This window comes from Mustela erminea, chromosome 8 (genome assembly GCF_009829155.1).
Source record: "Mustela erminea isolate mMusErm1 chromosome 8, mMusErm1.Pri, whole genome shotgun sequence".
Lineage (NCBI taxonomy): Eukaryota > Metazoa > Chordata > Mammalia > Carnivora > Mustelidae > Mustela > Mustela erminea.
Window position 1 is genome coordinate 44,638,714 of NC_045621.1, and position 139,236 is coordinate 44,777,949.

The 139,236-nt window shown below is 50.0% G+C and overlaps 1 protein-coding gene and 1 pseudogene across 1 annotated transcript; one reads left to right on the forward strand and one right to left on the reverse strand.

Annotated features, from left to right (window-relative positions):
- Positions 1-66,998: 66,998 nt before the first annotated feature.
- LOC116597053 lies at positions 66,999-67,911 on the reverse strand (annotated as a pseudogene).
- A 346-nt stretch (positions 67,912-68,257) lies between these two features.
- TWIST2 (twist family bHLH transcription factor 2) lies at positions 68,258-118,509 on the forward strand. The gene is made up of 2 exons (XM_032355366.1): positions 68,258-68,967; positions 117,804-118,509. The coding sequence occupies exon 1, from the start codon at positions 68,450-68,452 to the stop codon at positions 68,930-68,932; it is 483 nt and encodes a 160-aa protein (XP_032211257.1). The 5' UTR covers positions 68,258-68,449; the 3' UTR covers positions 68,933-68,967; positions 117,804-118,509.
- Positions 118,510-139,236: the final 20,727 nt, after the last annotated feature.

Genomic DNA, 139,236 nt, shown 5'->3' on the forward strand with positions numbered 1-139,236 from the left:
CACAGTCACCCCCATCAATGCCTGAAGGGCCCTGAGGCTACCCAGCAATGTTCCTCCATGCTCTGGTCACTCCCTGCTCCTGAACAATGACTTCACTCATCACTACTTCCCTGGTTCTCAGACACCACTAACTCTTTTCAGCTTCCTTCTCTCCTCCAGCAGAGTCCAGATGGCCTGGAAACTCCATGAATTCTGCCCAAGACTCCCCTTTCCAGCCTCCACACACTACTGGCAGGAACAAGGAGGGGTTCACTGCCTCATGCCTTCCTGCCTTTTACCCCTCCATACACATTGTCGTGGCTTTGACCACTCCATCTACCCGGAAGCACTTGCAAGCTCTGCTCTCTTGTTTCCCCAGCCATGCAAGAAACCCATTTCCCACATAGCTCTACAGGGAGCAAGGCACGACCCCAACACTCCTTGTCCCCCTACCCAGCTTCTCTTGCCTTCCTAGCATTTAGTCACCATCAGCTTGAGGGCAAGGATTTATGTCTATATCATTCATTTGCTTCTTAGGTTCTTAGGTCAGTGCTTGGCAGGAGTAGATAGCCATAACCATACAGTAGGTGAGTCCCTGAATGCTTTTCCTCCCATGATGACTTTCTTTTTACTTCCTGGGCAAATGGAAGCAATCGGCTGAGAACTTCCACATGCCCGACCCTCGACTACCATGTAACTGTACCTGACTTCTCTCCTTCTGTGTTGAACATGATGGCATTTTATCTGCTTTGTTGATGTTTTGCCGTGAGTCCAAGTTGTTATTTTAGGGTGTATAGTATTTATTGTACTGTTCTGTGCTCTTCTACCACTTTTTGCACAGAGGAGAAGGATCTTACGGCAATGGACTTCTGTTTCTCTTCTCCCAGGCTTTGTGCTATCGTTATCCTGTATTTCATGTCTACATTTATTATAAACCCATGATATAGTCTCAGTGTTGTTAAAGACATGAAAATAACTAAAAATAATATTTGATGAACATTTTTTCATGTGTCTGATAGCCATTTGTATGTCTTTATTGGAGAAGTGTCTGTCCATATCTTCTGCCCATTTTTTGATATGATTGTCTGTTTTGTGTGTGTTGAGTTTGAGGAGTTCATTATAGATCCTGGATATCAACCTTTTGTCTGTATTGTCATTTGCAAATATCTTCTCCCATTCCGTGGGTTGCCTCTTTGTTTTCTTGACTGTTTCCTTTGCTCTGCAGAAGCTTTTGATTTTGATGAAGTCCCAAAAGTTCATCTTCGCTTTTGTTTCCTTTGCCTTTGGAGACATATCTTGAAAGAAGTGGCTGTGGCTGATATCGAAGAGATTACTGCCTATGTTCTCCTCTAGGATTCTGATGGATTCCTGTCTCACATTGAGGTCTTTTATCCATTTTGAGTTTATCTTTGTGTACAGTGTAAGAGAATGGTCGAGTTTCATTCTTCTACATATAGCTGCCCAGTTTTCCCAGGACCAGGTGGTGGGTATTATAGAGGGCACAGATTGCATGGAGCACTGGGTGTGGTGAAAAAAATAATGATACTGTTATGCTGAAAATAAATAAATGAAAAAAAATTTGATATTTACGCACATTATTACCATTTTTGACACTCTATTCCTTTTGGCAGATACTTATTTCCATCTGACTGAAAGAAACATCAACTTTTGCATAATTCAGATCTGGTGAATTCTTTCAGCTTTTGTGTATCTACAGAAATTTTTATTTCCTCTTTGTCTTCGAGAGATACTTTTGCTGGGTATAGAAGTCTATGTTGAGAATTTTTCTCCCAGTACTCTACTATGGTTTATATAACCATATGTTGTTCCTCTCTCTCTCTGGCTTGTCTGTTTTTTCCTGACAAGAAGTCTACTGTCATTCTTTTCTTTCTTCCTCCGCATGCCATGTGTCTTCTCTCTCCAGCTGAGTTTGACTTCCTCTTTTCACTGGTTTTAAGCAATTTATATCTTCTTCATATTTCTAGGGGTTGAAGTTCATTGAGTTCCTTGGATCTATGGATTTTTAGTTCTCATTCAATTTGGAAGAATTCTGGCCATTATTTCTTCAGATGCTTTTTCTATCTCCCTTTCTCATTCCTCTCTTCTGGAGGCCTCCAATTAAGTGTTTCTTGGGCTGTTAGAGGTTTTTCTTCCAGCCCAATGATGCTCTGTTCCTATACTCAGTCTTCCTACTTCCTATAGTCTTTCTACTGCTATGTCTTCATGTTCCTCTGATCTCTTCTTTTGCTATGTCTAATCTTTCCTCTGTGCCACACAGTACATTATTTGTCTCTGATATCACTGTTTTTATATCTAGAAGTTCAATTTTGTCTTATTTTTATTTTCCCTGTTTCCACTTCTGTGTCGAGGCTTTCCTGTAGCTTTGTGAATATACAGATCACAGTTACAACAATCTTCCATGTCCTTGCCCACTAATGGTGTAATCTATGTAATTTCTGATTCAGTATTGATTGCTTTTTCTTCTTTATATGGGTTGTGTTCTCCTGCTTCTTCACATGCATGGTAGTCTTTGATTGGATGCCGCACATGGTGCAGTTCACCTTGTTGTGTATTCTTGGAAGAATTACTGGGTTTGTTCTGATGCATGCTTAAATGACACGTAAGCAGTTTGCTCCATTTGAGCTTTGTTTTCAAGCTTTGTTAGGCAGGACCAGATCAACATTGATTCTGGGCTAATTTTGTCCTGCTACCAAGGCAAACCCCTTCTGCAAACTCTTGCTAGTTCTTCATGATGTTTGAGGTTTTTCTGCTGGCTGATGACAATAGGAATCATTCCTGGCTCTGTCAAGCTCTGTGGTTTACTCTAGTCTCACAGATGGGTTTTCCTGTCCCTTGGCATTTCCCTTACATGCAAGCACTGACCAGTATTCAGCTCAAGACTCAGAGGAAGACCCATGGCCAAATTCTGAAGCTCCCCCCACCCCTTCCTTCCTTTCTCCCTTCCTTCTTCCCTTTCTTCTTCCCTCTTCCCTCCCCCTCCTTCTACTTATTCCCTTCCCCCCTCCCTCCATCTTCCTCTTCTTTCCTAGCCTTCCCTCTCCCCTCCTTCTTCCCTTCCCCCTTTCTCCCTACCTCCTTCCCTCTCTTCTTCCCTTTTCCCCTTCCCCTCCTTCTACCTCTTCCTCTCCCCCACCTCTGCATACTCCCTCTTCTCTCCCTCTCCCCCTTTATTCTCCCTCTCCCCTTATCCCTTTTCTCTCTCTCTCTCTCCCTCCCTCCATTCTTCTCCTTCCCTCTTCTTCTCCCTCCCTCTTTCAGAAGCTCTTTCCTCTATAGCATTCTGCCGTGCACACTCTAGCCATCTTGGACTTCCCAGACATCCAGCTTCACCTTCTCACCTCAGACTCCTGGGCTCCCTCTCCTCCCACCATGGTCTATAAATCCTCCCTGGGTCGTAAACTGGGCAACTGTGGGACTTTGCTCATTTATTTACCATCTCTCAGGGGTCATTATCTTTCATTGACTGATATTTAATGTCTTGGAAACCATTGCTTCATGTATTTTATCTGGGATATTAGCTGTTTCAGACAGGAAACAAATCTAGTCCCCGTTAACCTGTCTTGACTGGAAGCAGAAGTCTGACCAACTATTACAATTTCTATGGATTTAACCTTAAATGATTTGTTACCAAAAAAACCCAGGAACCCATAAGAAGATAAGATAATTTTTAAAAAGTTATGGAAGTGATAAATTGTCATAAATTGTCAAGTCATAAATTGAATCAGCTTAAGAGCATTGTAACAACATAGTAATTACAGGGTGTTTATTGTGATCCAAATAAATGGACTTTCTTATAGTAAATAAAGATTAACATGTAAAAAGAGGGCTATAAATTTAATTTGGGGTTAGGAAAATCTGAGAGACTTAAAAATTTAGTTTAAAACTGGCCAGGAAAAATAAATTGTAAGTCAATATGTAATCCACATCTATAAATAACTGTTTTGTGCTGAAATATAATATTTATTAAAAATTTGTTAGTAAGTTAACCAAAGTGGATGCAATAAAAACATCACACTTCTGACAGCATTTGGTCCATATGTACAAAGTACTCTTGAATCTCAACAATAAGAACACAAGCACCTGATTGAAAAATGAGCCCTTTTTAAAAAAAAAAAGATTTTGTTTATTTATTGGACAGACAGAGCTCACAAGTAGTCAGAGAGGCAGGCAGAGAGAGAGGAGGAAGAAGACTCCCCACTGAGCAGAGAGCCCGACGCAGGGCTTGATCCCAGGACCCTGGGATCATGACCCGAGCCGAAGGCAGAGGCTTTAACCCACTGAGTCCCCCACTGCACACCTTCTAGAATGGCAGATCTGGAGCACTGACACCACCAAATGCTGGAGAGAAAGAGGAGCAGCAAGAACTCTCACTCATGGCAGGCAAGAATGCAAAATGGCATAACCACTTGGGAAGATGGCTTAGTGGTTTCTTACAAAAGTTAATACACTCATACACTTGAGCAATCATGCTTCTTGGTATTTACCCAAATGAACTGAAAACTCGTGTCCACACAAAAACCTGCACAGAGACATTTACAGCAGCTCCATTTGTAATCGCCAAAAATTGGAAGCAATCAAGATGTGTGTTAAGTGAATGGATACAAAAACTGGGGTCCATCCAGATGATGGACTATTATTCAACACTAAAAAGAAATGAGCCAGCAAATGAAAAGACATGGAGAAAACATGAATGCATATTGTTAAGTAAAAGAAGCCAATCTGAAAAGGCTACATACAGCATGGTTCCAACTACAGGAGATTCTGGAAAAGAAGAATTAGTGAGACAGAGAAAGGTCAGTGGTTGCAGGAGTTGGGGACGGGGGGATGGACGGATAGGTGCAGCGCAGAGGATTTTTAGGGCAGTGACACCATTATGATAGACACACGTCATTACACATTTATCCAAACCTATAGAATGTACAACACCAAGTGTGAACCCCAGCGTGAATGATGGAATTCTGGGTTAATGACGTGTTAATGCAGGTTCATCAATTCCTCTGATGAGGAGGCAGGAGTACATGGGAGATTTCTGTACCTTTCTCTCAATTTTATTGTGAAGCTAAAATAGTTCTAAAAAGAAAGTCTTAGAACTGAGAAAAAATATTTGTATGAATTGCTTAATATTAATAGCCTAACAGAATGATGGTATAATTGAGGTATAAATTAAAAAATCAAAACCATGATAAAAGGGTATAACCACTATGAGAAACAGTTTGGCATGTTCTCAAAAAATTAAAAAAAGTAGAGTTAGCATATGATCCAGCAATCTTCCTTCTGGGTATACATGCCAAAGGATTTAGAGCAGGGTCTCTTTGAGAGGGATTTGCACACCCATGTTCTCAGTGGCATTATTCACAGTAGCCACAAGCTGAGTGGTTAAATCAAAGGTCTCAGGCACGCATGATAGAGTGTGGTTCAGCCTCCAGAAGCAGAGCTTCCGACTTGGGGTCCAGGCTGGGTGAGCCTCGAGGAAGTAAGCCAAGCACAAAGAAATAGACATGATATGCTTCTGATTACGTGAGGTTGCTGGAACAGTCACCCTCATAGGGACAGAAGGCAGAGAGTGGGTGCTGGGTGCTGGGTAGGGGGGCAGGAAGTTGGTGTTTCATAGGGATAGAGTTTCAGTTTGGGAAGATGAGAAGGTTCTGGATGGGTAGTGATGATGGACACAGCAACGTCGATGTATTTGATGCGGTGGAACTGGTGAAAATGTTTAAGGTGGTAAATTTTATGTGTATCTTAGCACAATCTGGGTGTGGTGCAAAAATAATGAATACTGTTATGCTGAAAATAAATTTAAAAAAAATTTTTAAAAGATAAGATAATTTTTTAAAAAAGGCAATTGATTTTCTGTTCTGATCCTGAGTCCCGCTCTGAGTTCATGGGCAAAGTGCCATCTCTGACCCTTGCCAGCTGTCTTGGGCACAGGCTCCTTCTTGCTCCCAGTTAGCTGGGCACACCGCGGCTTTCCCCTGTAGGGGTGGGCATGGGGGTGCTCTGTTCCATAGAGATCGAGGAGAGTGACCTGGGACCCCCAGCTCAGAGAGCGGTGTGAAGTCAGGGACATTTCCCTCAGCCTTGACCTTTGCTGTCCTTCCCTCGGGCCCTGGGCATTCCCATCACTTGAGGATGCCTGTCCTGTGATAAACACCTGTCCTCTGGGTCCTGCTGGGTTGTTCGTTCTAGTGAGGCCGAGGCCTTTCCACTTTCCCATGAATTGCTGCCCCATGCTTAAAACAAAATAAGACTGCATGGGCGGTGGCCTCGTGGGTACTTGGACTGATGGGCAGTGGTGACCACGTGGCTCAGTGGCAGCAGTGATCTGGGGGAGAGAGACTCCCAGGTTTGGGTCAGTTTCGGCCCCATCTGAATGCACAGTGAGAATGTGTTGCCAAGGAAAAGCTCAAGGCACCAACAGGTGCTTGAGGCCCCCGAAGGGGAAGTGGGTGACCATCACCAGTTTCCTCCGGGTCCCTTTGACCTTGCGCAGTGTGCGTGCTGAGTCCCAGCACTGTCACTGTGAGGGGCTGTAGACCCAGAGGGAAGAGAGCTGGGTGGGAGGGGGAGCCGCCAGTGGGGCTGCTGGGCCTGCCACAGAGGGCCCGGGGCCCAGGGAGGGGGCAGATGCCAAAGCCCCCTGTGGATGTTGGAAGCCGGCCCCCAAACAAAGATGATCTGTTAAATTGTGAAAGAAACAGGGTGAGACTGAGAAACGGATGGCAGGACAGCGGAAAGGGGAAAGAGAGATCTTGTAATAAAGGAGCGCCTTCTCGTTAGCCCTTAGATGGAGCCACTCGGAATACAAGGGCTGTCTGCACAGACCTGGAGCCTTGGCCGGGCCCGCCTCGCCGGGAGCTCCCTGTCTAGAAGCCCTCAGCTACAGAAGGCTCTGGAAGGATGGGGGCTCTGCATAAGGACTGGCAACAGTTGGGAGGGGCAGTGAGTACTGGGGAGGGCCTGAGCCGATGGGGGAGATGGACTGTGGGCAAATGCGGCCAGCTGAGCAGGGAGACAAGGGGTGTCTGCGGAGGGCAGAGCTGTCCCAGGCATTTGGGCCAGGGAGGAGGGCCATGCGGGCCATGCCTTTGGAGGGTGGTTGCGGGTCATGTGTCGTGGGTGGGTCTGACCAAGGCTGAGTCAGGACCAGAAGGCGCACCTGGTCCCCTGGGCCATGCACTTTCCCCGAAAAAGGCCACCCCAGATGGGGCTCTGGGGTGAGTCCATCTGGACACTGCCCATCGGGGCCACTCATCTGAACGTAGGGTGGATGGTGAAGGCAGGTGGAGGCATCATGGTGACCCTGTCAGGCTTGTGTGGGGACCTGGGGGTGACCCGGTGCCCAGGTCCAGCCACAGCTCCGGAAAGCAGGGATGGCAGGTGATGCTGCTGACCTGGTTAGCTCGGGCCATGAGCCAGTCCTGCTCTGGGCATGCCCCCCAACCCCTAGCAGGCTGTGGACCTGCTGCTTCCTGCTGCCCAGTGTGTGTGTGTGTGGTGGGTGCTGGACCCCCGCAGGCAAGGTCTACTGCTTCCCTGTGGCAGCTGTTCTCAATACCCCACCCCACTGAGCAAAAGGGTGCCTGGTGCTGTCCCATGGTCAGCTCTGGACACCCCAGAAGCAGTTCTCCCATTGCAACGCCTGCCTAAGTATCTGGGGGCTGCTGTAAGCTCCACAGATGGGGCGGTTAAAATACACATTTGCCATCTCGATGTCCTGTGGCCACAGATCCAAGATTGAAGTGTGGGCTTCCCTTGGGGCTTGGCCTCCCCCCTGCTTCTGGTGGTCTTGGACTTGTTGACATGACACCCAACCCTTGCCTCCATCTCCCCCTCCGGCCTTACCCCTGTGGCTGTGTCTCTGTCCAAATTTCCCATTCTGTGGGGACACTAGTTGCATGGGATCGGGTCCCACCCCACTTCAGTGTGGCCTTACAGTCACTTACTAACCTAATGGCATCTGAATGACCCTGCTTGCAAAGAAGGGCACACCCCGCGGTACTAAGGGTGATACGAATTTGGAAGACAGAATTCAACCCATTACAGGCTGCGTTTCTGGCTCAGGGGCTATTGCTCGGGCTTTTCCTACTTTCCCATCCCAGCCATCTCCCCCAGCGGAACGGGCTGGGAGAGGCTGCGGGTACTGGGCTAGGGGCAGGTGTCCAGGACAATGGCCTGGGACTGTTCCTTCCACCCACTGGGCAGGCGTCAGCACCAGATCTTCATGAGGAAAACACCTGCTGCAGAATGCCAGGGCCCTGGGATCGCACCCTATCACTTGGTTTCATTAAAGAAAGGATTAAGGGAGCTTTAAGACTTTCCCTTGCTTAATCGGAAACCTCATTTGCTCCGTGGTTTCCACGAGCCACTCCCTTCTGAGTGAACGGAGACACCAGGACCAAGGCGCTCACACCTTTCTCCTGTGTTGGGAGGCGCAGGGCTGGTTGTCACCTGTGTGCACATAACGCTTTTCACTCCACCTCCCTCTACACCAGCCCCACTCGCTCTCCTGCCCGGGCCGTGGCTTTCTCCTGGAACACAGAGCCTCTGATCACTTCATTAGCGTTCATTACCGAGCAAGTGGAATTTGACCTCTGGCCTAGGACTCCTCCCACTCCGGCTATCACGCCAAATTCTAATTTCAGCCGTGGAAGCTGCTAACCACTGCCAAAAGGGAGCCCCTTGCCCCAGCCCCCATACAATTATGAATACTTCAAAAGACTATAAATGTTTTCAGAAGAAATCACAGCCAATCAAGAAGCCATATGGAGAGTGTTTGGGTTAAAAGCGTCACACACCAATGATCCTAACAGCCGAGCTCGCCCTGAGCTCCGGTCCCTGATGTTGCTGCCTGTGGCTCCTTCCCTGCCTCATGGCTCTTCCCTGTGTCCTAACATACTTCAGACTCCCTGCCCAGCCCCCCCTGGACACGTTTCCAAGTGTGGACTGCGTGGGGCAGGATTCTGACCTTTCAGGAAGACAAGTGTCCCCTCTGCTTCGTCAGACCAGCTAGTGGGAAGGGCTCAGAGGCTTGAAGGGCCTCACCCGCCACCACCCCTGACCTCCAGGGCCTGGGACATCCAGCTGTGACATGTGTGTCGCTGTGTGAGTCTCCTCCTGCTCATTCCCAGGATAGGCTGACCCCGGCCGTGTGCCCCTTGGTCCTCGACTCCTGTGCGGTGCCATCGGCCAAGGCCGGAGCCCCAGCCCTAGTGTCTGCCGCCTGTGTTCCTGCCTGAGGCCCACCGGGCACTGTTGGTTCAAGTCTGAGATGGCGCAGAACATTACAGAGGGTCAGCCGCAGTTGTCACACTTGCCCTAGCCCCCCATCCATTTGGACCCTTGTCTGTGTTGTAGTCACATGTCGACAGTTTGCATTCTTTTAGGAAATCTGTGTCTTTTGCCAACAACTTTCTGCAGCCCAGAGTGGGGAGGATGCCAGAGGCTTCCGGGCGGGAAATGTCGGGGCTCCTGGGCATCCCACGCGGGTCTCTGGCTGCACAGCGTGGTTAATGAAAAACACGCCTGGTGTTTCCGGCTAATTTGGTTTCCTGCCAGGACAAATTAGCCCGAGTCACTCCTGCTTCCCTGGGGCCACGGGGCTGGCTCTTTGGTCTTCTGGAAGCTTCCAGCCCGGCCTGGCCATCAGGCTCAGCCTTGAGCAGGGTTGCCCCAACCAGGGGTGTGCTGGGGGTGGGGAAAGGGAAGGGGCTTCTCCCCTGTCCCAACAGACGACCCAGCCATCTCTGGCCTCCCCTCTGAAAGCACTCGGGAAGGGGGTATCTGAGAGAGCAGTTGTGGGTTAGCATAGACCTCCCCCCCCAAGATGGGAGTGCCACTGAAGTTGTGGGTTAGCACAGACCAACCCCCAATATGGGAGTGCCACCGAAGACACAGTGGGACACGGGATAACAATCCCCATCTCCCTGCTTCACCTGAGATGCTCTCCTTTTCATCTGGACTGAGAAAACCCTTCCTGAGCTTTCACTCCCGTGTCTCTGTCTACTATGCCCAGAGCAGGGGCTCTCCTCCGTCTTGCCCCTCTTGGACACCTTTTCATCTGGGGGCTGAAGCGTGCAACCCTCACAGGCTTTTTACAAACCCCTGTGCAGTCCTTCTGGGGAGCTTGGTCGGCACAGTCACGGGTCTCCTAGAGAACCCCCCAAAAAACAAGTTTCTACTTTCCTGTTGAGTCAAGCTCTGGACAGAAGGGCGAGTCCGGTGGGTCTCACAGTCACGGGGGCCAAGGATGGAACCTGATGGCTGGCAGTGGTGACTTCAGGTCCTTCTTTGAAGGGATTCCTGGAGCAACGGGTTTGAGCCCAGGCTTTAGGCTCAGACAGGTGAATGCCCTTGAACTTGGACGGCAGGCCTGCACATGCAGTTGTGTGGACTGACCCAGCCTGGAACCTGAGCCACAGCATCTCAAGATAGTACCTAACTGAAAGCAGGGAGGATAAAACTGACAAGACTTGGCCTGGGCTCCAGCACACCAGCTGGAAGCCCACCGCGCACGGAAGAAAGGAAGAAGCAGTAGAAGGTTGGGAAGCACCACCTTCCCAAGGTTGTGAAGGTTGTGAAGCACCCCACAACAGTAAAGATATAGAAACACACCTGGCGTGTGGGGGAAACAGTGAGACCAGATGCTGGCAGGCCTAGACACAGGTTTTAGTGACCAGAGGTGGAGCCAAAGGGAGACAGCACCATAATCTGGCTGGATAGGCCTGGGAGAACAGCACTGTAATTGGAAAGGACAAAGGCAAGGTCAGAGTTCAAGGTCAGGATGAAGTTGGCCTAGGGCTGAGAACAAGACATTGTGGGGCTCAGGAGGAGCAGCGTGTACTCATGACCTGCCTACTGCTTGTTTACAGGGCTCTGTTGTCCTGGATTATGTTGAGACTGCCGGAGACACGCTCTGACTAACTCATGTCTAGCATTGTCTGCAGCCATTTGTAATTTCCAAAAGCATGCTCTCCACATCTCAAGCAATCCTTTCTAGTGTTCTGTGGGCAAATCTTCCGGAACCTCCACGATTACAAAGGCCCAGTGGTTTTCCGTCAAGTCATCCTCTGGGATCTAGAGTTGGGGGGCTGAGGGATGTGTCGCAGCCCCACCTGCGAAGACCGGTGTCCAAGAGGACTTCACCTCAGAGAGCGTCTGGGTGAGTGGAGACACCGCGTTCTGCCGCCCAAGCCTCTCTCTTTGGGCCAGGCCATCCCAGCCACTAAATGGAAGGCATAAAGTGGTTTGCAATAGTCCTTTCTTCTCTTACCATCTTTAACATTTAGGGTTGTTGTGTCTTCTTGACGGACTGACTCCTTTACTGAAATGAAATTGCCTTCTTTATCCCTGGGGGTATTCCTCGTTTTGAAATCTACTTTGTTGGAAATTAGCATCCCCACTCTGGTTATAAATCGGGGTGCTTCCCAACCTTCTACTGTTTACCCATTTGTGTCTTTCTATTTGAAGTGGGTTGTTTCTTGCCACGCAGCATGGTCTGGGCCTTCCTTTCATCCAACGTGGCAGCACCCGTCCTTCGACAGAGGCATTTAGACAAATAGTACTTAATGCTTGTCATCCTGCCTCTTGCTCTCCATTGGCCCAATCTCTTCTTTATTCTCCCGTTTTGGAATAGTTATGATCAAATTTTATCCTCTTATGAGGCACATTAGGTTATAATTCCTTGTTATGCAAAGCTCGTGGTTGCTTTCGGGGTAAATTAAACATCTCAGAGACTTCAGAGCTCACCTTCCTGGGAGGTTACGCTGGTTAGAACTGGACAGCGGCAGCCACCCGCCTCCCTGCTCCTGGCCTTTGTGCCCACGCGGTCAGACATCTGACCTACACACACTTGTTGCTATTGCTTCCAGTCAATTTTATTTTAGAGAGATTTGCCTCATAAGAGAAAGGTTCATGTTCAGACTCCTGGAGCTACCTGTACTGGGGCCTCCACTCCTCTGTGTTGATCTTTGTGTCCATTAGGGCTTCATTTTCCTTTTCTGGAGGACTTTCTGGAACATTTCTTGTGTTTAGAATCTGCTCTTGATAAATTCTTTCACCTTTTATTTTTCTGGAAAATAAAAAAGGCTTTCTTTCTACCTTCATTTTTGAGGATACTATAGCTGGGTTAGAATTTTAGGTTGACGGCGTTTTTGGCTTTTGTAATTTAAATGTGTGGCCGCCCCATCCTCCCACTCACAAAGTTTCAGTGAGAAATCTGTCATCACATTGTTTTTGTTCCTCTGTCCGGAAAATGCCACTTTTCTCCAGCCTCTGGTAAGATGTTCCTATCACAAGCTTTGTGCTGTTTGACTCCGATGTGACTTGTGTGGTTTCCTTCATGTACTTTTCTCACAGTTAAACTCCATTGACATTCTTGGGTCAAATTTTATTTACCATTATTTTCATTTTTTCTTCAAAAATTTTTATGACTTCCCTCTCTGGACCTAACTTTTTGAATGTCATTGTCATTTTTTTTGGGGGGGGTCTGTTAATCCTAATATCTGAATCTGTTCTGGGTCTATTTCAGTGTATTGGTTTTTCTCCTCATTATAGGTAGTATTTGTCTTTTTTTTTTTTTTTTTTGGCCTGCTTGGTAATCTTTGACTGAATGCCAGATATGATATATTTCTTCTTGTTGGGTGCTGGCTATTTTGTATTCCTGTAAATGTTTTTATGCTTTGTTCTGGGTTTTTATGCTTTGATCAAACAGTTTGATCTTCTTGGGTCCTTCCTGTAAGTGGGACCAGAGGCTTGTTTTATCCAGGGTGCTTACTCTCCATGATGGAGACAGGTGCTGGCTCTCCTTCGTCTGGCTGTGTCTGAGACATGTGTGAGTGCCCAACGCTGGCCCTAAAACCTTCGAGGTGATTCTTCTCTGGTCTTGGGAGTTCTCACACACACCAGAAACCAGCTAATACTTCAGGGCATTTAGACTGGTACTCTGCCCTGCAAAAGGGGTTAACTTGAACTCCCCACACTCTCCACAGTATTTCCCCAATTCAGGGAGTCCTCTGGGCCATGCCTGCCCCCCCCCCAACCCTCTGCTGAAATCCCAAGGCAGTAGACTGGGATGTGGGGCACTCATTCTCTCCACAAGCCCAGAAGGACCACGGTCCTTCAATGCCTCAGCCCAGTGTCTTGACGCTTGCTGTTTCATTATGGGGTTGATGCTTGCTTGCTTTTTCTTCAGGTGGAAGGGACAGCTAGGTCCCTATGACTCTATCTTGGCCAGAGGGAGATGCCAAGATCTTCAAGTATGTTGTGGCCTTGCCTTGCCCAATAGAAAGCATGCCAGCAACAGTGCTGGGCATGCTGTGGTTCCTGAGACATGTCGATGACATCAATACATGAGAACATGAATTTAACATGAATAAACAAGGAACAAGCAAAAGGTGTTTTTCACGAATGTAAGGCAAGCAACTACCATCTCATACACTTATTTGTATTTGGGTCTTGTTTCTTCTAGATGACACTCTTGAGGCCAAGGAGCCTGTAGGGTTTATTGTTCCGAAACCCTTAGGGCTGAATAACTTTGTCTTACATGCTTTCGGCTTTGAACAACTATTTTTCTAATCCATAAATGAACAGGGGGCACTTACAAGCGTGTATAAACAAATGTGGGCTCACACATACCTACAACACAGTTTACTTACCCCCCACAGCACCCGGGGCAGCCCTGGACGTTGCTGACTGGTAACAGAAGGGTGAAGGGCGGCTGCAGCCACCTAGTGCTGCATTAACTCTCATCCATGACGTCTGCGTCTTGTCAAGGCTTTCGGATCATCTTTGGATCCGAAGAGTGAGGGACGAGAAAATTGAGGCAGAAATATTAGCTGCCATGGAAATCACATGTTAGTCAACTTGAAAACAAGTGTCTTCACAAATGCAAAACCTAGGAGAGTACCCCGTGGGGAGTAGCTGGTCATTGTGTCTGGCATCCCACCTCCACAGTTCATCAGCTACTACGGACACAGCCTTTCAGGAGGGACTCTAACCTCTGGGATGTTCTGGGAAGCCGGTGTGGCAGGACATCCAGGCAGGCTGGTGAAGGGCTTCAAAGCAGCTGGCATCCGGGAGCAGGTGTCAGCCTTGAAGGGGAGAGATCAACCTACTGGCAGGACACAGGACATATTCCCCAACCAGAGGAGCAGCTTTCCTGTTCATTGAGGGGCACAGGACACAAACAGCCCTTGGGGGATGGAGCAGAGCCCAGAGCGTGTCATGGGAAAGTAGAGCCTTTCAGCTTCTCTCCCCTCTCAGACCAGCTCTCCTGTTTCCCGTCTGTGACACCACCAACTCCCCTGGAGAGCAGCTCCAGATCCGTCTGTAGGTCACACTTGGATGAAAGCAGAACCCTGGCAGCGAGGTGAGCCGGGAGGGTCCCCAGAGCCCAGCCACCTGGTCTGCCCCTTCTGAGGACTTGAAACACATCAACCCAGAGCCTGTGAGCCTGGGGTGCACTGCATTTGAGTTTTAAAGCCTGGGATCCTCCTCCCCTAGATGACTTTGTAGCACAAGCAGGATCTGATCCTAAAGCGTTCCATCGTCAGTTTCATTGTTCCCGGGATCCTGTGCAGTGGTTGCAAGCTGTTCTGTTCTTGAACAGTGTCAGATCTTCAGTACCCCCACCTCCCCAGCACCATAGGCCTTCTCATTCCCTTGCGACACTGCTGAACCCCCAGAGAGAGACCCCCCCTCAAGGCCTCAGGGAAAGACCCAGGCCAGGGCACTGGGGCTCCCAGGTCTGCGCTGACAAATCTGCTGCGAGCACTGCCCCCTGGTGGTCACGCAGTGACGAGCACCTCCCCGGGCAGGTGACCAGGGGGGCTAGTCGTGCAGTGAAGTGGGCTCTCAGGGAAAGTGGGGCTGATTCGTCTTGTCTTTTCTCCATGTTGCCTCCACACAACTGCGAACATGTGAGGGCTTACATCAGGATTCTTCTCCTGTTGTGGAAAAAATAACATGAACGGTAGATTTTTTCTTTTCTTTTTTTTTTTTTAAATTTCAGAACTGTAGATGATCATTCTGGATATCCAAAATCCCAGAATGTCTAAGCTAGAATGAATCTCTAAGAGGATCGTGCTCGGATCCCCCTTTTGCGAAAGTTAGTGGAGATTGGAGTCCAATCTGGGTGACTTCCCCCAGATCCCACAGCGAAATCTGGACTGTTTGGGGATCAGTCTTTAGTGCATGGCTCTATCCCGAGCTAGGAGCTGGGAGGAGCTCCTGCCACCAGACAGCTGGGTTCCTTTGCATGATACCCCAGGAGGCGGGAGGGCAGAGCGGTCCAGGGACGAGGGGTAGGCAGGGAGCCCTGAGCGCTGGGCTCCGGTGCTACCTCAGCCCTGAGGGTCCCATGAGCAGGTGGATTGCTTCTCCCCTTTCTGGGCCCTCTTCCTGAGCCTCAACATCTCTTCCCCAGCCTGGCTTAGGGCCCAAGGGCCAGGACCAGATGATACGGGCTTGTGCCACCACACCAAGAGGCACTGGCTGGGCCCCAGGAAGAGAAGATCTGGGTGCTCTCTGCTGTCTCTGCTTCTCTGGGCACTTCTTACTCGCCGGATGGAGCCACTGGTAGCTGCCTTGTGGCCTCACATGTGCTTTATGAGTTCTGGGGGGTTGTTTTTGTTTGTTTGTTTGCTTTAATTTTGATGTGTAAGTAAAACTATTATTTCTTTTTTATTGTGATAAAATACACATAACATAAAAGGTACAATCTTACTCATTTTTAAGTGTACAGTTCAAAGACATTAAGTATCTTCACGTAACTGTATAATTAACTGGCCTCTGTCTCCAGAACTTTCTCACCTTCCTCAACACAATCTCTGTCCCCATGGAACACTGACTTCCCATCCTGTCCCCAACCCCACCCTTCTGCTCTCTGTCTCTGAGAATCTGACCACTGTAGGCCCCACATGTAAGCAGAATCCTGTAGCATTTGTCCTTTGGTGGCTGGCTTATTTCACTGAGCACAATGTCCTCCTGGCTCATCCATGTCACAGCCTGTGTGAGACTTTCCTTTCTTTTCAAGGCTGAGTCACACACCACTGTGTGCCTCCACGTTTTACCCATCTGGTCCTCCGTGGATGGACACTCGGGGTGTTTCCACAGTTGGCGCGGTTTTAGGGAAGCCTGGAGGGGAGGGCTGCTGTCACAGACTCTGGGGGACGGGGCACTGTCAATAACGTCTCTCTCTGATGGTGGGTGCGTGTCCCCCAAACGGGGAGGTCAAGCCTGTGGGAGACCCTCACTGCAGGTCATGGTGCCCCAGGCCACCTGGGCTCCTTCTAGACTCCTGCAGGCAGAAGCCCATCATCTGATCTGTTTGAAGTTTCGGAACGGATTCAGAAGGATCCAGAACCTGAAAAAGAAATGTCCCTCCAGCTGGTTGGAAAACACAGAAAGCTTGCTGGTTTGCTAAAAAGGTGACTTTCAAACGAGCAACTCCCAATACATTAGACCCGGCGTCCTTAGAGGGAATGCAGGTGGCAATGATTTTGTTCCCGCAGAGTCGGAGAAAACACGGCATGGTCCGTGGGAGGGACAAGTTTCAGCCCCTGTCTCTGCACACTGTTCTGTTTCTCCTAAAAGCAAAAACAAAAACCGTCCGTGACTGGCCCTGTCCCTTACCTCTGGCCTCCTGTTCTCCCTGAATGCAAGTGCAGAAAGACGCTTTCACACAAATCCCTGTAGAACGATCTGCTTTCTGTTCGCGCCTGCATCCCTGGCTCTCCAGACCCCTCGGGCACCGAGGCTCTCTCCCTTCCTGGACCATACCAGGCCACTGCCCCATCATCCCTACACCGTGAGGCCAAGTCATACTGACACGGGGCCTTGCTGTCACTCTGCCACATTTCTCTGCTCTCAGTGAACTTCCTCTTTCAAATCCTGCCACGGGCTCACTGTGTTAGGAGCAAGCCGGCTTATTGTGCCTTCCAGTGCCTGGAAGCTCTCAGAGCATAGGTACATGTCACCTCCTCTACAGTTTCCCCAAACACCCTTTGTGCAAACGCGGGCAGAAGCCGCAGAAAGCTGAGCACGCACCGGGAGGGCTAGGGTACAAGCCTAGGACAGTGGCCCCCAGGCCGTGGGGACAGGAGCCCCAGGCGCCAGCCCCCAGCCCTCCACCTTGGGCTGCGGGTACCGGGCCCATTCAGGTTCCCGAAAACCAGCAGTCTGAACGTTAGAGGGTTACCCAAAGTTCAGTCAAGCTCCCCAAATTGCAAACAAGTGCGGTGAAAAACAGTAACGCTAAGGAAAGCCTCAGTGATGAGCCACAAAGCCATGATTCTCTCTTTATGAGCTCTAACACACTGCTCCGGAAAATGAAAGTGGCATGGAGGGAGTATTTCCAGTGGGACCCAGGGGCTTCCTATGCGCGGTGGGCACTCACAGGCTTCTGGAGGAGGGAACGGTCGCCGTGACTTAGCAGTTCTGGACGTGTTTTCAGCTCTAGCCTTGGCTGATCACGACAAGGTTTTTAAAACAAACTTCTGAGGTTTCTACTTAAGGAATATCCCACTTGTGTCTTTTAAAAACTATTTTTTAAACCTGTACATGTGTTCTCCTGGCAATTCCTTCACTTCTAATCAACTTAACGTAGACCACTTCGTAGTAATGGAATTGTTTTTTTCAAATTACTTTATAATGCCCACTTGCTTGAGATCTTAGAAGCTTGCAGGTCGCAAAATGGAACCTTCAGTGAATTTTAACTTTTAGCTTTTTAACTGTGAAGAAGGTACCGAGGACTCACCAGACAGCTTCGTATTTAATTTAAAAATTAAAAAAATAAGAAGTCATTTTAAATCGTGCAGGAAAAGATCGCATTCCAATCACACAGCTTTCTCTTTCGCTGTCCCCAGGCCACATCTGAGTCCTCCAAACCCTTGAACACAACCACGAAAGTGAAGCAAAAACTCTGAGTAAAATATTGACTCATCTGATGTCAGCCTAGGCATAATTTTATTTTCATTATCTTGCCCCCTTCCCTTTTTTTTTTTTTTTTTTAAATCTCTGGCTTTGTTGAAGGCTCTCTTTACACTTCATATTTTGCTTAGAAATATTGATGACTCTGAGTATATTTTCTTCACAGGGTTTTCTAAAAGAAAGGGGATATATTTACATTCTATTTTCCCATTGTTACGGTCACATTTCGGACATAGCACAGCGTTATTTTTGTTGAAAATGTCTATTCCAAGCCTCTGGGTTTTCCTGAATCTGTTCAGCTGAAAAAGAAGGACAGAGAGATTGCCTATCTGTAATTTTTTTTTAAAGGTATAAGACATTTAAAAAAATAAAATAAAAAACCTGCATTACACCAACAACAGAAATAGTGTTTTCTGTTTCCAAACATTTCTAGACGCGAGTATTATTTTCTTAATTCTGGAGCACACACAATTCTCACACAACACCTGCGTACTTCCTTACCTATGGGCACACAATCTCTGCAGACTCCAACAATTGTCTAAAACACGTGCCCACAGTGTTTTAACACGAATGTCTTTGGCCCATCCACATTACACAACAAAGACTCTGTAAGAAATCAGGCTTGGGACAGTTGCTTCTTCCCCGAGCCTCGGCCTGGAAAATGTATCTTAGAAGGAGAAAGTAAGGTGCTGGGAGTGTTCGTGATAGAAGCCAGTTTGACACGCTCTGCCAGGTGATGCTCTTTGCTGGGAGGTGAACCCCAAAACAGCCTCATGCACGAGGACTCTGTGTTTAACTAGTCCTGGCTGATGGAGAACTGGTCGTCCCTTTGTCCAGGAGCTCCCCCTGCTCACACGGGCGTGTGGGTCTCTGCCTTTGCAGCTCCCTAGAGCCGGGTTTAAGTCCTTTTTTATTTCGATCACACGAGTGCTCCCAGCAGATTGGAGAGACCCCACTTCCACCCCCTTCCACATCTGAAAACCCTGCCACGGTGCCTCTATCTGTGAGGGAAAACGCGTTTGTGTACTTTTCCAGGATTCCTTACCAGATCGGGCTGCCCGGGTTAGGCCCCAGCACCGCTCCTCCTTGTAAAGCTGCAGGTGTGCGGGCTGACAGCCAGTCCAGCCGCCGATGGCCATCGGAGGGCTCGGCGTAATTAGCAGGGCTTCCCTTCTCGCCTTTAATCAGTTGCTGACACCTCACTGTTTAATATCACTGTGAGCCCAGTCGCAAACAATGCAGGACAGACCCCTGAAATCTAAAAAAAAAAAAAAAAAAAAAAAGTCTCTGCTTAGTAACAAACATAAAATCCGTCATTATTTAAAACGGAGGAATTTTGTTTCATTATAACAAAACACCAGTTCTATTCCTGGTGCTTTATTTTGATTGCAGAAATTCTTCTTTTGACAAAGCAATTTCCCCGTACAAAGAAACATTGTATCTTTTGTTTATTTTCATCCCTCTGAAATAGGGAACACAAAATAGGGAATGGTCTTTTACTGGAGAGCAATTAGCCTTATTCCTGTCCCAGAAAACGTTTGAGCACACAGGCTTAGAGAAGGGAATATTCTTTCAAGAATTACTGACCATTAAGTCATAAAGACAACTTAGAGGTTATTTTCCTCTAGCAAATAACCATAATTTCCTCGAAATCCAGTTCCTTATGTAATTAAAGTTACTTATTTATTTGGGGATTTAAACGTGCTTTAATATTTTAAGATGTGAAATGGCCTTAGCATCAGCGTAAAATTCAATATCTGGAGCCCAGTGCTGGGTTTAATGACACGTATAATTTTGTCACTGCTCGGTAATGCACACCGTGGTCCTAGGAATAACACTGTAAAGTGCTAGCGTGCCACGGGAATCAGGAGGAGCAGGAATCAGGAGACAATCGTGCTATACCGGGGTGGGGGCTCTATTTTCCTGGACTCCTCTGATCTCCCAAAGCTCGAATTTTTACAGCAAGGCAGAGAGAGGGGCTCGGAGTGTGTTTATTGATACAGAATGTTTGAGACTGACAGACAGGCCTTTGCGTATGATCAAGCAACTTTCTGTGCAAATCTTATGGAATGTGGCATTCCAGACTTTAAAGGGAAGGAGAGATCGCCATGGCAACGGCACATGGGGGCTGGAGTTGGGGGATCCCCTTGGGAGCTCAAAGGCCAACAGAATTTTAAGCATTTGCAACTTAAAAAAGAAGAAGGGGGAAACTCCGAAACTCTGCCAAGGATGGTTACAGAAATGGAACGTGGTTAGAGGTCTCTTCAGAAAGATCTGGATTAACCCAGCGCAAGCCTGGACAATAGGAACTGGAAAGGATAGTTGTTTTTTTTGTTTGTTTATTTGTTTTTTGTTTTTTTAAAAAGGCAGGTCTTGCATTTTCTATGGAAGAGGGAGATGTTGTCGCTGCTAACATCCGGAAAGGAGCCAAGTTTGGGAAAGAGGCCAGGGCTGGCCAGCAAGTGTCCTCGGCTGGTGGCCGCCCTGCTTGTCGGCTCCTGACCACCCAGGCTGGGATTCTCCTGGCTGGGATACGCCGTGCGTCTGGAGATGGCCCACAGACCCTGCTGTTTGAGGTCCCTGGCGGCCTAGCCCAGCACATGGCTCAGAGACAGGCAGAGCCTGGCAAACACGGCCAGCCATCACCGCAACGTGTCTGTGTGTGTGCAGGTGTCTCCAAATAGCACAGAAACCTCTAAGGATGACAGGTTATGATTGGGAATGGAGTGTAAAGGTGACTGTGAACACTGATTTGTGGTGGTAATATCTATAAGAGGTAAGAATAAGCAAAGAACGGATTTCTTAATGGGGCCAATCCAATCTCACCAGAAATGGGACATTTTTATATCCTCCCAATTTCCCCAAAAAAGGACCATCCCCAGCAGGCAGAGCGTGAGTCCAGTGGTTGGTGGTCAACTGAGTCCATGGGTACCGACATTGGTGTGCCTACATGGCCAGGACAGGATTCAACATCTGGCCCTGGGGGCTCTGCGGGGCTCAAGGGCTTGGGCTGAGTCAGGTGGACAACAATGGGTAACAAATGCACACAAGGGCTTACGGGAAATCACAAGAGGACGGACTTGGTAGCTGGCTCCCACCTCTCATTCCAACTGTGTGAAGGCTTGGAAATGGGGTGAGGTCCGCAAGTTCTCTGGATGACGAGGCCAGAAGAGGGCTCTGGTCTAGGTATGGCAGGCCAACTAGACCAGCCCTGGGTCCTAGTGTGGTGGTGAGTCTGGCACACAGTCGGTCACACTGACCATACCCTTGCTTTCACAGTGGCTCTGATGGCTTGAAACAGACATATTGCAGGTCAGTAGTGAAGATGCTGGATCGGGGGACCAGGGATTCCAGCGTCTAGGAGGAAAGCAGGGCAGGGGTAGTCTGAGGTCCCCTGAAGGGCTTTCCTGCCTTGCTGGTGATCTTGAGTGATTCATTGCATTTCTCAGAGTCTCTATTTTCTTGACTAAAAAATGGGTCTAATACTACCTTTGCACCTCCAGGGACATGTACTCAAGAGGAACAAAAGCAGGTACTAAAGGAGTGAGGGAGACAGAGGTGGGAAGTGAGGGGATGTCAATAAATGAACTTCGTTATTTTTCTGATTGTAAAAATGACCTATGGTTGTTAAAGTCCTGACGAATGTATAGAAGGTGGGAAGAAGATGAAGATGGTCCTTCCTAACTGAGTGACTGAAAACCTCTCCTTCCCACCCCTCTGTCACTTGCAAATGGGCTTTTGATGTTATATGGCTTTTATTGTGATAAAATACACATAAAAAAATTTACAGTTCAAGTACAGAGTTCAAGGGCATTAAATACATTCACGGCATCATGTATCCATCATGACCTTCATCTCCAGAACTTTGTCATCCTCCCAAACAGAGACTCTGTCCCCATGAAACACTGACTCCCAGCCCTGTCCCCAGCCCCTAGCACTGCCATCCATTATCTGTCTCTATGCGTTTACTTACTCCATGTGCCTCATACAAGTGTGATCATACAGTGTTTTCTCATGCGTGACTGGCTCCTTTCATTATCATGTGTCTTCAAGGTCCAGCCATGTGTCAGAATTCCCTTCCTTGTTGAGGATGAATGACCTTCTAGTCTATGTCCCATTTTATTTATCCAATTATCCACTGATGGACACCAGTGTTCTTCCACCCCTGGGCTGTTGTGAACACTGTGATTGTGAACATGGGTGTACAAATATGTCTTTGAGCCCCAGCTTACAATTCTCTGGGATATACACCTAGAAGTGGGATTGCTGGATCACATGGAAGTTGTATGTTTATGTTTTTGAGGAACCTCCTGACTGTTCTCCATGACAGCTACGCCAGTTCACATTCCCACCCTCAGCGCACAAGCCTCCTCCTTTCCTTGCCAATGATTCTTATTTCTGTTGTTGTTGTTGTTGTTGTTTTTAAATAATAGTTCTCCCAATGCAAGAGTTGTGGCATCTGATCATGGTTTTGATTCTCAATTCCCTAATGATTAGTGAGATTGACTATGTTTTCACGTGCTCACAGGTCATTGCATATTTTCCTTGGAGAAATGTCTGTTCAAGTCTTTTGCCCATTTTGAAATTGGATTACTTGTTTTTTTGCTTTTGTTTTTTGTTTTTGTTTTTAATTATTTATTTTTGTTGTTGCTGGATATACACAGACTTATAAAGGGTTCTTCTCACCATCTTTCCTTGGAGGTAAATGAACGTCTAGGTTCGTGGTTTTCAGCCTGTCTTCTGTATCTCCATGGTGTTCTTGCTCTTGAAACAGGAGTTAGGTAGTGGTTAAAAATGCAGACTCTGACTCAGACCCCAGCTACACACTTTACCAGTTACGAATTTCTGAGCAGGTGGCCTTTTCTTTATATACATGTTCTCTCCTGTGGAATAGATATTTAGTAATGCTCACCATGTAGATTTTGTGGATTAAATGAGTCAGTCTCATAAAATACTCAGAATTGTACCTGGAATGCAGGAAATATGTGGAAGAGTTAGCTCTGTTGTTCAGCACTCCACATGCCCAGGTCTTGATGTTAGCTCAAGGAGAGTCAGAATCCGGGGAGCGGAGGGCTCCTGGAAGGGCTGATGTGTGAGAACCCAGGACATCCCCCTCAACAGCTGATGGAAGCAGTGCCCAGGTGGTGTGTGCCCACAGCTGCCTGTGCTCCCCTGAGCAGCTCATCTAATCCTTACACAGCCTGCCACACCCATCTCTGTCTGCAACCGGGAAAATGGACACCTTAGAAAGATCAAGTCACTTTTCCAAAGTCACCCAGCTGCCAGAGGGAGGGTCAGGATGAGAACAGAGCCATCTGGTCCCAGAACCATGCCCTTCACCAGCCCTGTGGGGAGAGGAGTTCATCCTGAACTTGAACTGTGATGGACCAGAATGTAGATCCTGATTGTGGTCATGGTTACACAGTTGTAGAGGTTTGTCAAAAAGTACAAAGGGCGAGTTTTCCTGAATGCAGACTATGCCTATAAAACTAAAAATGGGAGAAGATAATTTAGACAATTTCCCTGAGTTTGCATGGACATGTTTTGTGCTTGACATTTATTTTGTTGTTCGTTTGGTAGGAAACCTTCTCCTTGCAGACACGGAACCATCAACATCAGCTTTCTTGGAAGATATGAGCCTATCAGGGATTCCACGTGCTGGTGGCAGGGATTCCAGGCTGGGCTTTCCTGGGTCAAACGAGCCACGCGTGCAAGTCTATGGTGGAGCGTGCACCTGCCGGGGGCTAGGAGGCTGCCAGCTTCCACCCACCTTGATTCTAGTGCTGTCATTGAATAGGAGGTCTGTTCCCTTCCAGCTTTAAATACCACCTTTCTCTGAGTTCACAGAATTATCATCTGAGTCTGGCTCGGTTTACACTACCTTAACCTGAGGGGTCGCTGATGTTGTAGTTATGTTCTGGATGCATCTGCAACTTCACTTTTGCTTTCTGAGGAGGATGTTTGCAGAGAATGGTCACTTGTGTGATCACACGTGTGCTTTGGGGAGAGACAAAACCAAGGTGGCAAAGAACTTTCCTAGGGCCCTGCCTTCCTCTCCAGAAGGCTTCACCCAGAAATTCACACCGACCAGCTCTGCCCCTGCAGTGGGCGGACAGCTGGTCATTGCACCCACCAACATCACTGCTTCCCCGGCCTTCCAGCCTCACTCTGCCTTCCCCACCCACATCGTCCACCCTCCCTCTGAGGGCCTGGACCCCTCCTGCTCTGCCCTGGCCCTGCTCTGTGCGGGCTCCTGACCAAGGCCCCCCACCTCCCCCCCCCACCGCCCCATCACTTTGTGTGACATTTCTCCTGGCGCTATTACCTTCCCCATCTCCGAGCTGAACCCCCATCCCGTCCTGCTGTTCTAGAAAGGGACTTTCAGCTCAACCTGGGTGGGCATTTCGAGGATATGGGACTGTGAAAAACACATTGGCAGGAGACAGAATACTTGGGTGGTTCTTGAAGGCGATTTTATTGAATTAGTGTTGCTGGCATTACGCATGCGTGTGCACACACACACACACACACACACACACTTTCTCCCCACATGTGAGCAGGTTCAGTGTAAATGTAAAGAGGGCATACCCATAAGTATGTTTTTCCATATTAAATATTTAAAACTAAATCTTGCTTTCTGATTAACCACTGGTTGTGTCTTCTTGATTCAAAAAAGTAGCTTAGGAATTTTGAAAGATGATGTAATTGTTTTATATCTTGATTGTGCTGCTGGTTATGCAACTGTACGTTGCGTGTCAAGGTCATCCTTCATTGGAGGGGTTTTACAGAGTATAAACTATGCCTTGGTAAAGACTGGAGAAACAGTAGGTCATGGGGGAGGACGTCAACGGGCTCTATTCACCAATAGCGCGTTGGTGAACTTTTTTCATGTAATGAACTGACTCAGGAGTGGTTATTCTGAAAAGAAGAATTCTAAATGTGGACCAGCTGTGGGAGTCTCTCTGTCTGTCTGTTTGCCTTTTCAGTCCTCCTCCCTTTTGTGGGAAACATACTCCCTCCTTCTGGGCAACTCATCTTCCCCAACATGAACCAGGGGTCCTAGAGAGACCAATGTCACAGCAGCCTGGCCTCAAGCCACAGGGTGACACACCCCCAGAAGAACCAGTCTCAATGAGTCTAGGCAGACGGGGCTGGTCTTCCGGGAGGTGCCCCCCAGGTGAGCGGGCATGTTGTTGGTGGCTAAGACCACCTGGGTGAAAGGAGACAAAACACAAGTGAGGAAGATAGAGGTCATGGACTGAGAGAGAGACTCACGGCAGTGTCCTACTCTGGTCCAGGCTGGGTTCCCATGCAGGAGTCAGATCTGGCCCATGGCATCCACCTTCCGTGGCCACATGGCCCCTGGCCTTCTCCGAAGCCAGGTGTCCTAAGTAATGAGCCAGTCTTCTCTGTTTGGAAATAGGACTGACTTTTTAAAATGGCCCTTCCAATTTGACCTAAAAATAAAATAAAATAAAATAAAGCTGTACAATTACACATCTGCTTTAATCCAGCAATTTCTTTCTAAAAGACTCCCGTAAGGAAATAATCAAGAATGTGTGCAAATATGTAGCTGGAAGGTTGTTCACCATGGTTTGGTTTATAGCACTAAAGATTTAGAAATAACCTGATTTGAGATAAAAGGAGATAGAAATACACCATCTCACACCTGGAGAGTTAGGCCGACATCAGAAGGAGGGGATTTGGTGAAAGGAAAAAGTGTTAACAGTGTGGTTTTGCATTCACAAAACGAGCTTTAGAAGCACAGGGACCACCTCTCTGCTGCGGAGAAACAACAGGGAATGGAGAGGAAGTGGAGGAAGTCCTCTGAGAAGCTGACAATGAGTATTTCTGGAAGTGGGATTCTGGAGGAGACATTGAAACAAAAATCTATATTTTATGTATTTTTTTCAACAATCAACACGTATTGTTTTTGCATTAAATGGAAATAACACATTTGCAACTGAAGAGAAATAAATCAAAATAATAGCTGATGTAGGAAAGAACATTAGGGCTCGAAGCCGACAGCCAAGAAAGATTTTTGAGACATTTCTGGTGCAAAAAGGTGATTTTATTAAAGCATGGGGAAAGGACCCCGGGGGCAGAAAGGGCTGCACCAGAGTCATGAGGAATGGCCCATTATATACTTTTAAATTGGGAGGGGGTTAGGGAGAGCGCAAGTCTCTAAGGAACTGGGAAGCCAGGTTTCCAGGACCTTGAGGAGCTAGCTGTTGTGGGGGAAAAAGTCATTTATTATTGTCAAATAAAACCTTAGTCATGAGACTCTTCAGATGTGTATCAGTGGGCTGTATGCTTGTGGGTTGATTGTCAAAATATATCTTGGGGGGGGTGGTTAGAGATAAAGGAAGTTTCCAAAGGAATTTTTATATGTTAAGGTAGACTTACAGGATCCTCAGGGCCAGGCTAGGCTTGCCTTTTGCTGTTAGCAAAGCATCAGCAACGAGGCAGTTATATCCCTAGGGGAACGTCACTCTGCCCCGTTCAAGGACTTAACAATGGACTGTAGGTAGTAAGGAAACTTGATAGTTTCTCTTCTGCCTTTGTTTCCTACATCAGTAGCCATTATCCCCTTTCCTAAAAATCTCAGCGGAAGAGGAAATCAGGGCCCAGCATGACTGAAGAGGTCGCCCAAGAGTTGACCAGAAGTTTTGGAAGCCTTATTGGGCTCCTTCCCAAGGCTGGGGGCCACCCTTCAGAGAGGGGTGAGTGCAGCTGCCCTGAGGCCGGCCACTCCCTGAAGACAGGGTCCTGGCTGGTCTTCAAGATGACACTTGTGCTTCCTGTCCCATTACGTGAAGAAGGACCAGGATCAGGCTGGTGGGAGGGCAGGCGTACAAATCTGGTGACTCTCCATCACCAGTCAGACCGGTCCAGTGTCTAAGTGTGCAGGTCAGTGGCAACATTCTGTAGTTTTCAGGGTGTAAGTCCTTCTCTTCCTTGCTTAAACTCATTCCTAAGTTATTCTATTGGTCTTATTCTGTTTGAAACTATTACACATGGACTATCTTAATTTTTTAATATCTTAATTAGATAAATCTATCTAAAAATATCTTAATATCTTAATTTCTTAATATCACTTTTGGACGCTTCCTTGTTAGTGTATAGGCATGCGCCTGAGTTTTCTGTGTTGACCTTGCACCCCTTCAGTTTTGCTGAATTTATTTGTTAGTTCTAACGCACGTGCGCGCGCGCGTGTGTGTGTGTGTGTGTGTGTGATCTTCAGGACGAGGGAGGTGGGCAGGGCGAGATGGGCGTCTACAGTCCAGGGGAAGGGAAACTCATGGAGGCCCAGCCAGGCAATTTCAAGAACGTAAAGGTGCCTCAGCAAGAATGGAAAGAGATGTTTGACACCATCTTCCGGACACGAGGCATTTGAAAGAGATTCTGGTAAGGTTGTTTCCTTGGGAATACATATTGTCCCTGAGGTCCCTTGGAGATGGCAGGGGGCAGTGTGGGTGTGAGGGACAGGACACCTAGGAGTCCTAAGGAGCTGCTAAAAATTGTAGGGCGGAAGCAAGTGGACTGATAAAACAGAGTGAGGCATGAAGCCTGCCTCCCCTCTGAGAGCCGTGCAGTGAGGTAAGGGGGGAATGTCCTGAAAGCCATTGCTCACCACTTACCCTGGCCCCGGGTCCACACCCCCTGGGAGAGGGGAGCCAGGAATGAGGCAGTGGAGACCACTCGCTTGCAGAAAATGGAGTTCACAGTGAAGAAAACAGGCCTTTCAGTGTCTTCACAAAATACAGGTAGAATAAGAAAATGATGAATGAGGAAATGATAGACAAAGAAGATAGAGGATAAAGATCCAACCCATGGGAAAAAAAGAGAAAATGGAAGGCAAGTCAAGATTTTTTTTTTAAGATTTTTTTTTAATTTATTTATTTGACAGAGATCACAAGCAGGCACAGAGGCAGGCAGAGAGAAAGGAGGAAGCAGGCCCCCCGCTGAGCAGAAAGCCCGATGCGGGGCTCGATCCCAGGACTCTGAGATCATGACCTGAGCCGAAGGCAGCGGCTTAACCCACTGAGCCACCCAGGTGCCCCCATCAAGTCAAGATTTTAACAGAAGAAAATGTTCTGGGCTGTTTGAAAACACCTGAGTATTTTCAAGAGGATCCAGGGGTGCCTGGGTGGCTCAGTGGGTTAAGCCTCTGCCTTCGGCTCGGGTCATGATCTCAGGGTCCTGGGATCGAGCCCCGCATCAGGTCTCTGCTCAGCCGGGAGCCTGTTTCCTCCTCTCTCTCTGCCTGCCTCTCTGCCTCCTTGTGATCTCTGTCTGTCAAATAAATGAATAAAATCTTTAAGAAAGAAAAAAAAAAGAAAAGAGGACCCATCACTTATTAGCCAGGATGCTATTCACATTCTAATGACCGTTGGGGGAGGGGACGAAGAGAGAAGGCATAAAGTAAATGAAGAAAAGGGGAGCATGCACTTAGAAGGGCTTATACCATGTTTCTAGACAGGAAGACCAAGTATCATAGAAATATCAGCTCCTCCTAAATTAATTCAAGGGAAAATTCCTCCAGGATTTGTCTCACTTCACAAAAATTAGTGCATTTGGAAGAAGTGGCTTCAACAGATGAGGAGAAGAAAGGAACGGGAAGGCCGATGGGGAGAAGAGGGGAGAGGACCAGCCGGCGTAGATACAAGACTTCAATCCACGGTAGTTCAGTAAATTTCAGGTCATTCTAAAGAATGCAGCAGTCAGGAGATCTGTCTGTGCCTGCTCCAAACACTTAGAACTGCTGATTTAAGCTTAAAATACTGAACCAAGATAGAAAGCAAGAAGGGGACTTCTGGGGCGCCTGAGTGGCTCAGTGGGTTAAAGCCTCTGCCTTTGGCTCAGGTCATGATCTCAGGGTCCTGCGATCAAGCCCTGCATCGGGCTTTCTGCTCAGCGAGGGGCCTGCTTCCTCCTCCTCTCTCTCTCTCTCTCTCTCTGCCTGCCTCTGTGCCTACTTGTGATCTCTGTCAAATAAGTAAAATAAAATAAAGATCCAACTGTGGCAAGTTAAAAAAGAAAAAGACTTCTCCAGCTCCCAGAGGTAAAGAAGAAAATTGCAACTACAGCAGGGAGTGGGGCTTGGGGCTGTGGGCTCTGAAAGGCTTGTGGGGGTCTCGTGGTGGCAGAGGCCACAGGTGCCCATCAACAGCAAGAACTGGGAATTGCTCCTCTTGTTTGAATCTAGCAGGTGAGAAATCAGGCAGTTCTCTGCCATTCTCGAACAGAGCAGGAAAATCTGTGGGTTCCTGGCCCCGGGTCATGGTCTAGAAGGAAACTTTCATAAAATGAGAAGACCCTCAGCTGTGCTTTGTGCAGGGGTGAGGCCTACGTGCACACTTCCTCTCCGGCAGGGTGGAAACCCCATGCTGAAAACCAAGATCACAGATGGAAAGTCACTCAGGTGGGCCTGGCGTCAACTGAGACTCACCACAGAACTTATCCTCTCAAGTGGGAGAATTCACGCCCAGAGAACCAGACTTAACAGAATAACCTGAATGGTTATTGATTGATTTCAAGGAAATCCATCATGGAATGATTTAAAGTAAAAGTACTTTAAACACTCCAAGACCCAAAGGAAAGCAAAATAAAAATAGGCAGTTGATGAAACAAACATGAAATTTGAAAAATAATCAAATGGAAACCCTGGGTGTTAGAGACTTAAAAGGAAAAAAAAAATCAATTTCAGTAATAGACATGATGTAGCTGGAAGAGGAAGAGTCGACTGGAAACAGGTCTGCTCACCCAGCAGCAAGCAACACAGACAGATAAAGAAATACAAAGAGGAAGTTCAGTGACACAGAAAGCAAAAAGAAGTTTGAACATGCCTCCAATAGGGCTCCAGAAAGAAAACACTGGGGTTTGGGAACAGGCCGTATTTGCAGGGACAACACCTGAATATTTTCTGGGATGGGAGGAAGACCTAAGTGTTATGATTTAGAAATATCCTCAAATCCTAGGCAGCAGAAACGAAAGCAAATTCACAGAAGACAGAGCGATCTGCCAAATATCAAGGACAAGGAGAAAATTTTAGAGGCTCCCAGGGCTGAAAGGGACAGACACACAAAGAAGGAATAACCATGTGCCACTGTGTGAATCTCGTCAGTAGGCCAGATGTCAGAACACAGCGAGGTAGGACCCGTGGTCATTGCACTGGTCCATACAAATCGAGGACAGACAGACACATGCAGGACAGAAAGCCTAGAGGGAGAAAAGAGAAGAGAAGTGGGCTTTTGATGCAGGCAGGACTGGGGAGCTGAGTCAGGAAGTGGTAGTCATACAATCAGTTAGTGATGGGGAAAAACATAACCAACCGTCTACCCCATACAACTACCATCATTTGATTCAAGAGCTAATGCTTTAAGATAGCAACAATACAAAATGTGCTATGTGGTACACATAAAGGAAAAGTGTGTTGGACATTGATGGTGGCTGCAGAAGTGCAGATCCGGACAACACGTTACAAAAGCAGAGATGGTCTTAAATGTTCACGTCTGTTCTGGGGACGAGGAGAGTGGCCAGAGACGGCAGTGGCAGGGACACAAACGTGAGGACACTTCCTGAGAGAGTTCAGAAGTGCATATCAAGCATGATGGAGGGTCCGTCGTCCTCGACCCGGTAACGCCAGGCTGAATCATCTACTTTAAAGAAACAACAGGAAAAGGAAACAATGATCTATGCATGAGGATGCTCATCACCACCTCATTTGCGCTAATGAAATCTGAGAACAAGCGCAATGGCCATCAGCACAGAGAGGTCCTCAAATCAATAAAGGGCAACGAAGCAATGAAAGATGATACAGTCAATGTAAATGGTTTCCCAAGAGTTTTTAATAAAGGAAAATGAACAGACGGTAACGGTAAGTGCAAAAAAGCAGATTACGTTACTGGAGACGGAAGACACTCGCAAGGTTATTTGAAAGGGCTCCCAGCTGGTGATGTTTTCGGGGTCGGCTTTGAGGGGTCCATGGTGGGAAACTTCCAGTCCCCTCTACACTTGCAGTTTCCAGCTCTCCTCCAGCAAAGAGGACTGTTTCGTAAGTGCCATGAAATAATGAATGTTTCAAAAACTTAAAACCCCTCTAGGAAATGACCCTTTGAGGCGAGGTGCCCTGTGGCAAGGGAATCCGTGTCACAAGGGGTCAGAAATCTCTCTCAGGGGAGCAAGGATGCCAGGCGGAGTACTTGTGAATCGGTGATTTGAGGACAGTCTTTGTTCTGGGACTCAATGACACATGGTGAGAAGATTCGAGAATATTAAGTGCCCTGATCACTGAGGTCTCCACCCTCGAGCTGTGCTGCCTGTGTCACCTTCCCTTCTTCCCATGAAGGACTCAGACTTGAGTCAGAGAATCGCAGCCATTACACCAAGGCTGCCAAGAGGGAGACCAATTAGTACAAAGTAAATATTTCTCCAGCAGGAAAATGGATGGAGGCCACTGGAGCCCTCCTCAGCAGACAGAAGGCACAAGGTTTCCTACACCCTGGTCCAGCCCCAACCAGAGTTGAAAGAGAGAGCATCCCGCAAGCTTCTGGGCCAGGGCCGACCAGGCAATTAGCCCTCAACATTTATTTATGGAGCTAATTTTGCACGTATTGCTCCCATTTCCGTCTGCAGATAAAAAGCAGAGATAACCAGCTTGGCGCTGGATGTGGACGTTTCGTGAGCCCCATGCAGGGACCGCCAGCATCTCAGTGGGGGTCAAAGGATTCCACTCACCACTAATCCCCCTGAACCCCTTCTCACCACCGTGTCTTCCTCCAACGCATCTGTGGACAGGATATTTATAGGGTTTCAACCATTTCTGGGAGGCACTTTGAAATGAAAAATAAGGCAGAAGGGATGTAGTTTTCTCCTATGGGCTTGTGGTGGCCATTCGCCATCCGTGTCCCACTGCGCCTCCCCCAGCCCGACACATTTTTGTCACCAATCACTTGCCTGAATTCCGCTGTCCCTGAGATCATTAGTAATTAGGAGCGAGACACCGCTTCCCCAAACTGCTGGCGATCTCTCCAGCAAATACGGGCTTCTAGTTAGTGTTCTTGGGGCTTCCCCAAATATCTGTGCAGAGAACAGACGGGCTGCCTGCTCACATCTGGGGGATGACTGGGAGGTTGAACATTTATAAGGACTTGTTATTATCAAATGTCCTCACCTGTCTTTACACCTGCCGTTACTAGCATTAGGGTAAAAATAGCAAACAACAGCTCATACCTTAACAACGGGTGGGTCAGTAGCTCATGAAACCAGACAGAGAAATAGATTATTACCTAATATGTTTCGAGATTTAAAGTTAACTTTGTTATTTTAAGAATTTAGAAGGATGTTTTTCCTGCTCAAACGATCCTAGGTCAGCTTCCTCTAGCAGTGTTTGGGAGTCCCCCATACCTATTGTATTGCCTTGTTCAATTAAACCACATTTAGAAGAACATGAAATGAATAGTTAAGTCAAACATCCTTTATTAATCAGGGCCACAGCGAGGTCCTTTCACACTGTTGAAAACATGTCTCATGGGACAGACAGTTTCATTCTCTGCTGCCTCTCTCGGGACGTGGGATCAGATCCAATAACTTGAGAAAATAAATATGGCGATTTTCCTATAAACCCTAAAAGCTGGTTTGCATTAGCTTTGTTGCATTAAAAAAATAAAATACAAGGGGCTTCAAACACATAGTGGCCTTGTTCTTTAAAAGAGGCTGGAAAAAGCTCAAGTCCGAGAGGATCGGCAAGGATGGCAAGCCAGGAAATGTCACCGTCGTCAGTCAGTTTAGGTGATTGAAAAATTGGCCCCCGGTCTTATATGGGTGTGTTTTCAGCCCCACGCCAAATAATCCACGTGTGGACGAGAGGCCTTTTATCTTCTATTTTTCCAAAATGTGCATGGAGATCTAGCTCACTTTCTGCATCAGCTGTGTCTCTGAACAGTTGCTAATCATTTTGGGGTGGTTCTTGTTATATGCAAAATTTATTTGGAAAATGATGGAGGAACTCTTTGGAAGAGCTACTTGAAAATTTAGTCATGAATGGGTTTTTTTGGGTAAGATTTTGTTTACCTAACAATCTATTTATGAGAGAAGAGCACAAGCTGGGATGGGGGAGGGGCAGAGAAAGGGGGAGGTGCAGACTCCCTGCTGAGCAGGGAGTGGATACAGGCAGATCCCAGGACTCAGAGATCATGACCTGAGCCTAAGGCATATGGTTCACGAACTGAGCCCCTCAGGCGCCCCAGTCCTGAATGTTCTGTAAAGAAGAGTCATCTCCATGGAAAGGATCCTGCTTGGGATTGTAAGTACTTTTGAGCACTTGCTACCTTTCCTGGGAGGCAGGTGCTCGGGAGGGCTGGCTTATCTCAGCTCTTCTAGTCCTCCCCTTGCAGGATTCCGGGGACCTGCAGAGTGTGACCATCAACGTCCTTGACTGTGGAATTTCCTGGGCTGCCCGGGCAGGGGAGCCACTTGGTGGCACAGGGGGACTGTTCATATCTGGCAGGCAGGACTGTCCAGGGCTACAGATGTGCTGGTGCTCTGAGATCTCTTCTTGGCCCATGACTGGTATCCTAGGAGATGCCACATTGTAGAGATTTCTCTATGGTGGCAGAGATGGCTCCATCCCAGTTCCACACACCAATAAAGTAGCTCTAGAAATCTAAGAGTGACACATTTATACCCGTGGAAGAGCAGGTGGCCACGATGTCAGGTAAGGGGTGACAGCAGCCCCAGGGGTGGGGAGCACTCATGGCCTTTGCTTCCCCCTTTCTCCTGCTTCACCAGTCTCCGCTGCTGTTGGGGCACACATGGGTGGTGAAGCCCACAGGTGCTCTTGGTGCTATCTGCACACGCTCCTGTCTAGAGTTCAGAGTCCTCACCTCGCCTCCTCCAAGGTGACCGCAGAACTCAGTTCCCTGCAGTGGAAGGCCCTAGGCCCTCTGCTCCTAGAGGAGGCAGTTTGCCAAATGGCCATTTGCAGGAGAATCTTTCTGACCTCTCAACCGTTTGCTCCAGGGCTCATCTGGTCAGGTCGGGCCCACCCAGGATAATCTCCCTTCGGACAGGTATGGCCCATTCTCAGGAGAAGGATTCACAGTGTGGACTGCAGGGGTCCTGGAGCGACACCAGGGCTCTCCCCACCTCCTCTCTGCGCCCAGCAAGGCTGTTTCAGAGTAGCTGCATTCTCCCTGGGCGGCTGGGGGCTCCCAAGCAGCGCGGTCTGCCTATTTGCCCCGCCCCTGGTTCTTCCTTCCTGATGTGCCGAGTCTTCCACACTCTAACGTGTAGGAACATCTTTCTAGAGTTGCAGTCCTGGCAATGACTGCCTTAGTCTTCCTTCACCGGACCGCGTCTTTGTTTCCCCTCTGTTCCTAATGGATAATTTTGCGGGAGGTGAAAGTCAGGGTTGACGGTGGTTCATGTATTTCAGGCCTTGCTGGTTTCCATGACTTCTGTTGAGATGCCCTCTGTCATCCAAACTCTTTTTCCCTTGGGTGAGGAATCATTTCCCCTGCCTGGTTTGAAGATTTTTACTTTGTCCTTAGTTTTCTGGAGTCTGGTGGTGATGCATTTTGGTGTGGGGCTCTTGGAATTTTTCCTGTTTGGGGTTTGTTCAGCTTTTAAAATCTGCCGATAAAGGTATTTTGTCAGATTTGGGAAATTTTCAGCCATTATTTCTGTGAAGACTTTTTCAGGCTCCCCCTTTTTGCTCTCTCCTCCCGGGTGTTCTGTGCCACAAATGTTCGATCGCTTGGGGCTCCCTGAGGCTCCATGGCAGGTGCTTTTCAGTCTGTCTTACTCTCTGTGGTGTGGTTCAGATCGGAGGATTCCTCTTGTCCTCTACCAGGTTCCTGGGTTCTTCTGTGTGCTCTCCTGCGCTGTTGAGTCCCGCCACGGGATTCTTTATTCCGTATTTCAATTACTATATGTTTCAAGTATCAGTAGACTTCATTTTATCTTTCTTCAGATAGGTTACATATAACTTTCAAGCTGGTATGTTTCTCATCACGCCCTTCTGTCCCATATTGCAAACCTCGCTTGCCTAAGGCAGAAAATGCCTTTCGGTGACCATTTTTTTAAAATTAATTTATTTATTTGACAGACAGAGATCACAAGTAGGCAGAGAGGCAGGCAGAGAGAGAGGGGGAAACAGGCTCCCTGCTGAGCAGAGAACTGGATGTGGGGCTCCATCCCAAGACCTTGAGATCATGACCTGAGCCGAAGGCAGAGGCTTTAACCCACTGAGCCACCCAGGTGCCCCAACCATCTTGCACTTTTAAACATTTTTCTTTCAGTAAGCTTTGTGCTGAGCTTGGAGCCCAGTGCCGGGCTTGAACTCACGACCCTGAGATCAAGATCCGAGCTGAAACCAAGAGTCTGATGGTCAATCAACTGAGCCACACAGGCATCCATCAAATACTAAAGCCACAGCACCCCAATCCAGAAATAGTACAGATTCAGAACAGGTTGGCTCCACCTCTCTCTCCAGAGAGCCCTGATTCCTCACCCCAGCACGGTGAGCCCTTGGGGCTTCTGCTAAAGGATGCAAGAAGGCTTCCTCCGGTATGGCTTGGTGATGAGATCAGGCATGAGGACTTCCCTGCTACTGTTAGCGTTGGTCTTGATTTAAAGATCCCAAAGGTAGAGCCTGGAGTTCCGGGTAGAACCTCTTTGGGGTTCCGGGTGCCTCCTGGCCAAATGAACAGTCCCGGGTCATGAGACAAACTTTCTTTTGTTTGCCAGACTTAATGATAAAAGTGGCTGATGCGTCTCAACTCCAGTGTTCAAACAGCCACATTTTATTTTATTTTATTTATTTTTTTTAAATATTTTATTTATTTATTTGACAGACAGAGATCACAAGTAGGCAGAGAGGCAGGCAGAGAGAGAGAGGGGGAAGCAGGCTCCCCGCTGAGCAAAGAGCCCGATGCGGGGCTCGATCCCAGGACCCTGAGATCATGACCTGAGCCGAAGGCAGCAGCTTAACCCACTGAGCCACCCAGGCGCCCCACAAACAGCCACATTTTAAATGCTAGCGTGCGAGTGACCTTTAGCTGCATGTCCCGAAACCGAAAGCCTGCTGTATTTTGACATTATCCACCCGCTCGTTGTCGCAGGCCTTCTCGTCTGTCTCCTACGGCCAACGTGATGCACTCCTATGATAGAGAGGTTTTCTTCCTTCTCTTTCTTTCTCCCTTTCTTGCACTCAGTCATCTGGAAATCGGAACAAGAAAGTTCTCCGGTTAACTTTGCCGCATCTGGGTGCTAGTGATTCACGAAGAAGCAGCCTCGTTCTGGTTCTCATTTCCAGCGATGTTTACAAGGAGTTTAAGTGGCTGCCTCTCAGGGATTTCTCTTTAATATATAGCCACTTGCTTCTCACAGAGCCCGGCTTCTCCTTTTAAAAGCAGAATAACATTTTCCACAACCATATCTTAGGAAACACGGGAAGGATTAACAAAGCCCCTATTTGCAAATCAATTTCAGATCGACTGGTCCGCAAGTATAAGATGTTGTTACTTTATTTGCTAATTAAAACCATTTCCCTAAAATTTTGCTTTCCTGCCTAATTTGAATAACAAAGAGAAGCAGAGATAGAACCACATCTGTTGAATCTTCTCAAATATTTCTGAATGCGGGTGGAGGGAAAACATGAGACACCAAGCGCATGACGCACAGACACTGAGGAAACCGTCCATGGGCTGACTGGCAGATGGTCAAAGCCAAACGAACAAATGTGTTTCTATTTCTGCCGCAATTAAGCCTCAACTCCCCAACCTCAAGTGCAGCCTGGGACCTCGTGTTTGCTTCTCTTCCTTTAGGACAGGACTCAATCAGGGCTGTCGTGGTCTGTGCTCACAGTTTAATACCCCTTCTTCCTTGTCTCCATCCTCAACTTCAATTTTCAGCTAAAAAACAAAAAAATGCCGATTACGTTAGAACGTCCAAGGATCAAACAGAGAAGGGAACAGATGGACACACAACAGATTAGTGTTGTTAGCAGGAGGTCAAACCTAAATCCTTAGATGGTCTTGCTGAATATAATTTTTTTCCTGAAGGCAATTTTTTTAAGGTCTTCAATTTAAACAGTGCAGTTCGTGATTCTTTATTGCCAAGCAAGCCCACAAATGTACTTTTAGGCTTTTCATTTCAGCCACTTGGCACTGTAGACACAAGTGTCCTACCAGACTCATCTTTTGTGTCTTGATCCTAGTCATTCCTGTCTGAGTACAGATAGGAAATGCTGCAGACCTGAGAACAATCAGTTTCTCTGGTCTCATAGACACGCCTTGTGTGGTTTCTGTATGAAGAACCACCTTTCTGGAAGCCAGGGTGCTGAGTAAACAGCCCTGGACAGAGGGTTCGTCCTCACCACTTGGTGGTTCTGTTTTGAAGCCCAAATAAGAACCCTCCAGAGGGGCAGCTCTCTGGAGGGGCAGCCACAGACCTCGGACATGGTTGACCAGCTCTCAGGCCCAAGAGTTGGAGCAAATGGGGACAGCTGGATGTGTGGGAGATGGGGTGCATGGGTGTTTGGTGCTCAGCACGCTCTGTCCCGCCTTCAGGTGGGAGCAAGAAGTCCTACCTCCCTCATACTCATCCTACTGGTAGGTGATTTACGTGAGACTGACACCCTAGGTTTCTCCATCGTGCCACCCGTGGTTCCAATAAGCATGCCTCATACGCATCTGTCCTTAACCCCAGCTTTCAGCCTCACAGCCAGTTTGTCCCAGGTCCTGCTGAGACCTCCTGAGTCCTGACCACAGAGGTCATTATTACCATTGTTTTACCGCTGAGGGCAGCTCCCATGTGGGACTCTTCGCTTACAGCTTCTTGTGACGTTCGAAAGACTTCTGCATGGGAGGAGGAGGAAGAGATGGAGCGGGAGGACGAGGGGAAGATTGGAACACTGGTGTATATGGCAGCTGGGTAATTTGTGCTGGAAAGCAGGTGGAGACCAAGGCTGAGACCAAGTCTTCACACTTCTGTCCTTTTCCGCTCACCCTTCTATTTTCTTCCTCTGCCCCTGCATCCTGGTCTCATTTAAGTTCATTCACCCTTGCTCCCTCTGCCCCAGGCTCTCATCGTAGCATAGCACCTTCAGCCAATACCTCTGTGTCCAGAAGTTCCTAGTCTAAACCCTCCATCCCACATTACCAGAAACAATTCCTTCTCAAAATCTTTAAACAATCAATCTCGAAATCCTTGGCCCAGCATCCTATCCCTCCCCAGTCTGACCCCTTCCCACATCCTGACCACTTCCCCTCAGCTTCCGACACGAACCCTCCCTCCCAAGAGATTGTTCTACTCATCATGCTGAGGACAGCTCTCGCCCTCCATCGTGTGCCTCGTCTCACACAAGAAACCACAGGCTGCCCCTGTTCCTGGAGGACTTCCCGGCAGTCCTCACTCTTGTGCACGTCCTGCCCACCCTCGGGAACCGGACCACTCCCACCTTCTGGAGGAGCTGTCCCTGAGCACTCTGGACACAGGGCTTTGGGCATGCACTGCCTGCATCCCCCCGTGACCCTTCAGGTGTGTCTCATGATGCTCTTGCCATTCTTGCCAGTGAGTTTGAGCAGTTGCTGAAGTCAGGAGGGATGTCCCCTTCTCCGTCCTCCTGACAGTAATTTCTTGGTCTTCTCTTTGACTCACTCAGCCTCCTCTCACCATCCTACCACTGGGGTCCTCAGTTGGCCGCTTGGGACTGCTCCCCTTATCAGTGTCCTTCCTGATGTGCTGGCCACGCCAGCTGGGTTCCAGGACTCTCCTCACTCTTCCCATCTGTCCCAGGAAGCCTGTGTTCCCTGGGATCCCCTGAGCCAAAGGGATGGGGCCCAGGCTGATGGGGGTCTGAGCCTCCCCCACATCCCCCTACCCGCTACCACAGCAGGAAGTGACCCCCGCTCCATGGGCTGAGCAGTTGGGAGTCTCCCGTCAGTCTCCCCGCTCTGACGCTCCTCACCTGGCAACTGGAGAGGTTCTCAGCCCTGTCTGGAAGGGAGCTGTGAGGGTGGAAGGGGTCTGCACAGGGAGAACTGGCACTTCATGCATGGACGGGGCTAGAGGATGGCCTTGGCTCTTGCATCCCTCGTACGCTCGGAGTTCACAATCTCTTTGAGGTTACAGCACATCCTTGGCAAGAGTTCTGAGACAGCTGCAGGCCAAGTCAGCATGGTGTCCTCCTCGATGGGTTTCTGATGATGCATCAGTCCCTGTGGACGTCAGGATCATCCCCTCTTGCTGATGGCATTTCGTAGCAGTGAACCTTGGGAAAGCAGACGGGGGGATTACAGAGGGCTTCCTCTGGGCCTGGTGCTATGCAAGCCAGTCACATGCATCCCTGCATAAACCCAGGAGGCGCTGGACATTTTGCTCCCCATCCCCCACAGCGCTAAAGGCAGTGGGCATGGCTACAGCACTTAGATCGGACCAGTGCTCTCTGGACCAGTCTCTCTGGCGTCAGCTCAGCCACTGTCTGGACTGCCATGGTCCAACTAGATGTAGGTTTTTCTTCTAACAAGGTGAGCCAGAGAGACCCCACATGCCCTTGGCCCCAAGGTCAGTGGGGAATCTGATGACATGAAGTCCAGATAAAATTATAAATATAAGTATGGGAGAGTTGGGCAAGAGTATGTATCTAACAGTGGCTCTTCCTTGGGAATAAGGAACAAGATGGGGACATGACATAAAACCAAGAAAGTGAGTCACACGCTGTGAAGAAGGATGATCTGATCAAATTTGGGGTTGTGTGATACATTGTGGTAGTGTGGAGTTATCCACTAGGGAAGGCCTCCAGGGCATAAGGCCTGGGTGAGGACATCAACCAGGCACCACATTTAAGAGGAATGAATCCAGAAGAATCTGGATGAATCCTGGCCTTCCTCTGTTTATTTGTCTGTTTCTTTGTCATATTGTTCTATTTTCTCAGAGACTTTCCTGACTTTTACTATCCAAATACCCTGTTGAAATGTCTATTTCAGGAATCGTATGTTGTTATTGTGTTGCTTTATTTTCTAAGATCTCACTTCCATTGTCTGTTCCTTTTTGAAATTGTCTTATTCTTGATTCAAAGATGAAAAAAAAAAACTTCACTCTGAAGACAGAAATTATTTGTTAAAATATTTTTATTCCCTAAATTATTTCCATTTCTCTTAGTAGTTATGCTTTAGAGTTCATACTTGGGTTGGCATTTTAAGCCCCTTGTCCTTCTCTATTTCCTTCCTTAAACTTCCAGATAAAAGGTCTCTATATTTTTTAAAAGTCCATGTTTAATGTCTGGGTCTTAAATATTTTTATATTCTATATGTAACTGTATCTAGTAAAAAATAAATAAATAAAAATAAAGGACTGGTCGATACCTTACCGAACTGACTTATTTCCAGTCTAGATGTAGCAGGTCTAAGCTAAAGTGGTAAACTGAATTGGGTTATAGTGGCTAATATTAAAATGATGACTGGGGATTAATTATACTGAATATAATTCATGCTGTGTTCAGTTCTGCTCATATTAACTAGATTTTCATGCAAGAGCCATCATCAACATGCAGTCATATCCTAACTCCACACAGTTCACAGCAAAGCCACCCTGCTCCCTCAGGTGCACCCGTTGGGAGACACACTGCTTTCCACAGAGTTTGCACATGCTCTGTGGCCCTGGGACCCTGTCCTTATATGGTGGTATGTCCACTGCATTCAAAACATGAGAATCTACCCTGCCCTTATGCTGGGCCCTCCCTGGAGAGACCATGACCCAGACAGAGAAGCAGAGGACTGGAACTCCTCTGAGGGGACAGAGAAAAAGGCTGACTTGTAACTCCAGCATGCAAACATTATTCTATCTAAAACAAGGAATCGATCCAGATGTATGAAGTTTTTCACCCAAAATTGTGGGAGAAACTTAGTAGTTGGGAGACCCCGGGTCAGACTAATTCCAGCTTTCCCTGGTTATGTGAGTTCAGGAAAGCAACTTACTCTCTTCAGGCCTTTCAAAAAGAAGGATTTAGATCAGCCCATCCTCTCTCTCTCTCTCTCTCTTTTAAGATTTATTTATTTGATAGAGAGAGAGAGAGACAGCAAGAAAGGGAACACAAAGTGGGGGAGTGGAAAGGGAGAAGCAGGCTTCCCACAGAGCAGGGAGCCCAATGCGGGGCTCGATGCAGGGCTCGATCCCAGGACGCTGGGATCATGACCTGAGCCAAAGACAGATGCTCAATGACTGAGCCACCCAGGCACCCCAGCAGCCCATCCTCTCTTAAATGCTATGATGCACGGTGGTGACTTAGGGAAGGGATGGCATGAGAGAGGGACACGGGGCAGAACGTTCACCCTGGCTTCCAGATCTCTTTGATTTCCAGGAATCCAGTCTTTCTATCTACAAGCTCTCATTAGTCACCAAGACTTCCACAGAAAGAGGGGCTTATCAAGAGCTTTAGAAAGGAAGCCAGGAAGTCACAATTTATGTCTGATTCCATCCTCCTCTACGATCGACATCCCTCGTTGGTTCTTCAAAGAAGACTTTGAAGACAATTTTTTTTAACATCTTTATTTGCCCAAAATGGAAAGAATGATCTCATTAGATCCAGACCTGTGATTTCACTTCAGGTTCAGTGGGAAGGATAAACTAGCTCTTTGGAAACAAAGCCCCTTTAACACACACACGTTCACAAATAGTACACCAACATGGGCAGAACCCCTGTCATTTAATTCTGAATAAACGATTCTGGTCCATATTGAAGACTTTCATAAAACAATGCACATTGGACCCTATTTCAAGGAGAGTTTAATTAGCATCTACGTATGGTAAGTGTTTTGGTACCTTCTGCTGAGGGTGTAGTGCACGGGTATCTGGGTGTGTATGAGATTTTGCCTCTAAGAAGCTCATAGCCCTGTCGTGAAGACGAGATCGTTGAGAGTAATCATGACAGTCCCAATAACAGCAGCAGCTAACCCTTACTGACACTTATTGGGCATTCGCTCTGCATTCGGCTCTTCCAAGACATTTCCGGGATTCGTGAGATGGCTGGCACATGCCTTACTGGTTGCCATTCCATCCCTCTTTGCTCTCATTCAGTGTCTTTGGAAGGGGCTGGTCCTCATTTAACCACTGACTGAAAAGACTTCAAATACAATCTGAGTCCCAGAGAGGGAAGGAAGGGGTTCTCACAGTGGGCCCAAGGCTGACTCAGGGCTCTTGTCTCAAAAAAGCTTAATGACCATGGACATTTTAGCTTTTTACAGGGGGAGCAACCTAAGAACTCTCCAGAGCCACCCCGGCATCCTAACATGCACAAAAGTGTGGCTTCAGCCTGCCTCTTACCAGGCTGCCTGATACCTTTGCAGCCTATAGAGCTGGCAGGGAAGCCGCCTCTAAGCAGTGATGAGGCTCACATGACCACACGCACGGCAAGCATCCCCACAGCCTGGGAAATTCATTGTCCAGCCATCGTGGATACATGTCAGATCTCGACAAGACCCATCCCTTTCGCGTTGAGACCCTGCTGACAGGTCTTCATGCCCAGTTGGTCTCCATTATTATTTTAATTGAATCTCCAACCTCTGAAGTTAACAGGGTTTATTCCTTCATATCCCTCAATTTTACACATCAGACAGCAACTCTGAATGTCCAAGCTAGAACAATCCGAAGTGGCTTTTAAACTAATGAGCAAGTCAGATTTATTGGTGGCAAGAAATGTCACCACTTCCCTTACCCCAGGTCCTGAAATGTCCTGGTGATGATTTCCTAAATTATTCAACTAATGTGTCTGGAGGTTAGAGTATTTAGGACACAGCTGTCTAGGAAATATGGAAACAGCATCGGAAAGATGTGGAGTTGAGTTTCTCTGCACCCTCACACCCAGCAAGACCAGTGTCTGTGCAACAGGAGGTTATGCTAGACCAGCCCAACCACATCTTTTTAGGCAGATTTTGATAGTGAAAGACTAATGCTTGATCTTAATGAGGCTTCACTACCCATCTATCAGAATCATTGTCGTATTTGGATCGAGGTTACCAATAGATCCCTAGCCAGGGTGAACCTTAGATTAAGCAAATACAGCTATTAAACAAATCCAATGGCCTGGAGGGACAGGGGCTCCATAGACCAGACCCCAACCAGAAAAGCAAACAGCATGAATGAGGCCACAGACACCAAAACCCTCAGCCCCAGCGCTTTGCACGTATCCTATGCTATTGTCCCAGAAGGGAACTGTATTAGTTTCCTATCACTGCCATAACAAATTACCACAAGCATAGTGGTTTAAAACAACACAAATTTATTATCCTACAGTTCTGGAGGTTAGAAGTCTAAAATGGATCTCATGGGACTAAAATCAAGAGAGTCAGCAGAGTTGGGTTTCTTCTGGAGGCTCTAGGGGAGAATCCATTTCCTGGCCTTTTCCAGCTTCTAGAGGCTGCTGCATTCCTTGGCTCATGGCCACATCACATCATCTGACTTCTGCTTTCATTGTTCTATTTTCATGTCTCTGACTCAGACTGCACTGCATCCCTGTCATAAGGAGCCCTGTGATTATTCTAAACCCACCTCAATAATCTAGGATATTCTGCCCATCACAAGACCTTTAACTTAATCACATCTGCAAAGGTTCCTTTTCCACATAAGGTAACATATTCAGAAGTTCTGGGGATTCAGATGTGAGCATCTTGGGGGGGTCATTATTCTGCTTCCATACGAACAGTGTTCTAATTTAAAGGATGGTGGAGCCTCTTCTAGAGGTGAAGCGCTGTTAGTCCTAGGGCCCACTGTATGATCAGCTGTGGAGAGGGAACAGGGTCATTGAAGGAATGGCCTGGAAATCTCAAGGCAGTACGAGTGAGAATGAACATGAGAACAGTATCTGACACCTATGTTAGTTTCACTCTTTCACACTTATCTTACTCATTATTTTGGTTTCTTGGGGTATATACCATTATCATTCCAATTTACAGAAAAATTGAGATACAAGTTTAAGTTACGTGCTCAAGATTTTATCTGTCATAAGTGGTGGGGTCTGAATATAAATTGAGGCCTGAATATGAATCTGAAGTTCACATGGTGAGTTTAAATACTGCAGGATTATGGAAGCAGAAGTCCTAGATGAAAAAAAAAAAAAAAAAAGGACAAGAAAAGGAAATAAAAGGTATATAGACTGGGAAGGAAGAAATCTGTCTTTATTTGCAGATGACATGCATATCAATATAGAAAATCCAAAGGAATCTGCAAAAACAAACAAACAAACAAACAAAAAAAAACCTCCTGGAACTAATAAGCAATTGTAGCAGGGTTTCAGGATACAACGGTAATATCCAAAAGTCAATCACTTTCTTACACACCAGCACTGAACAAATAGAATTTGAAATTAAAGATGCAATACTATCTATACTAGCATGCCCAAAATATGTACAGGTGTAAATATAATAAAATATGTATAATATCATATGAAGAAAATTATAAAACTCCCATGAAAGAACTCAAAGAACTAAATAAAGATATTCCATGTTCATGGATAGACTCAATATTGTCAAGATGTCCGTTCTTCCCAAATTTATCTATAGATACAATCCTAATTAAACCTCAGCAAGTTATTTTATGGATATAAACAAACAGATCCTGGGGTTTATATATAGGGGCAAAAGACCCAGAGTAGCTGATGCAATACTGAAAAAGAACAAAGTTGGAGGACTGGCACTACCCAACTTTAAGATTTACTATAAACCCACAGTAATCAAGAGTATGGTATTAGTGAAAAGAAAAAAATAGACCAACAAAATAGCGAACTCAGAAATAGAATCACATAAATATAAACAAATCTTTGACAAAAGAGCAAAGCAAAAAAATTCTTCAACAAATGGTGCTGGAAAAAAAAAAAATGACATCCACATACAAAAAAATCAGTCTAGATATAAAGCTTACACCCTTCACAAAAGTTACCTCAAAATGGATCATAGAGTCAAAGCAAAGTGTGAAACTAATTATTAAACTCCTAGAAGATAAGATTTTTTTTTTCATCATCTAGGACTTCTGCTTCCATAATCCTGCAGTATTTAAACTCACCATGTGAACTTCAGATTCACATTCAGGCCTCAATTTATATTTAGACCCCACCACTTATGACAGAGAGAATATCTAGATTACTTTGGTTTGGTGATGATATTTTAGGAATAACACCAAAAGCATGATCTGTTGAAGAAAGAATTGATAAGCTGGACTTCACTGAAATTGAAAACTTCTGCTCTGCAACAAGGCAATGTCGAGAGAAAGAGAAAGAAGATAGGTCACAGGCTGAGAGAATATATATATATATATATATTTTTTTTTTTTTTTAAAAGATTTTATTTATTTGTCAGAGAGAGTGTGCACAGGCAGACAGAGTGGCAGGCAGAGGCAGAAGGAGAAGCAGGCTCCCTGCTGAGCAAGGAGCCTGATGTGGGACTCGATCCCAGGAAGCTGGGATCACTACCTGAAGGCAGCTGCTTAACCAACTGAGCCACCCAGGCATCCCAAGAATATATTTTCAAAAGAAACATCTGATAAAGAGCTGTTATCCAAAATATATAAAGAACTCTTGGGACACCTGGGTGGCTCAGTGGGTTAAAGCCTCTGCCTTCAGCTCAGGTCATGATTTCAGGGTCTGGGATCGAGCCTCACATCGGCTCTCTGCTCAGCAGGGAGCCTGCTTCCTCCTCTCTCTCTGCCTGCTTCTCTGCCTACCTGTGATCTCTGCCTGTCAAATAAATAAATAAAATCTTTAAAAAATATATATATATATATATAGAGAGAGAGAGAGAGAGAGAGAGAGAGAACTTTTAAAAGTCAACAATGAGAGATGAGAAAACCTAATTTTTTAAATGGGCCAAAGACTTTAATAGACACCTCACTAAAGAAGATACATTGATGACAAATAAGTAAAGATGCTCTGGATCATATGTCATCAGAGAAAGGCAAATTAAAACAGTAAGATACCACTACACATCTGTTAGAATAGCCAAAATCTGGAACGCTGACCACACCAAATGCTGGTGAGGATCTGGAGCAACAGGAACTCTCATTCATTGCTGGTAGGGTTGCAAAATGGTACAGACACCTTAGAAGACAGTTTTCTCATTTCTAATAAAGCTAAACATACTCCTTTGTATTTAGCAAAAATAGATGAAAACTTATGTTCACACAAAAACCTGTACGTGAATGTTTACAGCAGCTTTGTTCATAATTGTAAAAATGGAACAATCAAGAAACCTTCAGTAGGTAAATGAGTTAATAAACTGCAGTCCATCCAGACAATGGAATATTATTCAGCACTACAAAGAGATGAGTTAAAAAAAACCATGAAAAGACCCAGAGGGAACTTAAATGCATATTACTAAGGGAAAGAGGTCAATCTGAAAACACTGTATGATTACAGCTGTATAAAATTCTGGAAAATGCTGAACTGTGGAGACAGTAAAAATATCAATGGTTAGGGTGCCTGGGTGGCTCATTCAGTTAAGCCTCTGACTCTTTATTTCAGCTCAGGTCATGATCTCAGGGTCATAAGATGGATCCCCGCATTGGGCTCTTCACTCGGCGTGGAGTCTGCTTGAGATTCTCTCTCTCCCTCCCCCACTCCCCCCAGCCTGCTTGCACATGCATACACTGTCTCTCCCTTTCTCTCAAAAATAAAAATAAATTAAAAAGGACAATGGGGGACATGTGGGTGGCTCAGTCAGTTAAGCTGCTGCCTTTGGCTCAGGTCATGATCCTAGGGTCCTAGGATCAAGTCCTGTATCAGGTTCCTTGTTCGGCAGGGAGCCCGCTTCTCTCTCTGCCTCTGCCTGCCACTCTGCCTACATGTGCGCGTGCTCTCTTTCTCTCACTCTCTCTCTCTCTGACAAATAAATAAAAAATAAAATCCAAACAAAAACAAACAAACAAAAATATCAATGGTTGTAGGGGGTGGTGGGGGAGGGATAAGTAGGAGGAGCACAGAGGAGTTTTAGAAAAGTGAAAAGTACTGTGTATGACATTGTTATGGTGGATACATGTCATTATACATTTGTCCAAACCCGTAAAATGCACAACACAAAGAGTGAACCCTAATGTACACCATGGGTATTAGGTGATGGTGATGTGTCAGGGTAGGTTCACCAATGACAAGTACCACAATGGTGGGGCATATGAATATGGGTGCGTCTATGCAGATGTGGGGCAGAGACATCCAGGAATCTCTTCCTCTCAATTTCTCCATTTTTCTGTAAGCCAACAACTTCTCTACAAGAGCCTTAAGATCATGAAAGTACCATTTCTATGGAGAGGGCATTTTCCACTATCACTCTGTAGTGGAATGACCCCACTGGAAGGAGCTATTAGGTCAAGACCCTCAGATACTGGAACGAAGCCTTCTGCCTGGGATGGAAAGTTCTGTAAGCCCATGATTCATGACACTAACAATTTCCGCTGATTCCTCTAAGTTTAAATCAATCTGACAATGTGCATTCTCTGTTTCATGTGCTCTTTAGATCCAGTGTCTTCACAGGACCACGCTTCATGATGTAAGTTACAGACAACGCAAGGGTATAGAGTATGATTAATGTGCCATGTGTCGGTGGAAGGATCAAAGGTGGTGTGTGTGCGTGTTCTAATATGGTAGGATGTCCTTTCAAGAGTTCAGGGCTCTGGGACTCCCTTCCCTACACAGAAGAGGAGGGGAGAGACAACCCTACTGAATGAAAGGAGGAACATTGACATGGCATGAAACATTTTCATGATCCAAAAAGATAAAGAATGTTGGAATGAAGAGAAGAAAAGAGCCAAGGACAAGTGTGAGCTGCCATGTGACTAGAACTGGCTACTCTCCTCTTTATCTGGAGAGAAGTAAAGATTTATGATGGCTGCCAGGTCTGTGCAGAACCCAACTCAGAGGTGTTCTTCAGCATCCATGTACTTGGTCTTAACCAAGTGCAGACTCCAGGATAAGTCCACAAATGTGTGGGCCAGCTGTTCCACTCAATGCCAATGTCAATTGTGAAAGTTCTGCTGCTCTGGGCTCTGGATTCATTATGGCCATGCTGAGCCAGCCCATGACTCAAGCCAGGAGAGTCCTGGCCACACAAACCAGTTGGAGAGTGGAGAACTGGAGGGTGGAGGGCAGGGGACCAAGTAGGATACTTCCCCAGGTTGCTTCCAAGAGCAGAATTATAGCCAGGGAGAGTATGGTCCAACACTCAAGGACCTGCACAGTCATTGTTCAGGGTGAGGGTGGGACCAAGCAAGAGGCTGGGTGCCAGGAAAACACAGGAGAGGTCAGGAACAAGATCATGGTGCACCAAGAAGCTTTGAGCATGCTGGGGAACCCGATCCCTTAGGAGTAGGGTACCTGTTTATTATCCAAAAATGATCCTTTTGAGCGTGAAGGGGAGTGCTGTGATATACACACTAGGATGTGATTCACACTACTTGTGAAGTACTAGCCCTGTGCTAGCACCGGGAGTGGAAGGGAGAAACAATGACAGCACCGAGGCTCTCTGTAGGGATGTCCCTGTCTCCCCATCACACAGACAGAGAGACATGGCTCTGTCCATGTGGGTTCTGAATAGCTTGAATGGCCTATGATACTAGGTTTTACCTGGGAAAGAATTTACACTTAGAAAATCCCAGGAACCCCACCTCTAAGAACTTACATATTAGCTTCCTTAAGGCTAGCAACATTATTCCAACAAAGAGACTTATCAAATGCAAGCTGAGAATAAGCTCTGGTGATGAGTGAATGAAAAGAGGACCCAGACACTTCTGCTGGCCACAGACGGCCATGGCCTGGTGAGGCAGCCATGCCATGTATCTCCACGTGCCCGGAACAGTGGCCAGCTGGGGGACAGAAGCAGTGAGCCACCAGTAGGAAAGGCCTGCAGGATTCAGTGGGGCAGTGGGGAGCCCTGTTTCAGCAGGGGTTGTAGAAAGCTGGTAGAACACGGCCTCCACTCTAGCCACAAGAAGAGATCTAGGAGATCATAATTAGTCTTCAGTTCCTGGAGAGCTGAGGTCACAAGGCCATAGGGAAACTTAAATTCCAATGTGCAACAAGGCCCTGGGGAGAGTCGGGATGCACAGGTGGTTTCATGTTGGGTAGAGCATTGAAGGACATAGTTACCACATAGGCAGGCTGAAGGAAAGCACTGAAATCCCAGCATTTCTTAAATGACAAGTAAGGGTGTACTAGGTTAAAGGGTGGCTTCCCGAATCCTACATCCAAGCCCTGATCCCTGGAATCTGCTACCTGTTAGGTTTTACAGGCGAGATAAACACAACACCAGGTGAGGTAGGCACAAGGCAAGATTTATTAAAGGCACTCTCTGATGAAGTTTCAGGGCTCAGGAGAAGGGGAGCCAGGAAAGTCGCGCCGGGAGGAGGTGGGCATCCTCGGGAGAGGTTCTGTGACTCCGGAAAGGGGAGTCGGGGAAGTTGCGCTGGGAGGGTGTCCAGTGGGTCTTTTATCTGGGTTAAGACAGGAAATAGGTTCACAACCATATAAGGTATGGTATTCAGGGGTTGGAGGGTTGGGGGAGTCTTGATGTTCTGGTTTCTTGCATAGGTATCAGGTTACTTGTGGAGATGTGACCTGGGCATACATCCTTATGGCAAGAGAGTCGAGGGTTAGGAAGCGGGAGGGGGGCTGGAAGATGGCGGCCAACCCAACATTACCCTACGTGGAAAAGGAGACTTTGCAGGTGTAATAGCTTAAGGTCTTGAGATGGAGATCATTCTGGATTGCTCAAGCGAGTCCTGAACCAAGTGACAAGTTTCCTTATGAGGCACAGAGTGGAAAGACACCAAAGAACAGGGGACTCAGGGCCAGGGGCAGAGATTGGAGCTGAGCTGGGCACAAACTAGGGAGGCCAGCAACTGCTAGAAGCTGGAAGAGGAGCCACATTGAAATCTTCCCTGGGTCATCTATAGGGAGCTCAGCCCTGACACCTCTCCATCTCTGACTTCTGTCCTCTAGGACTTTGAGAGAATAAATTTCTGGTGTTTCAAACGATGAAGTATGTGGTAATTTGTTAGAGGGGGGATTGTTAACTAGTATAATGGGCTTAGAATCCCTGGTACATCAAGGCACCAGGGAAGTCTGTGCTCACCCATCAGCTTTTTTCTATGGTTTTTGCCATGAATTTTCAAGAAAGATCAGGCCAAGGAAGGAGACCTGACAGTGTTCTCAGTGATGCACAGGTACAGATCTTCTGCCTGCCTCAAGGACCCTTCTCTGCCGTGGGAAAAAAGCCAAGCCAAGGCAGGGTTAGCCCCCAGCACCCAGGAAAAGATGCCCTGCCTCAGGGGAGAGGAAGAAGCAAAGCAATCTTTCTCGTGGAAGCAAAGTGGACACTTCTTTTTTTTTAATTTTTAAAAATTTTAAATTAACATATAATGTATTATTAGCCCCAGGGGTACAGGTCTGTGAATCACCAGGTTTACACTTCACAACACTCACCATAGCACATACCCCCCCCCCAATGTCCATAGCCCCACCACCCTCTCCCTACCCCCCTCCCCCCGGCAACTCTCAGTTTGTTTTGTGAGATTAAGATTCTCTTATGGTTTATCTCCCTCCCGATCCCATCTTGTATCATTTATTCTTTTCCTGTCCCTCAAACCCCTCTCATTGCCTCTCAACTCCCTCATATCAGGGAGATTATATGATAATTATCTTTCTCTGAGTGACTTATTTTGCTCAGCATAATACCCTCTAGTTCCATCAATGTCATCGCAAATGGCAAGATTTCATTTCTTTTGATGGCTGCATAGTATTCAAATTGGACACTTCTTAAGACCAATAAAAGCTGAGTTACTTAATTCCCCGTCTACTTGCGCTCCAAAAAATTATCAAAGGACGTTCTCCAGGCAGAAGAAGTGTGAGATCAACAGTCCCAGGCATACATTTGGATCTACACAAATGGATGAAGGATCTCAGAACTGGCCAGAATGAGTGACCATAACATTCTGTTTTAATCTTTTTCAAAGATAATCTACTGTCTGAAACAAAACAAGGAACAATATATGGTAGAATTTATAACACATGTAGAACCAAAATGCAGGACAACAAAAGTACCAACAGTAAGGGGACAAAATGGAGGAATGCTATTGTTGATGGCAGGCAAGAGAGACTGCGGCAAAGTAAAGAAGTGTATTGTAAACCCAAGGACGCATGTGCAAGGGGGAGGGACTGGCAGGAATAAGCCTACCGTAAGGTAAAGCTGAATACACAAAAACATTTCATCACTCCCAAAGCAGGCAAGAATATAGGAACAAAGGACCAAAGCACAGATGGAACAGATAGAAAATAAACAAGATCTAGAATTAAATTCAACCATATGAGTGATTACATGGAATGTAAACTCTCCATCTAAATATCAGAGACTAATCTTGGAAAGAAAGCAAGATCCACCTACATAAAAAAAAAAAAGTGAGATGTATATATATACATTCTATACACACATATATGTGTGTATAGAAATTCCCAACGAAAGGGAACAATTCCTTTAAAGACACAAGTTGCCAAAGTTCTCCCAAGAAGAACTAGGCAACCTAAATAAGTCTACTTTGACTACAGAAATTGAATTTATCGTCAGTTGAATTCTTTGGATTCTACAAAGAAAAGCACAGGCCCAGGTAACTTCATGGACACATATTACAAACATTTAAGGAAGAAGACACAAATTTACACAATCTCTTCTAGAAGACACTTCCCAACCCTTCCGATGTGGCCAGTGTTACTATGTACCCAAACCACAGGAAGGTATTATGAAGGAAAAAATGAACGGACTAATAAAGCACATTAGTTACAAAAATTCTTTTTTTTTTTTTTTTTTTTTTAAAGATTTTATTTATTTATTTGACAGAGAGAAATCACAAGTAGTCGGAGAGGCAGGCAGAGAGAGAGAGAGGGAAGCAGGCTCCCTGCTGAGCAGAGAGCCCGATGCGGGACTCGATCCCAGGACCCTGAGATCATGACCTGAGCCGAAGGCAGCGGCTTAACCCACTGAGCCACCCAGGCGCCCCAGTTACAAAAATTCTTAACAAAATACTAACAACTTACATCCAGGTATATACAGAAAGGACAATATATCATGTGTAAGGACAGTTTACCCCAGAGACGCTGGTGGGTCCAGCATTTAAAGATCAATTAATGGAAAATAGATAAGTAATAATAGAAAGCAATTAATGTAATTTGCAATACCAGAAGAGTAAAGAGAGAAAACAGTACCATCAACTCAAACAGGGAAAGAACATCTGGCAGAATTCAATACTTATGCCTCGTAGACACTCTTAGAAAGCTAAAAACAGAAGAGAGCTTCCTCAACCTGGTGAGGACCTTCCACGAAACACCTCTACCTAACGTCATACTCCACGGCAAAAAGCTGAATGCTTCCCCCTGCAGTTGGTGAAAAGGGAAGTTTTCCACCCACTGTTTTTTCTGCATTGTGCTGAAGGTCCTTCTAGGGCAATAAGCATGGAAAAGTGACAAAAGGCACATAGATATCTCAATGTGGCTTTAATTTGAATCTCCCTGATGGCTAGTGATGATGAACATTTTTTCATGTGTCTGATTGCCATTTGTATGTCTTCATTGGAGAAGTGTCTGTTCATATCTTCTGCCCATTTTTTGATATGACTATCTGTTTTGTGTGTGTTGAGTTTGAGGAGTTCTTTATAGATCCTGGATATCAACCTTTTGTCTGTACTGTCATTTGCAAATATCTTATCCCATTCCATGGGTTGCCTCTTTGTTTTCTTGACTGTTTCCTTTGCTATGCAGAAGCTTTTGATTTTGATGAAGTCCCAAAAATTTATTTTGGCTTTTGTTTCCTTTGCCTTTGGAGACATATCTTGAAAGAAGTTGCTGTGGCTGATATCGCATTGAGATATCACCTTACACAAGTTAGAATGGCCAAAATTAACAAGACAGGAAACAACATGTGTTGGAGCAGATGTGGAGAAAGAGGAACCCTCTTACACTGTTGATGGGAATGCAAGTTGGTGCAGCCACTTTGGAGAACAGTGTGGAGATTCCTCAAGAAATTAAAAATAGAGCTTCCCTATGAGCCTGCAATTGCACTACTGGGTATTTCCCCCAAAGATACAGATGGAGTGAAAAGAAGGGCCATCTGTACCCCAATATTTATAGCAGCAATGGCCCCGGTCGCCAAACTGTGGAAAAAACCAAGATGCCCTTCAATGGACAAATGGATAAGGAAGATGTGGTCCATATACACTATGGAGTATTATGCCTCCATCAGAAAGGACGAATACCCAACTTTTGTAGCAACATGGACGGCACTGGAAAAGATTATGCTGAGTGAAATAAGTCAAGCAGAGAGAGTCAATTATCATATGGTTTCACTTATTTGTGGAGCATAACAAATAGCATGGAGGACAAGAGGAGATGGAGAGGAGAAGGGAGTTGGGGGAAATTGGAAGGGGAGGTGAACCATGAGAGACTATGGACTCTGAAAAACAATCTGAGGGGCTTGAACGGTGGGGGGTAGGAGGTTGGGGGAACCAGGTGGTGGGTATTGGAGAGGGCACGGATTGCATGGAGCACTGGGTGTGGTGCAAAAATAGTGAATTCTGTTATGCTAAAAAAAAAGAAAGGCACATAGATAAGAAAGAAAGTGTGAGAACTGTATTTACAAATAGCATGGCTGTCGATGTAGGAAACCCCAAAGAATTTACACGTGAAAGCTCCAAGAACAATCAGTGAGTTTAACGTGGCCATAAGATGCAAAGTCAGTGTATCAAAATTAATTCCACATCTATATACTATCAATGAACAATGGAGAAACAAGAAAACTTAAAAGTTCTAAATAGTACGGTACAATAGTACTGAACTAAAACACAGAACAAAAATAAGTGCATGGGTATAAATCTACCAACATATGGGCGGGATCCATATGGTGAAAAGTACAAAACACTGACGAAAAAATAAAATAAGACTTAAATAACAGCAGATACACCAAGTTCATGTATTCAAAGATTCCATATTGTTAATATCTCCCTAAACTGAGTTGCAGATTCAACGTAATCCCACTCAAAATAGCGGTGGGCATTTTGGGGGGTAGGAATTCAGATTCTACAGTTTATGTGTAAATGGAAAGGACCTGAAATAACCAGGACAATTCTGAAATTGAGAACAGCATTGGAGGACTCCTACTGTCTTACCCCAAGACCTACTGTAAAATGACGGAAACCAAGACAGTGTGTTATTAATGTAAAGAAAGACATATATATTCATGGAACAGAATAGAGAGTCTAGAAATAGTCTCACACACACACGCTCAATTGATTTTTGACAACTTTGCAAAGAAACCTCAACAGGGAAAGAATAGTTTTTTTAGTAGTTGGTGCTAGAACAACTAGGCATCAATATGAAATATATAAATTTAACTGTTACCTCACCATGTGCATAAAAAGAACCTAGACATGAATCACAGCAGGGAATACCAGAATAATGCCAATAATAAAAATTCTAGGAGAATATACAGAAGACCTTTTTGACATTATGTCAGGCAAAGATTTCTCAGCTGTGATACAAAAAGTACAAACCATAAAAAGGATAACAAATTTGACTTTATCAAAATTGAAAGCTTTGGCTCTTTGAAAGACTGCTACAAAAATGAAATGGCTGTCTGAAAGTTGGGAGATAAAATATTTGCAATATAAAATTAAATAAAGGACAAATATCCAGCATTGATGGCAAAAAAAAAATACTTATGATTTAATAATGAGACAAATGACCCCGTGGAAAATGAGCAAAATATTGGAAAGGATGCGTGATCCAAGGAGACATACAGATGGCAAACAAGTACATTAGAAGACATTCCTCAAGTCTGGGAATGCTTAAAATGCTGAAGGCTAGGGTGGAGCTCAGAGAGCTATGGGGATTTAAAGCCAAGGGACAAGGAGCTAGTGTGAGGGCACCCCAGTGACCAGGGAGGGAACAATGGAAGAAATCACAGAAGCAACGGTAGTATTAGATTATAACCCACAGTGTCAAATAAATACCCTTCAGTCAGTACGAATATGCACAAACAGTTGAATACATAAATGAGGGAAAAGGAGCGGCTCTTCCTCACAGTGAAATTCTAATTAATATACGTACAGGACATAAAGGAAAGAGAAAATCACTATTCTGCAAACCATATGCTAACAATTGTTGCAGGCAAGAATCATGAGAGGTTGCTCGTTACTGAATCAAAACATGGATGAAAAATGGGATTGTGCCTCATCTCCAAGCATCTCCCCACAAGATAGTTACCCGTTTGCAAGGAATAGATTCCTTACAGAGGAAAAGTGACTCGACCGTGTAGAGAGGGGGCGGGTGCCACTGGACTGAGGAATCAGATCAGTGCCATCCATCACTTCTGCGGTATTCTGGCCCCAAATGCACAAACTCAATCTATTCCTAAAGAAACTTCAGAAGGACTCAAATTGAGGGCTGTTCTTTAAAATAACTGACCAGAACTTGTCAAAAGTCTTGAAGTCAGAAAAGAGGAACTGTCACAGATTGGAGAAAATCAAGGCAATCTGACAGCCAAGTGCCATGTGGTAGGTAGCGGGACAAGATCCTGGATGAGAAGAAGAAATTTAGCGGGAAAACAGGGGAAACTTGATTGGTCTCTAGATTGGTGAGGTCCTAGTTTGTATTAAGGCTCATTTCCTGCTCTCCACAGTCATACTATGGTTCCGTAAGGTTAGAGGAAACTTGGATATGGAAGGCCTCAGGGACTCTGAACTTTCGCAGCTTTTACGTGAATCCACAATTACTTCAGATTTGGCATGCAGAATGACAGCTGGTAAGAAAAAAATGCCAATTTCACCAGATCATGTAAAGATAAATTAAATCTACAGTGAGATAGTGTGAGAATGTCTCAAATTAACGAGACTGACCACAGCCAGCCCTGGCTGGTGAAGCTGCGGTGGAGGGATGGGCTTTGTTTTTCACGTTCTTATTGCGTTGAAACATGAGCAGGTAATTAATATCTACTTCTGAGCAAATGTTTCCAGAGGGGATTAGTGTTTGAATTGGTGGAGTCAGACATCAGATGGCATTTCCCCCTGTGGGTGGGCCTCCTCCACTCTGCTGAGCACCTGAACAGAACAGAAAGGTGGAGGACGGAGGAGTTCACACCTGGTTGCTGCCTGTCTTCACACTCAGACTCAAACCACACCACCAGCTTTCCTGGGGGCCCCACGTGCAGAGGGTAGCCTTCATCACCGCCTTAGCCAACATCTCCTAATAAATACCTTCATGCTTGTGGGTCAGTGTTCTGCTGCTCTGGAGATCCCTGACATGCAACATACATTATGCCCTTGTAGGATTCCTGCATTCCCTGTGTTGCAAGCCATTTCTGCCACCCAATCCCAGAATATTTTTATCACCCCAGTGGAAACCCTATGCCCATGAAACAGTCATTTCCTCTTCCTCCCTGTTCTAAAGTTTCCTAAAATCTAAAGGGATTCCTTTAATCAGTAGGACACACAGACAGAAATGACTGTCATGAAGGAAGAAGTCTTCACATTCACAAGAGCTAGAAACAGGAGGCAGGGTACTTCCCCTGCAGGGTGGGGGGACCCCCAGGCTCAGCTAGGAGGGGAAGCTGTGGGCAAGAGCCTTTATAGTGGATTTTGCAGGAAAGGCAAGGCAAGGCAAGGTGGGGTCAGCCAGTGGAGCGGGTTTCACCCTTCAGTATGCTCTGGATTATCGAGGTGGTTCCCTGCTGGTCGAAGGCAGAGAGCAAGGGAGTCTGATAAGAGGAACTGGGTCTGGGAGAGCACTCAGGTGTTTGGTTTGCTACAAAGGTATACCCTCAGGCATGGTGTTTGCTATCTTTAGGAATTCGCTCACTCTGGGAGGAGCAATACTCTGTGTCCCCAAGGTCCCAAGATGTCAAAGCATCATAAAGTTCACAAAATAAAAAACATCATTAATATACCCACTCCTCCCAAGCCTGGACAACCACTAATCTTCTTTCCGTCTCTATGGATTTGCCTTTTCTGGGCATTTCATATAAATGGAACCATGCAGTATGTAACCTTTTAGCATGATGTTTTCAAGGCCCATCCTTGCTGTAATGTGGGTCACACTTCCCTCTTTTCTATGAATGAATAATATCTCTTGCATGGTTATCCCACACTTCATTTATCCCACCGCCCACCCACGGACATTTTTCCATATTTGGGCAATTGTGAACAATGCTGCTATGAACATTTGTGTACAAGTTCTTGTCTGAACACCTGTTTTTGGTTCTTCTGGGGATAGGCTCAAAGGTAGAATTGCTGGGTCTTACAGTCATTCTATGTTTAACCTCTGAGGTCCTTCAGGGTACCTGCGTCACCCTACATTCCCACCAGCAAAGCATGAGCGTTCCGGTGTCTCCACATCTTTGCCAACACTTATTATGTTCCATTTTCTGACTGTGGTCACTCACAGCTGAACTTCTGTATGTCCCTGGTGGGACCCGACAAACGATCCAGTCATTTTGGGTCATTTGGATCATTTGGTCATTTCTCCCAAAGTTAAGCATACATGTACACGGAACCCTGCAATCTCTCCTAGAAATTTAGCTGAGACAGAAGAAAGGTGTTTCAACAACAATTGGAAAGAAACATTGTTCAAAATCACCAAAACCCAGAAACAGCCTGAAGGTCCTTTAGCCAGTGGCTGGATAAAGAAATTGTGGGGTTCTCAGTGATAAAAAGGAGCAAGTGTTGGTACATGGAACAATGTGGATGAATCCTAAAACCATTAGCCTAAGTGTAAAAAGCCAGATGCCAAAGGCTATGATACATTCTATGTGATTTTGTTTTTATGACTTTCTGCAAAAAGCAAAACAGAAACGTAAATTAGATCAGTGCTTGTTAGCTGGTGGGTAGGGGGATGCGAATGACTACAAAGGGCACTGAGGAACTTTCTAGAGTGAGAGAAATGTTCTTGATTGTGAAGGTGGTTCTACATTTTCCCAAAGGTATCCAATTTTAAACTTTATTAAAATGGGTACATTTTATTGTAGGTATGTTATGCCTTGAAGAAAAAACACAGTTGATTCAGTGAGACCCAATTCTCTATCCCATACTTGAAACAGATTCACTTTCCTGCCTCAGTTTATGGAATATCTTGGCTGGCTGGCCAAGGGTCTCTGTGTCTCAGGACATTCAGTAAGGGAGTTAGAGGAAGTCCTGATCATAAGGGAAGACGGGTGTGGGTTTTTGTTTGTGTTTTACTACAGGTTCCCACCTCTTCAATTTCTCTGGCTCCTTCCCCTTCTCCCCTTTCCTCCTTCTTGAGCTGACCATTTTCCTGAAATTTGAACATTAAAACAAATCTTTGAAGACCCCCACTTCTTGCATTGTTACTGATGAAATACAGAATATTACTTGTGGTTTTCCTTGAAGAAAATACAGTCGTCCAGATTCCTTATCCAAATAATTATAAACATGGAAAATCAGTGCAATCATTTTACTTCTCTTTAAATGGCAATTAAATGGCAATCCTCCACAGACCCCAAGTATGAGTGATTATGGCATAACTTGCTCACTCATGAGCTAGCAGGGCAAGGTAGAGGACCAACAGCAGTCATAGCTGGAAAGATAGAACACATTTTACAGATGAAATATTCCTGTCTGGCTCAGGCACATAAAAGAGACACTTTCATCCTTTAATACTGGTGTTCATTAATTCTTCCTCAAGGGGAAAAAAAAATTGGTCAAACAAATAAAATAAAGCTAGCTAGTTTCACTTTGTTTTCAGAGTTTGGATAATATCTTCTGGGAGGTTAGGCCTGAGAGCGTTTTTGAAGAGGTGGAAGGAAAAGTCATCAGGGCCAGAAAGGAAAGACAGGATTATAGGGAGAGGCCGGGGGTAGGCATGCCTCACACCCCTGACATGATTCTAGTGCCTTCCATTTTTCTCCATGAGGAGGAAACTGTGCACTTCCTGGCTTGTTATTCGCCTTTGTTGGTAGAAGATAAAGAAATAAAGGAGGAAAATAGAGTCAAGTGAAATAAGTAAAAGCCTTTTAAGAAATGTGTAGCCTAAGAGAAATTATGTCTCATCTCATATCCCCATGTAAACACGCACACACACACACACACACACACGCATTTTCTTCTTTAAACAAGGACATCCAGTTGCTCTCTGCCCTGATCACTTGGGAGAGCTCTGCACCCCTGCTCCCCACTGCTCTAGTGACCGCCACAAAAGAGAAACTTGCCACACACCCAGAAGTGGTTTCCCCACAGGACTGCTTCGAGGTGTTTTAATATTTAAGATATCATCTGAGCTTTAACACAAAATTTTGATTCCAGGTTTATTCCTTCAAATATTGAAGGTCAAACCTATGTGTTAATTTTAGGTAAGCATTCAGGAACCTAAGACGAAATTTCAACTAAGGAGTTGAAAGTCTTCTGAAGAACATTTTAAAACATTTATATAGTCTTAATTTAAGATCTGCTAGAGCTCAAAAGTGTCATGTGGCAGACAGACCATAATTTCTAATTATAAAGTATTGGGAACGATAAATTCACATGACCTTTGCAAGAAAGTTTATGACCAGGTCACAACGGGGCAGGGACTTTATGAGGGGTTGGGGCCTGTGTGGTCACCAAAGGCTCCCCTGCACATTACTTAGACAGATTAAAGAGAATCGCACTCCCCATGTCTTGGCAGCATCCCCTACCCTTTCTAAAACGCCACTGAACGTCCAAGTGTGACATGAAGCTTAAGTTCCCAGACAGGGATTTTAGTTGCAGAAAAGAGAACCTAGACATTGTTACATTAAGGAAAGCTTAGGGGTCATTCACCCAACTCATTTTTTTCACAAGAGGGGAAAGCGAGTCCCACGGAGGGAAAGGGGTGTCATCCCCTCATCATTGACAGAACACAGAATCCTAACTCATCACCATCCTGCCCTGTTTCTGTCCTTCTGCACAGCCTGGTTGGGGTTGGCTTATAACTTTTTTTTCCTTGTATGATAAAGCAGTATTTAAATGGCATGGGTTCCCATTCTCAGCTAGTCTATCTCAAAGTAGAAACATAATTATATACGGCAGGAGGAGAAATGGGTTTATGTCACCTCCCTAGTTAATTCCAAGCCTAACTTTGGGGGATTCACTGTCACACTGAGAAAAATAAAATCCTGCATCTTCTCCCTCTTAAATCCCCCCTGTCCCGTCTCCACCTCATCTCAGTACTAACATTCCTTGGTTCCCTGGTTCCCTAGTTCCATAGTTCTCTAGTTCTGTGGCTCCCTGGTTCTATGGTTCTTTCATTCTCCCTAGTTCCCCAATTCCCTAGTTCTGTGATTTCCTAGTTTCATGGTTCCCTGGTTCTGTGGTTCCTTAGTACCCTGGTCCCACGGTTCTGTGGCTCCTTGGTTCTATGTTTCCGTGATTCTTTATTTCCCTGATTCCTTGGTTCCTTAGTTCCCTGGTTCCCTAGTACAGTGGTTCCTTGGTTCTGTGATTCCCTGGTTCTGTAGATCCCTAGTTCTGTGGTTCCTTGTTTCCCTAGTTCCCTAGTTCTCTGGTTTCTTGGTTCTGTGGTTCCTTTGTTCCTTGGTTCCCTGGTTCTGTGGTTGCTTAGTTCTGTGGTTCCCTGGTTCTGTGGTTGCTTGGTTCTGTGGTTCCTTGTTTCTCCCTTGTTCCCCAGTTCCCTAGTTCCCTGATTTCCTAGTTCCATGGTTCCCTGGTTCTAAGGCTCCTTGGTTCCAAGGCTCTGTGTCTCCTTTGTTCCCTAGTTCCCTAGTTCTGTGGTCCCCTAGTTCCATGGTTCTGTGTTTCCTTGGTTCCTCAGTTCCTTGGTAGGTTTTTGCAACAGGCTCCTAGTTGGCTGTCCTTTTCAAACTGCTCTCAAAGTCAGAGTCAGTCGTCACCTCTTTCCTCAGAACTCTCCTTTGGTTCCCATTGCCTCCTTGAGGACATCTGAACTCAGTAACTTGTCCTATAAGACCCTTGAGAGTCTGGCCTCAACCTTCCTCTGTGGTACCTCCACACACCACAGCAGGCACTCCTTGCTCATCTGGCATATCTTCCAGTGGGAACTCCCCCTCCTCCAGGGCCCGAGCTTGCCCTTCCGGTCACACCCATCGTGAGAGCAACCATATAACCCGGCTGGTTGAATAGGGCTCTTGGGCCCAGGACACAAAGAAAAGTCTAGCCAGTCAGGGTCCTATGCCTGATGTCTCTGCTGGAGCTGGAGGAGAGGACTCCGTTTAATCAGCATTGCTGTCCCTGGTGGATACGACCCTGCAGTGCCTGTCACCTTCAGGCACAAAGGGCGTCCTTGTACAGAGAGAGTAAGCTTCACACACAGAGGGAAGTAGAGCTGAAGGATGGAGAAGGAGAAAAGAGACACAACAAACTCTTGAAACTCTTGGATCCAACTAAGCCTGAAGCTAGCCTAAGCCTGAGCTTCCTAAGTAGTGAACAAACAGATTCCTTTTTTTCTTTTCTTTTCTTTTTTTTTTGGGGGGGGGGGTCAAGCAGGTTTGGGTGTATTTTTGTCACCTGCAGCTCAGAGAGTGCTGGCCACTGAGCGCTGGAGCTCCCAGCCACAGGGATGTCCCTGCTGCAGGGACACCATTGCATGTCACCCTTGTGGGTCTTGACACATTTTCCTCTTTGTCTGAATGCTCTTCTCTCTCTGATGGTAAATTTACTCCTCTTCGCCGATGTGTTTCCCAACACCTCACACCCATCAGCCTCTGTCCCCAGGCTTCTCCGCAGTCTGGCTTATACTCTTCCATATCCCTCGAGTGGCCCCACTATGGAGTATCTGTTTATGTGTTTCCTACTCTACTCCACTCCCTAGCCCTGTATTAGACACACAAGGATAATTAATTAAAAAGCTCTGTATTACTAATCTCCCATCTTCAGTTACTTTCTCCCCACAGTGCACAATGTGCGCCCTTACTAGGGTAGACCCAGACTAGGAGACCAGGCCAGGAGAGGGTAGGGTAGACCTAGACCTGGTAGACCAGGCCAGGAGGGACAGCCACCAAGAGCCCCGTTCCCTTTCCTGCCATCAGCCAACAGCATCTGCTGCTCTCCATTTGAACATGTGACGTTTGACGAGCAGAGGCTGGAGGTGGGGGGTGGGAGAGGAGAGGGCAGAAGATGTGAGCAACAAATTTGAAGATTAGAAATGAACAGGGTGGGGCAGCAAGAACTTAAACTATTTGAGCGAACTTCTATTCAAAATATATTAAACAATGGAAATGAGGTTTCCATTTGGGAGATCAGGACTTGCATATATGTGTTGAATTTCTTGCAGGGGCCTTGGGGGGTGGGGGCAAAAGCATGCCTTTCTGACTCATGAATTGAAGTTAAGCTCAATTAAATCCAGCCACCGCTAGGGCAGCGTCGGATGATAACCTTGCAATCCGGGCAGTTGTGAGGTTCCTGGTGGAGGAGGACAGGGAGACACGGTTGTGGGGACCCAGCACCCCTGGGCACACGAGTGCCTGTCAGTGAACTAGAAGCTTCCTAGGTCACTAGGTGGGGTTTCACTTCTGGCCCTAGCCCTCTGTGGGCCACTGTGTGTCCTACCCTGAGGGATCAGCAGGGAACAGTTACCCACCAGAGCTGCAGAGACGGAGGGGGGCACAGGGCATCCCGGCCTCTGAGTCCCCCCGGAGCCCTGCGAGGTACGCAGGAAGAGGGCTGAGCTGCTTCCCACTCTCTGTACTTGCATTCAGCTTCTAAACACTGATTTCCAGCAATTTCCAACTGAAAATGATGGCTGGCACATATGCGTTTATTTCTGCTCTCTCTTAAATCCACTGAAACTGGGCTAAAAGAACGGGAAAGGCAAAAACCCAGATCTCAGAGGAAACAGGAGAGCAGTTCACAGTGGCATACTTGGGCAGGTGGAAGGAGGCTGGAGGCGTGGCGTCTGACTCAGTGGACAGTGGAGGACTGGAGGCGGGAGCACAGGTCAGGGACGTGGCCATGACAGCAAGCTGGCGGAGTCCCATGCAGAAGTACCCCACCTCTCAGCCAATGTCAAGAGCAGAGGTATGCCTGGATCCCCTCCCCCATTGCTAAGAGGCCTGGTGCAACCCTGGAGGGAGCTGGGTGTTCCCTTGGAGAATTTGAGCCAGAGAAGCTTCAGATGGGGGTACCAGGCAGTGCTGAGACGAGATGAAATGGGAAAGCCTGTACTGAAAACAGGGAATGTGTGGAAATCCACATTCTGAATGGTGAGAGCTCCTTTTAGGCCTCTTCCCTCCCTGGGTTCTAGGACCCTGGAACCCAGGCTGATGTTCCAGAGCAGGAGGTCAAAAACTCCTCTCTGGAGATAGGCCCAGTCACAAAGAAAACACTGGCAAACAGTGGGGGTCCCCCCAAATATGACCGGGGCCCCAACTGATCATCCTAAAGTAAGTCTACGAGCAACAAGAGGTCCTCTTACCAGCATACACACACACATGCACACACACACAACTACTCAGATCTTACCTACATGTACATACACGCACACACACACACACATCCACAATACTGGTATGCACACACACACACATATCTCTGCACACACAGAGCTGCCAATCAACTTTTTAATGTCAAACTCTTGAATCTGGGCTTGGCCGTGTGATTTGCATTAGCTCAGGGGAGATCAGCAAATTCCCTCCAGGCAAAGGCTTGAGAGCACTGTGGTCAGAGTCCTGAGTCCACAGCGAGAAGGAGCCTGCTGGATGGAGAAGTCACATGGAGGAGGGCTGAGGCGTGCTCCCTGAGAGCTTCCCTAACAGATCTGTTACTGAGACCGTCTTAAGCTAGAGCTGCAAGGGAGGAGTGACAGAAACTCACCCAGCCCAACACCGCACAATCTATCAGCCTACTTGATTGGGAGAAGACGAAACGGGAGGTATTTTACATTGCTAAGACTGTGAGCCGTTAGGGGACAACAGAAATGAAACCAATGTGCAGTCTTCGAGAAGGTCAACCCTGTGGTTGTCCCAGGGCAATTTCAGGTAGGCTCCTGCATGAGTCCCTGCACCGTGGGGGAAGGGACTACCAGCAGCCCGAGTGATGCGGGGATGGTGGGGAGAGTGAGCCCAAGCCCCAGGACAGGGGGTCAGATCAGTGACAGGGCATTCTGATTGCCAGCCTGGACAGCCTTCTAGAACATGGTTAAGACAAGCTTTTACAAAAAATGAAATGAGCCCTTTGGGGGTTCTGAGAACAGGAGAGCCAGACTTGATTGCACCCGCATGGCACCATTTAACTTGTCCAAGTACTATGTGCTGGATTTCCTGGGACTGGCTGCCAAGCCCAGCGGCCGGTGATGTGGTCGGAATCCCTCATGTTAGTTAGCACGGATGAGGTCTGCAGAATGGTGACGTAATCCCACCAGTCCGCCCTCATTTCTATCTGGAGTCCATCTGGGGAACAGGACATTTCCTCAACTCTTCTGTTACTTTGAAGTATAATTTGGTAAGAAAGACTGGTTCTGTGCTTGACTCTTTCCCTTTACTTACCAATTTTCAGAATCAAGACTCAATTTCCCATCAGCAGCCTAAGACAACCAGGAAGTTTTTATTCAATTAACATTAGAAACTCATGGATTTTTACCATCTGATGTGTTTCCATCCATTGTAGTTTCGTTCTGGTTGATGCTTACCTGGCACCCTCTCCGGCCCATGGAGGCATCTTTTAGAACATTCTAGAGTCTGGCTATGACTCATCAGGCTGCCGGCTGTTTTCTTGCTTTCTGACCCAGGAAGACGCTCCAGGCTTCTCGTGTACATGTTTTCCCCGGACCTGAAGTCAGCCATTCCTTCCAGGAGAGAACACAATCCGAACCCTGGTGGTTCTCCTTGCCACTGCATCCATCAACATTTCTAGATCTTTCCAGGGGCCAGGGCCAGGAAATAACACTGCTTGAGAGAAAACACATCACGAGTTTAGACTGATATTTCCAACAAACTTAGAATGACCGGTCCTGCCTAATTTCTTTTCTTTCATATTTGTATCTCTTTTCTTTGGGGCTGGAAATCTTGATTCTTGAAGACAGAGACATAATAACTGACTGGCCTTAGCTCACAGTTTCAGAATGACAACAGCAACATTGTTACTAGAAACATGAATGTTGAGAACCTCTAAATTTTTTTTTTTCAGTTCCCTTTGCCTTCCCAGTATGCAGAGTCCAATTACAGTGTTTATGGCTCTCTCCAGTGATTCCTGTGTGCTAGGCAGGCCACGGAAATGATACAAAATTAGGCACATTGTCCCATTCTGCTTTTGACTTTTAGGTTTTTTTTTTTTTAAATTTAATTTTTAAATAGCTACGGAAAACATTTGTATGATTCCAAAGTCAAATCTATAAAACAAAGTTTATGCAGAAGAGCCTGGCTTGTGTCCCAGAGCCCTACACCCTGTTCTCTCTCTCCCACCATATTTATGCCACGGTTGTTCTTCCCACTGTTGTTTTAACTGAAATTTGGTACATATTCCAAGTTAAAAAGCATCGTAATATGAGTTTGTTGCAAGAGCAACTTCGATGTGATCTTAAAGGCATCGAAGTGTGTCAAAGGCCAGTGCTCATCCACACTGCAAGGGAATGGCGTTAGTGATGTCAAGAAGATGCACTCCCCAAGGAGAGCCCTAGTGTGCACCCTCTGGACCCCAGTCCAGAGGTGGGGTCTTAGGTGGGGTTCCTTTGTAGAGAACAGCCCACACTGGTCACTGCACTCAGGAAGCAACTTATTAGACGACAGGATAAAATTTCCTAGAGCTGAGTAAACAGGCTCCAGGCAGAGCTCACTTCCAGAAAGTACGGCAGCCCTCGAGCTCCTGCCTTGCTTGCTGTACCAGGAACACAGCAGTTCCAGAAGCATCCTGGAATGGAGAAGCTGCTGCCGTGCCTGCTTGCAAAACTGGTACTCCTGACCTAACTCTACAGACATCCAGGGACCACGGACTGTGCTGCCCAGCCAAACCAAAGACATCCCCCAGCCCCAGACTAAAGGACAGGGCAGAGTGGATGGCCCCCTTTCCCTACACAGCCCCTGAGAGTGGTCTTATCGACCAGGGCTGCCACAGTCTGAGAAAGGTCATCCTGGCTTTACAGTTCCAGAAGGAACAGAAAAAAGATGGGAAGGAGTGTGGACACCCACCCACCCATGCACAGAGAGGAACTGTTTTGCAAATATTAGGTGTTCAATGGTAGAACCGTTACCATGAAGGCTTGTCATATGCCCTCCTGAGCAATTTTTCAGGGGGAAAATTTGAAGGGCATTTTTTCGAGGAGACTCTTGCATGTATGAGATGTGTAGCTCAAACATTGGATTCCAGCCTTTTGTCTGTATGCCTTTACCCTGCCTGTGTTAGTGCTGTAATTTAGGCAAATGATGGGTTTTTAGACCTGACTTCCAGAAAGTGTTCTGCTGTCCATCATCAGTAGGAAAGACAAAGCTGGGGTGGGTGTATGGGGGTGTGTGTGTGTGCAGCAGGCCCTCAGGCAGGAGGGGCACCTCCCCTCCAGATTCTAGGAGGGAGAGGTTCCCTGACTGCACTCATTTAAGCTGGGCCAAAACGGGGTCCGGGTCTTCAGACTCTCCACGCTAAAGGACACACTGAGTTGGTAAAAGAGCAGCAAATCGCTGCTGTCCGGCGGCGAGCCAGACGCGGCGTCCGGGCCCAGTCTGGAAGGGAGCAGGCCCTTCCAACGGAGGAAGGCCAGGAAAGGCTGCGACCCAGGCCGGCAGGACGGCAGGGAAGCAGGCTTCCCTCGCGGTCTCCATCCTTCCTTACATTTATTTTCAAAGTTTGGAGAAAGCTGTAGGGAGCGGGATAAACCCCAAGCCTTCTCAGAGCAGGGGAAGAGGCGGTTGGGCGGGGTGGGGCTGGGCGCAGTGACTCGGCAGGACCCTTTAGTCACAGGATCTTGAAGCCCGCGGGTGGGTTAGAAACTGCAAACAGCGTTGTTACGTGGCCACCTCCGTGTGAGGGCCTGTTCTTCCCAGACCTCTGCTGGGCTCGCTGCTGGGGCAATGTCCCCCTTGAGCAGCCGTGGCCGCTCACCACCGCCCGCGGGGTTCCTAACGCGGTGGTCGCGGCCCGCCTGGCGGCCGAGGAGCAGCGGAGGCCGAGCGCTCCGCGGGCCCCGAGTTCAACTTCAATAAAAGGACCCACCCGCCCTTGATCACGCGGCTTGCCTGACAGCCGGGCTCAGGCCCCGGCCTAATTGAGCCCGGGTCACCTGGGAATAGGTTCAAAGGCATCAAAGCCGTAAACCACCTCCAGGCCCCGAGCCAGAGCGGCCTGGCGAACAAAGAGCCCCCCCCGAACCACTTCAAACGCGCCCGCGCTCGGCGTCCAGATGGCGCGGAGCCGGGGTCCGCGGTGTCGCCTGCCGAGGCCAGGCCCAGGCTCCTGCCGCCCTGCGCCCTCCTGCCTGCAGGCGCCCAGCGCAGGGGCGGCTGTGCAGCTCCCCAGACTGCCCTCCGGGCCACTGGTGACTGGCGAAGCAGAGGAAGAACTCAGAGGCTGGGGCCTTGCACCGGGGGCCTGGCGGTTGCCCCCGCCCCGTACCCGGCATCCCAGGCAGGGCCAAGCAGGTGGGCGCAGTGGGCACCGGCGCTCCCGCAGAGGCTCGCTGTGGTGTTCAAGTTTGAAAGCACTTAGAAGCAAGGTCTGCAAAGGGCGTGGGTGCCGGGATCCCCAGAAAGCTGGGGTGAGAAAGGCCACCCAACACGAAGCCTGGGCAGAGACGGTGCATGTGCACTGATCCCTGCACCACGTTAGTGGGCAAAGGCATCTCGGAGGGCACTCAAGCGTCCGCACGCCTGTGGTCCGGTTGCCGGGACCCCCTGCCCGCGCGCGTCTTCCACCCCAGACTGAGTGTGCGGGCCGCGGCTCGGACTCGCGGCGCTCCCGGGGGGCAGCCAGGGAGCGCAGAGGCCGGAGCACCCCCGGGGCTCCCCGCCTCTTCCTCACCTCCTGGGAGCGCATCTAGGGTAGGACTCGGCTCCCGCGCCCCTCGCGCCCCTCGCGCCCCGGGGAGATCCCGCAGCCTGGCGGGGCCCGACCTCCACGTTAAGGAGCAGACAAAGCAGGTCGGTAATGCCCAGAGCGCCGGGCGGCCAGAGAGCGGTCGGATGCCGGCTGGGGGCTCCGGCGGCGCGCTAGGGCCGGGCCTCCGGGGTGCCCGCAGCGGCCAGGGCCGAAAGGGGAGGCAAAACTGAAAGTGCCGCGCCGGGGGGCGGGGGCGGCGGGCGAGGGCCCCAAAACTCGTCCAGCCCCCGGCCGCCGCGGCCAATCAGCGCGCCGCCCTCGCTCCTGACAACTATTTAGCAACCCAGCCCGGCTAGAGTTTCCAAAAAAGTTAGAATAACTTCCTCTCCCGGAGACCTCGGTTTTGCACAAGCCGGCCTTGAAATCAGAGCCTCTCGAGCAACTCGGAGAGCGTGTGCTCGGCGACCGCGGGCTTGGGCAGCGGCGCGCGCTCGGCGCCCGGCGCCCCTAGCCCCAAGCGCGCCGGGCGGGCGCCATGGAGGAGGGCTCCAGCTCGCCCGTGTCCCCCGTGGACAGCCTGGGCACCAGCGAGGAGGAGCTCGAGAGGCAGCCCAAGCGCTTCGGCCGGAAGCGGCGCTACAGCAAGAAGTCGAGTGAAGATGGCAGCCCGACCCCAGGCAAGCGCGGCAAGAAGGGCAGCCCGAGCGCGCAGTCCTTCGAGGAGCTGCAGAGCCAGCGCATCCTGGCCAACGTGCGCGAGCGCCAGCGCACCCAGTCGCTCAACGAGGCCTTCGCCGCGCTGCGCAAGATCATCCCCACGCTGCCCTCGGACAAGCTCAGCAAGATCCAGACGCTCAAGCTGGCCGCCAGGTACATAGACTTCCTCTACCAGGTCCTGCAGAGCGACGAGATGGACAATAAGATGACCAGCTGCAGCTACGTGGCCCACGAGCGCCTCAGCTACGCCTTCTCCGTGTGGCGCATGGAGGGCGCGTGGTCCATGTCCGCCTCCCACTAGCGCCGCGCCACCCACGTCTGGACCCGAACGCCAGGGTAGGTGCTGTGCGCGCGACTGGCGCCCTCCGCAGCTGGGGGCGGGCGGCCCGGCCAGCGCATCCCTCCTCGTGGAGGCCCTGCGGGCCGGGGCGGCGTGGTTGGGGTGCGTTTTTCCTCGCAGCAACAGAAGGGGGTCGGTTGGGAAGCTCCCGAGTCCCAGGGGCACCCTTGGGGCCTTTTGCAAGCTTCCCTGCTGGGTGTCAGTCTGGGAGCTGGGGAGAAGGGGGGGCGCACCGGTGACAGCGGTACTTGCTACCCTTGCTGCTTCTGTCGCTGGCGCCTGCGGGTGAGTGTCGGGAGAGTGGGCATCGGAAGAACGGCCGGCAGCCCGCACGGGCAGAGAGGTGGAAAGCCACTGCCCTCGGCGCCCTCCAGAATCGAGGACTCCCGCGAGGCTGCCCTAGCCGGGTTGTGCCCGGCTGCGGCTTCGCCCTCTTCCCGGGAAGCGCGTTCATGGTGCGGACACTCAGTTTTCGCGGAAAGCCGAGCGGTCCGCGCCCTGGTGAGTCTGGTGGGCACAAGGGAGTGGGCCGGCGGCCTGGTTTACCTTGGGGAGAGCGGGAGGACACGGCCCTGCGTTGGTGGCTCCGGGGCCACTGCAGCGGGAGAGCCTTGGCACGCCCTGCTCTGGGAGCGCGGGAGACAGGGCCCGGGCTGAGCCGCGGAGACCAGAGCGCCTAGGCCAGGAGCGCACCCCGGGTTCGGAAACCCTCTGCCCGCAGGCAGGTGGGCGGATCTCGGAGCTGGGAGCCTCTGGTTCCAGCCTTGAACCTGGAGGGTTTGGGAGTGGGGTCTGTCCGCGCCGCGTCCCGGCGGCGCCCCCGCAGGAGAGCGCGAGGGGTCCAGGCTGGGAAACAGGTTTGCGGGAACCGGAGGGAGTGCGGGCCAGGCCCTGCACGGGAGAAGGCGAAGGGGACACAGCTGCTGAGAGCATTTGGAAACTCTGGTTTGCTCTGGAAGAGCGCTCAGGGCGCCCTGCACCAGCTCCCTTTGACCAGACACCTTGGAACTCCGTTTAGAGGAAATCTAACTCCCGAGGCGCCTTCCCTTCCAGAAGGCTCTTTGAGGCCCATGGGCATCTTCCTTCGGAGGGCTCTCTAGGGCAATGGGAAGGGGCAAGATAAGTTGTGGGCCAAGGGGGTGGTAAAGATCCTTACTACTTAGTGTGCTTTAGTTTTCTGCTCATCTTGCAGTGTTTTTATGTCTCTACTTCACACAGAAGGAATTTAGATTAATGCAGAGTGTGCCCCCACCCGTTCTCCCAAACGTATCTATTTCTTTTCTTTCTTTCTTTCTTTTTTTTTTTTAAATACGGTTTTCTAATATCTGCAAATGTTTTTGCTGTGGTCACAAAAGGCTGATCTGGCACAGGTGAATCTTCATTGTTAAGCTTTTATTTCTGTGCCTCTGAAAATTCTTTTGATGAAATTGCCCCCCCCTTAAGATAATGATCGTTTTTTAAAGAAAGATATTTTAGCAGAAATAACTTTTGGGAATCTTCTCCTGTCTTTGTCAAAAACAGATGGAAAGTATCGCAATCACGTATTTCTCTAAGAAAGAAAGTTTGGATTGGCTGAGTAGTAAAATGCTACAGGGGGATAATACATTAATTCTGGGTTTTGCTGCCTAAATTATGAGCTTCCATTAGTTAATTCCATTTACCCTTTATACCATGGATAGTTTACAGCACATCTGAAGGAAGGATAAACAAATGAGGGTTGTCATCTTTGTAAAACATACATGTATAGCTTTGTTTAAGGAAAATGTCAACAGAATTATCGTTAAGACTTCCCTCCAGAAAATTACTGAAAACAAATACCAGGAGATATGACCTTAATGCAAAATTTAGTAGGATCATTTAAAATTCATTTTAAAATCATTGCATTCCTCAAACTTAGAGAATCAGACCTAGATCACAAATAAAGATTATATAAAAATAAAAAGTGACACTTTATTTATTGTAAGTGCTGAGAGTTTTTTGGGAAAAATCCTTAAAACATAACACAGCACATTTAGCTGGAGGAAAAAAATGGTCTATATGGTTGCCTATTTATTTTTTTTTATATATTTGAATATAACTGATTAATTCCAGGAAGCCAGTTTCTTTAGGTAGAAAAATACCCACTCTCTGCAAGACGAGGAGAGAAATGGGGACATTTTTGATAACACCAATAATTCTGGACACACTTTGGCTTTACTTGTTTTTACTTTGCACATTGGGCAAACTATTTTTGTTTGTTTGTTTGTTTTTTGTGTTTTTTGCTTGTTTGTTTTTATCATATTACTGTCTGTGAATGTAAGTTACAATCATGATTGGTTTGATTTCCTGAAAGTGTTGCTAAATGACATTTGCTATTTGTAGTATTTTTAAGAAGTGTTAGTTATACATACCAGCAAAGAATTTCTAGAACTTTCAGTAAGTGTTGTGTGAGTTTAATGTTCTCAGTATACGAGATGTTTTCACATATATGAAAAAAGCTATGTCCAGATGAATAGCAATAACCACAAAGAACCTGAATTGTCCCTTGGTACAAAGAGAATCGCAGGAAATGGTGTTCGGCTGGTGGTAATATTTATCCTCACTTTCTTCCTTAGTCCTGTATTTAAGCATAAAAATATACAATAGATCAGGCACCTTTGGACAGTCAGCTAGGTTCATCTCATTGGGAGAATCTCAAAAGAAGTTTTTAGTATTGTTGTTAAATGCTGAAGCTTTAGTAATAGGGTCAGGGGCACCTGGCTTTGAGGAAGGTGATGATTATCAAACATTTTTCCTTTTTTCCACTTTGTCGTTAAAGAAAACGTCTTCCCTGACTCCTGCCATAGGCACAGATTTTCAGTAGGTTACTGTACTCAACAAATGACTTTTTTTTTTCCCCCTGAGAATTTTTAGTTTGGAACTTTGGAGAACAGAGTATGACCCTTTCACCTCCTAAAAAGTGTGTAAGCCTGTTTCTCCCTCCTGAACATTGATTTCTAGGAGGTGTTTGTTAACTGCTCCATTTGGAATGCTAGCGGGTCTCCAAAGCAAATGAATTCCCCGTGGGGAATGTACATGCAGAATCCCCAGGACAGGTTTTGATGGATACGAAGAAGTGGAATGAAAGCCTGAGCTACCTAGAACACAAGTATTGTTTTGTTATAAAATACCCGTCAATAAGATCCAATAGAGGGAGCTGACCTCTGTGATATGGGTATATTGTTCTGTAATGTCTGTGTTATTCTTTCAACCTTGAACGAAGAAGTCTTGCTACAGCATCTGGCCAGCGTGGGGGCTGGAGGGATGGGACTTTGAAAGTGGCTGTTTGAGGTCATTTGAAATATAGTACTTGATTGAGGTTTTCTGGAAAAAAAAAAAAGGTACTATTTTCAGACAAGTCTTGAGCCTGAAAGAATTGAGTTTCCATCATCCTTGTTTCAATCTATCCTGGACTGACGGCACAGATGTCAGATTCCTCTTGCCTGGCAAAAAAAAAGACCACAAAGTAAACTCTTTCGGAGCAGAGCACTATAACTCATAACATCAGTTTAAATCTGGGCTTAAAAAAAAAACAAATATTTTAATAAGCCAATTTTAAAGGCTGAACTTTTATGACAGTTTTTAAGCTTAGTATTTATATTAATCTATTCTCACTGGTGTCTTTAAAAACGCTGTGAATGCGTGCTGGAATGTCTGTTTATGTTTGTGTCTTTTCCTGGGAAAGGATAAATGTGCTGCAAGAAACAGACCAAATACAATGTCTCCACCAGCAAAGAGTTCCCGAGCGAGGCAATAAAACTCAAAGAAAAGGTGAATTAGTTATGGAGGCCAAGAAGCAGCCATAAAGGAGAAGGAGACTAAGAGATATGGACAAGATAGAATACTAAGATCAGAAGCTGTTTAAAGAGATACTCCGCATGGTCACCTGAGTCTACAAGTATGTAACATTGTATAGAATGAAACACACACGCCCTTAAAACTGGTAAAATCTGCATAAGGTCTGGAGATTGTGTCAGTGTTAATTTCCCAGCTGTGACCTTGCTCTATAGTTTTGCAAGATGTTGCCAGTGAGGGAAACTGAGTAAAGAGTATAAGAGACTCCCTGTGCATTATTTCTTACAACTTCATATGAATCCACAGTTATCTCAATATAAAAAGGAAAGATATGCCACAAGAATTTAAACATTTTTTCTGCATTCAAACAAACAAATTATATAAGGAATGATGATGTCCCATCTCGGAGTAATAAACGAGTGTGGTTTGAGTCCAAATCTATTTTTTTTTTCTGATGTAATTTGCATTTTGTACTTCTTTCCAAAATACGAGGAATCTCAAAGTATTTCTTCTGTGCAATTAAAGGTGGTTCCTTCTTATCCTTAGACAGAATAAAATTCTAGAAATCTGAAAGGAGAAATACCAATTAATATATTTTTCCCCTATACTAAGAAACAAAATATTTTTCAAAGAAATTTTAGGAAATATTTACCTGAAACTGACCCAACATTTGCTTTTGAGATACAAAGCCTACACTGACGTGCATGAAACACACACAATTTTGAAATCCATGGTTTGTAAAAATTATTCACCAAGAGGGGTAGAGATTAACGTTTTAGTATTAAGAGACATACAGACAGGGAGAGGGGAGAGAGAGAGAGAGAGCTCAAACCCTAAGCTTCGTCATGGTTATTTGAAAGTAATATTTGTTTGTCCTAGGAACATGTTTTGTGTTTGGTTCAGTAGTAACTCTTTGAATGCAATTTAGTTATATTAAATGTGCCTTAATTTAATGTTTGTCTTGGAATGGGATATGGTGACATTAATGATGTGATTTTCATGCTGATGTCAACTAGGTCACAATGGGATTTGTCTTCAGTGATTACTGGTGGTGGTCGTGCTCAAGGAGTCTTCAGTCAGGAACTAGAAAAGCCAGCATGTAACTTCATTCCAACATGAGAGAAATTTTTAGTGGTTAATTGAAAATAGAGTCATTTTGAAGCCAAACAGTGCTTCGAATGTCTGTATTGTTTTTCCTCCAGTTCGATTGTTCAGAATAACATGAGTCTGGGATCTGTACAGAAAATCAGTGGTTGAAAGCGCTCAGTGCATGGAGTTTCGTGGAGTCTGTTGCTTAGTACCCGTGTTTCCCATCCCCACACACTTTCCGCGGTGACCTGACCAGGGGAAAACTGAGATGACCCAGCTTGTCATGATGCCTCCTGTAGGACTGTAACTTTGTTTCTCAAATCCTCAGATCCATACCTTTAAAATGGACACACACACCTCCCTTTCTGTAGATCAGAATTTCCCCATCAGTTAAATGAAAGGGATAACCCAGGGAGCTTTTACTTACCAAATTTAGCACTTCTGGAAAATACCTTTTTCTTTTTAGCTCACTTCCAGCCTTTAAAAAAAAAAAAAAGTCACCTGCATCTTTTAGGGGTGAATTGCAAACTTAGGTATGCTGTCTGGCATTGGATTCTTTTTTCCCACTGTTTTCATTTTGACAGAGAGCCCACACTTGGTTTTCTGAATGTGCAGATCTGGTGCATGACTGACAGGCAAGACTTGGGCAGAAACCTGGATTTTAATTAACCCTTTGATGGTGACCAGACATCCAGTTCCAACCCCAGAGCTGAGGTCTGTGCTGTGGTCACAGCCAAAGCCCCAGGACCTCATCCAGGGCCGCTCAGCACAGGACAACCTGGGGCAGGTTTTTAGCTTTTTTCCTTTGAGAGAAGAGGAATAGGGATCTTTCTCTGACTTCCCCTTGGAGGAAAAAAAAGTCCACGCTTCTGTTGTTAATGCTGCTTTTTTGCCGCTATACAAATAAAATGCCACACGGACTTTTCTGGTAAATTCTCTGAGTGTGTCCCTCTTCTTAAGAGATTCAGGGGATTTTTTTTGCCTGCTTCAGGGGCAAGTGGGGCTCTGGAAGGGACGGCTTGTAAAATAAATAAACTCCCTAAAAGAAAACACAGGCCAATAGTTTATAGTCTCTGACTCTATCTACTGCTGCGGTGGATTTCTTTGTGGGTTTGACTTCGGTTTAACATTCTGGAAGTCAAAATGCAAGCAGCCAGCGCCTTCCTTCAATCAAGAGCTCTAGAAATAAAGATTGAGTTGCTGTTTCCGTTCCTTAATCTCAGTTCTTAAAGTAGATCTGGCTAGCAGGGAGCTCCGAGGGATCAGAAGTCAAAAGCCATTCGCCTTGTGTGATTGTTTGGACCTGGGGGTGCCTGCGAGCTGGAGGGGTCTGCTTCCGTGGAGGGTTTGAAGGCGAACTAGCCTTCGGGTTTAGCAAGATCTCCACTGACTTCCAGAAAGCCGTGTGAACTTAAAACCCCACTCTTCATGAAACCGCCTTGATAAATACTAGTGAGGGGCTTCTCGCTTCTTCGGAAATGCCCTGATTATTGCAAATTGGAAAGGAAAGTGGGGCAAGGGGAGGCATGATTTTCTTTCTCCAATTGAGACCTGTCTCTTCCAGGAGATTAAGTTGCACGGATGAACAACATCTTTACTGAAGACTGATTTTTCCCAAATTTAAATCATTCCAAATCGTATATGACATATATATTGGTTCCTAACTAATCAAAATGGATTTTCCTCTGTTTTGCGATGGCTGTGTGCATGGGTGGGGCCTGAGAAAGAAAGATCTGATCCTTTTTTTTTTTTTTTTTTTGCTGCCTGGTGAGCATTTTTCCTGCAGCCCTGCCCTCTGCCACCTCCCGCCCCCCACACCTGGCGTTCCCTCCTGTATTCCGTAGCTGAGAGCTCACCTGTATGTTCCCACTATTAGCGGAGGCCCGTGTAGGTTTTCATATTATACTAAATAATAAAGAATGAGCAAAAAGCCCACCATCAGGCTCTGCTTGGAGTTGAGGGCTTCTGGGTGTTTCGGAAGTGCCTGGACCCCCTGTCCCCCACCTCAGTGCTGGGTGACCCCCTCTCCTTAGCTGCCCACCATTACTACTTTCTAAGAAAGTTGTTGCATTGAGACTAGAGCAGAAGTGTCTCCAACAGATACCTGTACCCCAGGAAATCTGGTGTGTCCTGTTTTCGTTGAGGTCTCTTGGGCGACATGAGCGGCTCCAGCCACCCAGAACAGTGTGGGTGGGGACTGTGTGGTGACACCCTGGGCGCGCCGGGATTCCGTGGCACGTTTGCAGGCTGAGGCAGGTCTGAGGGGTGACCAGGAGCCCACACAGTGAAACATCTTAAGGGCAGGGTGAACTTGAGGCAGTTTTGCTGGATGGTAAAGTGTGGCCCCTTGCCCAGCTCTCTTTCAGATGGCTTTTTGAGGGTAGGGGTTATCTCTGAATTAAACGACACGCATCGGGTGAAGGCTGGGATCTATTTACGGGCTCATCTCAAATATGGTTACTACGCTTTCTTCGTTTTTGTTTTATGGTGCTTCAAAAACAAACAGTTTCCTCTGATTTCATTGTTGAGCAGTTTCACCTCCTCGTGTGTCTCTGAAGACTCCCTAAACATTAACCCGGCAGCTTAAAATTTATACTGTGGAAGAGGAGTGACAGTCACTCTTTCAGGAGTGACAGAGTAAGAGAAAATGAGGATGTGGGCAGGAAGTGTGCTGTGTGGGGTCTCTTGCAAGGAAAGGGGCAACCGAGGGGATGGGGCTCCCTTAAGAAGAAGATGGAAGGATCAACGCTTGTCACCTTCCTCTGCCACCTGCTGCAGATGGGTCCCTCAGAAATGGAAAAGAAAATGCTTTATCAGAAGCGTGCTGCCTGCCTTCTCAGAGAAAGGACCCTTCATAAGAACCCACAAGGTCCCGCCTCAATTCTTCTGCCTTAATGCCCCCAAAACAGAGTCCCTGCAAGGCGGTCAGGGGTGGACACCTCCTCCACGGTGGGGTGGGGACCCTAGGATCAGCCTGGGTTGGGTCTGCTGTCCTGGGTGGCTGGGTGCCCCTATGAGACTGGGAGGGACTCTCTCATGACAGAGGAGGGAAGAGAGAGGAAAGATGGAACAGACCACTCGTGAAGGGTGTGTGTCGGCCTCAGGCTTCCTGGGCATCCAGGTGCTGCAGGTGGGTCCAGCCTGTAGGTCGTGCTGATGACTGTCCCAGCATGAGCCCAGTGGGGCTCAGCCTTTGCCGGGGCTGATGCAAGCAAGTGGTCACTTAGCCTTTGTTTCCTCCTCCTGGGTTTCATGCAGTAACCTTTCCCTATGGCCAAATCTGATGTGAAAAGCCCCTGCTCCTCCAAAGACGCCTCCAGAGGAAAATCTCAGCCTCCCACCTCCCAGGTTTCCAAGGCTCATGGAACCCACCTGGCTTGGCTGCGAGAGGACCAACGACCGCATTGTCCCTGTCCCAGACCATCGCTGTGCTGCAAGTGCAGAACTGGGCTGTGCGGTAACATGTTACTTTTCCCAATGACCAGCTCCACCCTCCCAGCGGTGCCTCCCTTGGCCACGTGTCCACGCGTGGATCCTCCGGACCGATGTCTCGGGCAGGCAGCTTGTAGTGAATGGTTTTGGAGAGATACAGCAAGTACCATTTTATATCAGTTACATAATTTCACCTTTTCTGGGAAGCACAAGGGGCGGGGAGGGTGGACAGAGCCGGAGCGGAACAGGCTTGCGTTTCCGGCTCCGGGTGCACACCCGTGTTTGCACGCAGGGAACAGTAATCCTTGCCATCCGAGGGCTTTTTGATACCTGGGCCGACTTGTAACCATGGTGACTCTCCACAGTGGGTTTTGCAGTTTATCGAAGTCATTTTTTCTGGAATAAATCGTATGGCGTTCTTTTCCCTTAGTAAACTGGTATTTTTCTATTTGGGGGAAATTTTAATTAGAAATCAAAGGCTTTTGTCTTTGTAGGAACAGGATCGGCTACCAAATGACTCTGTGGGGCCAACCCATTGTCTTGTGTCCAGAGGGGTCAACAGGACTTTCCTGAGGTTGAACTTGGCGGGGGAGAGTACTCCTGCTCTCAGCCCAGCAAAGTGGAGCAAAGTGTGTGGCTTGGGCAAATTGTAACCTATCTGGGACTCAGTTTCCCTCTATATAAAGGGACAGAGGATGTTTCTAATACCCTGCAGCTGTCCGTCTTCCAGGAATCAGTGCGACCCAGCCCCTCCCCGCTAACTGTACACCCTCATAGAACTGAAAGCAGGGTCTCCATGAAAATGTTTGTGTGTTTGGGGCAGCACTCCTCACAACGCCCCACAAGGTGAAAACGCTCTGAATGTGTGCCCCTGAGGAAAGGTGGAAAACATGGGTGAGCCCTACAGGGGATGGCTGTTCAGCCAGAAGAAGGAGCTAAGGACAACTCCTGACACAACGGAGAGGGACCTTGCAAATGTCATACTAAGTCAAAGGAGCCAGACAGGAGAGTAAATACCATGTGAGTCCGTATGCATGGATAATCCAGAATAGGCAAAGGTGGATTCGTGGCTGCCAGGGCCTGGAGGAGGGGGATTGGGACAGGATTGCCTAATGGTTGTGGGATTTCTGTCTCTAGAATAGATAGCGAGGGTGTTTGCACAATGGTGGGAACGCTGTGCACTTACTTCCACTGGATTTAATGCTTCCAAGTGGTTGAAACAATAGATTTCGCAGGATGTGTATTTTACAACCCCCAAAAGATCCTGTGACTCAGGCCATGGGTGTTGCTGGTGACCAGCAGGACGTGGGGGTAAGGGGGTGCCATGCCTTCAGCCCCCCCCCCCACTTTCCAGAGGGGCGGTCCCATTTCCCCACATGACTCTGTGTTTATCAGCTGGTTCTCTGCCTCAAGTTATCCCTGCCTGAAGACGCTTCTTTTTCTCTTTCGAAATCTATTTCCTAATGTGTCCCCCGACCCAGAGAACTGCAGACAACTCTGATAACACGCTGCTTTTGACCCCCCACCTTCTGATTTGGGCGGCGGGTCAATTATCCTTCCGGAAGCCCCTCCGTGGGGACTGTGTTCTCCTGTTCTTGGGGGTGGTGGGCAAGGACGGGGTGGCCCCAGGTTCTGTGTGGTTTGCAGTCGGCCCAGCAGACAAGGGCAGGGGTCATGTCCCCATCTGTTGCGAGGGTGGCCTGTGAGCATTTTAACCCACCCAGCCATGGGGTCCCCGAACCCAGGGCCTGTCAGAGGACCAGAGCATTTCAGGCTCAGAGAGACACCCAAGCTGATGATGCTGCTGATTCCTGAAAAGTGGGGCTTCTGGCGCGGAGCTGCTTTTCGAAGCGAATCCCTCTTTTTCTGTAAATACCACTTTCCCCAGGGCTGGGAATGGAGCAAAGTGCACTGTAAGAGCGGTCCCCAGAGACAGGAGGAAGGCTGGACTCTGGCAGGAGCTCATTCAGGGCCAATTGGGCGGGTTTTCTCTCCCTAGTGCTTTTCTTCCTCTCCTTTCTCTCCTGATCTGTTAACCCTTGGTGTGCCTGCTGAGCCCTCTGTGCCCTGGGGACCCATGCAGGAGGGGGAAGGGGCAGAAGAGAGGCTCTCCTTGGGCTTCCCCAGTGGGGGTCCCGATCTGTTTCTTTTTTAAACACTATCCCCTCCCTGGTGTTACACAATCTGCGTATTGAGACACTCACAGAAACCCTGAGATCGTGCTGGGCTCACCGATTGTTCATGTCTCTAGAATCCAGGCAGTAGGGCTCAGGACTGGGAGCGGATCCCAAAGAATCTTAGTCAGGACCGTCAGGTTGCCCAAGGCCAAGGGTGCTGCTGTCCCTCAGTTCCTGGTCCTCTGCCCCTCGAAAGGGGAAACCAGCAGGGAGGGAGACAGAGATTGCCCAAACGCTGAGAAAGAGGACTCCAGGGAGAGCGAGAGAGATAGCAGGATGGAAGCTGGATGTCCACACCCCTAGTCGTGCACCTGGCCTCACCGGAGCCTGCGTCACCTCTCAAGCCAGGCACATCCACCTCTCAAGCCAGGCACATCCTCAAGCCAGGACCCCATCAGTTGACACCATGTGGGTTCCTGGCGGCTGAATAGACACACTTTGTTCTACCAGCGTGGTTCTCACATTTACAGCAGGGCACACTTGTTGTGCCCGGGCACACTTGGATCCTCTCTCTCTCTCCCTCTGAGGACCTGAAGAGAGGGCATGGGCATGCCCACCTGTGGACTGGAAGCCATGGGAACCTGCAGCTAGCAAGGAAGTCAAGACAGGGCACAAAGAGTGGATATCTGTCCCTTGACTGTGCAGGTGGTTTTCAGAAATATCATTGGATGACATGAATGAAGTTTGGCACCCTGGGTGTGCTATACAGTCCAGTCCCCTGCCCCCGTGTTTACTGTCCCCAGAGCAGGCCAGGCCTTGATCTCACAATGTCCACCCACTCAGCTTCTCTCTAAGTTCATCTGCTGGTAACACTAATAGAAAATCAGGCTTCCGGGTGGGTCCAAGGGTATGTGTTCATATTGCTTCATCAGTGCCCTGTGGTTCTGTGTGACGTGTGGCTCGGCCATAGATGGCACGCAGTGTGGACACCCAAGTCACTGTCCCACACCACAGAACCCATCGGTCAGCATTGAGGGAACTTAAGTGACATTAACTAATGGGGATCCCTCTCATCCTCTGCTTCCTAAAACTGATCTTTCCTAGTAGAGCAAACATGAGTTATGAAGGAAAAAATAGTAACTCTGATTAAATTAAAATATGAAACTCACCTGTACCAAAAACCTGTGATAACCAAAATCTTTAAATGAGCCAGGAAGGAAGTATTTACAGTGTACTCTACAGTGAATCACTATTCCTACTAGACAAAAAGCCCTTAAAAGTCCAAAGGAAAACAAATAACCACCCAGTAGAAAGTGAGGGTGAAAATATGAATTTACAGGAGAAGAACTTTGGTTGTCCAATGAACAGAGGAAAAGTGTTCTACTTCCACAATAACCCAAGACATTAAAAATAAGCAGGAGGATACTATTTTTTTTCTATTAATTCAGAAAAAAAGATAATGATAACCCTCAGTATCGAGGAAACCGTGAGGAACCGGGCCACCTTGTCTCTGACATGAGAAGATCAATTATAAAACCTTTGTGAAGAGATTTTGAGGATAGATAAGGAAAGATTTTAAGAATGGGAAATCCCATTTGAGCAAGCAAGTGAGCTTTTAGTCACTGTCCGGAGTGAATAATGGTGGGGTTGCCTAGCAACAGGGAGATTCCTATCAGCTTTGCTAATATTAGCCAGAGGCTTCCAATGTCTCGGGAGGTTGGTTGAGAGTGAGCTGTGGCTTGTGCATGTGCTGGAACACTATACAGTCAGCAGATTTCGTGTTGCAAACACACATCCGATAACTCAGGGAAATGGCCCCCACAACGGCACAGATCACAAGACCTGGGGCTGAAAATTCCAAGCGTGTATGCTGGCGTGGGTGCAATTAGCCCCAGGAGTGAACACCCTGAGACAAACATGTGAGTCAAAAATCTGCCTTTCCTTCTTTGTATTCGTATTGTTTTCCTTTCTTTTCCAAGTGTTCTGCAAATGCCGTGTCTTCCTTCGGCAGTTGGGAGAAAACTGCGCTTCGTAAAGATAGAGAAACCCTGACCATTATTTTAATGCTGTGCCTCAGTTTAATTTGATCCGTTTTTCCAGAATGTTATCACACGGCCCACTCTGGGTCCCTGGTGGGCGGCAGCGTGGGGCAGCAGGACTGTGTACCACCTAACTGCAATGCCAGCAATTAGCAATTAGCTCGTCCTTATCCCCTAGTGGGCTCCACCCTCTGGGTCCTTTCAGGATCTTTGCTTGTCTTTAGTTTGTGAACTCTTCTCTGTGCATGTGGGGATAAGTGTTCTTAATCAGAAAGTACTCCAGGGGCGCCTGCCTGGGTGGCTCAGTGGGTTAAGCCGCTGCCTTCGGCTCAGGTCATGATCTCAGGGTCCTGGGATCGAGTCCCACATCGGGCTCTCTGCTCACCAAGGGGCCTGCTTCCCTTCCTCTCTCTCTGCCTACTTCTCTGCCTACGTGTAATCTCTGTCTGTCAAATAAATAAATAAAATCGTAAAAAAAAAAAAAATCAGAAAGTACTCCAGATGGGTGCAAGTAAGTGGAGAAAAATCTCAGTAACTATTCTCCTAACTCAAACTGAGAGGAGGAGGAGGAGGAAGGGACCCCTCCTCACCTTCTGGAGGCATTGGAATTCACTGATGATTGGAATGAGAAAATAAAATCACTCATGCTAGCTCCCGGCCTTGTGTGATGACCAGCCCCTGATCGCTCAGGCCTGGAGGGGAACATGGGCGTGCCAGGGGCTTCTCCCCCATCCTTGCAGGCCAGCTTCCCCAGAGCCCCGGACCCCAGTGCTTTCCAGCCTTCTCTGAAGCCTGCATCCCACCTGCACCTTCCTGGGGGCCCAGTGTAGCCCCCATCCCCAGGCAAAGCCCCAGGCTCCCAGTCTCACATTTCCTTTCAAATTCTCAGCCCTAATCTAATTTGCACCAGGCCTGCCTTCTTTCACCCCTGGGCTGCATTTGATGCATACTTCTGGCAAATTCTGGGACCACACTTGCCAGATGACCAAATCCTTTTCAGAAAGATGACTGAAATACTTGTAAGTTTCCATCGCGGCCGGGCGGAGTGGCCCAGGGTTTCGGGAGGGAGAGACTGGGTCACGCGTGCTCTAGGTCGTGCCTGGTCTGCGTTGTGGCCATCCACACCGCGAAGCCCCCTGGGCTTTAATCCTGAGTCTGAAACCACAGATACCTTTTGCTGTCAAGACATTAAGAAACCAAGAGACTAACTGCCGGGTGAGTCCCCGCCACGGGCCTCCCGCGTGAATCAGAGCCTGACTGGAGCAGAGCGGGTGACTCACAGGGATGGCTTTTTGTCTTCTGGCTGTGCAAATAAACAGCAGGAAGGCCTGAATGGGAGGCCAGGAGTGCAGGGCAGAAGGTGGCTCCCAGCTCCCGCAGGCGGGCCTGGGCAGAGGGGAGCGTGGGCTCAGGCACTGGGGACCAAGACCAGGGAGAGACAGCAGAGAAGCTGGTGCCCATGGGGCACAGTGGGGGCCTGGAGGGGGCACGGGGAGGCGAGGGCCAGCCTTGGATGTTCTGCAGAGATGCTGGACCAGGGTCCACCCTGCCCGGGGGCCCACATTGCCCTCCACCCCCTCAGAAACGCCTGTTGGGGACACACCTGTGAGCGGTTGTCCTTCTCTGAGCTCCTGTGCATTAAGGAAGGTGGTCCTTGGGGTATCCCTTCCTTTGGGACCCTCTGAGAGGTACAGAGTGTAAGGCATAGGGTGGGGTCTGGCCTTGGGATCCATGGCGGGGGCGGCTGGGGGCTGTGGAGGGCCCTCGGGGTGCAGCTGGGGTGACACCAGGATTCAGCAGGGCCTCGGGGGTCTCCCAGACCAGACCTGGCCATGGAGCAGTGTGAGGAGTCTCCTCTTCTCCTGCTCCAAACTGGGCGAGATCTCTCCTGAGGGCAAAGACGCTGAGGGCTGACCGATGGGGCTCTGGCGAGTCTTGTTCACAATGGACCACAGCACATGGCCGGTCCAGTCATTTCAATGCTGGAGACAGTCCAGTGAACTTGGCACTCTTATTCCCATTCCCCAGATGGGAAAACTGAGGGGACTCGGTGGCTCAGCACAGGGTATCCAGCCAGCAGTGGGCAGAGCCAGCAATTGAACCGAGGCAGTCTATGCCTTCAGCCAACAGTCTATAAAGTGAGATTTCCCTTCTGCCTCAAACACAGCCCAGCTTCTGTTCCTGGAATGTGCTGTTTCACGGGACGTCTCTGGTTCTGACAAGATAGTGGCCTCGAATGCCACAGGGCAGTCCTTGGAGAGAGAGGGGGAGGCCTGGGCCTGGATCCCGGCTGAGCACATGTGGCATTTCCTACGCCCTTGGCCCTTGCTTATGGACGGCCATCCAGTGCACTGCCAGGCAAAGGCTGCCCTGGCTTCCCCCACAGCCCCGCACACCTGTGCGTTTGGTATAAGGATTCAGCGAGGCAGGCTGGCTGAGCACCGTTCCGCCTAGACACAGGGGCCCTTGGGTCCAGAAATGGGCAGATTGCACCTCTCCCCTCCTGGGCATCTCTTGGCTCTTAATGCCTGCAGAGTAAGCCTTTGAATTGACAGGGTCCAGGGAATAAGGTGAACCTCAGGTTGCGCAGCATTTAGAGTTTGCTGGTTTGGAGCTTATTTTCCTACTGTGATAGGAGAAACACATTCCCTCCAACCCAGAGAAACCTCACTACCTTTATAAACGTGTGGTGGGAATAAATAAGCATGGCTAGTGCTCTTGGTCAGCAGGGAGCCCTCCCCACTGTCTGTACAATGCGGATGTGGGATCCCGTGATTTCCAATAATAGAACATTTCCCATCCCTCCGTGCAGCACCCAGCATGGGACAGGTGGGCCCTTCTCCCTGACCCTCTGTAGTATCTTCCCTCCAGGTCATTCTTTTAAAAATTTCAGTTTATGTGGAGCGCCTCGGTGGCTCAGTTGGTTAATCGTCTGCCTGTGGCTCCGGTCCTGACCAAGCCCCACATCAGGCTCCCCGCTCCAGCTCTCCCGTGCTTGTGTTCCCTCTCTCGCTATTTCTCTCTGTCATAAATAAATGACAATCTTAAAAAAAAAGATTTTTAGTTTATTTAATTTATTGTATTTTTTTATTATGACGATTTTTTCAGAGCAGTGTAATCTTGGTCACAGCAAAATTGAGGAAAAGTAGAGTGATTTCCTGTGTCCCCCTCACCTCCGCATGTGCACAGCCTCCCTTGTCGTCAGGGTCCCCCACCAGAGGGTGCATCTGTTACAGTTGATGAACCTACCCAGACACGGCCTCATAATCCCAAATCCAGAGGTGCGCACTATGTGGGTTTGCACAAATGTACAAGGTCATGTGTTCTTACTGTGGTGTCATACGGAGTATGAGAATCCTCCGGGCCCTACCTGTTCATCCCCTCCCCCCGACCCCCCAGCCCCACCGACCCCTGGCGACCAGTAATGTTCTTACTGTCTCTGTAGTTTTGCCTTTTCCAGCAGGTCCTACGGTTGGAATCATACAATATGTAGGTTTTTCTGATTGGCTTCTAATAATACGCATTGGAAGTTCCTCCCTGGCTTTCTGGGCTCAGTAGCTCATTTGTTCTGGGGCTGAGGGACATGGCCATGCCTGCAAACCGCAGTCTGTCCATCCACCTACCAGGGGACATCTGGGTTGCTTCCAGGTGCTGGCAATTACGCATAAAGCTGCTGTCAGCATCTGTGTGCAGGTTTCGTGTGGCTCTCAGTTTTCAGCTCCTTTGGGTAAATAGCCAAGCATGCAGGGGCTGGCATGTACTTTGAAGAGCAGGCTTAGTTTTGTAAGACATGTCCCGCTGACTTTCAGGGGGGGCCGCCCCATATGCGTCCCCACCGGGTCCTGTGGCCCCTGTCTCACCTCCCCCCCACTGTGGGTGTTGTCAGCCTCCCGGATTTGGCTCGTCTGGGCTCGTCTGGTAGCTACGGTGTGGTGTCTCACTGCACTTCAGGCCATTCTGCACATGGTCGGCCAGGGAACTTTCCAGGTCACCAGTATGGTCTAATGAGGTCAATGTTGATGGACTTGTGGGCACCACTGACCTCACTGTGGTACTGTCCTGGGGGTGCTGTGGGCCCTGCTTACTCTGGTGCTTGAGCTGCCCCTCTGAGCACCTCCAGTTGGGTTCTGCGCAGCCCTCCGTCTGCCCACAGACCTGCACGTCCACTCCTCCTGCCACCACCCCAGCTCAGCAGCCCCTCCTCAGGGGCCTGCAATGCATCACATGAACCCAGGGCCCGGGACGCCCCAGAAGGAGCAGCAGTGGTCCGGTTGTTATGACTGACTCCAGGCCCTCTGTCCACCTGTCAGAGGGGAGTGGCTGAGGGGCTACATCCTGGTCATCTTGGCCGTGAATATTCCTGGTCGGATCCACGGCCACACACCAGGTCAGTGCAGGGCATGTGTTCACACGATGCAAAAAGGCTGGGTGGTGCGGGTGACGCTGCATCCGTGATACGAAACCACATTTTCCCCGTGACAGGAGAGAGTATTTGTGATGGATAATTCTCCAGCTGCCTTTGGAAGAGAGCATGCCTGGCAACGTGGGGGTCTGAGTTTGCCACTGAGAACAGTCAGCCTTGTCGTGTAAGGGCCTTTTCCATCCTGTGAACCAGTGGCTATTTGCAGGATGGGGCTCTGATACTGGACGGGCCACATCCCCTAAACTGTTGTTGCAGAAGGGGGTGGGGAGAGAGAGAGAGAGAGAGAGAGAGAGAGAAAGAACCACCACAGCCCATCCTAGTGGTGGAAATATCAGGACAGGAGGTGCCTATGGAGCTGGGGTGGGGGTCTGTGACTTGGGGAGTGAAATACCATACCGACGTTCTCTCCTCTGCCCTCAGAACACACACACACACACACACACACACACACACACACACACACACACACACACTTACTCTTCCCAGGAAGTACCCATTCTCATCAGGCTCTATGCAGTGGCTTTGGGGCTGGGCGGACAATAAGAGCCCAGCCTAGCTCCTGGGGTACATGGGCCCTGGTGGGATAGTCGTGGCTGGATGCCTGTCAGTACAACAGCAGAGAGCACTGTCGCCTGGCCTGCCGGCTGTGGGTGCCTCCCGTGTCACAGATGCCGTGCCTGAAGACCAGACGCAGAGATGAGATACCATCCTCATCAAATGAAGCTGATGGGTGGGCTGGGAGGCCGGTGGGGGCGAGGGCTCTAGGGGCACCCCCAAGGCTGAGTGATGGAGGAAGGAGGACCAGCAGGGAAGCAGAAGGTGGAGGCATGCATATCTGGGGGGTAGTGCGTGGGGGGAGGACGCCCGAGGGAGGCTGTCCCATCAGCAGGGGCCAGCTGTGAACAGTGGGGGTGGGGGGGTTGAACGGAGGGAAGAAGCTATGGGAGCTCCAAGGAGCACTGCGATCCAGGGAAGGCAGAGGCTGGGTGCCTCCCACCTGAACTCCAGCCACTGGGCATCTAGCCCCTGGGTGCACCAGACCGTGGGTCCCAAAGGACTGGCAGGCTCCTGGACATCCCCGGGGACAGCTGTTTTAGACAAAGCTCTCTAGGGCCCCAAGGCCTTTTCTGCATTGGGACTGAAGCTGGTGGGCCACAAGCCTTGAACTGACCATCTGCCCAGATCTGCACCCTCATTCTGGTGCCCGTGGCGCTTCTGGTGATTGTGCAGCTGTGCAAGACCTAGGTAACACTTGGCTGTGCGCTTTGGCTCAGAGCAGGGGTGAGGAGGCTGTCGAAGGTATGCAGCACGGAGGGGCATGGCTGGCCCACTGTGCCCCCCACTGTGTCACTCTGCCACACTGTTATGTCACTCAGGGGGACCGCATGAGAGAAAGTCTGTTTTGGGGGTGGACTGCTGAACAGCCTTGGCTGTGACCATCAAATCACCATGGTCTGAGCTGGCGACTCTCTGGGACCAGGGCCCCCACACTGTCCAGTGTGGCTCACTCACGTGGATGCAGTGACTGGGCTCAGTGTGGCCATCAGCACCGTGTGGATGGGGCATGTCCTAAAGGCTCAGCGAGAATTGAGGAAGCCCTGCATGTTGGGCCTTGTGCCTATCCCCAGGACGGTCCAGCAACTGGGGTGGGGGTCATTCACTGCATTTTCTAGACCTGGGTGTGGGTCTTGGAGGGGTCATGAGCCATCAGGTCCCATTCACATGCTAGCTGATGGCCAGGATTGGGATTGAATTTATGCCCTCCGACCCCATGATGGTGCCTTTTTCCATCTTCAGGGTTCTACAATCTTGAAGAGAGAATGGTTTCCTGTCCTGTACTCTCAGGGGGCTCTGATGTCTGCGGGTTTCAGGTTGGTCTGGAGATGTGGAGGGTAAGGAAGGAACAGATGTGAGGGTCACAGCTAGATGTTTGCACAGGGGTCCTGCCAGCTGGGAGCAGCAGCTGCAGGGACCGATATCAGTGACCGGGGGAATGTCGAGTGACAAGGAGTGATGGACGAGTTGTCAGATCACGTCAGAGGGGAGAGTGGGGTGCAAACATCTGATCGTTCCAGCTGTTTCCTGCAAAGGGCATGGCCAGGGAGGACTCCGTGGAATGAGATCAGTGCGTACAAAGCTCACTTGAAAGCGAGCGACGTGGGTTTGTTTGCCGGGGAATCACGTCAAGTGTGGTGAGAAGCACTTTTCAAGAAATGATTTCACAAGAAGGCCTGGCTCGGGCTATGGCTGTGGCTTGTTTACCATCACGGAGATGGAACTTCATCCTTTCGGAAAGAGCAATCTGGGCTTCTCGGGAAAATCTTCAGAGGGCAGGCAGCAGAAGCGAAAGTAGATAAATGGGACTCTATCAGACTTATTGAGCAGGGTGAATAAAGCCACCTATGGAGTGGGAAAACACATTTGCCCATCCCATATCTGAGAAGGCATTAATATCCAGAACACGTGAAGAATGTCTGCAGTTTAACAACAGCAGCAAAACCCAGATGATCGGATTTTTAAAAAGGGCAAAGCGTGGCGTAGACATTTCTGCAAAGATGATAACGAATGGTGAATAAGGTCATGAAGAGACGCTCTGCATTACTCCTCATAGGAGAAATGCACATAAAACTACAGTGAGCCCTCACGTCACGCCCATCGGAACAGCCAGTGCCGCAGAAGGGAAAGGTGAAGAGTGGTCGAGGACGCAGAGAAAAGGACCCCTCGCACCCCATCGCTGGGGGCGTGAGATGGTACAGGTGTCATGGAAGCAAGTTCTTTCTGCAAGAAGTTAAATATGCACTTACCTTAGGACCCAGCGATCCTCCTTCAGGGTATGTCCCCAGGAGAACTGAGGGCAGGGTCCTTCTGGAAAGATCTGCACGCCTGTGTTCATAGCCGTATCATTTACATTTTTTTTTAAGGTAGGAAGATACATTGATTTTCAGTCCAGGTACCTTAAATACTTCATCTCCTTTGACTTTGGCAACTTTCAGATCTAAGTCTTTGTTCTTTTTTGTTGCGATATCCTCGACATAGAACACTGTATCGGTTTTAGGCAGACAACACAGATTTGATATTTGCGTTTGTTGTGAAACGGTCACCACAGTGGATCTAGCTAACGTCAGTCACTGCAATATTTACAAAGCCTTTTTCTTCTTGTGATGAAAATTTTTACGATCTTCTTTCTTCGCAACTGTCAAATTTGCCGTGTTATTAGCTGTAGGCGCCATGCTGTGTGTAGTACCCGCCCCCCACCCGGGACCCATGTGTCTTGTCATGGGGACGTTTGTACCTTTGGACTGACTTCACCCCATCTGCATCCTGACTAATGGCAGGATGTCATTCTTTTTAGGGCCAAATAGTATTCCACTGTGTTTCTTTCTTCATTTATTGCTGGGCACCTAGGTTGCTTCTGTTTCCTAGTGATCGCAAAGAAAGCCCCGCACATGTGTTTTTTATTACAATTAAAACAAAACTCTGAGGAGGTGTTGCTTGCATAGTAACTGGAAGAGGAACAACTCTTGGGCAGGGCAGTCCCACGGCAGGTCTGCTCTGGCCCCACTCCCTGAACCAGCTGGCCAACTTGGTTGGGGGGGTGTTGACTGGTCAAAGGAGTGGTCTCAGGAGATCAGCCCTGGGTATGTCAGGGCTTCCAGCATCTCCCAAGTGGAAGGGATACTCTCAAATTTCAAAGGGAAGATTGAATCCAAACTCTTACAGAAGTCAGAGCCCCCGTGTGCCTTTTTGTTTGTTTGTATTTCGACTTAGTAACATTTTGGCCAGTATGGGGAGGGAAGAGTGATGGTCTCTCTTTTCTAAGACTTGAATTACATGTCTATTAATTTGATTAGAGATGTGTCTTCAAGGTCATGCAAACAAAGCTTCCAGATGCTCTACGAAATGTGAATTAGGAAATAACACCTGCCTGGGGGAGAGGCAGGCCTTACCAGGGATGTGGCCACGTCAGCCCGGAAGATGCCCATTGAGCCTTAGGCACCTGGGCTCTTGGTGGGCAGATGACTGGTGTTTCCCCCTTTTGCAGGTTGAAAATCCAAAGGTCATGGACACACCGCCAGAAGCATATACTCAGCAGAGTGGTTTACAATAGCTGGTATGATGGGATGGATGTATTCTTTCTGAGCATTTTCTGTATGTAGTGCATTTATTGAGCACTGACTGTTTGCAGTCTTCCTGCTTAGTGCTGGAGACATGAAGGTGAGGTAGATTTGGTTTGTCCTATGGAGGAATTGCCTTCCAGCCAGGGACACAGGTAGGTAAGCAACTAGTTATGATCCCACCTGTCAGTGTTGGTTATTGGTGGTTTGAGAATAAGGAAGGGGTGGATTGTCCCCTGGACACCGTGGGGTGGACTAGGCATGGCACTCTGGTGGATTTGCTCAGTCATTCAACAAGTATTTGTTCTGGGACTGGGTGAGGGGAAGGATGGGCCCATGGCCACGAAGCTCATCCTGGCAGGGAGTGGACATCAGACACAGGTGCTATGAAGGAACATTAAGAGGAGAGCATGGTGGGGAACTGGGGTTGTGGCTGTCGCTTACAGCTTCTCTCGAGCAGAACCAAAAGCAGTGAGGGTCCTGCCCTGCAAGGGTGTGCATGGGATTGGGGTGGGCAGGGCGTCTGGAGGGAGTGGGGGAGACAGGAGCTCTAAAGACACTTGGATGTCCATACATGCACATTCCTGAACACAACTCAGGGTCTTGATAAACCACCCTGCCAGGGGAGGATGGAAGCAAAACTTGACCAAATGTCACATTGTCTGGAAAGACTTGATAAGTGAGCCTGTAAGGAATGTTCTGGAACATCTCAGCTCCAAAAACAAAATAATAAAATGTGTTTGTTCAGGTCTTGCTCAAGAGAAGCTGGAAGCCTGTGATTCATCTCTCCCTCTACTGTCCCTGTCCCCTAGCCTGTCCTCAGAATGGGACTCTGGTGTGCATTGACTTAAAACAGTGTTGGTGTCTCGCTCTACACTGACTGACCCATATTTCCTCAAGAAAAAAAAACATTCACTTATAGTTCTACCTCTTCCTGAGACAATCTCCGTGTCTTGGAGACCTTAGCAAACTCTCTGAGAGACACTGGCCATGACACAGGCAGAGCCAGGGCTCAAGGATGCTGATGGGTGAGGGGAGCCATCATCCCAAGTGATGAGGTCCCTGGGAATCGCAGACCAATGTTGGCAGCTCAGGATTGGCGGCCACCGTCTGTCACGGGGAACAACAGCTTCGAGAACACAACTGCCCAGAGGCTTAGTGGGTGACTAAGTCTGGAAAATGGAAACCAAATTTGCTTAAGAACCTCGACTTGCCTGCTGGGTTTATCTTAATCACACATGCAGGCTTCAAATGTCCAATGTCGCTGTTTAATACCTTTCTTTCGCAAAAGAACGGAAAAGTGTAAGGATTTAGGGCAGATGAGACACTGCAAAGCTCCAGAGCTGCTCTGAGAAGTCACTTAGGTTTGGGGTTAATTCGTGTCCTGCACGGACAGCAGCCCGCAGACTCGCTCCGTCGGGCTCTGTGCTATGCCCACCTGGCCCCGCCCACCTCCAGCTGCCAGCAGGTCATTCTCTAAAGACATAGATCTTGGCTCTTTCCTCTTCTTCTGGAGCAGAGGCTTCTCTCCCCAAAGATGGAGGTGAGCACTCCGGGGGTGCTGGCTGTGATTCAGGTAGAAGAGATGCCTGCCTGAGTCTCCCCCTGGCTCCCGAGCCTCCCCGACGCAAGTAGGGTTACACAAGGGGGGTTCTGGGTTCTGGTGTCTCTCTCTCCTCTCTCCACCAGGCTGGAGCCCCTCCCCCACCATGGGCACCTGCAGTCCACTGGGATGTCAGTGACTTGGTGTAGAATGCATGAAGGAAAAAAAATAAATCAAGTCAATCAAGCGAGAAGCTGGTTGGACGATTTGGAAGGACCACTCAGCGGACACAGCCCAGACGGATTTTCCTTTCCCTCCTGCCAGAAGATGCAGGAAACAAGGCAGAGAATATGGACTACACTTGCTGGCTTTACCGCCTCTCGAAGGCTTTGACCTAAGTGAGCAAACCCTGGCCAGGGAGAGGGGACATCTGGGGGATGTCTGTTTCAGGCCACAGTAGACAGATTGTAGAGGGGGACATGGCGGACGCTTGGCCGTTCAAAGAGCCCTCATGACAGATGAGAGGGAAGGCCCGGCTACAAGTCCCTGCCAAGGATGAGAAGGCCACTTTAGTGCGACCCACGGGGACAGCCTCTTCGCCGTTCTTTCAGAAGCTTCTCCCGTGGAGGGAACTGAATTTCATCAAAAGATGAAAGAAGAGCAGATGAAGCGTATGGGGCAGCAGCTAAGCATCATAACAAAGGGTTCCTCCCCGATGCTTTATTTTTCATGGGGCTGGCATTTGTTGCACGTGAGGAAACCATAGAGTTCACGTCACCTTGCAACACGCTTTGGCTTCCACTGAGCCGGACATTTAGGACTAGATGGGGGCCAAGAAAATGCTGTGAGCCTCCGCTCCCTGACAGGGGTCACAGGAATGCTATCAGTCAGGGCAGACAGATTCCCATGATGTTGGCCGAGTTGCTGGGGGTCATGGGTCTTGTGCATTTCTTCCCTGTCCCCAAGCACCCAAACCATAAATAAACAGATGGGAAGGCTACCTCACAGATCCTTGGCAAAGACCTCTGGAATAGTGAAGCTCAGGCCCAAGAGAAAGTTTACTTCAGAAGATCCTGATGCAATCGAGAAAAAATAAATAAAAGACAAAAACTGTTTCTCGTGGGACTCCCCGATCCGGCAGGGCTGGAGGGTGGGGGCCCCTGAGGCCTGCAGGGGAGGGCTCAAGTCCTCACCAGCTGAACGGCTGGGAGCCTGAGGTCCTGGCCGGCCCTGCCCCTGCCCCGTGGGTGAGTGTGTGAGGGTGACCAGGGCCTCCAGGGACAGGCAGCAGCTGCCGGGCCCTCTGGAGGGAACAAGATGGAGGGCCCTCAGTGGCTCATCACTTTCCTTTACTCCTAAGAATTTCGACATCAGGAAGAGCAAAGCCTAGAGAGAGAAGACTGTCGAATGTTCTATGAACAACCTTTCTAAGTGGTGTCAGCCCAAAAGATGCTCTGTCTAGATGACTCCCTTCTTCTGTCGAGGATCATTCAGCCTGTAATGGGGGACCCCTGCTGTGTCAGCTCCGCCTGGGGACTGGGAAAACCATCCTTTGGGGACAGTCCCCAATGCACAGAAACAAGCTCAGAAGAGCAATGCCTCTCAGGACATTTGTCAAACAGCGACACCCAAACTCATCCAACACAAAAAACAAAAAGGAGAAAAAATAAGGAGGCAGACCCATCTCATTAGGAAACTTAGATCAAATTTTAGGTAAAGTATAAAATCATGAATTCTGTAATATTTCTTTTTTTTTTTTGTTATGTCCAGTTAGCCTCTGTATAGTACATCATTGGTTTCAGATGTACTGTTCAATGATTCATTAGTTGCATATAACACCCAGTGCCCATAACTTCACATGTCCTCCTTTGTACTTTCTCAAGCTCAACACCCCAAAAAGCAAATAACCCAATCAAAAAATGGGCAGAAGACATGAACAGACACTTCTCCAAAGAAGACATCCAAACGGCCAATGGACACATGAAAAAATGTTCAACATCACTGGCCATCAGGGAAATACAAATCAAAACCACAATGAGATACCACCTTACACCAGTTAAAATTCTGTAACGTTTCAAAAGAATAAGGCCCGTGACATGGAGGTCTGACTGATGGATGGAACAATTTAAGGTACTTTCCCAGGGGTTTGACGCACTCTGGCAGGATGAGTCCACAGAGAAATTATTCCTAATCTTTACCTCAGTTATGCAATTTGACACATCCACTGTCGAAAGGAGAGACGGTCTTCTCAAGAAATACTAAAATTGCCTTTGACGAGATTTCAGTGTATTTCTGATAGAAAACTCTTTTTTCATATTTAAAATTTTCAGAAGCTAATGTAGAAAGAACCTTCCTTCCCTTCATGGAGTATCGATCCCAAAACTGATGTGACGTTGGAGTCATTAGTATGAGTGTCAAGAGTGTTCTCACCAACATACTACTGGGCCCTAACATTGCCTTGAAAATTTTAAATGGTTCTGTAGGATAGGAAAAAGTAATAGAGGTAAGGTCTACTGGAAAGCAGAACAATAAAGAATACTGTCTTCCAGGATCCCAGCCCCTCATCCCATTCCCCCTCCCCCAGAAAAATCCATTCAAAACCAATACAATGACGAGACAGTTTAGAATGGAGGCCAGTTACTACTACATGAAGATACTTTTTAAAAACACCTTCGTACACGCTAGCAATAAGCCATTAGCTCAGGTGATGAAACCCTAAGATGTCGTAAAACAGACAAACAATCTATAATACCTCCTAAATACTATGAGGAACGGGGAGGGCCTTAAGAAGAACAATTTCTTAGCCGGGGACTCCAGCCGAGTATTTGTGTGAACGAGAAGCTCTGTCTCCTGTGAGGCTGTTTGAAAGAACTTACTATTGTGACCATGACATTTATTCTCCCAGTTAATTCAAATATTTAATGTAATTTTTAATTCAACAAAATTCTTCTTGGGTACAAGTGGAAGATGAAAGCAGCCGCCGTGTCCAAGAGTGTCTGACAAAGGACCTTGGGGAGGAAGGACTATGACTGGCAGGCGTGGGGTCGCAGGGCCTTGGTGTTGGGGGGGCACTGGAAAGGGTGCAGGTGGAGAAGTGGAAGGAAACGGGATGAAATCGAGCCATGGAGAGCTCTGGAAGGACCTGGACATCGGTCAGGTCCGAGTCAAGGGGATAGTTCCCGTGAGTGGGGCTGAGTCCCAAAAGTCCGGGATCAGGCAGGTTTACGCAAGAAGAGCCCTAGAAGTTGTAAAGACGCCCAGCACTTGGGGTGTCCTCCTGCCGGACAGCACCCTCTGTCTCCACGAGCCAGCACATGGGTGGTTAGTGCCGGTGCCTCCTGCCCCACGGCCCGGCCTCGTGCCTCTCTCTATCAGCGTCCACATGGACACCTGTCCATGGGGGGATGGTCTTCTGTGGTCTTCTAATCTGGAGTTACATGACAACCGAAGACCACCAACCCCGCAGCAGCTTTAAGAGGGACGGGGAGTCCCTGCCCGGGCGCAATGGCCTCGAGGCTGTTTACAGTCCCAGGGACGTGCCAAGAGTGGTTGCAGGGGGTGCGGGCCATCCGTCCAGCTTGCTCTCGGTCACGGCCACGACCACACAGCTGAGCTGGCTGGAGAGTTTTCCGGGTGAGCTTGCCACCCCCACTTTAATGTGGAGTCTGTTCCTCCAGGAGGTAACATGGACTGAAGACATTTTCTTTCTGACTGCGCAGGCTGAGTCTTCCCCGGGCCCACGAACTATCTGCGGCGAACGAATGTCATGGCAGAAGGGACACGGGCCGGCTGTGGGCGGTGGGGGGGGGGCCGTGCTTCCAGGTGGGGCGTCGATGAGCTCCCATTCCAGCTGGTCACCTCTAAGAGCCGGCTTTCTTTTTAATGTTTCATTAAATGTTGGTGTTGGAGGCCTGCGGGAAGAATTCGTCTATTAAACATACCAACCGAAGGCATGTAATCGTAGAGAAAGGCAGATGCCCAGGTCATGAAAAGCGAGACCATAATTTCAAAAGCATTCTGAGTGTATCATATCAAGTTGCACCGTGTGCTTGGTGCAGAGAAGGACTCCAGCAGGCTCCAGAACGGCAGGAAGGGCTGCTGTCACCAGGGCGGGTGGACACACACTCTTTTCCAGCTCTGTCCCTGCTGAGCCTGGGCGTCCCTCATGGTGGGAGTCTGTCCTTGTTTTACCTGGACGCACACATCTAGGGGGAGATGTGGGATTGGTGGCCTCCCGAGGAGATCAGTAATCTGGGCTCTGTTGGAGCAAGTGGGGGTGGAGGGCCAAGTGTCCCAAGGGGATGCCCTGTCAGTGAGGTGACCATCCCTGTCCCTCTTCCTGGTGACCATCCCTGCCCCTCTTCCTGGGACTGTCCTGGTTTATCTTTGTTTCTGAGTCTGAGTCTAACAGTGCCTCTTTTGCTCTCGTGGTCCACTTCCGCTGGTGCATTGTGTGGTCCTTCTGTGCAGGGCACACGCATACACACTCTCCAGGGCTGTTCTGCCAAGCTCTGCGGCTACGCAGGGGAAGGTGTGCAGTAGAACGGCTCATGGATTTTTCCTCTGCCCTGCTACCCCTTCCCCACTCCACATGTCCAGCCAGGGAGGCACATGCTGAAAATCCCTCCCCAGTGATTCTGATGCCCTGCCTCCACCTGCTAAACCAAGGGCCTGGGGACAGTCTGGACATCATCACCATTATTAAAGGAACATAGGCACCACGGTCCAGACAGATGACCTCTGTGGCCTGTGCCTCCTTCAGCAAGCTCTGGCTGAGCACACTCACGGCATCTGACAGGGTCACAGAGAGCAGGGACAAGGGCCTCTGCATGTCTGTGCTCCTCACGGCCCACCCATGCCCTCCGCCTGCAGGGAGGACTCTTTCCCGGGCTGGGTTCATGTGTGTGGGCATGGCCCCCAGACCCACCAGCTCACCATCCTGGCTCAGCTCCATTCAGCAGCCCGCTCTTGAGCATTGCTGGAGTCAGCGCACAGCACATTCACCCTCATGCACACACACCACACACATGCATATGCACATACTCACATGCACACACACCCCATATATACCCACATGTGCGCACAGCACATTCACACTCATGCACACACACTACACAATACTCAGATGCACACACATTACATACACACTCATGAACACACCACATGCATGCAAATGTGTGTGTGCACACACTCACACACATACCATATACACACTTGTGCATGCGCACACACACAGCCACGCCCATAGGTCGGGATTGCATGGGTATTCAGGCTTTCAGGCCAGGCCCTTCTGGCTCCGAGTCTTCTGTCCTGGGAGACTCCTTCCCCATTCTCAGCAGGAGTCTGGGCTCCCAGGTGTGAGGCCCTGTGGGAGCCAGGCTGCGGGTTCAAGTTCTCCCGCACACCCTGTCTCCCTGCTGCACCAGTTCTGACCTCGGGCCGCCTTAAGACAGGGCCTGGGAAATGCATCAGTGCTTTTCTCCCCTCTGTGCTGCAGCCCTGACAGAAAGGCAGAAGCCGGGCGTCCTTGGCCTTGCCCGGGTGCCCTGCTTGGCAGAACAGACCACACTCTTGAAGCATGTGTAAATTTAATTTGGGTTCACGTTGACTCATGCAACTCTAATTCCAGAGCCTCTTTGCCTCTGCTCAGGTCGGCCTTCCGAGGCACAGCCACCAACGTGCAGCCCGCCTCCTCCCTGGCCTGGCCGTGCCCCCAGGAGTTAACGATCTGTAGAAACACTTGACTGCGGGAGCAGAGCTCCTCGAGGGGCCCGAGCTGTGAGCTTCTCACAGGTGTGCGTTGCCCCTGGGGTGGGGGCTCCCCAGGAGTGGAGCTGCCGTGATCGCCCGCTCCTAAGCATTTGCTGAGCACAGAGATTGTTTTTACAAAAAGGAAGGGCGTTCTCTGCGTGCTGCAGAGACCTGGGCAGTCCCGGCCGCTCAGAGCAGCTGAGAGACAGGCGGCCTCGGGCCAGGATGGGCAGGCCTCTGGGGACAGCCGGGCTCCAGGGAGGGTCTGGGCCCCACGGCTTTGCAGACACCTGCCATCTCACCCTGGTGTGCTACTGGCCCGTGCTGTGGGCAGCTTGTCTGCTGTGGCCCAGGGGACGGAACCGGAGAAGGCATGAGGGCAGGTCTGCCAGACAGCGCTGTCCCGAGTGCAGATGTTGCCCCAGCCTGAGACCTTGAGCCCAAGAGCGTTCAGACAGGCCTAGAAAGCAGCTGGGGTCTGTGTGGCCCTGGAGGGACTTGGGGCCTCCACTTTCTGCCTGTGGCACTTCATTGACCCTGGAGGAGTGCCGCGGCATCCCCTAGGCCATTGTAAGGATGGGTAAAGGACGTCTCCTGCCCACGGGGACTGTTCTGGTGGCCCTCCTGTCCTTGCTGTCCTGAGAGCACACGTGGGGGCCAGAGCAGCCCCGTGCAAGTGTGAATGGTGTTTTGCCACATTACTTGTCGCAAACATTCTCTGCTGATTTGAAATCCACTCGTGCTCACTTCTGCAGCTGCTATTCCTGAGGAACCAGGCACTTGACATTAAACAGGACAAATAAGGAGGGAAAAACAGTGGAGGGGGAGGGGTGGGAGACACCAGAGAAGGGACAGAGGTGGGCTGACCCAGACTGCACGGTCCTTTAGTTCCAGTGGGAGGGAAGGATTGGGATTTTGAAGACAGAGCAGGGGAAACATTTGGTGTGGGAGTGCAGGAGTTTTCTAGAAGCCTGGCCTGGGAAGAACCCCGGGAGCATAGAGGGGACCCCATAGGTGGACCCCAGCTCCAGGGGCATTCAGAAGGGATGGCAGATGACGTGCTGGCTCTGCCTTGTGGAGAGGGAGGTGGCCCTCGGGAACGAGCAGGTGAAAGAGGCCGTGTTTTCACTGCTTCCCAGGTGTACGGTGCTCAGAGCTGTGGCTTTGTCTCCTTGAGTGTCTGCAACACATCAGTAAAGATGGCCGAGGAGCGGCAGTCTGCAAAGCCCCTGGGGCAGGGGCACTGGGTCTGGTTTCAGGTCGTCCTTCCCCCAGCATCCTGCTTGTGTATCTCTTCTTCCTTTCAGAAATCCTTCTGTTAACACCAGCCCCTCCCCAAGAAGGTACTGGGAGGACCCTCCTCCCTGAACATCTGGGAAAACGTGGCATCGCATGCCTTCGCCCAGTTCCTCTGAACCATGTTTGTGAGATGCCGGCTGTGCCCCAGGCAGAACATGGGAGCCCATACTCCAGTCTCCTTGAGATTCTAAAAAACCATGAGACCCCTGGGGACCATGGAGACTCCTGGACCAGGTCCCCTCACTGCTACCTGGGAGAAGGGAGGTCTAGCTTGGAGACAAGAGGTGACCAAGTTTGCTCCGACAGCAGGAGACGGGGGACAGGAGGGCTTAGCCTGACCTGATGCAAGCTTCTTTGGAAAGCAGCCTCATGCCCCATGGCAGGTTCTGCTACTGGAGTTCTGAAGCCCCTCTTGGTGTGGGGTGGCCCCCACTGTCTGCCAGCCACACCACAGGGGTCCAGGTGCCAGTGTTGGAAGAGCTTCCCAGGCCAAGCGCTGATTAGTTAACAGGCCACAGGGGTGTGGTGACCCTGCAGGTGCCCCCAGATGGGACAGGATGAGATGAGAATGCCCTTTCCCCCTCCTGGGTGCAGACATGAGACCTGTGTGAGGCTGGTCCAAGGTCACCTTTGTCACAGACGAAGGCTGAGATGAAGATGGAGGGTCCAGGGTCAGGCAGACTCGCCCTCGGTGCCCTGCGGAGCCGGACCAAGATGGGCTTCCCCTTGGGGTCGGGCGGGTGGGCGGCCTGCTCAAGGGGTGGATGGGAAACATCTGCTCTTTGCCGCCAACTCCGGCTCCTGGAGGAAGGTTCCAGAGCCTGAGCTCAACACACTTTTTTCTTCCCATATCAGTGATTGACCACTCCAACTCCCCAGGGGTGACGAGGAGGCAGAGGGAGGCCAAGGGTTTCCTCAACGGAGCTTGCTCTCCGTGGAGGAGAACGTGGCAGGGAAGGATGCCCAGGAAGCTCAGAGCAGGAGGGGGTCGGTCCAGCTCACTGGAGCCTCCTCCGTCCTCAGGTCCCTCCCTAACAGCGCAGAAGCAAGGAGCCAGGACACTGGGCCTGCCTCCTTCGTGTCGAGTCCCCAGCTTCCTGGGCTCAGGGCAGCCTGCCCCGTGGTCGGGCCATCAGAGGTCATGCCGCAGGGCCCCAGGGTCCCCTGCTCACCCCAATCTTCTCCCGCCCCGTGCCCACACGCTGCCCCACTGAGCCCTGGTTCAGTCAGTGGTGTTTAGTCCAGGCCAAGAGGTGGAAAATGAAAAGCTGACCTCTTGGGGGTTTGTTATACACATTTGACCAAAGGTAGAGTAGTAATCCATTTGGGATGGCCCCTCCCGGCAGCCTGGTGTTCTCCCCACCCGCCTCGCCTGCCCTGTGGCCCAGCAGAACGTGCTGGAGTCTCGGCTCCATCCCTCCCTGGGGTCCTGAGGGCTGGTGTCGGCAGAACAGGTGGGACTCCGTGTAAGGATTGGAGGAATGGTGAGAATTTCCCCTCGAGAGCTCCGGGAATCCCACAAACCGCATTGTAACTGCTCTGCACCACCCTGGGGGGGGGAACGAGGGAGATATTGGAATATGTTAGGATCATTGTCGAAAGGCAGCCAAGGTGGTTTTTACATTCTTCAAGTATGTTGGTAATCTTAGCTTACAATCATATTGCTAATGACTTTCCCACCAAGACCTAAAACGTGTAGCGAACTTGATTCCGCAGACCAGCAGACGGGCGCCCAGGCTGAGCGCCTGCCAAGACCCTCTTCTGGGGACTGAATCCCCTGCGGCCAGAAACAATATGAAACCCAGAACCCCTGTAACAATCCCAGGTCACACAGCTTTGCCCGGTGTTAATTGTGTCTTTGACTCAACAATTAATATCTGAAACTCAGGCTTGACTCTGTCGCAGGGCAAGTGGTTCCTGTGCACATCCTTTCACTAAAACATTCTCATTCGTGCTTCTTGAGACCATAAGATCTGCAGGAGAAGTCAGGTTTCCTCTCAGAGGGTGTCCAGGGGTTGCTGGTGTTGTAAAGACGGACACAACGTGCGTGAAAATTCCTCGTCCAGCCCTGAGGTCACCTTGCTCACAATTTGGGAAAGCACACTTCCGGGCCGTGTCTTGGGTCCGCGGGGATGCTGGATATGCACAGACTCCCAGGCCTCCATCTTGGGATGTGGTGACTCTGTGACAGCCCGTGAGCTGAACAGGGCAAGTGCGTCCAGAAGGAAGGCAGGGAGGCGTGTGACATTGGAGGGGTTGTGTATTTGGTCAATGGGTGCTCTGTTTTCTGCATGGATGCCCAGCAGCAAGAGAAGCTTCTCCACAAGGGGGGTTTCAAGTGACCTCCCATTGCCAAACCTTCCTGTCAGGGTGGAAGTGAAGTTACCAGGAGAGAGCTGGGAAAAGGAAGGAGAAACGTTTTGTTCCAGGCATCCCTGGAAGATGGAACTTGGGTAAATGCATTAACAACATCCAAGAATATGCTTGAGCACAGCAACAGGGCACAGAGGCCAAGAGGACCCCTTGGATGTCTGGTCCACTCAGGCAGCTTGGAGCTTTCTTCCGCGGACAACACAGGAGCCTCCCCAGGAGCCGGGTTCCTTCAGACGGCGACATTGCAGGCACTCCACTGTAACGAGCCTCTTGGAGTCTTGGGTCCCTGTGGGACTTTCACACCAAGGACACTGTGCGCTGTCGTCCTGGGGACCAGGTGGCCCATCACTTGGAGGAGGTGGAGGAGACTGGAGGTGCTTTCCAGTAACAACCCACCTTCCCTCAGCTCCCCACATCTCCACAATCAAACAAGGATGTCAGTTGGTGGCCAGGACCCCAATGCCATGAATTCGAGATAGAATAATGTCACCATATTCATCTTAGTGTTTGCCTGTGTGTTGCTTTTAAGGATTCTTTATCAAAGTTAAGTCCTTTAGCTGGTCCCCTTCCCCACCATCATTCCCTAGCCGTTATTTTGGCTACTGGTGAATTTTCAAGGGTCTGGTAGAGGTTAGTGAGATTAACGTATCAGTTTCTTGAGGGACTGTCTGCAAATTATTTTGTGTTTTTGATCAGCCTTTATGAAAAAACAAAATCAGCAACAACAACAACAAAAAAACCCTTGCTTTGGCTCTTAAGGTGAACTGGGTCAGGGCCCCAGACGTTGACCATCTCTGTCGTGCTCCTCAGGACCCTGCAACGGGGCAAGGCCATGTGACTAGTTGCAGTCAATGTGCTTGGGGAGCAAGGGACGCTAGCCTCTCCTGGCCGAAGTGCGGAAGAACGGGTGTGTGATACCCCAGTCTCCCTCCTGCTGCCCCCGGGGGACCAGGAGACCATGTGTCGCAAACGATGCATCCACAAGATGATGGCGACCCTGCCAGCCCACATCCCTGGTGGCTGTGCGGAGAGGAGCCCCCATCATGCTGACCAAGCAGGAAGAACGGACAGGACATAGAGGACAGGACTGTTGTGTTGCCCCAGTGAGATGCGGGGAACCTGTGGTCGCAGTCGATTCTCTCGTGCCCCGACGGAAACACCCTGAGAGGAGAAAGCAGACGGTCTCCTGAGGCCCGGGTCTCTCTCGTGTCACCCTGGAGCCGTAGTCAGGTGCGCTCGGCTTTGTAAAATGGGTATTTGCTCAGAAAAATGGTCTGAAGTGAATCCTTTCAGATTTCTTTCTTAGAGGAGCTCATTTTCGAAAGGCACTTTTCACTAAAGCTTTTTTTTTTTTTTTTATAAATCATAAAACTTTTCCAGGGTGTAACCATGGCTTCTTGTATTTGTTTACTAAATGTGGGTCTCTCTGTATCGGCTTGCCTTAGAGGAACTCGCATCCAATGTGGAGAATGTGCAGTCATGCTGCGTTGTCCCCAGGCTTCGGTTGACTTCTTACCTTTGGCTCAAGGTGTGTTGGCTTCTTTTCAAGGCCTTGCCTCCACTTTGGGTTTTGTTAGTGGTTTCTTCTGCCTACTGACCTTCTTCCTCTGTATGTGCTTACTGGGTAGTATTTTATTTTAAAGTGGATTCAACCTGAATTCTTTTTTTTTTTTAAGATTTTATTTATTTTTATTTATTTGACAGAGATCACAAATAGGCAGAGAGAGAGAGAAGGAAGCAGGCTCTCTGCTGAGCAGAGAGCCCAATGTGGGGCTCGATCCCAGGACCCTGGGATCATGACCCAAGCCAAAGGCAGAGGCCTGAACCCACTGAGCCATTCAGGCGCCCCCAACCTGAATTCTGGAAGGTGACGCAGAACAACCGCATTGCATCTCTTTATTGACAAGGTTGCTAATGGGCGTCTAGAAGGGAAGGCAGGTTTCTGGTGGTAGAATTGAAAGTAAAGACTATTTCCCCTTATAAACATGGGTGTTGACATGGCTCTCCTAATTCATGGGGCTTTTCCTAGCTTAAGAATCTGTATGGGATGTTAAGCTGGAGTCCAAGTGGTAATTAAATGCACTAAAAATGTGCAGATAGGGGAAGGGGGATTCTCACGGAAAGGGCCGTAGCCCTGGGTTTAGCTGAGAAATACCTAGGAAATATCTGGACCCTTCAGCTCTGAGAGTAGTTGTGAGATATTATTTTCTGTCTCTGGATCTTAGCTCTGCTCTCTTCCAAATAGAAGTAGTCACTTCTGGCTTCAAACTCACGAATTTTGTTGCAATCAGTGGAAAAAAAAAATGGTTCTACAACCCACAGGCATACCTGTGACCCCCAGCCTGTCATCCCACGATGATGCTGCCTGAATGGAAGAAGCCAGGACTGTTCTTGGACACACAAAGGATCAGAAATGTTCTTTTAGGAAGAAGGATTCCAGTGCCCCCCTCAGGTACATCCAAGATGCTCCCTTCCCAGCGGGGGAGGTGCTGCAGCACGTGCAAAGGGCAAAGAGGGTTCTGGAGCTCCTGGATTCCGCAGAGGGTTGTGGGGGCAAATGGAAGCCATGCCCACTGACCCAACGGTCCTTCGAGGCCCTCACTGGACACTGGCTCCTGGGTGATGGACCAGTTAGAAGCAACAGGAGTGTTTAATCTCTACCCCTAAATGTGACATCTGTAATGACCAGAGCTCTCTTAGGACCCAGGTGACCCTTCTCAGAGAAGAGTGGGTGAAGGTGTATGTGTTTATTCGTGGTGTGCGTGTATACATGGTGAATACGTTTGCAACCCATACATGTACGTGTGTGTGGTGTGTGATAGCACTGAGTATACCCACGCACCTGTATATTGTACACATGCACCAGGTACAGAAGTCACTGCTAACCCACTGTGCCCTGTCTGTCCCTGGGTTTCCCACGTCCAGACAGAGCTCCATGCCCACTCTACATTCAAAGAAAATCCTATTTATATTTAGACCATAAGATCAGGCCACTTGATTTACTTCTGCAGTACAGGGACACCTCAAATAAAGTCAGTCCCCATGACATGGAGCAAGATTTTGTCCCTCCACGCCGCCGACCTCCTCTGTTGACAGCTCTGGACCTGGGTTCCTTCAGTGCAGATCTCTTAACGCTACATGAACTCCAACTATGTGCCAGGTGGTCACTACCCCTTGCAGACCCAAGGGTGTGAGAGCATCTGGTCTAGGCCACATCAGCTGCGGCAGGGCTTGCAAAAGTCAGGGGACCTTCCTCATGATGTGCAGGGAATGCTTTGCTTCCAAAGTCCCCTCGGGGAAGGGGTCGTTAAGAGCCAGCGATTTCACGCATATTCTGTGCAATTGAAGAGATGGAGTCTCACTTTGGCTTTTTTTTCCCCAGAAATGTGTGCTCATGCACATCATTTCTCGTTTTTTTTTTTCTTATTCAGAAATATTTTGAAAACAGTAAGTTCTGCAGATTGATGAATATAATTTATAAATGCAGAGTTTCAATCCAGGAATCCTGCATTTTTTAAAGAAATTGAGCAATAAAGAGCATGTTACTGTAGCTCGTGATGTGAGTCCGGGGGCAGAGAATCGTCTGGGACCAGGCAGTAGCACTCTTTAAACACTTGCATCGAGGGCAAAGCCAAGACGGCTCTGGGGAGTATCTGTTCCCCCGGGTGTGCTCTCCCAGATTGGTCACCGCTGTCTGAGATGCCCCAGGATGTGTGACTCATTTTCAGACACCACAACACCACCCACCCCCGCAAGCCAGGGGATAGCGGCTTACCTGCGGGCTGATAGGGGTCTGCACCTGCATCTGCACTTGCAGATTCTCCGGGGTTCGTGCAAAGGGAGATCTTGCACTGGCGGGTCATGAAATTCGAGGTATAAGCCTCAGAAATGAAATGCTGGGAATCACACCTCTTTGAAAATCCTTTTGGGGAGAGAACATCTAACACACCTTCCAGAGGCAGGGCTGATGCCAAGTGCTTCAAGAGCAGCGGAGTAAACTTGACTGTGTCCGGAGTGCTGGGGATCCTGGGGTTGTCCTCCTTGGCCGACAGCAGAGCCCCCCGTTAGCACCACGGGCTGTGCTCCCTGACATGGAGGTCCTGGCCGCCGGGAGACGCAGCACACACTGGGTCTCTTCCCAGACCTCACCCAGGGCTTTCAGTGTTCACATGGTGGCTGCAGCCTCTTTGCTGAGCCAGCATGGCTCTGGGCCTTGACTTCCACCTGTGTATCTGCTGCCCCTGAGGCCCTCGGGCTCCCAGGTACGTGAACTCCCAGATGGTGAGGTCAGCTGTGGGGATAGCCAGAGGGTGAGCGGGCCCATCTGTCAGTCGTCCTGCCCCTGGTGGACACAGGACAGGGACCACTTCACCTGCAACAGAAGGGGAGAAGGTGAAGGCTTGCAGACCCACAGATAAGGAAAGGTGAAGTTCAGAGGTCTGGGGTTACCCTCTACCGGCTGACTGCTCTGTCGCTCTGGGAGCTGGGAGGTCAAAGGCATGCACGTTTTCCAGGTGGAATGGCCTGTCTGATAAAACCCACTGTTCTCTGGTCTTTGCTGCCTCTCTTGCCTTCTAGTTTATCCCTAGAGAGACCCGAGTGTTCCCAGGGCATCAGTGTTAATTAGCAGCCACTCGCTGAGTGCTGGTAACGCATTATCTGGTGTGCGGGTGACAGGTGACCCCGCAGGGAGGTTTGTTGGGGGACGTGTACCCATTCTTCTGGCGTCTGTCCATTGACTGTTTATTCATTCTCCAGCTCTGGCTGGCTGCTAACCCGTGCACATCTGGGCACTTTTGTTTCCTTTCGTTCCATGGTGGGGTGGCACCTCGCTTCTGAGCCACTGTCCTGCAGCAGCCGGGCATCCCTTCCTGCGAGGTCCCTGAGCTCGGGCACCACAGGCTGGCAGAGCCATCTCTTCTGTGGCCTCAGTGCTGGTTGCCCACAGCCACGTGGCCCGTGTGGCCCAGGGAGGCTCTCTTGTCTCCTTCCTGCTTCTGCAGACAAGCCGACTTTGCCTGAACTCAAGGGCGTGCTCGTTCGTTTCTAAATGTGGTGCGTTTCCCAGCGGAGGTCAGTCAGTTTTATCCCCGCAGTGCTCAAGTTTGAGAACGTGAAATAGACCAAAAGTCACTGAGTTCAGAGTTTGGGAAGCGAAAGGCCTTGTCCCTATTGCTGAAGGGCTGGGCTGGCCAAAGCCACGTCCACGCTCCTGGGGCGTCTGCAGTGCCTGCGTGTCTGTGCTCCCCCCCAGGCCCCGTCCTGTGCTGTTGTTCTTTCCAGAGGAATCCCACCTCTCGAGTGTCTGCTGAAGCCAGGGTTCCCAGAGGTGGGAAGGACTGAGGACTGGAGCCTTGTAGGATTCTCCCCCTCACGCCGGAAGGACTTTGCATTCTTCTGAATAAGTCTGAATGTATGTATCATCTTCCTAAAGTAGCGTGTTCTCTCCAGGTTGTTCAAGAAAACAGATTTAGGTGTAGTTACTCCTGTAAAGAGTTTTCCATTTGGAAAATTGCCTCCTTTTCTGAGATGAAATTTGGGAACTAAATGCTGGTGGTGGGAGGGAGGAAGGGCTCGCCGTCAGACCGATTCATTTCTGGAAACCGTTTTCTATCCCCGTTTATCCCTGCTCAAGGGAAATGGTCTCAGAAATGTTCTTTTGTGGTTAAAATTAGAGCTACCCTATGACCCAGAAATTGCACTTTAAGGTGTTTACCCAAAGAATACAAAAATACAGATTCAAAGGGGCACATGTCCCCCAGTGTTTATAGTAACCTTATCAACTAATAGCTAAACTAAGGAAGCCATCCAGATGCCCACAGGCTGATGAACAGATGATGTGGTGTGTTCACACACACACACACACACACACACTCTCTCAGCCTCAAAAAGGATGAAATCTTGTCATTTGCAGCAACGTGGATGGAACTAGAGGGCATAAAGCTGAGCAAAGTAGGTCAGTCAAAGAAAGACAGGTACCATACAGTTTCACTCACATGTGGAATTTAGGAAAGAAAACATGAACATAGGGGAAGGGGGAAAAGAAAAGAGAGAGAGAGGGAAAGAAACCATGAGAGACTCTTACCCACAGAGAACAGACTGAGGGTTGCTGGATGGACGCGGGTGGGGGATGGGCAGGGTGGGGAGTGGGCCCCACCCGTAGGAATGTACGCGATGAATCCCTGAATTGTGCTCCAGAAGTCAGGACAGCACTGTATGCAGGCTACTTAAAATTTAAATTTAAAAAAGAGAGAAAACCCCTCCTAAGGAGCCCTCCCTGCCGTCTGACCTGGCCTTCCCCGGGTCTCCTGGTGACCCCTGTCTGCCCTGTCAGGTCCTGTTTCCCCTGGCAGAGGGCAGGCTCCCTCCAGCAGGGGGCGCTGCCAGCCAGTGCCACGTGTGGCCTCCTCAGGGACCACCTCCCCTCCCTCTGCTGCCCGAGGTGTCCGCATCCGGGCCTGTCATGGACAGGAAGCACTGAGCTGGAGAATGAGCCCGGGTTTGGGTTCGAATCCAGCCAACGCTAGTTAACTGCTATCTCGTGCCTTTGTCAGCCTTGCTCAGAAGCTGCACGTGAAGTCCCCAGCCCCCTCCGGGGGTCGGAGCTATACATCCCACTGGGTGAACCTGACCTCTGGCGTGTCCCGCAAACACCTGTAGCTCAGCTCCATCACCTTCGCTCCTGCCATTTCCCCCCAAAGCAACTTTCTCCTCTTCCCTCTTCTGCTCCTGGGGTCCTGACCCCTCCTGGTACCCAAGCCAGACCACTGGTCACCATGCTCTGCCCAGGGCCTCACTGTTGGGGAATCACGAGTCACCTTGCCCTGAAAGCCCCCTTTCCCCCCACTCCCACCTAAAATATGCCCTGAGACACTTTCAGTCCTCCCTCCCCCCAGGACGAGTCGTCCTGGAAGTCCCAGCTTCAAGCCCCAATTCTGTGAAGAGCGCCCCAGAGCCCTCACCTGCCCAGAGGTTTAATCGTTGTCTTCTCTGAACCTTTCGTATGTACCTTTTTATAGCTTCTTTTTTTTTAAGATTTTATTTATTTGACAGAGAGAGAAAGCACAAGTAGGGGGAGAGGGAGAGGGAGCAGGGAATCCCAGGAGCCTGGAATCATGACCTGCGCTGAAAGCAGACGCTCAACCAACTGAGCCCCCCAGGTGCCCCGTCCCTTTACTTTAATGTGTATTATATTTTGCTACAATCATTTACATCTGTAATATATGTTTATATTGTAGAGCAACATAGTTGTAGACCTTGTGTACTTTCACGATGCCTTTACTGGAACATGTATTATGTATTTGTTATAATAACTCATTTTGTTGTCTGACCTCAAAGGAACTGGTGTAGGACAGAGACCAAGTGGTACCCATGACGTGCATCTGAGTGCCTGACATCAGCGAACCTTCGCTTAATGTTCTCTTGGGCCACCGCTGCTGCTGTGGGGAGGGTAGAGTCCTCCAATCCTCATTTGTCAAGTGTGCAAAGACATTTACTAAGTCAGTGTTCCTGGGTCTGGACCCATGTGACAAGTGTAGGAACAAGGTCAGACACATGAGAAGGATGTCGGCCTTGGGGTGTGGCTGACCTGTGTTCTGGGGGCAATTCTGCACTTGCCTGGTCACTTGGCCTAAGTCCCCTCTAGCCCCAGGCCCCATCTCGTCATCTCTGACGTGACGTCCCTGGATGGGTCACTCCCATCACAGGCACAGCCTGTGCCCCCAGCCTGAAGTAGGGCCCCAGAGGGTAAGTTTTTACACTGCCTTCCTTTGCTAGTGGGTTTCATTTGGAAGCTAAATTTAGTGACATCTAGAGAAATCATAATTCACTGGTCAAGGTAGTTCCTGGACCTGGAGGCCCCGAGTCCCAGAGGAGGCTGCATCTTCCTGTTACCTGGTTGTCCAGGACTGCTGTCCCTCACGGCCTCTAAGCTGGGGGAGACCCTTTGCAGTGTCCCGTGACTCGGGGAGGAGAGATGGGACGGCCTCCCTCAGAGGAGGGCTGGATAGGCTAACTGGTGGGATTCACTGGCGCGGACCCTGTGCCTTCCTGCCTCAGCTCCCTTGGGAACTGAGAGAGCTGGCCTGGACGGTCCTGGGGCCACATTGATCCGAGGCCCGGAGGCTGGGAGGCACCAGGCAGAGAGGGGTTCTGGAAGCAGAGGCAAGCCTGCCTTCTCCCCAGGCTGCTGGCAGGCCGGCGTCTCCTCATCAGGAAGGCCATTCCAGACACCGTCTGGTCCAATTCCCAATGCCAAGCCCGAGAAGAGCAACAGAGATGGAGACGGAGACAGAGAGAGACAGCTTTGCTTCCGAGCTAGTGTGAAACTCTTAGTCCCCTGAGGGACCAGGGCCAAGGGCCCTGCCTCCAGCCACCAGGGAGCCGTGGGAGACTGGTACGGGTGTCATAAATACAGTAGTTCATGACAGAATTCGCTTTCTCATGCACAGCAGGCAAGCCGGGAATCAGACTCCCGAGCAGGTGCCCCACACAGTGGAGCATGAGGCTTGCCTCAGAAGCAGAGAGGGGCCCGGGGGCACAGGAGCACATAGCCTGTGCTGGCCTCCAAGAAGCCTTCCTGGACATCTCACCATCCCCGGGACGCATGGGAGCTACGTGGCCTGGGAACCCCGAAGGTCCCTCCAGGGCTGTGCTGGGTGCAGGGTCTCAGCCTTCTCCCAGGCCCAGCAGCAGAAGCCCATCAGCCCACTGGTGTCCTGGGATCCCCATGGGGCTGGCAGGGGCACCCTCTCCACCCAACCATTCCTGGGAAAGCAGACTCTCCAGAGGGGAATGGGCCAGGCCCCAGCCAGCAGAGAAATTCTGGATCTTGACTCTGGCCTGCTTTGCAGAGTGCTGTAGCCCCACAGCGGTGGCCTCCATTTGACTCTGGGAGAGGGCTTGGCGGCCAGCAGAGAGCGAGCAGAGTGTCCTGCCTGTCAGAGCCGCTGCTTGGCCTAGGGACAATGCACAGACCACCTGTATGGCAGGGACCCCAGAGGGGTTGGGGAGTGGGAGGAGGGCTGTGCAGAAGGGCACAGGTGGCCAGAAGAACCTTGTAAAAATCTTACATGTCTGATGGCTTCTTGATTTGTGTTTGCTGGGGTGAGAGTGGTTTGCTTTTATCCGTCCTCTCCTAGGGCCTCTGTCATCCTGTAGGAATGTCCCCTGACACTCTGTAGAGAGTCCAACTTCAAGTGGTAGAGTCTGACCTATGGGAGGACAGCTGGCCCCTCCTGCCGTTTGATTTGGAAGTAGATTCTTACAATCCCTGGGATGGGGTGGGGTGGGGTGGGGGTGTGTTTCGTTTTTGGCCTTTGAGACAGCTCTGGGGAAGGTGCACAGAAGTCGGCAGGGACTGCTCTGGGGAAGGTGCACAGAAGTCGGCAGGGACTGAACCATGAGGATGTCCCCTCCGGCCCTGCTGGGGACCCCCAGGTATACTCCCCCCGCCCCAGCGGCCAGTAGAGGCGGCTGGATCTCTGCCTTTCTGATCGGCCAGGTGAGCCTGGCACGGCTCCTGTAGGTGTTGGCCCCGTGTGCTAGGGGTGGTCTGTTTGTGGCCTGGAGCTGCCTGCAGATTCTGTCCTCTGAGAGCAAAACTTCTTATTTCCACTGTCTCTGGAGAAGGCATTTGTCCTAGAGATAGCCCCAGGGGCAAAGCGGCTCTGGGAAAGTGCCTAAAAGCCCTCAGCAAGAGGGAAGGGGCAACCCCCCTCCGCTGGGCATGGTGACCTTCTCAGAGACTCCAGGGCCTGTCGCTGGCACCCTGGCTGCCTTTCCCTTAGGGTGAGTAATTGTGGAAGTTGCGGGCTGGCTGCACAGCTGTGTACACTTCGTGTCCCACCTACCCCGGCCCGTGTGTCTGGGCTGTCAGGCAGAAGGGCAGCTGGTGGGTGTGGTGGGGATGCCTGCTGTGTGGATGGCCCCCAACAGGGAGAATCAGGATGCCCCAATCCTCTTCCAGCCTTGTCTCTAACCAGCTGTGTTTCTGGCAAGTCACGGCCAGTCTCAGGTGCAGCAGACCTGGCTGACCAGGGATGTGCAGGATGTGGACGGGGCTGACTTAGCTGTTCTGGATCCTCTAGGGGCATCTTCTGAAGAGCTGGACGTATGGCAGAGTGTGGACATCGATTCCAGGGTTCAGGGCGAAGCCTGCTGCAGCATTTCTCCTGAGCTCCGGTGTGAGGCTGATGCTGCTGGCTGGGCCAGAGACTGAGAAGGCTTGAATGGGGGCTAGCAAGGAAGAGAGAGGGTTTCTAGAAGGAGGCCAGAGCTTCACTCCCATGCCAGCTTTGTGCTGGAGTCCACGCGATCTCCTCATTATAGGCCTCTTTCCACAGAAGTTTATCGAGCACCTGCTATGTGCCAGGGCTTGGTTTAAACCCTGGGGATCCATCTGGGGAAGAAACCCCAACCTGGCGTGACAAAGATGTTGGGTCCTGAGCCTCTTGTGTGCTATGGCTTGGATCTCTGTAAGCCCCGAGCTGGTGGTCTCAGGGTGCCCTCAGTGGGTGTTTTTACAGATGCCCAAGCCAAGGCCTGGAGAGCTGAAGCTGCCTTCCCAAGGTGGCAGTGACCACAGTGGCAGCACCAGGATTCAGCTCGAGGCCTGAGCTCTCAGTTCCTGACTTCCAGGAGCTTCCAGAATGCTCGAGTCCTAGCACTGCTGCCTCAGTATGTACTGAGCTACTGGTTCATGACCCTTCTAGCACTAGAATTCCGAATGTTAACTGCTCAGCTTTCCTGGAGCAAAGCCTTCTGGGAGGCATGGAAGGGGTTCTTCAAATCCGTGACTAGACTTGGTTTGCTGATGTCTTACTCAGCATCTCTGCATTCAGGGTCCCGGGGGCATGACCTGGCCTTTGGTTCTTCTGCCATTTGGACAGAAGTCAGAGTCGTGTCTCGTTGGCATTTTATGGGGGAGACTGTGCATGGTGGGGGGCTGGGTGTACATGGACTATTTCTTTACCCGTCTCACAATTTTGCTGTGAACCTAAAACTGCTCTAAAAAAAATAGTCTTCGGCAAAATAAACATAAGAAAAATAAATAAGATAAAATGGGAAGTGTTTCCTCATCTGTAAACACTGGAACAGCTTAAGTAATACAGATAGGAATGACCAGGTTCTGGGAGATTCTGTGTAATGCTCTCGTAAAACAGTCTGGTTCCAGAGTCTCCGTAACCTGGTCGGCTTATCTCACAAATACTGAGACATTCAGATTTCCTCCTTTCCTTGAGTGAGTTTGGAAAAGAGTGCAAAATCATGGGCGTGGTGATCACGGGTAGATGGGGCTGCCTGGCGTGGGGTCCTGAGGCCTGTGGGGCAGGTGGGAGCTTGGGATGCCTGGGGACCCGCAGGTTTCTTCGGCCTCCGAGGCTTTTCCTACCAACGTTCTTATTGGCCTGTTTGTCTTGCCATGGGATGATTATTCCACGACTGGTGGCCATACTTGCAGAGATTGGGACCCTAAGTACTTTCCTCTGGGTGGAAGACATTTCCAGGTAGTGTTTCCTCAGAAGTGACCCACGGGGGTGCATTTTCTGAAGCTGTATATGACTAGCTTTGTCACTCCTCCTCCCCTAGGTTCGTGGCGGACCTTTTCCAGGTTCGTGGACCCTTTTCCAGAGAAACCCCAGGCGTCCTGGGATCGCCTGTCCACGTGCACCAGCAGGAAGCTCTCCTGGTCTGGTTCTTTTCTGCCTCTTTTTATGTCTGGAAGCCAGTGGGAAGTTTTCTGAACTCTTAGAGTCCAGAACTTTCCTTGTGATGTGGCATGGCTGCCCATGTTGTCCGTCGCTCTTCCCAGAACTTTGTGTTCTTTTAATCTGGGACCGACAGTCTCCCCTAAGCACAGGGACATTTCCCTCTGCATCTTGCCTGGGGCTGTGTCTCCTCCCTCCTTCCACATTCTTTGTCTTTTGCTCAGATGCTGGAGACCTCCGTGAGTCAGTCTCTGATTTACTGGTCATTTTTCATCAGTGTCCTTTTGCTATTCTGCTCCCATTTCTTGCAAAATATGCTGTTTCCATACTTTTCTGTGATTTCCAAGAGCGTGTTCCCTGTTTCCTGGCTATGTTTCCCTTTGAAAACGGAGTATCTTCATTTTATCCACCCAGACTCCCCTGGCTTCTCTCCAAATGACGAATTCCACCGTTCTGAAAGTTTGGTCCCTGTGCTCTGGGCCATCCGTGAAGTGCTCAGCTCGCCGGTTTCCCCACTGTGGTCCTGATGTGAACCATTCCTTGTTTTCTACTCGTATTTACGGGCCCGTCAGAATGACATGGGTGGGTGGGATCTGGGCCTCCAGCCCGCCCTGGGGTCGGGGTGAGGGGTGTCTTCAAACTGTCAGGAGGCTGTGTCTGGGCTCAGCCAGGGGACAGAGGGCCACAGCTGAAGAACGGTGGTCGAAGAATGCTGGGGTGGGTGGGGATGCTGTGCCCTGTGGGTTGGGCAAGACCCATGAGGGCAGGTGGTCAGCTACCAATGAACGTTCACCTCCAGATGGCATATTCCCCCGAGCCCAGGGCACCCGGGAGCCCAAGAGTTGGGGGGGGATGTTTTCAGTGTAGTGACTGGAAGGAGAGAGAGACACAGGTGGCTACAGGTGACAGCTGGCAGGGGGTAGCCCCTTTTGATGACCTGGACAATGTCAGGGTTCTGTGGAGGTAGAGTCCTCTACTTTCCTGCCTAACAGGGCAGTGAGGGCCAGAGCAAGGCCCTCCGTGGCCATGCCCCTAGGTTTGTGTGGGCAGGGCCTGGCTCCCTGAACCTCAAGTTCTGCCCCTCCAGCCTCCACTGGCAAAATCCCAGGGTGTGTGTGTGTGTGTGTGTGTGTGTGTGTGCTGTAGTGACCAGAGGTAACATATCTGTGCCCTTATTATGTCCCTCCTTATTCCCTACCCTGCTTTTTTTCAGCAGTCCAGCCAAGTTCAAGGTGCTTTGTCCCTTTCCTTTCTGGCTGCAGAGTCTTCACGCCATTTCCATTAAAAACGTTGTCCCAGTCTACTCTGTGTTCTAGTTGTTTCCAAACATGTTTCTTCCCCACTCTTAGATTTCTCGGATTCTTTTCTGGGCTTTTTAAAATATTTCTGGCACACGATCGAAGCTCCATCCGCGTTAGGAAGATGGATGAAAGATGGGTGGAGAGATGGACGGTGGATGGCGGATAGATGTTGGAAGGGTGGGTGGGCGCAGAGATGCGTCGATGGTGGTTGGATGGAAGGAGGGAGGGACGGGTGAATGGACAAACGGAAGGATGGGTGGACAGAGGGTGGGTGGAATGATGGATGGATGCATGGGTAGAAGGTAGGAGGGAAGGGTGGGTCGTGTGTGGATGGGTGGTGGGTGCATGGATGGGTGGTGGGTACATGGGTAGATAGACCCATGGTAGACCTTATAATAAATGCCCCCTTAATCGCCCTGCCTCCCTTTTTGGAGAATTCGTGTTGGTGTTTCACCTCTTGGATTAGGTCCTGGAAATAAGAATCAGTGAAGGCCCTTTACTGTGCACTGATGCCCAAGGTCCCGGTGTGGGAGAGAGGAGCAAAGGTGCTCTCTCAGCGTAGCCACGGCCCTGCCGCTCTGGCTGCTACCCCCCTTCCCTGCAGGGCAGACAGAAGCAGAGCGTGAACCCCAGACAGGGCATACGCGTACGGTTTCAGGTGGCTGTTCTGTGCGGGAGGCAGCCCTGGGCCCCGGATGTTTTGTGTTTGTTGCCGAGAACGCTGCCCGTGTCAGCAGACATGGTTGGGGTCAGGGTGACATCAAGGGGCCCAGGCCCCCAGCTTCTCTGTCAAGAAGACTAATGAAGCTGCTCCCTGTGGGCACATGCAGCAAAGTCCAAAGCTTACCACTGCTGGGGGACGGCCGCTGTCATTTTTGGCTTTTCACGGATGATCCTGTATTTCCCCTCGAAGGGTTGGCACAGCTCATATATCAAAAATGGTTGTAATCATTCCCTCTCTGAGGAAGGCTTCCATTCAGCTTTCTCTAGCTGCCCCCCTGATTAATTATCTAATTACAACCACATTCTCCAAGAGAGAGCAGCCTTTGACTTTCTGCCCGGGACCACTTAGAAAGGCAGATGGATTTGGAGTGTTCAGGGCTTGAAGGAAAAGTAGTGTGTATGTGTGTGTGTTTGTGTGTGTGAAAACACCCGAGTTTCGGGGACAGTGTGTCTTCTCAGACCTTTGTCTTGGCTCGGCAGGAGTTTCTGGAGTTCTCTGGGGGGATCTGTCAGGAAAGAGCTGGGAGTATGGAGACAGGAGGAAGCTTCCTGCTGCCCAGTGCCCAGTAGGATCAGGGACACACACACACACACACACACACACACACACACACACACACACATCATCTCTGATCCTTCTGTGTTTTCATACTTTTCCACATCATTGTCCAGAGCCTGGGGTTGACTGTCCTTGACCTCTTGTCCTGGAGGGAAATTCCTCATGGTGACCCTTCTCCCTGCCTCCTCCTTGGTCAAGCCATTCCTGACTCCTCCCCGCCCACAGGCCCCTGCCAGCCTCCCATCTCGGCATCAGTTTACCCCCCACCCCCACCCAGGGCAGCCATCAAGGGCTCTCGGTGAATGGACTTGTCTGCTTGGGTTATGAAGTTTCTCTGGTTATTTCTGTGTTTGTCCTCCAGACGTAGAAGTGTGCACGCCATGTGCATCAGGCTGTGGGCTAGGCACTAAAGACCATGTGCGACCAAAGGGCTCACCAGTCAGTCTTAAAGAATCACTAACGAAGCTCGGGGTTTTCCTGGGAAGGATGCTATCGGTTCCTGGCTGGTTGCAAACTGGCCACGGGTTCTGTAGGACTGGGGTCCCGTAGGACTAGGCGATCAGCCACCCATTGCTCTCCAGGACAGCTGGTGACAGGTGGGAAGTTGTCTTAGCCACAAGTTGCCACCTTGGAGCAAGGTGTGGGGCCCACCTGTCCTGACCCTCAGTCCCTTCAGCACCCAGGTGCATGAACTTCCCAGCAGGTGTCGCAGTCCTTGACCACACACTCGTGCCCAGCAATCTTATCCCCTTCTCTCCACCAGAACTCGTGACCTTGGGCTTACAAAAGCCACAAGTCTCTCAGATCTGGGCATCACACACTTGAGCTTCTTCCCAGCACATCTTCTCCAGCAAGCCCCGTGGCACACACGGTAGCCGGTGCGGTCTGGGGACTCCACCGCTGGGTCTCTCTCTCTGCCACTCCATCTGGCCTTCTGTTGAACCCCCACCCTGTTTCCAGGCTGCAGGGTCAACCAGAAAGACAGACCCTCCTTACAGGAAGACAGGAGGCTTCGTGGGGAGCATGGCCTGGTCAATGGTTGGGCACCCCACCTGGTAGCTCGCTGGCCAGTCCCACGGCGCAGGGTGGGGTAGGAGGGGATGCCCCTGCGCCCCTGGAGAGACTCGGCAAGACGCACTGTACAGGTTTCACTGCATGCCGCGGACAGGCACGACTGCCCTTACGCTCCTGCGACCCTTACACCCACCCCCTTGTGGGGCCTTTGGATGTGGGACAGTTGTGTATCCTGATCACAAAGGCGGGTGCTAGAATCACCGTGTGATGAGCTGGGCTAGGACTGCACATACACCCCACACATACACACCACAGCACAAACACATCATACCACACACACAACCATGCAAACCACACACACTACACACAAACACACATCACACCACACACACACACAGCACACATACAACCACACACACCACACACACATACACAGCACACGTACAACCACACACACCATACACAGCACACATACAACCACACACACCGCACACACATACACACTACCCACACAATCACACACACGTACACACCACACACTACACACAAACACACAAAAACACATGTTACACCATACACACAACCACACACACCACACACACACACAACATGTACAATCACACACACCACACACACAACCATGCATACCACACACACAATCACACACATACACACACATCACACCACACACACCCATACACACCACACACACACCACATATACCATACACACATAACCATACACACACATATACCACATACATATGCACAACACCACATATACACCACACACAACCACACACACATACACACAAAAACACACAGACACACACATAGTACACTATGCACAAACACACACAAACACATCACACCACACATACAACCACACACAACCATACACATACATATGCCACACACAATACACACACACACCATATATATACAGCCACACACACATAACCACACAGACACCCAACTCATACACATAACCACACATACACACAACTATACTACACATACAACCACACCACACACATACACAACTACACATACCACACATACCACATACGTACAAACAACACCACATACATACATAACACAAAAAAATACACACAGCGACACACAAACAACACACAACCACTACATATAACACCCACAACCCCATATACTACATAAAAAAACCACGCATATCCAAACACACACCACACATACTACCCACACATACACAACCACGCAGACACGTAAAACACACCTAACCATACACATACACACATAAAAATGCACACCAGACACACCACACAGAAAACCACACATGCACACTACACACATATACAACCACACAGACAACTGCACACACACATACCACAACAGATAGCCACACACTCACCAAACACATACACACACACTCCACACATGTACACAACCACACACATAACTGCACCCATACAACCACAAATACCACACACACGTACACACAACCACACAGGCACACCCCGCGTGCGGTGGTGTCTCATCCTCCCTCTTGCGTGTCTTCCAGGCTGTCCTGCGGGGCTGAGGCTCAAGTGGAACTGGGACGCCTCCACATCTGTCACTTCTGAAACCCGAACAACCTCAAGGAAGCCTCCCCATCTGCGGTCCAGCACAGCGTGTGGACAAGGGGACAGCAGCGGCACCGAGTGGGAGAGCCCGGACTGCTCAGCTCCTGCCCCAGAGACGGTCCCCACAGAGGACGCGGCACTCATGGTCCTTCTTGCCGGTGACATTTCCTTGTCATCCTGGCCACTGTTCGGATATTTCTTCTCAGTTTTTTTTGTTTTTGTTTTTTTAGGGGGGGATTTATTCTTTCCGAAAATCTCTAGATTCAGGAACATATTTACAAGGATTGAAATTTTGGATTTGTATTTCCCTCTAAGTGCCTTTTTTAATGTATATTTTTTTAATAAAACAGAAATGCATTCCTGTACCTTCTGTTTAAACTGGACCAAGGCTCTCAGAAAAAGAACCTCGTGTTCCCTCACCCCCCAGCCTCTGCATGACTGTTCCACGAAAGCCTGGAACCCTCCTCACTCCTCGCCTCTTCTCTTTCTCGTGATTTGCTCAGCTAACCATTTTTAAAATATTTTCTGTTTCAGTGTATATGTTGCTTATTTGTTTTATTTATTGAGATATTTTTAACAAGCTCGGTGACTGCAGCGTGGCTGTGTACCCCGCGCCCCTCCCAGGAATAATAAAGATGTCGGTGCAGCGCGTCTCCCCTCTCCTCTTCTGTACCGCGCAGCACGGAATCGGCCTGTCAGAGTCGGAGCGGCTTGCGGTAGTGACAGTCGGTTCCCTTTAGAAGGGACAAGAAAGGATGCGAGGCAGTTTATGTCCTGGGTCGTTGTTAGTCATTCTAGAAGCTACCAATCCTAACACGGTGCGAGGGCAACAGACCCAGGCCTGGGACAGCGGGCGAGGCCGGCCTCGGCCCCTCTGTGCGTCCGGCTTTTCAGCGGCTATGCCCCCCGAGGCCCCGCTGTCAGAGCTGCTCTCCGGACCACTTCCCATTGCCAGGCTGTGTCCATCCCATGTCCGTCCCTCTGTCCGAGGCCAACGCTCCCCTGCGGGCCCTGAGGAGCCTTGCCCACCACCTTTCACCCGCACGCACGTCCCCTGCTCCTTCAAAGTCTCAGATTGGGTTGAACCCCTGTGTTCACTGTAGGCTCCACAGGCCACGGTCCTGTCCCTCGGAGCCTTGTACACACTGCAGGGGGAGGTTGAGGAAGGAGCACCTGTGTGTACATGTAAGGTACTGGGGTACAGGAACCCCAGAAGGGCCACGGTCTGCCCCTAAGAAGGAGAATCTGGCTGGGGTCTGGTCTGGTGTAGACACAACTCCCTGGGGGCCAGGAGTCCAGCACTTCCAGGCTGCTGGCTTTGGAGCCCTTTACCGTGCCCACGGGCACTGCTAGGAGTGTGGGGAGCCTCTAGGCTAAGGGCTGGGGGATCACAAGTCACCAGGCCACCACCCTAAACCACCGGTGGCCTGTCTCCTGGGGATGGCAGATATTAGGTCTGTTGGGCAGAGCTGTCCGCGAACAAGAGGCCACACAGAGCCCCCTCACCCCCGGCTCCCAGACAGGATTCTAGGGCCCAGGCCTGTGGTGGCCTGTGAAGCTTTCTTGTCCACTGAAACTCCCGCCTGCTGCCACAGGGAAGGCAGGAGCTCTGGGAACGCCAGCCACACCTTCACTTTCATCAGCTGGCTGGCTCCTTGAAATGACCTTGAGGTAGCATGGCTTCCCTCCAGGCTGGCACCCCCTAGAGGGCTCCGTACACCTGTCTGGGGGCCTGGTCCCTGCAGCACAAGTCCCAGCGTCGACGACACCCAGGAAGGGACACACGCACACCCAGGAAGGCATGCACGCACATCCATGTGTGCACGCACACACATGCACACCCCTCGCAGAGGCCTCGGGAACACAGAGTTGGGCAGCTGTGGTCTTGGCAGAGTCCAGAGCTGCCCTGGGCTGTCCCTGGGTCCTGCAGGGGCTGTTAGACACACGGGCACCTCTCATTGAACGTGCGGGTGGGATGGCTGGGAAGAGCTCTTTCTGGACTCCCGAATTGCAAAAGCCATGCTTCCCCCTCCCAGAGTCGGGGCGGATGCTTGGTCTGCCTGTGTCATGGCCAGCCCTGGGCCTCCACTGTGGGTGACCAGGCCCAGACCCAGACCCAGACCCAGGGTGGATGTCTTGGCCAGGCATGAACACAGGACGTGCTGGGGATGAGGGATGCCAGGGATGAGGAGAGTCAGAGGTGGGGAGAGTCAGGGGTGCCTGGGAGAGTGAGGGGTGGGGCTCAGGGCCTCCAGCAGGGGACCCCAGGACTAGAGTCCATGGAAAAAACTGAGGTCATATCCTAGGACATGGGACACCCCACTCTGCCGCTGGATTCCATTCCCCACTGAACACAAACACACTTGGAGGGGTTCTCGCTGCCTGAGGGCCCGGCCCTTAGCAAGAGAACGGTCATCCCCAGCCCGGGATTCCAGCCCAGCTTTTGACACCCGGTCTAACAGCCTTCACCTGTATGTGTCTTCCTTCCTGTACCAAATCAGGTGCTTCCTGATAGGAGAGCGGCAGTCCCAAAAGGACATGCAAAGATGGGAAAAGGTAGTAATTTGTAAGTCACTGGAAGCATTTTCTAGAAGGCACGACCAAGTCTCTCTGGGTCTGTGGGACTGACCAAACCAATATTAGCATCTCGGAAGATGAACTGATCCCACGTCCCAGGAGGGGCACGGAACCGGCATCTTCATGTCCTGGTTTCGTGTAGAAATGAGTGGCCTGCGGCGTGTGGACAGCTCCTCCCGCAACTGCCTCTTGCCTTCTGGAAGGAGTAGAGCACATTGGAATAACTCCTCCCCTGCTGAAGAGAAGCATCAGTCCTAATATTTAAGGAACAGTGTGGCCAATGATTTTTATTCCAACTAACAAGTTCACCTTTGCTTTTTATGCATTTAGTTTGGTGCTAGCACGTTGCCTCCTTTCATGTTTTAGTCATTGACCCTGGGCTCTGGGCCACCTGCTTAAATACTCCTTTTGATGACATGCCCTCTACTTCGGACTGCAACCCAGGAGAATCAGAAACTCTGCCCGAAGGTGAACCATGAGAGACTATGGACTCTGAAGAACAATCTGAGGGTTTTGAAGGGGCGGGGGATGGGAGGTTGGGGGAACCAGATGGTGGGTATTAGGGAGGGCACGGATTGCATGGAGCACTGGGTGTGGTGCAAAAACAATGAATACTGTTACACTGAAAAGAAATTTTAAAAAAGAAAAAAAAAGAAAAAGAAACCCTGCCCAATCCTCTGCTTCCCAGACGGAGGGTGAACAGGACGCCCGACCTGGAGTCTTGAGAACCTCAGGCTGTCTTGACTCCCTGTCCCACTGCTGCCCAAGCTTTGGAAGAGCAATGGAACCCCTCCGTTTCCTTTTCTGGGATCTAGGAATGTGTGGAGGGCAAGCTCTGGGTATTGTCAGTGTCTGAATGTCAGTGACACAGAGGGTGGGGAGACACAGCTGGGGGTGGAGGGGTGAGGAAGGGGGCGTGAGTTCGGGATAGCAGTGGCAGCCATTGCCAAGAATACTGAACGTGGCCAGGGACAGAGACGTGTCAGGATTCTTGCCACACATTAAGGACACAGCTTCCTCCCACAATTTCCTGGAATCCCACCGGCGATCTGGGTTATCTTGGCAGGAAGTGGTTTCATTATGAAGTGGTAACTCTCGGATCACAGGGAAATACTGGAGGCTGGGGCAGGTGCCAGGCTGGAGGCATGCCCGGGGGCAGGACAGATGCGTGCCTTGTGGCTCCGGGGTGCAGAGGAGAAGTTCGGGCCAGGCTGGGACCTAGAGAAAGCTTCAGGGAGCTATCGCTCCACAGAAAACTTCACCAAATGAGGAGACAAGTCAGTGATGAGCACCTACATCCCAAGACTATTTCTGCTTCCCACCCTTCTTGCTGCAAGTGTCCTCATCGGCGTCACGGGGCACAGCATCCCTACCTCCAGGGTGGGTGTCGGGCTGAGCTGGAGCCATCCACGGACTCCACTCAATGCAGTTCCCGGCACCCAGTGAGCGTCTGGAATGGGAGCTGATGCTTCTGCTGGCCATTTTCCTACTCCCTGCCTCAGTTTCCCCTTCTGTAAGCCACAGTGGTGGACTAAGTGCGCTGTGAAAGCCATTCAAGTTGGTTATGGGTTGAATTATGTCCCCCCACAACCCTAGGTTGGAGTCTTAGCCCCGGTACTTCAGAAGGTGACCTTACTCGGAGCTGGGGTTTTTGCAGAGGTAAAAGTGAGGCCCTTAGGATGAGCTCATCCCATGTGACAGATGTCCTTATAAGGAGAGGAGAGGAGGACTCAGACACGGGATGGCAGCCGTCAGTAAGCCAAGGAGAGGGGACAGAAACAGGTTCTCCCTTGGGGCCCAGGAAGGAACAACCCTGCCCCACACCTTGGTCTCAGATGTCCCCGTGTAGCACGGAGAGAGTGAGGAAGAGAGAGAGAGAACACACGTTATATGTAAGCTGCCTCATGCCTGGTGCTGTGTTCGGACTGCCCTCGACCAAGCTGTAAAGCCCCCTGCTCATGCGTTTGCTTTGTTAAGATTAAAAGGAGAAAGGAAACGAGATCAGATGTGCATAAAACCAGTGGGGTTGGCCTCACTTCCCAAGCTTACAAATGCAGGGTGGGCAGAGCTATGGTCCCTACCAGTGGCAGTCAGTGACGGGACTTCTCCTTGGGAGGGAAGGGGGCAACGGTGCCGACGAGAACACGGGTGGCACCGTGATGTCAGCGATGATCACGGACGATGGGGAGTGTGGTTTCCTGGTCTCTCTGATGGTGCTGACCATGGAGCAGAATTCCCCGTGGACACAGGGGTGAGTGGCCCCTCCTTCCTCTCCCTCCCTACCTGTGGGAAGGAGAGGGAAGGCCTTGCAGACCCCCTCAAAGCCCTCCTCTTGCAGACAGCCATCCCCCACTTGATGAAAGGGGAAGAGGGCTCTTGGCTAATTGCCAAATTACGGCCCACAGGGGAGGCTCCCCGTCTGTGTTTCCGCTCCCCTTGGGGCATTGCACAGCCTGGGCAAGCTGCCAGCCGAGGGGTCTCTCCCCTCCTGTAGAAGCAAGATGCCCGGCTTAGAGCCAAACCACCAACCCTTCGCAAGCTGGGTTTCTGCTTAAAAATGCACGACCAGATGCCACGGTCCTGCCCCCGCCCAGGAGGGTTCCTACGTCTCAAGTCTTCTGGAAAGTTCACTGCACTTTGAGAGTTCCTTTCTGGGGATGGCAGGTGGGATGGGCCATCGGACGGTGGCCTGCTGTGCGTCCAGAGCCGCTGTGAAAGACTCCTGCCCTTTTGAGTGTTCTGTTGGCCCCTTCAGGGTGATTAAATATACTTGTCTCAAGGGTTCACCATCAAGGTTTGATGTTGGGGGGTCACAGAAACTCAGTGTTCCCTGAAGGACCGGGTGGCAGGGAGGGGATGGCCTGCTTTACCTGCGGCCCCCTTAGCGTCAGACCTGAGACGGCCCTTGGGGCTTTTCACACTGGAGATGCTTCTTTGGGAATGAGGTGAATGGAGTCCATCTCCTCAGAGGCGTCCACACAGCAGTGTGCCCCAATCTGTGGTCCCACGTCCAAGGAGGGAGGGACTGCAGTCCTCCCGTCCCGTCGCCCACGTCCCATCGTCTGTGAACCCTGTGCTCTTGGACAGGAATCCTCCCTCTTCCTCATGCGTGAACTTTCTAAGTTTTGCTGGAAGGGAGGCGAAGTGTCAGCATCCTGAACCTTCTCTCCGAACTGGATGTCGGAGGCAGATTCCCCTTTTGGGGTCAGTTCTAAGAGGTCTCTGGACATAATTCCCAGAAACAGAGGCTCAGAATGGTGTGCAGGATGGACGTAGGCTGGAACCCCCCTGAGTGGGCCTGGCTGAGGCCCCCAGTGTCAGAGCGGAAAATGTCAGCAGGTGTCCCTGGAGGAGGGGGTGGGCTGGTCCGGGCCCCCCGCCACCCCGCGCCGGCTGTTCCAAACCTACCCCCGGGCCCTCCATCAGCCTGGGCTGGCCTCAGTGCCCAGTGGAGGGGTTCTCTTGCAGCAGGCACGTGGCTGGGCACGGAGACAGCATCCACCGTGGAGGACAGGGACCATTCCAGCAGCTCCTTGCTGGCCCCTGGGCACCTGGAGCTTTGCACAAGGCTGGCAGACTGTGCCAGGCCACACTTCTCCCGTGCTCGAGGATGGCATGCGCATGGGGCCTTCCCCTGGCATCACCCCGCAGCCTGTGTGAGCAGCTGGGGCGGGGTCTGCAGGGTGACCCAGGCCCGTGAGAGGCACTGCGGCAGGCAGCAGGGGACCACTCCGGGCTCCCCAGGAGGGAGGCAGCTCCCTCTGCACATCCATTACATGCCACAGCTAGTCAGGGCAAGGAAGCTGGGCTGCCTGGGTCCCGGAGCATCTCAGGCCTGCCTCCAGGGCCCAGCTTCACTCACCAGGGTGGCCAGAGGGCACAGGGAGGAAGTAGGACCAACGTCCATGAGTACTCAGTCTGGCCCCATCCCACAAAGGACTTCCCTCTGAGCATCAGAAATTTTCGCCTGCTGCACCCCAAGGGCCCAGTGGTTTGGGCCTGAAAGACACCTGGCTGGTTTCGCTTCTGTGTTCACTGTTTCTCTCTGCTCTTCCGGCTGCTTGGTAACTATCATTTGTGGTGTGTGTCACACCATGTTCCTGGAACCAGAAGGGCAGAGGCCTTGTTAGAAACTGGATTTGTGGTCTGAATTTCTTCAGAATGGGGTAGAACCCCCGTCTGACCTTTCTCATGGGGCCTGGCAGCAATATGATGATATGCGCAGACACGTTTTCCTGCAGTCTCCTTGTGACCTGACTCATAATAGGGTCATCTCCTGGTAGGGTCCTCTGTGACTGCTAGGGGCACGCAGAGGCGGGTCTCCCGAGAGCATCATGCAGCCTCTGGGTGGCCCTCAAGGATGGTGTGACCTGCCACTCCAATGACACCTGCTGAGTGCTCCCTGGGGCTGATTTTAGGGTTAAACCTCCCTGTACAAGCCTACCCACCCATGCGGCAAGGAGATCCAGGGAGGCATCCCAGCTCCCAAATGGTCTTTGGATTTTGTTAGAAAACAGTGAGGGTGCTGTGAGCAGAAGCTGAGCAGAGCCAAATGTCCTCAGCCCTCAAAGGGGACCGTGGTTCCAGGTGAGGACAGGAAGGGCCAGCAGAGGCCCCTCTGCTTCTCACACCCCTCAGCTGCCCCCGAGGCCCCCTCCTTCTTCCTTACCTTTTCTGGACTCCCCACATTCAGGGCAACAGCCCGGCAAGCCTCCCCAAGTGTGCCTTCACTGCTGGGAGCAGGCAGGGCTGTAGGGGGACGAGGCCCTCAGCTCAGACAAACGTCTAAATGGGGCCAGGCTCAAAAGAGGTGCTTTGGAAGAGGGACGTCTGATGCTCTTGGACTTTCCCAGGGGCGCCTCAGATAAGCTCCTGATCAAAGAACAGCAGAAGAATGACTCCAACATTGCCTTGTGCTCAGGGAGGGCCGGGTCCTTGTGGTGGTGGGGGCAGGAAGGGGCTCAGGGGAGGGCAGTGCCTGGACCTTTGCCTTACCGAGTTCTGAGTGGCTGGTGACCACAGCAGCAGGGGCTCGGGGGCAGGAAGAGCAGCTGGAATGTGACGGTGGGCGGGGTGGAGGGGGGCGGCGGGGTGGTCTAGCTCTAGGAGGAAGCACCTTGGGGGCTGGGGGAGTGGCAGGGGGTCCATGAGTGGTCAGTGATGGGGAGCGCTGGGAGCCTCTGCTGTGCCTTGTGGTGCAGGAGAGCAGGCAGCCTGCAAGGGAAGGGGTGGAGGAAGACAGACAGTAAGGGGAGGGGAGGGCAGAGAGCTCTGCCAAGAGGAGCAGGGGAGGGCCCTGTCAACCCTTGTCTGTGCCTGAGGTTCTCAGAGGGTGCATAGAAAGACGGAGAAGCGGTGGTGGGCATGGCCACGAGGGGTGTGGGCAGCTGAGCTGGCCCGGGATGGGAGCCCAGCATCTCAAGGATGGGGTCGGCAGGCCCATGGGGCTGGATGAAGCGGCTGGCTGGCGCAGAGGGGCTGCTGAGCTCCTGCTGGGGATTCTCTGAGCGCTTTCCAGGCCTGGGGAGGAAGGGCTTCCAGGAGGCCCCTTTGGAGCCAGGACGTCCCATGGCTTTGCGAGCCTCGGACTTCTCAGGGAGCCCTTCCGCAAGTGGCTTCCAATGGATGATCACTGCTATAACCCATCACCCAGGAGCCCAGGGGCACAAAGAAAATAACCCTGGGTGGAAGAAGATGCATAAGTGGCTCAGTGAGCCTCAGGAATCCAGTAGGGGACGACTCCCTTCCTTCAGGGCGGGGTGTGGTCAGCCTGCAGGGTCGCCAACAATGCAGGTGGAGTGGGGCTGAGGGCTCTCCCTCCCACAGCATCACAGAGCTGCTGGATTGAACTTCTCCTGAAGGTCCCTGAATCCTCCACCAAGGACACAGCCCTAGCCACTTACACCCATTTGAACTGGATTTCCTGTCTGTTTATGATGTAAAAAAGTCCTGAGACAATCCACCCAAACAGAAATTAGATCCTTGCTAACAGTTGTCACGAATACAGAATTTTAGGAGGGAAAAGGAAAACCCGTTTGGATCTACTGGCATCATAACAATCCACATCCAAATAGTAACCTTTACAACGATATTGAAGAAAATAGAAACTGCCAGGTGTAAGGTTCTGGGCGTCCAGGCGAGCACGAGAGCCACCATCTCAGCCGCCTAGGCTGGAAAGGCCTGCCCGCACTTCTATTCCCACCACCAGCAGGAGGAAGAAGAGAGAGAAACACAGCACAACCCATGACCCGTTCTTCCTCTGCTTCCCCGTCTGTGAGGGAGGGGTCGCAGAGGCTTGGGACAACTCACAGGGCTCTCGGGAGACGGCCATGGGAGGAGAGCAAGTGAGCCAGCCCAGACTGTGGCTGTCATTCGGGGGCTCTTGTGGGTGTGAAAAAGGCTCAGGAATGGGAGGAAACATCTGATGGGTGTTGGAAGCCCCGTCCAGCAGGCTCCATGCTCATGGAGTCACATGTCGTCCCTGCTTAATGCATCTGATGCAGGGTCGCCTGATGGGCAGGTGGGCAGCCCTTCCACTTGTGACGGACACACTAAAAATAAACATTCTCTCTGGGTCAAGGTCCCCGAAAGCCGTTCTCACGCTCTTCTTGGTCTGTGGGTGTCACTGCCCGGCAACAGCCCTCTGTCGGGGGGTGGGAAGTGTAGGGTTCCAGACGAGGTGAACACACACGAGCCAAACCCTTGGATGAGGCATCCGTCTGGAAACCCACATCTTCCCATGCTTGGTTCAGCACGCGCTCCTGACCCTCCCACAGCGTGCGCTTAGACATTTGCTTAGCGCAGCATAGTGTTTTTCCCCCGTTTAGGTTTTTTTTTTTTTTTTTTAGCAGACTCCCCACAAAACAGTATGTTACTTCTCTAAGCTTCCTCCTCTCACTTGTTACTTCTTTGGTTTGGTTCAGATTTTGAAAGCACATCATTTCAACGCCAAGATTAACAAAAGCTGGCTCTTTATGATGTTGGAATTGACCCAACAATTCACAGATTTAAAAAAAAAAAATGCAGAACCAATCGAGTTGGAAAAAGCTGCACATTCTTTCCGCTGGATGGTCCCGCTGACCCAGGTCCTCCCACCGTCCATTTGGGGAGTTGTAAGAATTCATAAGAAACACAAGGAAAATCTCCCTGCCTTCATTTTTATGTCTTCTGTGTTGATACTATCTTCCTGCCCACAGCTCTTCTGAGTAAACAGCCTCCTCTCTGCACGGCCACCCCCTTGCCCTCCCCCGCTGGCTAGAGCAGGGTGGACGCCGGACCCAACGTGGCCAGCCCCCGAGCTGCCACGGCCATGGCCTGGGTGGCCCGGGGAGCCTGGTCAAAATGAGGAGCCGGGTCGAGTAGAGTCCTCTTGGGAGCTGGGGTGCATAGAGACTGCTGTCACTGGGGCGGGAGCTGAAGCCAAGAGGGTGTGGGTCTGGAGCTATGGTGGGGGCTCTGGTGGGTAGGGAGGCCAGGAGCCCGGAGCAAGCAGGAGAGAGGCTGACACAGGCAAGCTTGAGTGCCTCATATGTGATCTCAGCTGTACCTTTCAAAAGGGGCCTGGCCATTATCTGTTTTGTTCCCTGCTTAGCACAGAGGATCCCCTCATAAGTCGTTCATCAGTTGACCTGCAAGCAAGTCTGACTTGTTCCAGGGTGCCGGCCAGCACTGCAAACACACGTAAAGGGCTCAACCGCTCCCGGGAGAGCTGACAGCCTAAAGGGCCACGGGGGTGCATTTGCTCTACCTTAACACACAGCCAGATCTGCTCTGTCATGCTCATGCCCCCTTGTGAATATGGGAGAATGAGGCAGATGCATTGCAGAGTCCCATCGGCTCCTCTCTCGTTTCTCCCAGCACACCAGTCTTGCACCAACAAGCTACCAGCTGAATGCAGGACGCTCGGGCACAGGTGCACACAGCAAGTCCTGGAGGAGGTCAAGCCCTTGCTCCCTACAGTCCCCGTCTCGACCCAGTGTCCACAGGTGCCGCCTTAGCACTGCTTCCTGTGTGGTCTCCGTCTCCGTCCCTTGTCCCCATAACTCAGTCGTGTCAGCATCTCTCAGATCCTTCCCACTAAGCTGCCTTCCCCTTTTAAAGCTCAGGTCCTATACTGACCATAGTACTTCTGCGCTAGGGCTCTCCAGAGAAACAGAACCAATAGGATACATGCAGATACATCCTTGCGGGAATCGGCTCCCATGAAGGCTGAGACCCGCATGATCCACCGTCTGTGACCTGGAGTCCCAAGGAAGCGGGGGGTATCAGCGCTAATCTAGGCAAGAGACCCAGGGGCATCCGTGTCCATGGGTGGGAGGGGATGGAGGTCCCAGCTCGAGCAGAGAGAGGGAACTCACCCCTCCTCTGTCTACATGGATGGGACAATGTCCACCAAGAGGCCCCGGTGAGGGCCCTCTTGACTCAGTCTGCCGACCCCAGAGCTGCTCTCTTCGGGAAACACTACCAAACACACCCAGAATCCTGTGTTGCTGGGTAGCCGTGCATCCCTTACCCCAGAAGCTGACACATGACATCAACGATCGAAACTTCTTTATAGGCTAGGCATTCAAGATGTCTTTGTGACTTTGCGAGCGTTTTTTGTTACAATTTCTATTCCTGGGTCGGGGCTTTGCTTACAAACTGGAAAAGGCTTCTGAATTTGGAACATGCACCCCTGGGGCCTCTTGTGCCCCATCCGATGCGGAACTGGCCGCCCCCAGCCATCCCCATGGGGGTGACTGCGTCCCATCATCCTGACAACACACCATGGCACGACGATTCTAGCCTCCCCACGGGCTGTGCCTCTGCAGCATTTCCTGCTGTGGCTCCTGTGTCCCCTGAGCCAGGGTCTCTCACCCTCTCTTCCTCTCGCTGCCCACACAGATTATGGTACCAGCTTCGGAGTTGTATGACGGCAGGAGAGGCAGTCAGAGTTCTTGCCCTTGACCCTTGTTCTTCCTGACTCTGTAACACACACACACACACACACACACACACGCACACACACCCTGCAGCTGGGAAAGGTGCATCCACCATCTGGTCCTTCCCAGGTTTGGGAAGACTCTTAACCTCTGAACGGCAAGCTGGCTCTTATCTATACTAGAATGTTCCACAAGGATGCAGGGGGAAGACAAGTCACCTGATACAAGCATCGTGCATTCTGTACCACCTGCATGGGGATCCTGGGAGGAGGCCTGCTTTCCCACACCCCGCGATGCGTCTCCTCCCATTTGCTCTGAGAACAAGGAATGTGGGTGACCCCCCCACCCTGTGGGTTCTTGGTGGCCTGGCCGGGTGGCCCTCGGCTCTGCAGAGGCAGCATCTGCTCACAACAAAGCCTGGAGCCGCCGGAGGGAGGACCCACCCTCGGGTGCCCTCCTGTTTCCTACACTCCCCATTTCTGCGCCACGGATCTTTCTCATGCACTCTCCTCCCTGGGCTCCAGGGGACAGTGCTTCCGTCCCCCAACCACACAAGCCTTCAAGCCACAGTTTGGAGGGCCAGCACAGCCTTGTGTGGTCGTGCCCAGCTGGAGACAGCGATGCCAGCATGGTGGCTGGACCAGGAAGCCCAGCATCTCCCTCGGCACAGGCACAGACTTTTGCCAATTTCCCAGGCATCTGAACCCCAGAGCACGAGGTGGTCCCATCAGCCTCCTGCGGGGCGACCCCATGAGCGTGCCCTCCTGCCATGTGGCACTGCTGGCATTTCCTGGGAGCACACACTGGATCCTGGCACATGTGTGCACATGCATGCATGCACGCACACACACACACACACACGCCCATTCATTGGAGCTCTATCTCCATTATCGTCCTGACCTCGCGCCAGAGCGGCCTGAGGAAGGCCGTTCTCATCGCAAGAGGACCGCGGGTGCTTTCCGAGGGCTGGGAGGGTTTCGTCAGTTGGGCTCTTTCCAGCGTGAGTCACTGTCCGCCTCTTTGCCTTAATTAGCATCCTGGGAGTTGCTGGTGTAACTCTGGTGAAGTCGAGAGAAATTAATCAAAGTATATCTTACACTTGAAACGCACTCAGAACCACCATCCGGCCAAATCCCCCGGCACCAGCGTTCGGACAGTTCGAGCCCCCTACCCCCCTCCCCACAGATTGTTTTACATTAGTTTGCAATCTCCCACATGCTCAAGGCCTGCCTTCCTCCCTCGATCTGGCACTTTCCTCTTCAGTCTGTTCTTCTGGAAGGTTTTTTTTTTTTTTTTTTTTTCATTGTTTTCCCAGCCGTGGCCATTTCTCAATCCACTGCATACCATCTCTCTCTCAAAAATGGTTCTCACAGAACCTGGGCCCAGGAGGACCCAGGCTCAGGCCTCCCTTGCTACTGTCCCCGTGCCCCCATGCCCTCTTGTGTTCAAGACAGAGGACATTTCCATCGGCCACAGGTCTAGGCCTGCCCCCTGCTGATCCCAAGCCCACCCCAGCTGAGCCGGGGCTGAAACATGGGGGGTGCTCTGGAAGGGGTCTCCGGGGCGAAGATCGTCATGTCCCAGGTTTCACTCAGGGGACAGAAATGCAAACAACAGCCAGACCATGTGTGCACAAACAGCAGCCCCACCTGCTCCCGGCAGAAACCGGACGCACAGATCTCAGACCGCCGGCTCGGCTAAGAGCCCAGAGGGCTGGCCGTTGCCCGTGACCATCAGCCCCAGGCAACCAGGACTGGATCGATCTCTGACCTGCTTCCTACCTTCTGTAGAACCAAGCATGGTGCAAGCCACGGGGGTCCACCCCCTTGCTGAGGTAGACCGAGTAACAAGCCCTGGTTTTTCCCTACGGTTGGTCTTCGTGCTTGTGCACACACGGCATGTGTGAACGAGCGCCACTTCTCCAGGACACACACGCTGCCAGACGCCCCTAGAGGATGCCAGCGTCCTCAGGAGTCCCCAGCCCCCTCTTGGGAGCCATCCTGTGTCTCTGGCTGCAGTGCTTCTGCATTCTAGGGGCCACTCTATCTTAATCTGGAACCTTTGTGGGAAACCTAACTTGGTGACATAGGACCAGAACAGGGGACTCAGGCTCCCCTGACTCTGAGTTCTTGGGTACTGTGGGCTTTTACCCTCTTGAACAGCATGTAGGAGCCCTGGGTCCTGCTTCCAGCCCTGGCACAGCCCCTCCCATGCACACACCCGCACACTCTGTATTCCCCAGGCTATGCTCTGTCCAGAGTCTCCTCAGGGACTTTCCCGCCTGGCCATCCCTGCACTTTCCAAGACTAGCAGTGGTTTGCCCCCTTCATCCAGGAAACCTGCCTGAGCTCGGAGGAACTCCACGCAGCCTCTGTCCACTCCTGCATCCAGGCACGGAGCCTGCAGTGAAGCCCTCCGCAGCAGGGGTCATCCTGTCTACCCCAGGCCTGTGGGCACAGAGGCTTTGAACAAAGCAAGGCATTCGAGAGAGTGAAGGGTGTTCGTGATCACATCAGGACAGGGCATAGACTGAAGACATGGTCCCCTAACTACCTGTGGCCACGGGTAAGTAGTAAGTTGCTTGTCGTGGAGTTAAATCAATTATGAGGATGGGTGAAACAAAGGAACAAATAAACTTGACTTTGAAAGTGAGACTGAATCCCTGACATTGGCTGCTGCAGCCGCTGAGGGAGGGAGACTAAGGTGTGTGGGTCAGCAGCACCGTCAATGCCGATGCAGTCGGGCAGGACAGAGAGAGGGGCAGGAGGTGTCCCCCGGCCGGCATGCACTGAGCTCACTTGCCCTCTGATGGACTTCCACGGCCTGGGAATCCCAGGTCCCTAGAGCCCGTAGCCACTCAAGCCAGGTAGGAAGTTCTCTCTCCTCACTTCTGCCAAACACAGCCCAGCTCCGGGGATGGCATCCTGGAGGCCGGGGGATTTGAAGCCCCTCAGACACAGGCAGCAAAGCTCTGCTCCATGCATCACGTTGGCATTGGGGTGGCCCTCCCATCCATGGGGAAGGAGGTCGCACTAACAATGGGGCAGGAGCAGAGGACAATGTTGATGACAGATGCCAGGGTCACCTGTACCCACAGGGGACCCGGTGAGCGGGGGACTGCCTCCTGGTAATGCCCACGAAGAGTCACGCGTCCCCCTGGGGAGGAAGGCGGGGTGCAGGAACTCGGTGTTCCACATGAGAACGTGGCTCTGTTGGGGTGTGGGGGGGCGACTCACTCACTCCTGGCTTCCCGTGGGTGATGTTTTCAGAGCCTTTCGCTGCAAAATGTGATCAAGGAGTAGATGTCATGTTATCTGAGATTCTGTTGTCATTACTCAACAACAAGAAACCATTCTTTCCAGCTTCCTTCTCCCATAGCGTTGGGTCCTTTCCTGCTGGGAGAAGAAGTACCTTGGACCGGCTGACCTTTACTCTGTCCGCGCCTTGCTGCCGGCCATGCCCCCACATAAACATCTTGTACCTTAAACTCGTTCGGTCTCTCTTATCACACGATAGTCTCCAAGAATTCTCAGAAGCCGGTGACGTACCACCGCAAGGATTTGCTCCTTGGAAAGGCTGAGCTCCATCAGTAACCCATCAGGAGCGAGGAGCTCAGTTTCTTCTCCAGCCGTGGCTTCAGCCCCGGGCACATCTGGGCACATCTGGGGAGACTTTTGGCGATCCCATCTGGGGGAGGGTGTTCCCAGGAGTTGAAGCCTGGGGTGCGGCCACACACCCTGCAAGGCAGAGGGCGGCCCCCACCACAAACGACGATCGGGTTCAAAATGTCAGCTTCGCCGTGGCTGAGAAGCGCAGCTCTGGGGGAGCTCCAGGCATCCTTCTAATTTATTTTGTTTGGATGGGCTCTTGGCTTCGGCGACTGATTTCAGCTCTTTTCATATTTAAATGCATTTTTTTTCCTGCTATTAATGCGATCTACGGGTGGACGGGATCTGTTTGCACTCTTGTCTTTCCCTCCAGCTTCCCCAGGCCGCCCTGAGATCGCACACTGCGCTCCCAGGGTGTTCGCCTTCTGTGTGTGATGAAGGAGGCATTTCAAGTCCTGAGATCCCCCGCCCCCGGCGCCGTGGCCACAGGCCCTCTGCCCTTCTGTGTACTTCGCGCCCCATCTCCGGACTTCAGAAGCGTTTGGCTATATTCTGCATTTCCCATGCGATCCACATGTTACCAGGGAAAGACGCTTGCGTCACCAAGCGGCTGGGCTCCGCGTTCACACGTGTGTTACTCACGCAGGTTTTGCGGCTTTGTGTGCGGAGGAAGCGACAAGGACCGTGGGATTTCTGCCTACTGGTGTCCCGTGTGTCCTCACCTGCCATCGGCCTGGGGAGCTTCATGCTCATCCCAGTTCCTTTTCCGCAAACATCCACTGACTCCACTCCTAGGCTCACCTTGGTTTCGATTTCATGAGTCTGATGGTCCCTGGGAAGACCCCCTCCCCCCTTCCCATGCCTTCCCTGGTTCCGCTCTTCCAGTCTGCCAAGGCCCCCTGCTGTGACCGCGTTCCCTCCCAGGACACATCATGGGTCCTGCTCAACTGGCCCAGACCTAGGCCATCCCTCCTCTCAACTGAGGTTGGGTTCCTCATTAGAGCAAAGCACTGGGATGCTGAGACATGGACGGGGACCACCAAACTGATGCCCTAAAAAATGTGGAGACTCTGGAAGACCAGTCCTCCCTGTGGATGACCAAAGCTGTCTCCCTGCCTGAGGAGGACACAGATGCTTCTCCTGTGGGTCAACTTGCCTTCCCAGAACCCACCGCCTCCCTCCTGCCGCCAGTGCAGTAAATAGCGTCAGGTCTATGTGTCCCTCGACTGGGGCCGTGAACCTCGCTGATGTGTCCTGCCAGGAGCCAGAGGGCCCTGAGTGGCCAGATCAGGGGAGGAAGGTGCAGTTTGCTGAGGGACTGTATATTGACGGGGAACTTCTAGAAGCTTGGAGAAACCATGGTCCACACAAGCTGAGGCAGACCAGAACTGCTGTGGCGAGTAGAGAAAGGGCATTGGAGCTGCCCGAAGGCCGCGTCCTGGTGGCATTCACTGTAGCCACAGGTGCGTGCGGGTGAGGGGCCTAGCATCATGAGGGCGCAGTGGCGGCTGTCCCCTGTGGGCCAGGGAAGGTGCTGGGAGATGCTGCTACACATCTGGGTTTCCACAGTCATGGCCGTCCCAGAGAACAGTAGAAGCTTGGTAGGCTCAGATATGTGGTGACTGGTCTCAGGAATTTTCCAGAAAAATCACCATCCCCCCCCAACACTAATTCTAAACCTGTTTCTCTTAAAGATTTTGTAGGGAAAGACAGAGGGACTCCCTGGCTTTCCCCGTTGGGTTCTGGGAATCCCCGCCTCCTGCCTTGCTCTCTGGCACGACCAGCAGGCAGGACCCTCCCAGCTTCCCTCCCTGAGCCCGTCACTCCCTGCTTCCCAGGCCCCTGCACAGGGTTCTGACTGCAGCCCTGCAAAACCATGCAGAAAATCTCAGCGGCACCTCTTTAACCAGCAGTTATGGTTACTGGTTCCCGATGAACCATTGTCCTACTATCCATCCCCCATAAACCATGGCCTCTGGAGACAGGTGGGGTATAGACCCCTTTCTCCATCTTGGTACAAACACAGACAAGACTCCTTGCTGAGGTGGCTTCAACAATCGCATCCCCCAAAATATTCACCCAGAATGACTGGGTCCTTATCTGGAAATAGGGTCTTTGCAGATGGGATGAAGGTGAGATCATCCTGAATTCAGGTTGGGCTCTATATCCAATGGACAACATCCTCTCCCTAGAGCCTTTGGAGGGAGCATGGCCCAGCCAACCAGCCTGTATTTTGGACTTCTGACTTCCAGAACTGTGAGAGAATAAATTTCTCTTTGCATTCACTCCGGGACACGGATCCCCTTGAGCACACACACGATGAGCCGGCACACAACAGTGCCAGCAAGATCCCTACTGTGCTGGGATCCTTGTCCCTAGTGTGGCTGAAGGGTCCAGCTCTACCCCTTGCGTTTGGGGTCATTCACAAAAGCAAGCTGTTTCCTTTAGGACTGAAGCGGGAAACGGAGCCTCCTCTGTGACCGTGATGGTTTCGGGACTTGGCCTGAGGGGACTCACTAAGGGTCTGCAGCTTTAGCTCTGGGTCCCTGGCCATGGACACCCAGCTCCCATTCAGCAGGTGCCCTCAGCAGAGCTGCCCAACAAGGGACAGCCCCGGAGGCTGTGTCTCCCTGCCAGCTGGAGGTGGGGACAGAACGACTTCCAGGCCAGCACGGCCCTGGAGAACCTTCCAGATTACTCAGCAGCAGTGGCAGCTTCCTGGGTCACTCCACCCGACTTCCTCGTCCCTCCCACGGCCGGCCTGCTCCCACCCTCCTTCCCGCCCTGGCAGCCTGCGGCGAGGTTTACTGTGGAACCGTTTCTTTCCAGTCTGTGTGGCTACTAAAAGCACTATGAAAACCAGAAGGCTCCTGGGGATGTTAGCCGTCTTTCTGGCCTGGGGACATTTCATGGCAATCTGGGACCCCAGTGAGGGCATGGGCATGTACGTGTGGCCAGCCTGCCCGTGGGACACTCTTCCTCTGGAGCCTCTGTGCACCAGACGAGGAGCCCTGCGTCCCTCTCCCGCACGCACCCTGCCCCTCCAGCCTCCGCACCGGCCGGCTCCTGGTTTTCCCTTCCTCTCCAATCCTCAGATCTGCCCCGGAGCAGAAATCCTGGCTGGCCACTTCTCTTGGGTCCTCTTCCTGTCATAAAAGACATTCCTGTTTTTAATACAAATGTTGTTTCTTTTTTTCCCCAGCTGACTGCCTTGTTCAAAGAACACAATAAAAAAGTAACTCCCTTAAAAAAAAAAAAAATCAAGATTAAGAATCAGTCTTAAATTCCCCCCAGGGGGAAGGTCCTGAGCTCTTTCTGGAACACGATCAACTCTCATCTCTCCTCCTGGGTTGGATAAATATCTCCTCTAAGAGACACTGCAGCTTAGAAAGCTGCATGCACTCTGACTTCCCATTTCTGCCATGACCTTGTCCTTGGAGCCCCATGGGGCCCTGAGGACAGTGTCCCCTCCCAGCCTTCCCAAGCTTTGCTGCGGTGTACAGTACAGGCACGGGACTGGCCACTAGTGGGTCCCATGTGGGCGGGGTACTGACTGCAACCCGGGCTCTGAAGAGGTTTTCTTCTTCTTCTTCTTCTTTTTCTTCTTCTTCTTCTTTAAAGATTTTATTCATCCATTTGACAGACAAAGATCACAAGTAGGCAGAGAGGCAGGCAGAGAGAGAGGAAGAAGCAGGCTCCCTGCTGAGCAGTGAGCCCGATGCGGGGCTAGATCCCAGGACCCTGGGATCATGACCTGAGCCAAAGTCAGAGGCCTTAACCCACTGAACCACCCAGGTGTCCCATGAAGATGTCTTCTTTACTAGACTTATGAATTGCATCCTCAGAGGAGCTATGAGAGGAGTCTGGTGCAAGGGCCCCAGGCTGCAGGCGCCACCAGTGGACTCCTAGCCAGGGACCCAAGGCCAAGTTTCAGAATGTGCCCCTCCCCCCATCCTGCCTCCTCTTGGCCACAGCACATACCTGCCTGGGATAGCAGGGGAGACTTTCCCCTCTGGCATCCCGCTTCCTGGCCTCCCAGGCCCTGAGACCCCTATGTAAATAGGTGTTCTCACAGACTCTTGATCAGTACCCCTGAGGTCATCTTTGAACTGCAGGAGTCCCAGAAAGCAAAATGACCCTCTGGAAAGCCTGCCGCCCCTGAAGGCTGGAACCTCGAAACTGAATGGGTTCCCCACAGATTAGATCCCTGCCTTGGACCTGTTCATTAACCTTACTGACCTTCAGTTTCTTCATCTAGGGCAAGGGACGAAACCCAGGGTTAGCCTGGTGGAGGGCGTTCCCCTGCTTCCCATAAAAACCGGGATGAAAATTCTCAAAAACACAGAAACCAACTGACCACACTTTGTATATGGTGTGAGGTAAGGGTAGAGCTCATTTTTAAAATCTGTAGGTATCCGATTTTTCCAGCTTCATTGTTAAGAGACTGTTCTTTCTTCCAGTGTATTATCTGGGTATCTCTGTTGAAAATGGTGACTGTATCTGCTTCAGTCTTTTTCTGGATTCTCTCGTCTGTTCTATATATCTTCATGGTTACCTTATGCCAATGTTGCAGTTTTTGTTTCTGTAGTTTTAGAGAAATCATGTGGTAAAGTCCTTCAACTTTGTTCTTTTTGCCTTTTTACAAAATTATTTTGGTGATTGTAGGGCCTTGTACTTTTTATATAAACATAAAATCAGCTTTGTGATTTCGACTTCAAAAATAGCTGTTAGAATTTTTATTGAGATTGCATTAAATCATAGATCAGTTTGAAGAGAATTGATATTTCAACAGTATCAAAGCCTCTGGTTCATGAACATGGTATAACATCCCATTCAGCTAGATCTCCTTTGATTTATGAATATTTTGTGCTTTTCAGGACAACAGTCTCACACATTTTTGTTAAATTTGTTCACAGTATTTCATATTTTTATACTATGGTAAGTGGTATTACTTTTTTAAAATTTCTGTTTACATTTTTTAAAAGATTTTATTTATTCATTTGAGAGAGAGGGAGTACAAGCAGCAGGGAGAGGCAGAGGGAGAGCAGACTCTTCACTGAGCAGGGAGTCTGATGCAGGACTCAATCCCAGGACCATGAAATCATGACCTGAGCTGAAGGCAGATGCTAAACCATCTGATCCCCCAGGAACCCTTCATTTGGTTCTTCTTAACATATAGAAATGCAATAATTTTTTAATATTGATCTGGTAATCTGAAACCTTGCCCAACTTATTTACTACTTCTGGTAGCTTTTTATAGGTCTTGTGGGATGGAGGTACCATATAGACGATCTTGTCACCCATATAGACGATCTTATCACCCATATAGACATCTTTTCCTTTTTTCTGTTGGAGTGAGTTTCACTTCTTCTCATTGCCCTATTTCCTCGAAGAGCCTCCCACACAATTTGAAATAGAAGAGTGAGAGCAGATCTCCTTGTCTTGTTCCTGATCACAGAGAGAAAACATTCCATTTTCTTACAATAAATTACATTAGCCATAGGTATTTAGTACATCTAAACTTGTTGTCTTAAAATTTTCTCTGCTACTCCTAGTTTTCTGGGCATATCATAAACCGATGCGGAATTTTGTCAAACGCTCTCCGGGCATCTGTTGAGATGTGACTTAATGTGTTTTTCCCATCACCGACCCTGGAGATCTCTGTTCTCTTCATCTTAACAACCCTCTTCCCTTCTCACATTTGGTCAGAGTGGTCTGTGTGATGTGGGGCAACCGTCTGACCTATTGAAGCTGGACCTGGAAGAGGGCCCAAATTTCCCAATGGATGGGCCCATGCTAGGGAAGGCTCTCAGGATTCACCTGTCCCAGTCATGGCCCAGGCTTCAGAGGCAAGTGAGGCCTCCCTGGGAGATGAACCCTGGGCAGGAGGGCAACGGGTGGTTACCCTGGCTCAAACTCAAGACTGAGAGCTTATGTCCCATTGAGGACAGAGCAACTTGAAGCAGAGTCCTCTGGAGTGAAACAGATTTCCCTAGAACTTGCATGAGATCCCAGGAGCTACTTTCCTACTTTACAAACAAAACCAGGGCACGGACCCACCCAGAGTGGGAAAATGTCCAGGCCCAATTTCCAGAGGAAGCCTGCTCTAGTAATTAATCTAGGACCCACCAACCAAAGCACCAAACATTCCCCAGCCAGAAAGGGGAAGTGTGGATAGGAAGGTACTCTCTGAATGAGCTGGTGGGACTCATGATGACTTCGGGTTACTGGCCTTTCTTCCTCCATCCCTCAGCGAGTACTTTATC

Bases quoted from the DNA above. Each gene is read 5' to 3' on its own strand.
- TWIST2 (XM_032355366.1), top strand. From the start codon at position 68,450: ATGGAGGAGGGCTCCAGCTCGCCCGTGTCCCCCGTGGACAGCCTGGGC.